Source organism: Sorex fumeus, unplaced genomic scaffold (assembly GCF_029834395.1).
Source record: "Sorex fumeus unplaced genomic scaffold, SorFum_2.1 ptg000008l, whole genome shotgun sequence".
Taxonomy (NCBI): domain Eukaryota; kingdom Metazoa; phylum Chordata; class Mammalia; order Eulipotyphla; family Soricidae; genus Sorex; species Sorex fumeus.
Window position 1 is genome coordinate 49,438,022 of NW_026606065.1, and position 144,179 is coordinate 49,582,200.

The 144,179-nt window shown below is 37.6% G+C and overlaps 1 pseudogene; it reads right to left on the reverse strand.

Annotated features, from left to right (window-relative positions):
- Nucleotides 1-81,503: 81,503 nt before the first annotated feature.
- LOC130019236 (elongation factor 1-alpha 1-like) lies at nt 81,504-83,173 on the reverse strand (annotated as a pseudogene).
- Nucleotides 83,174-144,179: the final 61,006 nt, after the last annotated feature.

Below are 144,179 nucleotides of genomic sequence, written 5' to 3' on the forward strand. Positions count from 1 at the left end.
TCTCGGAGAGCCCGGCAAGCTACCGAGAGTATTCGATATGCCAGACACAGTAACAACAAAGTCTCCAATGGAGACGTTACTGGGCCCGCTCGAGCAAATCGACGATCAACGGGAGGGCCTTACCTTACCTTTATGGGGCATAGCAATAGCACAGCGGGTAGGGCATTTGCCTTGCATGCAGCCAACCCTGGTTTGATTCCTCTGTCCATCTCGGAGAGCCTGGCAAGATACTGAGAGTATTCCACCCACACGGCAAAGCCTAGCAAGCTACCCATGGTGTATTCAATATGCCAAAAACAGTAACAAGTTTCACAATGGAGATGTTACTGGTGCCCGCTGGAGCAAACAGATGAACAACGGGAGGACAGTGCTACAGTGCTACAGTGCTATGTAATTGACAGAGCTATTACTAGTAGGGCACCAAGCCTAAAACGTTCTAGTGCCACACCTTCCACCTGGGAGTCCACTTCCCTACTTTCATTGTCCCATTGTCTTCCCCATCCTATGTTCCCAAGTCCAGTTATGAGAGATTATTTTGTATTACCTTTTGTACTTTTTACTCTCCTCCTTAATGAGTGCACATTACCTCACAGTAAGAACATTTGCAATTAAACACTGGATGTATCAGTGAGGATCAGTTGTCCTCCAGTGATTATTTTTTATAAGCTCCCTCAAGTATAACTTTCCCCAAGCTTATATTCTTATTCTGCTTATTTTATTAAATTTTTAATTTTGTCATTAGAAAACTTAACAGGAGATCATCCCTCTTTGCTAATTTTTATAGGAGCCATATGGAGTCGTACTAGGGGAGTTTCAGATCACTGTAGGTAATGCTTATTTCAGGAATGCAGCCCTGATGATTCTGTGATTGGTTTGTTATGGGGGCAAAACAAAGGTTGTGGGACATACTGGGCACATGCTCGACCACTTGAACCACTTCCCAAACCCTCTTTTAACTAATTTCTACACTTATAGAAAACAGCATGAAGTGGAGATGCTAAACTGTGAATAATGTCAGGTACCCCAGTGGCCAAGCTAGAAATCTAGGGTCTTTTCTGGGTTAGGATGTGCAGCCTAACCCCACCTCCTGCCAACCCCATACTTCTGGAAGCCCCAACAGACATGTATACCTCCCAAAGATGCTATCGTATTGATTCATCCTCCAGCCCTGCTCTACTGATTCTGAACTAAATCTCCAAGGAGATACTCACAAAGTAGCTAAAGTTCATGGAAACACTGGTCTCTGTGGTTAAAAACTCTGGGGATTTGAGGCTGGAGCCACAGCACAGTGGTAGGGCATTTGCACACGGCTGACCTGGGTTCGATTCCCAGCATCCCATAAGGTCCCCTGAGCCTGAGCACCGCCAGGAGTAATTCCTGAGTGCAGAGCCAGGAGTAACCACTGCGCATAGCTGGTGTGACCCAAAAAATAAGCAAAAAAAAAAAAAAACCACGCTGGGGTAATTTTGGAAGGAGATCGGGCTTAGTATACATCCTGCTGAAGCCCTGACAGTCGCACCCAAACTCAACCATTTCAGCCACACCAATGATTCAACCCCACTCTTTCACAAATATTCTCTGCAGAGATGCCAAACAGTGAATAATTTCAGTGCCAGACAAGAACTCTGCAGTCTTCTTAGAGTCGGGATTGGCAGCCTCCCCACAACTACCATACTTCTGGAAGCCCCAGCAGCAAGCCCACCTCCCACTGCCACCAGCATGTCTACTCATTGGCCCAGACCTTAAATCTTGAAATCTCTGGAATATGTGGCCATATGTGACACCTCTTAATTCCTCAATACTGAAATTTTTGTGGGGGCACACCAAATTAGATGGGAGCCAACTAAAGGCAACAAACAAAAATGGTAACACTGATGGCTCAAAAAATAGCTTAAGAAATTCTTAGACAAGGACTTAACAACCCCATGATCAGTTATAACAATTTTCACATAAAATTACTTTTTATACTTACTGATTTGAAGAATTTCATGGGTATCCTTATAGGGAATCTGTATAATGCTTTCGGGACTATTGCCATTTTGACGATGTTGATTCTCTCTATCCACGAGCAGGGGATCTGTTTCCATTTCCTTGTGTCCTCTTTTATTTTATGGAGTAGCATTTTGTAGTTTTCATTGTAGAGGTCCTTTACCTCTTAGGCTGATTCCGAGGTATTTGATTTTCTGGGGCACAATTGTGGACGGGATTATTTTATTCAAGTCTTTTCCTCTCTCTCATTATTTGCCTTATAGGAACGCAAGTCCATCAAAAAATGGGGTGATGAAATGAACAAAAATTTTCCCAAAGAAGAAACCCAAATGGCTAAAAGGCACATGAGAAAATGTGCTACCTCACTAATAATCAGGGAGATGCAGATCAAAACAACAATGAGATATCATCTCATACCACAGAGACTGGCCCACATCCAAAAGAACAAAAGCAACTGGTGTTGGCATAGATGTGGCAAGAAAGGGACCCTCCTTCACTACTGGTTGGAATGCCAACTGGTTCAGCCATTTTGGAAAACAATATGGACAATTCTCAAAAAATTATAAATTGAGCTCCCATTTGATCCAGCAATGGATCAAATGGACTATATATATTTACCTCTCTGGGACTATATCCTGGAGAGGCAAAAAAGTACAGTCGAAATGACATCTGCATTTCTATGTTCATTGTTGCACTATTCACAATAGCCAAAATCTGGAAAAAACCTGAGTGTCTGAGAACAGATGACTGGTTATAGAAACTTTGGTACATCTACACAATGGAGTACTATGCAGCTGTTAGAAAAGATGAAGTCATGAAATTTACATACAAGTGATACTACATGGAAAGTATCATGCTAAGTGAAATGAGTCAGAAAGAGAGGGACAGATATAGAAAGTTTGCATTCATTTGGGGAATATAAAGTAACAAAATGGGAGACTAACACCCCAAAATAGCTGAGATAAGTACCAGGAGGTTCACTCCATGGCTGGGACGCCAGCTGCACATGCTGGGGGAGAAGGCAGCTCAGATAGAGAGGGGAGCACCAAGTAAAGGGTGTTGAGAGTATCCTCCCAGGATGAGAGATGCACGCTGAAAATAGACTGTAGACCGAAAATGATTGCCACTCAATGCCTCTTTTGCAAACCACAGCACCCAAAAGGAGAGCGAGAACAAAAGGGAATGCCCTGACACAGGGGTATGGTGGGATGGGGGGTGGGGTGGGAGGGATTCTGGGAGCATTGGAGGTGGGGAATGGGAACTGGTGGAGAGATGGGTATGCAATCATTGTATAACTGAAACCCAAGCACAAAAATTTGTAAGTCTACAACTGTACCTCATGATGTTTCACTAATAAAAATTTAAAAAATAAAATAAACTAGTTTTTTTAAAAAAAGAAAACATTATGGAATTTTCACCCAAAAATTACAAAAAGAACTATGAAGTGAGTCCACTTACCACTTTTGGATATTTATCCAAAATAATTGAAAGCTCTACTTCAAAGGAGTATCAGATATATATGTTAAGTAAAGCATTATCGCCAATGGCCAAGATGAGAAAACGAAGATAAATGCCCTTAGAAAGATGAATGGAAAAAGAAAATGTGGTAGAAAACCACAATCATTAAGAGAAAGAAACTCTTCCAAAAATCACAACATGGGTGAAATTTAAAGACAATATGCTGTTAAATAAGCCAGTCACAGATTCTTCCTTTTAAAAAAAATACAAATTCAGGTCACACCAAGTCTAAAACTTTTTCACAGACATTGAATTCCCAGTCTTTATATTTTTCTGTAACTAAAGTTTCTCTCTTTTCTAGATTGTTGCTATCAACTTGTACACTTGCTCACTTACATTAAAGTACAATCTTCCTGGACTTTTCACTCTCTTTTTCATCATAATTACATCTCTTTTTATCTTTACACCAAACTTCCTAGTAATTGTCAGTAGACACTATCTGCACTTCTTCATTTTCTGTTATCTCCTCAATGCACTCAACTGAGTCTTATTCCTAGGCCAACATATCATTAAAAATGACTCCAGTCAAGGTTGGGATTGACCCCCATGATTCTAAATCCAAAAACATTTCTCGTTTCATCATTTTTTACCTCCTCATTAGAATTAAACATGATTGACTCTTTCTTTTGAATCTGCTGTCACTCTATATATTTGTGTTTATTGTCCTATGCTAGCTTCATGGTGATTCAGTTCTGTCTCCTTTACTGTCTTCTCCCTTTCTGTGTAACTTGATTCGGGAACTCCATAAGTCTAAGGATAGTCTATCAGGAATAACCAGGCAATGCATATTTTTGAGTACTAATTATAGGCTAGTACCTCCCTATTACATATTTTTAGCTCATTTAATTTTTAGAACCAACTTCCATCTTGAAATTGTCACTTATGTATCTAATTTATTCATAATTTCAGTGTCTTTTGCAGCAAGGCATTGTTGAATTCCATGCTAGATATTGTTATTATTGTTATTGGGCCACATCCAATGATGTTCAGGGATTATTCCTTGTCTGAATTCAAGAACCACTCCTGGGTGCTGGAGGGACCATATGGAGTGCTGGGGAATGACACCCAGGTCAACTGCATGCAAAGCAAACACCTTAGCCTCTGTACCATATCACTGGCCTGTTTATTATTTATCTTAACCCATAAGCCTGGTTTGGGTCATAGCATCTGGAGAGCATTAATAGTCTTCTGAATGCTGTTATTGTTTCCATTCTTATAATACCATACACATCCACTCTTAATTTCTAGTCAGCAGCAAAACTGACCTTTGGAAACTTTAGATTATCTCCTTCTTAAACATTTTCATTATCACTTTGGTCACAGCATAGGTATCCTTCCTTGCAAAGCATTCCCCTAACAGAGTTTAAAGTAAAACATGAGTTTCTAAATCATGTTTTCTTGTTTTGTTGTCATTATTGCATTTTCTAATGATTGATGGTTTTCTGGTCACTTATGGATATGCCCCATGAATATAGGAACGTTGTGGTATTCATTGTCTTAGCCTCAATGCAAAGTGTTTGACTAATAACATGTGCTCCAAGAATGAAGGAATGAATAAATTTGTTAAGCAATATCTGTATGTGTTAGGTCTTCCTTTACTGTTTCTTTATAACTGCTGATTTAGGAGAGTCTTTCAACTTATTTGAAAAATTTGATATGTCTTTCCAGAAGTAACTGGAACTATTTATACTTTTTAAAAAAAATTTTTTTTTTGCTTTTTGGGTCACACCTGGCAATGCACAGGGGTTAGTCCTGGCTCTGCACTCAGGAATTACTCCTGGCAGTGCTCAGGGGACCATATGGGATGCTGGGAATTGAACCCGGGTCGGCCGCGTGCAAGGCAAACGCCCTACCCACTGTGCTATCATTCCAGCCCCATATTTATACTTTTACTTGAGTTTTTAATTGCATCTGGATAGCATGGTTATAATAGTGGTCACATTTGAAACTATTTATTTGACTATCTCATTTGTATCTGTGAATTATTGGTGCTCTGTTCTGTTGTAACTCTATGCATAGTCTTTGGAGACCTGAAGAACCTCTATGTAATGTTCCTTAGAATCATCATATATCGTTTGGTATTTTTTTTTTTTGCTTTTTTGGGTCACACCCAGCAATGCACAGGGGTTACTCCTGGTTCATGCACTCATGAATTACTCCTGGCCTTGCTTGGGGGACCATATGGGATGCTGGGAATCGAACCCGGGTTAGCTGCGTGCAAGGCAAACACCCTACCCGCTATTACTCCAGCCCCTCGTTTGGTATTCTTAAAAGAGAACATTTAATGCAAGGAAAATGAGAACCTTTTTTTCAGGTGTGTCTGGGGGGAAACCTGACGATGCTCAGAGATAACTCCTGGTGGTGCTTGGGGGACCATATGGGATGGCAGGAATCACACTGGGCAACCACATGCAAGGAAAATGCCCAACCTGCTGTACTATCACTCTGCCCAGAGAACTTTTGTTTTTGCATGGATTTTAGCATCTTTCCTTTCCATATATCATCAAAATCATGGTCACGGTCACGGTACTCCTGTTGTTCATCAATTTGCTCGAGCAGACCCAGTATTGTCTCCATCGTGAGACTTGTTGTTACTGTGTTTGGCATATCGAATACGCCACAGGGAGCTTGCCAGGCTTTGCCGGGCAGGTGAGATACTCTCAGTAGTTTGCCAGGCTCTCCGAGAGGGGTGGAGGAATTGAACTCAGGTCGGCCATGTTGGCTGTGTGCAAGGCAAATTCCCTACCTGCTGTGCTATCACTTCAGCCCACCATCAAAATAATATTCAGAATATATTAATAGACGTTTCAATGCAGATAACACTTGGCACACTCTGTATGATTCAGCTATTTCCAAATTCTCTTTCCCTCATTATAAAACTATAGAACATCTAAAAACTACGAAGTACAATTACTCCACGTGGATTCAGTAGACTAATCACAAAGAAACTGGAAAGAAGATTTATCCACAAATATATTGTGACAAATTAGTTTCAAACCAAGCTTCACACTACTTCGACTTGTTAACTGGTAGACATTGAAGGAGGTAATATTTATTTCCTTATTCCCAAAGTAGATGCTATTTTATTACATTACAGTTAAGCTATTTCCCTTGATCCTGTGTCGTGGTAGATAGGTGACTTAAGTGTTCTCAAGGAGCTGTCTGTCTTGTCTTCAGAGTAACTTCATCTTTGGATGTTACAGTCTGATTCCGCTGCAGCCTAGAGTGTCAACCAAGTGCCAACGAATGCTATGAATGCTATGTTTCCACCACTATTTCCAGAAACTGCTGTTCAGTAGAAGACACAAACACAATACATCTTTGTCTTCCTTCAGCTAATAACCCAGGGTGTAGTAGGTCAGGCACGCCTTTAACATTTGCTGCCACTGCGTTCGTCTGAGCTCTATAAACTCCTTGCAACTGCCTGGCCCTCCTCATTGTTTTCAGACCCTTGACTCTTCTTACCATTCTCATCATCCAAATTTATTTAAGGATGAAACTATTAGAAACACAATTGGAGAATTAATGTCATAGGGACTGCTGCTGGCAGCTCATCAATTTTTGATATGCCACTCAGACAAATGAAACATAAGCCACCCAGAACAAGGGGACCTTTTGACACTTCAAAGGAAACCCCTATGGGTGGTTTCCTCTTGAAGCTACACTAAACTGGCTCGATCTCCTCAGCTGGAAGCTGCCAATGTCTCATTAACCCCTAAAAAGGCCCGGCATGAGCTTTTCTTTTCAGCTATAATTATGCCATGCACTCCTGGTAGGCTGCACTGAATCGCAACACTGTCACCAGCACATTATAAACATCCACCCTAATTGAAAAGCAGATTAGACTCTTGTGTTAATTAGCCAAAAAGCCCGCCCACTTGCATGCATTATGATTGCCTCTTAAATACTGAGGATGTTGAAATCCCTCAGAAAGACAAGGCCGACTTAATTGCAATAACCTGCAAATTAAGTTTAATTTACTTTAAATTTACCGGTTTAGCAGGCTCATTTGATGGTGTTAATGTTCTAGCAAATTAATTATCTGAATTAGTCATGCCTGGTGGAGTTTTGCAGCAGAATACATTGTACAGTGGCCTATTAATAACAGACAAACAGGACAGGATTAATGAGAAGATTATGCTCAAGTTCTTAAGAAAAAAAAAAGGATCCTGCATGAATTCAAATATAATCACCAAAGTGCAAATACAGACACAGAATATAAACAAACTGAGATTTATTACACTCCATGGCATGCCATCCAGGAGAAACAGTGAAACATGACCAGTGAAATATCAGTGAAAGACCCCTATTCTAGAACATTCCTGTGATGCTAACCTCACCACAAACTGCTTCTCATTGGGGAGCAAATGTGAGTTACAAAACTAGGGAGAGAGCAGAGATAGAACTGTGAAACCATTTAGGAAGTTTCCCTTCCATTCATTCCATTGCTCTCTTCATTTCTAAAATGTTGAGACACTTCCTAGGACTCATTTTAGCCATCCACTGGGGGAAAGGGTGAACATCAGCATACTTTTGACCATAATTATTTCATAGCAACACTGTCACTCTTCTCTTGGTATATCTCTGAATTGGAAGATTTAGGGAGGTGGCAATTTAGAAACTTGGGAATGTTAAAGCTTGGGGGACCATTTTAGAACACTATCACCTTTGAATAAACTTCAGATTTGGGACCAGTGTAATAGTACAGTGGGTAGGGTATTTGCCTTGCATGTGACTGACCTGGGTTTGATCCCTGGCACCTCAATATGTTCCCCCCAAGTACTGCCAGGAGTGATCATCCCTGAGTGCAGAGCCAGGACGAGTTAGTGCTGAGCACCTCTAGGTGTGGTCCCAAATACAAGGTAAAGGTAAAGGTAAAGGCCCTCCCGTTGATCGTCGATTTGCTCGAGCGGGCCCAGTAACGTCTCCATTGGAGACTTTGTTGTTACTGTGTCTGGCATATCGAATACTCTCGGTAGCTTGCCGGGCTCTCCGAGAGTACAAATTAAAAAAAAAACAAACAAACAAATTCACCCTTTTCAGAAGTATAAGAAATAAATCTTATTTCTTTTAGATCTTTAAGTCCTAGGACAGAGCCAGAAGTATAGTAAGAGCATCAAAACATTTTTTTTTTAAATTTTTGAATGGATGAAAGAGATAGTGGCCATTTAAAAATCTCTTTTTGGAATGAATGAAATATAATTAGCTTAGTGACAATTTTGGAGAAACGACTCAGCTTGGAGACCATTGCCGGTTCTCACTCCCAACAAATATGAACTCTCAGAAGCTCCAGTGCCAGAGTCTCCCGGGTTATAAATAGTTCGGCTGTCTCCATTTGGTTCTGAAGAGACACACAGGCGCTCTCTCTGCTGTCCACAGCAGAAAGCAATAGCCCCTGGGTGTCAAACTAATAATCTTTGACTGGCTCGGACTGAATATGGCCAGGAAGTGATTGACCTCCACATGCCAGATTATTGATTGGGCTGGAGATATCTCAGCCATCATTGTCTTGGAGCAATCACTGCTTTTGTCTTGATCCCATCCCCAGCTGTCACGCTGTGGCAAGCCATGGAAAGCGCCCACATTTGCATCCTTCATGCATTGATGCTTCTCGACTTAAAATAAAAATGCCACCACTTGAAAGAAAGGCTGAGTTGTTGATGCTGGTTTTTTTTTTGTTTGATTGTTTCTTTAAAAAATTATCTCATTAAAAAAGCAAAGGTTTGGGTTTCTTTGGGAGTGTGTAGAGTGGGGGTGATGGGGAACAGTCTGAAACATGTAGAATATGTAAACTTGCTTTATGGGGCATATTTAATTTGGGGGGAAAATAATGAGGATAAAAATTGTTTCAATATGTTTTCTGTATTGTGTCAATATATCACACAGCTCCTTTCTGGAGTCACAATTTCTGTTAGGGTAGTCGAGTTTTTTTGCTGTTTTTGTTGTTGTTCTCGGTTGAATTACAATTTGCAGCAGTAAATGAAACTGGCACAAAAGCAGGTGTTATTAAAACTGGGCAGGAAAAGGACAATAACAACATAATTCCACTTTAAAGGCCGATATGTGTATGGTTGAAACGACTTTGGTTGGAACCCAGAGGGAATAGGAAATACACCATAAAGAAAATGGATTTCAGTGACACATAAACAAAAAGCAAATGACTAATATATTTACATATAACATGTGGTGTATTCATTGCGCACCATGGTGACAGAATTGTTTATTTCATTTATAATTTATACAGCAAAATCTTATTAAATGTGTAACTAGTTTGCCAGATGATAATATACGTAGGAGATTAGACTCCTATTATAGAATATCATTAACAACAAAAGATTTTCATTTGTGAGTTCATTTTTTTCCCCAGTCTGCTCTTTTCTACAGTGTATGCTCAGAATAGATGCCTGCCTCTCTTCAATCATGGGGCACTATGGTGAGAGGAAGACTGCAGTGAATTTTTTTGAAGGGGAGACGTGTTCATTGACTATACCAGGACTCAACTGATATTCCCTTAAAATACTGGTCTTCACGTTCTAAAAAAGGCTAACAGATGAGTGTGAAATTTATGGTGATCTTTAGAGATGCTAAAACCTTCCCGTCTCTCAGAGACACAGGGAATCATTCATAGTTTGAGACACATCAAAATGATCCTAAAATACTCTTCTCTGTACACACACACACACACACACACACACACACACACACACACACACACGGGCCGTGGTAGAGAGAGAAGGAGATAGAGAAAAAGAGAGAGAAACAGAGGGAGAGAGGGAGGGGGAAAGAGGTGGAGAGAGGTAGAATGAGAGGTAGAGAGAGGTAGAGAGAGATGTAGAGAGAGAGAGAGAGAGAGAGAGAGAGAGAGAGAAGATGTTTTGGGTCATTTCCCTGTGTCTCAAACTGAGAATCATTTTTCTGTATCTCTTTCTAATAACCATCAAACTAGATGCTTTAAGGAAATTCAGACAACCAAGGTTACACACAGTTTGGGGAATAGTAATCCTTCTCAGGATAAGAGATGAGCAAGAGTTTTAAAATTTCTTTCCTTTGTTTCTCACATGACATTGAGTATTTAAACTTATTTCTCTTATACACACAAAACCTCACTGTCCCTCTTCTTCCTTGCCTTCAGAAAAAAAGTCCCTTCCGTTTTTAGGATTTTCCTTCAGGCAGTGTTATTTAGCAAGGACCCAACCATTTGAGAGTGCTTTCAGTGACTCTCATTCAAACCAGGAGAAGGGTACTTATGAAGGGCTCTGGGGTATGTGGGATTTGGGAATGGGTAGTGGAAGTGAGGAGGCAGAGAAATGCTTTTAAACAATAAAATGTATTTTACTTTCAAGCCTTGAGCTGTCCAGCTTCATTTCAAATAATGCATTCTGACAGTTCATAGCTACTCTTAAACACTGGGTGAAGCTTTAACAGTTGCAAACTAGTGTGATAAAACATGAAAATACTTTATTCAGGTAAAGTGGAAATAGCTGTTCAGGCTGGTTAAGTTGCACAGAAACCTCCTCTCTAAATTAATGTACTGTGCAAATATCTTTCTGGTGACACCCTAGTTGCCCCCTTAATAAACACTCTTTCGGTGAATACTATGTTCTTAGTGCATCAAAGCATTAGTAGTGTTCTGAGCCTAAAGTCAGATAAACCTGTGTATTCAAAACAAGCATGAAGTGAACCTTAGTGTTGCCAGTGATAATTGGAAAATGCAAAGAACCCGTATTTATTCATTATCCACTTGGCCTGGGAGAAGAATGGGTATTCTATTTGTGCACACTTTCCCATTTATTAGTTCTGGAATCAGTAAATAAGGGGAAAAGGACACTTTCCTTTGGGTGTCAGAGAGTTGATGTAACAAAACAAGGAAAAATAGAATGACATTGTTTTTTTTTTGAATGTGGTTCAGTGTGACTCAGTAGCACGGTGTGACTGCTGCTAAAACAACTAAATGGTGCTTCGGGTTAATTGATAGTTGTATAGTGTGTAGACTCTAGAAGGGGACATTACTGTTCAGATCACATCTAAGCTATTGTGTTCATTTCGGCCCTAAGAGATCCAAGCAAACTAGCTGCTATTTAGAGAACTGTAAAATAAGCGGTAATAAAATATCAAATTATGTTCCATGAGAAACAGTTAAGGGAATAAGAAAAAAATTCCTCATTCAGAGAAATAAAGTTCTAATGGAAGATGGATGGTCACTTAGGATCATATTGAGGTTTTAAGATAGCATTTTTATTGCTTCACTGAATTATAATAATAGTAATACAATAACACCAAATAACAGCAACAGCAACTGCAAACACAATATACCTGGCAGTTTTTCAGTGCTCTCAAGTTTACAAACTTCTAACATATATCCTCCACCTCAGTAAAAAGTATTCTATTCAATACCTTGAGAAAACAATGAAGTATGAACTGGATTTCACAGAAAAGCCAATGAATTGAAATTGGCTGAGTTTCTTGCTCATGGAGGTAAAGAAAATAATGAAACATCTTGGAACATCAAGTCTATTACTTAAAATCCCAATGGACCAAATTATATTTAGAATTCTTTCTACCTTTATGTTTTTATGATTTTTAATGGACCCAGAGGTTTAAGACAATGTTATATCCAGACATCTATTCAGACAAATATTTTCTTACTAATTGTCAAACATTGGGTGGAACAGTGGCTAGTAACAGAAATAAGACAAGAACAGTTTCATCAAGAGTCCTGTCTACTAACGGGAATAAAGGAAGTAATGAGAATGGTACTGGATGTGTTTTGAAGACATAAATGGAAAGTTGAGGGGAGGAAGAGCTTACAGGAAAGTTACAGATGAGTGATGTCCTGAATGCTGGGAAGAGACCAGCAGATATTTAGGGCAGAATTCCTTGAGGGTTCTTAGGATATGAGGGTTCTTAGGATATGTGTTCAGTGTAGTTTTTGCTTTGTAGAGTCTGCCCTGATTGTTTGGTTTTAGCAATGAAAGCCAAAAAAGCAATGAAAACCAAAAAAGCGCCTCAGTCCTTAGAAAACAGGATGTTAGTCAACTTACTTCATGGAAATTCTGGAACATTCAGTAGAGGTATAAAACATGTGGGGCTCAAACAGAAATCATTTTTGATAATATGAACGATGGTCTGTGACCTAAGTATGTTGGTGTAAAAGTTACCATCTTAGTGTAAGTTTTCCTCTATTGTCATAATGACAAAATGCTATGTAGTTTTTAGCACCTAGAGAAGGTCCCAAGAGAAAGAAAGACAAAAATATGATATATATATATATTAGAGTTCTTAGTTCAATAGTTAAATCTGACTTTTATTACTTAGCTCCTAACAACAGCTAATACATGAATTATTTAATATGGCAGATGACTATTATTGGTAGTATATAGGTGGTTATAGTAATACATACCTGTCATTTGTAATCATAGAAAATATCCATATTCTAAGAAATAGAGTAGTAAAAATTTAACAGTTAAGTGTTGAATGGGTATTGTAGAAGTATCTTCTCTGAGAGATATTGATATATGAGATTCAGAGAATATTCAAATTTTCTAAATGTTATTAGAAATTCAGAATTTCTATAGAATAATAAAATAAATTACTAGCCAAGTGTGGTTTGAAATCCCAAAATATGAATGTTAATAAAATATTACATCGGGGATCCTCATTGACTAGGATATATAGTCCAGCTAAATGATGTTCCTTGTGGGGATGATATAATAGCCTTTTAGCATTTGTGAACTCTCAATTTAACTCTGCTCTCATTTTATATAGCTATTTAACTGACTATGAACATGTCCTATGAGTAAATGATATTATATTGTTTTACTAGACTATAAGTTTGATTGCCGGAATTTCATCTTTTATTCACCTTTGCACCTGTGCCTAACTTAGGGATTGGTACAAAACAGCTCAATATAGGTTGAATGAAAAATATATAAATGTCTTTTTTATTTTATAATTCCTCTCTCACCTGTTTGACTAGCATTGATTCAGTATCTGGAAACCTTAAGCTTGAAGTTCTGTGAAGTAGGGTATTAAGGGATAAATTATATCCTTCTCAAATTCCTATGTTCAAGTTTTAACTGTTGGGGCAAGAGGGGTGTCCTATTAGTATATATCAGAATGTACCTATATTTGAAGAAAAGATATTGAAAAAAGTAATTAAATTAAAACAATTGAATTAAACTTTAATACAAAATAACTGTTTATAAGAAAACATTAGGAGGAGTTAGAAGTACAGTCAGCACTTGCTTTGCACGGCCAATAGAGGTTCAATCCTTGGATACCACATATAGTCCTCTTATCCCCATCTGGAGTGATCCCTGGCACAGAGCCTGTAGTAGCCCCAAGCACTACTAGTTATGGCCAAAAAACAATAAATAGGTTAAAGTACAGACATGTACAAGGGGAACACTCTGTGAAAATATAAGGAGAAAATGATTCCCTTTACACCAAGAGAACTCAGAAGAAATCATCCTATCAACATATTGATCTTGGATTTCTGACTTCCAGAACTATGAATACCACCCAACATGTGGTATTGTTTATGACAATTCTAGCAAACTCATGCTTAGGGCTAGGCTACCTCTCTGGGAATAAGGCTACTTGGACTTTCCTTTGACATATCTGTTAGGTTAAAATGTAATGACAATTAGGGCCACTGTGAAAAGAAAGTTGAAGGACGGTGCTTCTTTAATTCTTTTATATTTTATTTTTTTAGTGAAGTAAAAATAGTTTTTATTGAAAGAAATTTACTTAGAGAAATGTAAGGGGAAAGAAAGAGAGGACTGCAGGATCACGAGACATAAGTTTCTCCAAGGTGGAAAAAGCCACTAGATTTGTTTCTTTTTAGACTAACTCCAACTCCATTGTTACACTAAGAGATTAGACGTAAAGTAAAGTAAGAGATTAGACGTGAATTTTTAAATTATTGTTGCTTTTGTTTTTGATTTGGGGCCACACTGGAGATGCTCAGGGCTTACTCCTGGCTTTGCACCCATGGTGGTACTTGGGGAATCATACAGGGTTCTGGGGATGAGATTGAACCTGGGTTTGCCATATGCCAGGCATGTGCCCTGCCTCTGTATTATTGTTCTGGCCCCTAGAAGTAACTTCGGTTAGATAAGAGGAACTTGCTTTGTTCAACTGTGTCCTAAAAGTCTGATATTAAAAAAAATTATTCCTGTCAAAAGTGTTTCCATAGAATTGTTCTATTATATTATATATAACAGAGTTCTATGATCAACTACATTTTAAAACTCCACATACTATTTCTTTTAGGTCTAAGTCACATGGCACATCTTTATATTAGGAACTCTAGTGATACTATAATTAAGAAAGAGACACTGGATTCAATTTTATTAAATCAAGTATTTAAAAATTGTTCAATGAATTTTTATAGAGTGTCTCTATTTGGAAAGTGTGTGGGCTACGATGCTCTGGTGCCTCTTGCAGCTGTGCTGATGGGGTCTTGAAATGCCAGGGATAGAACCTGGGACTCCTGTAAGCAGAGCATGCACTCCAGCCCTTTGAGCTATCCCCACTAATTTCCTGAAATGGCTCTTAAAATTCTGTACAATAAGTAACATTGTGTTAAACATATTTTATTAATTATTCACAATTGTCTGAATGGAAATAAAATTCCAAGGTAGTTATAAACACATATTTCAAATTATAAGAGAAATAAATCAGGAGGCCATGCAGTACAGCATGGTGACTACAGTGTACAAAATTCTGGACCGTTATTTCTCAACTGCAGGCTCTCTGACCCCTATGGGGTCCCAGGATATTCTAAGAGGGTCTTTAGTGAAAGTTGTGTAAATGGGAGACAGGTGGGGGTGGGGGGAGGGTGGCAGGATCACAGCAGGAGATCAAGGGATCAGCCACAGAAAGGAAGCATATAAGAAGGGGGCCTTGGTCAGAAAAAAGCAGAGAAACCCTACCCTAGAGCATAGTTGCAAGTTGCTGAGAATAGATGTAAGTAGTCTGATTTAGAAGACAAAAATCGCAACTGTGTGCGGTGATATTAACTAAGGATCTTATGGTAATCATTTCACTACACATGCATCAGATCATCATGTTCTATACCTAAAACGAATACAATGTGGTATGTAAGTCATATCAAAAACTGAAATAAAATTCATGAGTAACAGTCAAACACTTTCTTTGTTCATAAAAATACTAACACAATTATCAATAAATGGCAACATCAATCTCAGTGTCCCTTAAACAAATGATAATATATGCTATTTCTGGCTGTCTAGGCTCTTTTAACCTTTGTTCTATGGTAAAATTCAAAATCCTCTCAATTTTCATGTCTCTGTGCAGCCTCTTCTTTTTGTAAAATGTAGGACTATTGCTGTTTATTCAGCCTTGATTAGGCTGATTGAATTGGGCATGAATTCCACTTTCACGATCACAATCATCCTGTTGTTTGTCAATTGCCTCGAGCAGGCACCAGTAATGTCTCCTTCTTCCCAGCCCTGAGATTTTAAAAGAGCCATATTCAATGCTCTTTCAGGGTTAGGAGAATAAGACCCATCATTGTTACTGGTATTTGGCATATTGAGTATGACACGGGAAGTTTGCCAGACTCTGCCGTGTGGGCAGGATACTTTCGGTACACTGCTGGGTTCTCCAAAGGATAAACGAGATAATAAGATGTTGCGTGGCCGGGAATGCGGCTGCACACTTCCGGGAGCTGGGTTTTATAATCTCTGCATCTTGGCTGTTGATGGGACCAACCTGGCGCCGGCAGCAGCTGGTGGGTGTGACACCTACCTACTGGAAGATGGGGGATCTGGGTGGAGAAGGTTCAGTCCCAATCCGAGCAGGCTTGGGGATCTCAGCCCTGGGACCCGCATGCCTGGGTTCCTCTGCCGGTTCCTTCATGCATGAGGCTTGTCCGGATGTGTGGAGAATGGTCTCAGCATGAACTTCATTTTACTCTTTTATTTTTTTCCTTTTTATAAATTTCTTTATTGAATCACCGTGAGAGCAGTTGCAAAGCTTTTGGGTTTAAGTCTTGGTTATACAAAGATTAAACACCCATCCCTTCACCAGTGCCCATTTTCCACCACCAAAACCCCCAGTATACCCCCCATCCCACACCCTCCCCCTACCTGTGGGGCAGACAATTTCCACATGACTCTCTCTCTACTTTGATTACATTCAATATTTCGACACCAGACCCACCATTATTAAATTTGGGATTTTACCCCAACACTCAGATCTGCTGAAAAGGCAACATAGGCAATTTGTTTTCTATTGTTGATTATGAATAACATATGATGTGAGGCAGCAGTGGCAGCACAATTTTGGAATTCTGAAATTTTAACAATTAAATCTGGAGGGATTTCTGCCAAAATCTGCTGGATTCTGATATTTGTTTCTGAGTTTCTAGGATCATGGCCATTAAGTGGCATGATCAGGAGCCAGAGAGAGGTCGTTCGTGGGTTGCGACCTGGGGTCTCGTTGGAATGGGGAGGAAAGGACTAGTTCCAACCCCATCCCCTGAGGCCCTGCATGTCTTGTCACTGTGGGCCCAAACCTGACTGTCTAGTGGCCTCTGGAGGATGGCAACAAGCAAGCTGCCAGGGGGAACAGGCCAAGGCACGAAACCTATTCCCACCTGGGGTGGCTCTGCGCCTATAACCTACTGCGGGGACCGGATGCATTTCTGCCAAAAACCGCTGGATTTCGAGATTTGTTCCTGAGTCTCTTGGATCATGGCCATTAAGCAGCTTGATCAGGATCTGTGCAGCCTATACTGATTCTTCTGCCACCACACATCAAAGTTTCTGTTGCTTTTGAAAAATGTTTTTATTGTTACATCATGATTTGTACTGGTCACGGTCACGGTCCTCCCGTTGTTCATCGATGTGCTTCGAGCGGGCCCAGTAACGTCTCCATCGTGAGACTTGTTGTTACTGTGTTTGGCATATTGAATACATCATGGGTAGCTTGCCAGGCTTTGCCGTGCTGGCGAGATACTCTCGATAGCTTGCCAGGCTCTCTGAGAGGGGTGGAGGAATCAAACTCGGGTCAGCCATGTTGGCTGCGTGCAAGGCAAACACCCTACTCACTGTGCTATCACTCCAGCCCATGATTTGCAATATTATTAATAATAAAGTCTTGGGAATATAATGTTAGGGTATTACATCCACAACCAGAGCATCAATATTCTTCCACCACTATCTCTAGTGGTGGAATGGGGTGGGGTGGGATCGTACATTCTCAGGGGTTATTCCTGGCTCTGCACACAAGAATTACTTCTGGAGTTGTTCTGGGGACCCTATTGAATGTTGGGATCTATCATGGGTCAGCTGCGATACTGTACTGTGGCCAGACCCTCAAGGTCCCTTTTTATTGGATCCACCACCCTTCATACACAACATGGCACACTGTTTTGTGGGCATAGTCTCATGGTCTATGTTTGCTAGCTATTGGCTGGTCCCTTCCTTTGTTTCTGTATACTCCACACATGTCACACTCTTCTTCATTACATTCTGGTACAGGTAACATTTTGCAAAGTATTTATCTGATTGTATTTCTATCCCTTGTCTAGATTGGTAGACTCACTGGGGCTAGAAGGATGTTCCACTTGTCTCTATTTTTGGTGCAGAGTGTATAGATTTACACATGGTAAATGCTCAGTGCAAAGCAATGGAAGGAACTATTCTATGGTTTCATGAACAAACTTTATTTTAATTGCCTGGCCATATTCCCTGCCTTATCTCTTTAATCATGTTAAAGTCATACAATGAAAGTTTCTTTTAGAGTCTTAGATAGTACAGGGGCTAGGGCAATGGCTTACACACAGCCAACCTGGTTTCAATCTCTGGCACGATATATGTTCCCAGAACCTCACCAGGAGTGAACCCTGAGCATACTCCCAGGATTAAACCCTGAGCACTTGGATATGGACCCCAAACAAAAACAAACAAAAAAATTTCTTCTGAATTGTTGTTCCAGAAAAAAGGACTCTCACCTTCAAAATAGTAAAATTAGAAAATAGGGTGATTAGAAATCAAAAAGAACCGAGTGAACCTAGAGATGATAGCTTTTAAAAAATTCTACCAGCTCCATGTATTACACAACTGCTCTAACCCAGGTCTGTGCTAAATATTTTGCATGCACTATTTCTATGTAATACCCACTGTTGGGGATTTGTTACATTCATTTCCAAACAAAAGAACACAGACTCTTGTAAATACAACTGAGTCAAGAGTTCTGTCTCCAGAGTTGTGAGAAAAGTGGCAAAACAGAAGAGCATTTTTTTTTCTGTTTCAGTTCCTTCTTCTTTGTATGTAAGAGCAATCTATACTTGAGAGATTCTAGGTGAGCAAGAAACATATATCACTCTGCCAGGCACAGGAGGGAAAATCTCTGGCTTATGTATCATGTGCCTGTGTAATGATCCAAGGAACAGAAAGATATAATATTTGGTGAGACAGGGGGTAAATCTTTCTCATTCATTCATTTACTCATTGATTCATTGACTTGCTTGTAATATGAACATTAAGAGGACATAATTCTTATTTCCTGGGAGTGACAGAGATAGGCACTGTTACTACCTCACAGGATAAGTGTTGTCCTGGAAAATAAACCACATGCTCTACCAGCCCAAGGAGAGAGACTTCAACTCAGGAATGTACCTGAAAAAAGTATTATTCATTTCCATCATTCATTTTTCTCTATATCCTTACTAAGCACAACTATCATCCTCAATCTCTTTAACATCCTCCCAGAATGCAATTTTCAGCTACTCTTCAGTTCTCTTTCTATACACCTCCAAATATGTGCCAAATTATTTAATTGCATTCCTCTACTGCCACTGTTCTAGGTCAGGTGCCCTCATGTTTTGCCAAGACCACTAACTTTTCTGTATAAACTGATACCCTCTGCAGACTGTCTTTCACACAGTATTGCAATTTTATCAGTTGTAAAACATATTATTTGTTGCCTTTGTTCAAAAGCATCCATTTGCTTACTATCAGACTTAAAATTTATATGCATGATCAAAATCTGCAAAATTCCTTTTTGTCAATTTCCTATGTAGCACTGCACTCTCTGTAGCACTGTCCTCCCATTGTTCACAGATTTGCTCGAGCAGGCCCAGTAACGTCTCCATTAGGAGACTTGTCGTTACTGTGTTTGGCATATCTAATACGCCACAGGCTTTGCTGTGTGGGCAGGATACTCTTGGTAGCTTGCTGGGCTCTCCGAGAGGTCTCTCCAAGAGGGGCAGAGGAATCGAACCTGGCCCGGCCGGGCCAGCTGTGCAAAGCAAACACCCTACCCGCTGTGCTATCACTCCAGCCTATTGGGTGTGACATCCCCAAGAAATAATAATAAAATAAAAAGAAGAAAACCACCTAAAGGGGAAGACATGGATTTGCACTTGCCGGACAACCACACTTCTCTCATTACCCTTGAACTAGAAAGTGAAATAAAGACTTAGTGGTGGCCCTCAAGTTACTGAGGCAAACAGAAGAAGGAGTAGGCAGAACCCGTTTTCTGAAGACTTCATTTTCTAAATCACTAAAACTGGTCATTACAGCAACATAAATGGCTGCTGATGGGAAATAAATAACTTCTTTAAACTTCTAACAACATCACATTCAGTTTATTCCCATGTTTTCCCTAAGACAAATTATAGACAAAACACATTTTATAGACATTTGGCCGACTTATGACAATGCTTTAATCAAAAACAAAATAAATGTACTGAGTGGGGATAAAAACAGGTCAAATATGAAGAAACTGAATTTGAGATACCAAATAGACTAAAGGAAGACTGGCATATCAACTACAGAATCTAAGGTCATTTCACAAACTGATGAGTAAGCCATTTCCTATGTACCATTTTGTTTTTGCTTGTTTGGTCATTTTTTGCCTTTGTACATTGATTATGGTTATTCTTACCATAGGACTTTGAATAGTTTGTTCTTTCTTTCTGGAAATAGCTTTCCTCAGTTCTTTGCCTGACTTGCTGGTTCCTTTATAACTATTATCTCTATAGATAGCCTAGCTGAAATTAATCTTCTCTAGTTACTCTTTTACACACACACATATTTCCAAAACATTTATTTGTATGTAAAATTATTTATTTTCTTGTTTTTATTGATTTTAGTTTTTGAGCCTCTTTCAGCAGTGCTTAGGGCTTACTCCTGAATCTACTCAAGAATCACTCCTGGAGGTGCTCATGAGATAATATGCAGTTCCAGGGATCAAACGGGCATGAGCTGTGTGCAAGACAAGTGCCTTAACTCCTATACTATCTCTCTAGCTCTTATTTTCTTATTTCTTATATTTCTTCATATACTTGATGGTATGTTTCACAAGAGAGGGACCTTGTTGTCTAACTTATTACTCTCATTAATAAATGCAGAGAACTGTGTTATCACATAGACATGTAATTAAATAATTTGTAGACAAAAGAGAATTTAAAATGCCCTCAGCATTATTTGCATGCCCAGGAAAAAATGTAATAATGATGGACACTTTAAAATACAAGGTTAAAGAATGCCGCAAGTACATTTTCTGGCTTTTTCCTAGTTGTTACAGAGTAGTTAAACAATGACCTATAAATTATTTTAAAATGTCAGTTATATTAATAAAAATGCATTCAGGGGAAAGGAGAGATAGTTCAGTGGGTAAGGCACTTACTTTGCATGCCGTTGACCTAGTGTTCAATCACTGGCACCATATCTGGTCCCCTGAGCACCAATAGGAGTGATCCCTGAATTCAGAGCTGGGAATAAGCCCTTAGCAGTGCCAGGTGTGGCTAAAAATAAATATATTTAGGGATCCCCCACTGCCTATGAATCCCATATCTTGAGATAACATTAATATATATACACACATATAAAATGTGTATATATATGTATATATATATATATATATATATATATAGTGGAGACATAGCAAAGTGGGTAGGTAGGGCATTTGCCTTGCAAGTGGCCGACCCAAGTTTTGTTCCTCCATCCCTCTCAGAGAGCCCAGCAAGCTTCCGAGAGTATCCCACCCGCACGGCAGAGCCTGGTAAGCTCCCCATGGCATACTCGATATGCCAAAAACAGTAACAACAATGGAGATGTTATTGGTACCCGCTCTAGCAAATTGATGAACAATGGTAGGATGGTAGGACAGTGCTACAGATATATATATGTATATATATATATATATGTATATATATATGTAGTACAGAAATAAATTTTTTTTTTGCTTTTTTGGTTCACAGCCAGCAATGCTAGAGGTTACTCCTGGTTCTGCACTCAGGAATTACTTGTGGCTGTGCTCAGGGGACCAAATGGGTTGCTGGGGATCAAACCCAGGTCGGTGGCATCCAAGGCAAACAACCTACCCACTGTGCTATTGTTCCAGCTCCATAAATTATTCCTAAGTGTGATTTCCAGATGGTTGTGATTTGGAACTGATTCTATTTAAGAATAAACAACACAGTACATCTCCAGCAGAATAGAACTTGTGTGAAAACCCATGGGCGAGAAGATGGTGGAGGGAATAAGTGGAGACGGCAGGAGAACATTTCAGCAGCAATTGATGTGAAATGTTAATTCTTAAACATTGCTTGAAACCTGAACTCTCTGGGAATCTGCAGTTTAGGGTGTCGGTTGGTTTTGGGAGTTGCTGGTGGACATATGGTGTCAGCTTTGCCTGACAGAATTCTTCCTCCACCGAATCTACGGTATATTCTTTCACAGGTCAAGGTTTTTCTTAAATTACAGAAGAATGAAAGTTCACAAATGTTCACTATTATCCTTTGATTCACCATAGACTTTTAGGGCAAAGGAAACAGTCGGTGGAATACAGCATATTCTGATTTAAGACATGAATTGCACATAAAGGATTCTGATTATACAAGTTCATAGGGTAATCATGGAACTCAATAAATGTTGTTTTTCCCCTTTTCTCTCTTCTATTTTTTTCTATTTTTTCAATCCTGGATAAAAGAGTATAGGAAAGATGAAAATTTAGCAAAATGTGTACAATATAGCTTATAGATTAAAGTTATTTTAAGGGGGTATGGTGCCACCAGCAGGTCAGTCTGTATCTGTGAGGCAAGTACATCAGCAGACTGATGGTACCTTCAGACTTCCAGATACCCCAAAATTGCTGCTGTGCCTTTGGCCAGACCCCAACAACTTGGGGCAAACTTTACCAAGAAAGTAAACAACCAAAAGTTAGGTATGTGGGAGACACACCCACAAACCTCCTCTGACTCAGCTATATAATTGGAGGCAAGGCCTCTCTGGTTCCTGATCGAACTGCTTAACGGCCATGATCCCAGAGACTCAGAGACAAATCTCAGAACCCAGTGGCTTTTGGCAGAGATGCGTCCAGTCCTGGCAATGGGTTACCAGTGCCAGTCCAATCCAGGAGGGAAAGGGTGCTGTCCCTGCACCTGTTCCCCCTTGGTGTCTCAGTGGCTGTCATCCTCCAGAGGCCATAGGACAGTCAGGTTTAGGCCTTCAGTGATGAGACACCCAGGGCCTACGGGATGGGGGTGGAGCTGGCCCTTTCCTCCTCTCCCCCAACAAGACCCCGAGTTGCCGTCCACAAATGGCCTCTCTGGCTCCTGATCAAGCTGCTTAATGCCCATGATCCCAGAGACTCAGAGATAAATCTTGGAACCCAGTGCCTTTTGGCAGAGATGCATCCAGTCCCTGCAGTAGATTACCGGTGCCAGGCCACCCCAGGTGGGAAAGGGTGTTGTCCCTCCGCCGGCTCCCCCTTGGCAGCTCAGTGGTTGACATCCTTCAGAGGTCATTGGACAGTCAGGAGTTGGCCGGCAGTGATGAGACATGCAGGGTCTCGTGGGATGGGGGTGGAGCCGGCCCTTTCCTCCCTGTCCAAACGAGATCCCGGGTCGCCACCCACGAATGGCCTCTCTGGCTCCTGTTCAAGCTGCTTAATGGCCATGATCCCAGAGACTCGGGAACAAATCTTGGAACCCAGCAGGTTTTGGTAGAAATCCCTCCAGGTTTAATTGTTAAAATTTCAGAATTCCAAAATCATGCAACCACTACTGCAGCTGCATGGCATTATATGCTATTCATAATCAGCAATAGAAAACAAATTGTCTACATTGCCTTTTCAGCAGATCTGAGCGTTGGGGTAAAATCCCAAATAATAATGGTGGATCCGGTGTCGAAATATTGAATATAATCAAAGTATATTGAATATAATCAGAGAGAGTCATGCGGAAATCATCTGCCCCACAGGTAGGGGGAGGGTGTGGGATGGGGGTATACCGGGGGTTTTGGTGGTAGAAAATGGGCACTGTTGAAGGGACGGGTGTTTCATTGTATGACCGAGACTTAAACCCAAAAGCTTTGTGACTGTTCTCACAGTGATTCAATAAATAAAATTATAAAAAATTTTTTAAAAAAGTAAGGTGTAGTTCATGCACAATTCAATCAGCCTTATCAATGGCTAAATAAATAGCAATACTCCTACATAAAAAAAAGTTACTTTAAAATTGCTGTGAGAAAAAATTAGAAGTTTCTTTTGTATTAATTTTAAATAAAAAGTATGCTCAAATTTGTAATCTTTTTATTTTGTAACAAAATAACTGACTCTAGGATAAAACCAATTAAAAGCAATTATAATTATAGTATACAACCTATCACTTTACAAAGGTTTTGCAACAAATGCAAGAGTTGCAATTTCTAGTGTCTACAACAATGCTCAGCACATAGTAAATGCTAGTTAAATACTTTACTGAAATTATAAAAGAATGTAGAACTTCCTCTTTACTCTTGGAACTGTCTGTCTGGCAGAAGGTTGGAGTTATTATTCCTACAACATAAGAATGACTGAAATCTACTTTTTGCACATTAGTGCAGTACTATTACTTCTATTATTATCATTAAAATGATTGCTATCATCACTGCTATTATTATTTCATTAAATACATTGCATTTAATTAGCATGTTTTTTCTTGGAAATACTTTTACAAATATTATATGCAATTTTAAGTCCTTTATCCTCAGTCTCATTACTAGATTAATTGCAATGTAATGTGAATAAATAATATGTTTTCCCTCTCAGCTAATGTATGATAGTCTAAGATTACAGTAAGGATTTCCCATCTATTATCAAGGGTACCACCTAAAGATAGCATAAGAATCTCAAATAAAGAATAAATAGGTCACAAAAAGTCAAGATTTTTGGAGAAAAACACAAAAGCCAGTGCTAACAGAAGAAAATCATGCTGGTGAACTTCAGTCATTTCCCAAATTATTTTCTGAAGAAGAAAAGAGCCAGCAAATACTTAATAGCAGTATTAGAAGACTATATAGAATTATTTTGTCAATGCGGTAAATCATAAAGAAAAATAAAGGTGTATCAGCTTTGCTGGGTTACAGAATTAGAATGAAGGAGCTAGAATTTAAGGCTCTAGGTATTTAATCAGCAAATCACCTCAGAGACATGGAAAAGAGGAGCTTGTATTATAGGAAATGTCGAAGGCTAATTTTGAGATCCAGGAGATACTGCAAAAGGCTGGAGCACATATTTTGTAAATTGGAACCTTAGATTTGATCTCTGGCACTGCATAATCCACAGAGCATCCCTAAGCACCCATCAAGGGATAGCCTCTGAGTACTGTGAGGGTGTGACCCCCCAAACAAAGAAACAATAATAGAATAGCTGCAGAGCTTATATAGTTGGTATGCTAAAATCATCATTATTATCCTAAAATCCCCTGAAAGCCTACAGTCTATCCTTCCCATGACCAGACCCTGGTGATTATATAGTTTCTCTAGCTGACCACTGAAGCCTTTGTCATTACAGAGCTCAGATTTATAACAGACAAATCTGATGGTGTATTAACCCAGACATTTCTTCTTGTTGTCTTCTACAGGTGTTGACCACTGCACATTGAAGTCACCACTTATGAGGACACGAGAAGGGTCAAGCCACCTGTCTGTGTGTCTGATAAGATGAAGATTTAAGCTAAAATGTCCTGCCTTTCAATAAAGATTTATTTGAATCTCAAGGATGCTGGCCATTTAAATTCGGTAATATTTGTGATATAGCAAAGGTTTTCTTCTGTTCCTTTCAACAATCAGACTCACCAAAACTTTTCAAGAATTTTTTTTTGCTTTGCATTGTTGTTAGTCATTTTCTCAAAATGCACATCTGATAATGATGTTTCTGACTTCAGGGAATGGATGATAGTTCATCAAAACTAGGGAACAAACCTCAGGTGTCTAGCTTAGCATTCAAGATTCTGGAACTCTGGTGCTAATCACCTCCCACGGCCTCATTTTAGCAGTTTCAGGACAAAATTGGTACAGGCACCCAACTGACAATTCACTTTATTTCTCCTGTACCCAGTGTAGGCTCTGACCATAAAATGGGTGATCAATTAATGGTCACTGAATGATGGATGACAGAGTGACACCAGTTTTTCAATCATCTTTCCCAGACATTCCCTTTGCATTTCTTTTAATGCACTCACCACTGAGAAAGTCTTTTGATATTATTTTCAATTTATTTTCATTTATTATCACCCTAGCTCTTCATTGTTCAGGTCAGATTCCTGTTTCCTGTGAGATTTTTCCGAGTGCTATCATTTATCTCTTCTTTGTTTTCTGAATTCTCCTTATGCATATGGCTCATATGGCACATTTTTATTCTACCTTACATTAGTTTCTGCTCATGTCAACTTCTCCCCCATAAAATGTGATTTCTGGGAAACTGGAGCAATGTCTTACTGAATTTTGTATCATGCATAATCTTTGAGCATTAGAAGGTCAAAATAATTTGGTCAGCTTGAATTCTCCTTTCTGTCTTCACTGTATTTCTTCAACTTCAAAATTAAATTCTTCAATTTTTTCACTCATACCTTGCTATTTGTTTTTTTATTAGCAAGTCCCACATTTCTCTTTGGTAGCCTCATTATATTTTCTAACCCACTGACGAAAGTTTCCAGTAAGAGTCTCCTCTATCTTAAGAAACCACAACTGTCCTTGATTTCCCTCTACTATGAACTAAGGATGATTGTTGTGGAGCTATAGGAAAGGCAGAGCTAGGAATGATGATGGTGACCCTTTACATTTGGAATGAAAATAGATGAAACATAAACACACTGAAGACGTGTCTCTTCAAGGAGGAATACTCTATACTTAGCGTCTCCCCACATTGCAGAGGTAGAATTTTAAACTTTTATTTTATATTATTTTAGACATACTTAAGGGGGCTGAATGCAACTTAACAGCAAAGTCCTCAGCTAAGCAGGCACGTGGTTCAATGCCAGGGCATAAAGAGGCAGCACTGCCTGGCCCTGTGATGCTATGGAGCACCAGCAGGCTCAGGGATTTTCTGTACCATAGTTGGTGATGTACAGTATTTCCAGGGCTATATTTGGTGATACTTGGGGCAGGGCATGTTTTTCTAGGCTTCTAGTAAGAATCCCTTCCACTATCTACCTGACCCAACACTATTCATTTTGAGAAGGTCTTATCTATAACCAGCCTCACACCCAAAGCCTCCAAGTATTTCTAAGACATACAATGAGAAGAAATAGGTTAATCAGCTGCCTCCCAAGAAGTGCAGGAGTGCAAAGGCTTAGTCCTGGAAATGGCAGGAGTCCAGAGTGGGAGAAGGTGAGGAGTGAGTAAATGGGACTGAGATGTCTCCATTCTTCCCTGGTTCCCTGGTGAAGTTGGAAAGAAGAAATGCTAAAGACGATCAACAATAATTTAGACTATTATTCAGCCATCCTGGCAGTTCCACATTCTTTTTTGGGGATGGGGGAGTAAGGTGGAGAACAGATCACACCCCCAAATGTGATCATGCTTCTTAGACATTCTGTGCTCAGGGATAACTCCTAGCACTGCTCAGGAACCACCTGGGGTACTGGGGATTGAACCTAGGTTAGCTGCATACAGATCACGCTATACTATCTCTCTGGCCCTCCTATATCCTCACAATACCAATAGGTGTTCCTTGCATTTACTGATTTTATGCACATCATCCTTCATTTTCATCACAATTTGATCACCTTTATGATGTTTGCCCTGTAGGCACAGGTTTCTCATGTTTTTTGCATTTTGATTTGTATTGGAAAATTGCAAAACAATTTTTTATTTTGCACAATGACAAAGCAAAATGGAATTTTTTCATTTGTTTATCTGAGTCACAACTCTGAGGCAGCCTTGACCTCATTTTTGCTGGGAGATGAAGGCAGCTTGTGACTGGAGGAGATGTTTGCTCTTCTCCCACCTTCTAGCACTACCCAAGGGAAGACAGCCACCAGGAGTGTTCTGTCGAGTGTTCAGTTCCCAGTCCTGGACATGGCATTTTGGTGACTTGTAGCTGCCCTTGGAAAGTATCTACATCTCTGAGGAGACAACCACTGAGAGAAGAAAGAGGATTCGAGAGAGTTAGTGTACCTATGGTATTAAAGTGAGAGAGAGATTAGGAAAGAGGCTTGTTTTGAGTAACTAGGAGTCCCAATTGTCAATTTTAATACCATATTAAAGGATTCTTATTTTTGGGTCTTGCACCATTTTTTCAATACCTCTCAAAATCAAAGCTTATGTAATAACATTTCTTCAGCAGTCAGATAGAAGAAAGGTCCAGTTAAATTTTCGAAGATAATCTTTAACCTTTTCATCTGTTTTGTTTGGATTTTGGTCACACTCATCAGTGCTCAGGGCTTACTCCTGGTTCTGTCCTCAGGGATCAGGGGACCATATAGGTACCAGGAATCAAACTCGGGTTAGCCACATGCATAGCAGGCGCCTTGACACTTGTATTATCTCTCTCATACCTATTTTTTAATCTTTCAAAAACTCATTAGTTACCTCCTTAATTCTCTTTCTTCATGCAACTGGTCTGTGCCTAGAAAACTATATTGTATTAAGTTACTGAGATAGGGATTGTTTAAGGGCACAATAAATCAAGCCAATTTATGCAAACAGATGTGCACATACCAAATTTGTGTGACTCTGAATTAATCTGTGCTTTCAAATAAAAGTTTTTACTGCAAAAGTTGAGGAACTGTGGCCTTCTGTCAGTTTTCCCAGTTTTTATAAACTGAGATACTGAATAGAAGGAAAATTTTCCCTAAATTCTCACTGGCAGTTGGACTGGAGCAATGGTACAGTGAGTAGGATGTTTGCCTTATATGTGGCTGACCAGGAGCCTGGTTTGATTCCTCTGCCCCTGGTTTGATTCCTCTGTCCCTCTCGGAGAGCCTAGCAAACTACCAAGAGTATGGTGTCTGCACGGCAAAGCCTGGCAAGCTACCTGTGAGGTATTCGATATTCCAAAACCAGTAACAAGGCTCACAATGGAGACGTTACTGGTGCCTGCTCGAGCAAATTGATGAACAATGGGAGGACAGTGCTACTCCCACTGGCAGTAAGACTTCTGGATCAAGCTGAGCTTGCAGAAAGAGGCCCCTCTCTGTATAGTTCCTGATGCTGGACAATCAAATTGCATTATCAAGGTCACAGAATAACTAAGGTAGAAGAGTCATGACTTCACCAGATCCTCTATATAATACTTTTCTTGTGGTCCTACAGGCAAATCCACCTTGAATTTATACACAAATAATTTGCAAAAATTAATAGACAAGAATGGAAAGCTGCATGTTGGCATTTTCTACTTTGAGTGAGCCAACTGCACTGCTGAGAGAGTGGTAGGATTCAGTTTTTCTCTTGGAGTAGAATGATTTTCTGCTACTCTGCTCTTTACCCTTATCTCACCAATCCTTCAAATTCAGGGATCCTCTCCCTTCTTCTGAGGCCCTGCTCCTGACAGATAACTCCTCCCCTTTCTGAGCCCCCACTGCTCACAATGCCCTCATTAAAAATCCTCAGTCTCCTTTTTATTTGGCCACCTTGTTCTCCTTTTTGAAACGTTTCACAAGGGAAAGTTTCTTGTCTTTCAGTGGACTGATAGCTTCTTTATGAAACATCTGTCACTCATTTGTCACTCATTATTTTGTATTTTCCATTAGAAAATTCTAGTTGGACATCAGTTAACACATAACCAGTTGGATCAGATTCCAAATTATATGGGTTCTCACAAACATATCTTTCATTTTAAGTCAGTACTTCTAAAAGTACCAATTTTGTTCTAATCAAAATACTATTTTAAAGGGAATGGAGAGATAGTTCAGGAGTTAGGGCACTTGTCTTACATGAGGCCAGCTGAGATTCAAATCCATGGCAGTTCCTAAGGTCCCCCAAGAACTACCAGAGATTACTCTTGAGCACAAAGCCAGGAGCAGTCCCTGAGCACTGCCACATGTGGCCAAACACCTCTCTTCCACACACTCCCACACACACAAATAAGGATACTTAATAGATCCCAGTAAAATAGTTAAAATATACAAGATTTAAGCCTGGTTTTAAACATAAGAATATGGGACAAATTATAATAAAGACTTTACATTCTTTATTCTTATTGACTGGAGCAATAGCACAGCGGTAGGGCATTTGCCTTGCATGCAGCCAGCCCGGCTGAGCCGGGTTTGATTTCTCCACCCCTCTTGGAGAGCCCGGCAAGCTACCGAGAATATCTTGCCCTCATGGCAAAGCCTGGCAAGCCACCTGTGACATATTCGATATGCCAAACACAGTAACAACAAGTCTCACGATGGAGACGTTACTGGACCCGCTCGAGCAAAAATCGATGAACAACGGGAGGACAGTGTGTGTGTATGTGATTCTTATTGATATTTTTTTGGGACATGGAAGTGACTTGTGGAGCAGATTCAGATTGTCTCTGAACCACACAAAACCATCATTTTTCATGCAGTAATTAAGTAAGAATGCTTTCTTCTTCACTCAGGGCTCAGGAGTTACTGGCAGCAGGGACATTGTGGTGCAGGGATCTAACCCAGGTCTCTTTCATGAAAATTATACATTCTGGCTGTTTGGGCTATTTATCTGACCCTCAATCATACTGTGAGAGAAATCCTATATTCAGTTCTGCAACAAAGCCCAAACCTGGTCCTTTCAGATTTCTGAATGTTTGTAAAACGAGGCTATATTTCACAGAACAATATGCTACTCAGGATGAGCAAAATAATGAACTTATTTGTCAAGTGTATGATTTAAAAAAACATAATTTAAAGAGACATAGCGAGAGTTGATTTTCCTTTAGCTTTATAGGACTTGATTATCTTGAGTATCATCTGTAATATGATACAGTCTTTTATCTCTGGATCAGTAATTAAATACAAAACTAGGTGAAAGGACCACAAATAGTGCAATATAGTTTTCTGAGGTTTTACCAGAAATAAATTAATTTTTCAGTTGATTTCAGAAATTTATCTATAAATCATTCTAACATCTATTATTTCGCAGAGGGAAATTTTAAGTATGTTAATAAAGGGTTCCTTATTCCATCATAAGTAATTTTCTCAATTCTATACTGGAAATATGGAAGAACATACATTCCCTCCAAAGAAATGAGAAATGGTCCCTTTGTAATATTAAAATCTGAATTCATGTGGCAAAGATATTATGTAAATAAAAGGGATCACTTATACATCTATACACCCACATGGATAAGTTCTCTTCGTGCCTTCTAGATTTACTCAAGAAAACACTGACCAGTTAACTCTAAGAATTCCCAGCTATGGAAGAGGCAGTATACCATAAGAGTTAGGAGCAGGGGCCGGAGCAATGGTGCAGCAGGCAGAGTGCTTGCCTAGCATGCAGCCAATCTGGGTTGGATCCCCGGCACTCCATATGGTCCCCTGAGCACCATCAGGAGTAATTCCTGAGCACAGAGCCAGGAGTAATCCCTGAGTACTATTGGATGTGTTTTGAAAATTTTAAAAAAGGGTAGAGGAAGGACTGGAAAGATAGCCTAATGCTTAAGATGCTTGACTTGCACTCTTCCCAATTATGCTTTGAATCCCACACCACTTCTTGGGTGTGGTCCAAAACAGAACAAAGAAAAAGAATTAGGAGTTGGGATTTTGGAGTCAGATTGCTGAACCCAAGCACCCACCAGCTGTGTGACCTTGGGCAAGACTCTGGGTCTTTCCATATCTAATTGCTTGGCTCTAAAGTGTGGGTCATTATATTACCTAGCCCACAGGATTGTGACTGTTAAATGAACAAATATATATGAAGTACTCAGGACAGAGTCTGTATCATTTAAACACTGGCAAAAATTATTAGAGCAGAACAGAGAGAATAACATTGATATTGTTCACAACAAATATAAAGAAGCTCTTGAATCCCCACTATTTTTCAGGTCTCTTAAGTGTACTAGAAAAGCTTTCTAAACATTAAATTTTTTCAAAAATCTATCCAACATTGTCTGGGGTGCCAGACATTCAGTAAATTGCCAGAATGCAAACATGATAGAGTCAGTCTTTACCCTTGAAGAATTTATCTTCGACGAAAAGGCAGATACACACACCAATGATTCTCAATCATTATGCTAAGTGCATGAGTAGAGATGTCAAGCTGTTATGAGCTTTTAAAGAGAGGATTGAGTAATTCTCCCTGGGAGAGCTGCCAAAGCAGGTGACATAAAACTCGGTCTCACACACTGGCAACTAAGTTCACCAAACAGTGCCTGGTGTTGAACCTTGTTTGTGGAAGGTGCTGTATCAGTGCTGTGCCTCGGATGCTGTGACAACTTTATCACCATGCAGTAGTAATATTTGCTCATCAGCAGTGATAGTATAATTTTCTTTACTAGATTCCCTGTTAGAGGTAAAAGGAAATTGGGAGGAAGAGAAAGCAGGAAGAGAGAAAATGAAAAAGGTGAGAAAAATGAAAAAGCCCAATTTGCCCAAAGCTACCATCATTAACCATTGAAAGGTAAAAGCTTTCTGGTGCAATATCCTATTCAAAGAGATGATGACTATGTGTCTCAGGTCCATAGACACCAGTGAACCAGTCCTGTCTTTTACTATTATAAATGAAAGAACTTAATTTAAGGATGATCCCTCCAAGGAAACAATGCTATTTTTCACTGATTTCTGTGTGACATCAGGATTTGTCCCTCAATAGGTAATATACAGACATTTAAACTGCAGTTTGCCTAGTTCAGCATCACTGGTCATTGGGGAAATTCATCTGAAGCTGCAAAAAGGACTAGAAATGTTTGCTTCATATTAATAAATGGGAAACCGAGGAAGCTGCCAACTGGCAACAGAGTGTGTTTTGGTGGTTTGATAAGGCTACTAAAGAGTTTATGATGTGACAGATGTTTCACTACACTATTGTGAAATGAATAGATTATGAGAAGTAATTAGATGTACATTGGAATCAATGCTGTTATCATCGAGGCCTTCGGGCGATGCAGTAGATGAGAGTCTTGGCAGCAGGTGGTCCAATGGCTTGGAGACAGGAAGACACACCGCGGGAGACTGAGTGACAGGTTTCACAGATCCAGGGGGTGAGAGATCTGAGCTGGGGCTTGCATTTGTAATCTTTACTCATGTATAAATAATAACAACTCCACCATTGACTTCATATGCTGTGTCATAGCCTCTGTTACCCTCACACACATGTAGAATAGCACGGTTTCATCCATGCAAAGTTATGCTTGGTCTCCCTGTTTTCAAATATGCATATGTATGTTGTAACTGACAGCACTGTCATTTTTTTTTGAGGGAATACTTTTAGAGCTAATCATCTGATGATTACATTTATTTTTAATGCTCAGCATTGAGCCACCATAGTACAAAACTTCCTATAGGTTGCAGATCAGAGGCTGAAAAATACTTTAACTGCCTTTCATCACGTTTCTTCTCTCTGGCTCAATGACGAACGTTTAAAGGGACATGTTTGTCTCTCTGCTCTGTAAAATCCCGTTGCAGGGGACTTGGCAGGGTCACCCTCCATGCTTGAAGCAACCATATGGAGCCTGCTGCTTTCAAGAGAAGGTTTTGGTTTCTGCCAGTTTCCAGGGTCAGCTATTAGCACACTGGGGAATGTTGAAGTTTCCAAGCACAGAATGAAGAGGGAGGGAAGAAATGGGTGATTAGGGGAATTAAGAAATGGATTCCTTGTGTACATCTGCTACCTCTGTAGGAAGAAGAAATATCTGGTAGAATCAGTTATTAGTTCCTATCTGCATAAACTAGCAATGACATTTATTACAAAAGAGGGAATATTATTGAATTATCTCAAAAAAAAGTATATAGTAGAAAATATGTGACATATGGTTGAAGACACGTATCAATGCAATGCATATTTTTGACACTGTTATTTATATATTTGCCAAATTAGGTATTTTGCTAAAATATCACTGAATATTTACCATATTCTGTGCTGCTATAAGCATGACATTGAGGAACAATGTCATGTAGAACTCAGCTTTGGGATATACTTATATAAAAATATATATGAGAAAAAGGATATGTATAATAATATAGATATAGATATGAAGGGAGGTGAGAAAGAGAATAAGAAATTAGAGAAAGGGAGAGGAAGTATGAGAGTAAGAGCAATGAATCAGCTTATGTTTCTCCCTGTGTGCCTTTTTCCAGAAACTTGATGTTTTGTTCAGCAGTTATATTTCAACATTCTTTCTTTGAAATTAATAGCAAACATGTCTCAGACTTCATTGAATAGAAAATGGAAACCAAATTTATTGAACTAAGTAATATAAATATATAACATACAAACCTCTTTAAAACAGCCAAATTTGTTAGTATTTTTAACTAAATCATGGACTTGGAAAATAGTCAGTGGCTACAACTCTTTAAAAGAGAAGATTTCTTCCAACTTGATAATCTTTTTTTAAAAAGTCTAGAAAAAAATGATGTACTCTACATGCCATATGTCAAGCAGAATGACAAAGATATAAATGCACTGAACATAAAGCTTTTGTGTTTCAAAGGTCTTTGGTATCAAATATCTATGTCTAGAAATCTCTGGTGTAAACCACCTGCTCCAAAGATCTTGGTTGAGCTGGTCATGGCTGGTAAATCAAGGCTTCCTCAGAGGGCAATAAAACTTAATCCTTCATTGGTAATGGGACTTAGTCAAACAGGCATTGTGAGCAAGCTGGAAAGAAAAGCTCTGTGCATTCGGTATATCCTCAAATGAGCATGAACCTTCAGCAATAATAGCAACCACATAAAGAGTACTCTGTTGGGTGATGCCCAAGTGTAATGTCATTTAATCCTCACATTAGTCTTTTTTTTAAAAGTACAACACATTGTACTTACAAGTTTTTGAGGGAAGAGGAGAGAGGGGGAGAGAAAGAGAGAGGGAGAGAGAGAGAGAGAGAGAGAGAAGAAGAGAAAACATGCTCAAGAGAGATCATGGGGATCTCCAGCCTGAGTGGGAGCCTTGGTGCATAGCCCAGAGTTAAAGCATGAAGATAATCTCACATAGTCTTAATGAGGTAGAGATTATGATTCCCATTTGATACGTGACATCAACACTGGTGTTTAGGTAATCTTTATTTTTACTTTAGAATGTAATATCTGATAGTTTAAGTAAAAAGGGTAAGTTATTCATGTGAAAATGTACATAATTTATTATCTGGAGAATAAAAAAATACTCAAACTATATGTATATTTATATTTGTTAAGATTCTTATTAGGATTAGTGCTGGAGAGATGGTATAGTGAATAAGGAGCTTGCCTTGCATGTGGCCAACCTAGGTTTAATCTCTGGCACCCAAAATGGTATCTCCTGAGTATAGCCAGGAGTGATCACTGAGCACAGAGCCAAGAGTAATTCTTGATGACAACTGGGTGCGTACACCACTCCCGTCTCTGGACCCTAAGCACCCCACACTCCACCACACACAAAAAAAGATTATTACTATAATGCCTTTATTCTCAGTTTCAATTGTGGTTTGCATGGACTATGATTTTGCATTCAGTCATTGATAAATTCTATCTCTGCTATGATTCTTTTTTTATTTATTTATTTTTTTTTATTAGTGAAGCACCATGAGGTACGGTACAGTTGTAGATTTACAAATCTTTGTGCTTGAGTTTTGGTCATACAATCATCAAATACCCATCCCTCCACCAGTGCCCATTTCCCCCCATCCCCCCTCCCACCCTGCCTCTGTGGCAGGACATTCCCCTTTGTTCTCTCTCTCCTTTTGGGTGTTGTGGTCTGCAAAAGAGGCATTGAGTGGCAATCATGTTCAGTCCATAGTCTACTTTCAACATGCATTTCCCCTCCTGGGAGGATCCTCCAAACACCTTTCATTTGGTGTTCCCTTCTCTATCTGAACTGCCCTCTCCCCTAGAATATCCGGCTGGCCTCTAAGTTATGGAGTAATCCTCCTGGTGTTGATCTCAGCTGCTATGATTCTTTTAAGTTAAGTAAAATACTGAGGTGATTAAAATGTACACAATAGTTTGAAAAGCAGTAGTTCAGTCTATCAGTGCTTGAATATCTCCATCAATAGGAATTCCAAATATTCTTTCCTTGCATAGATCTGTTAAAGTGCTTAGGCTAAACCATGTCTCCTAATAATCTTCATACTTAGATTAAAAGTCAAAAAAAAAATGGGGAGAAGAGACGAACAGATACTTCCTCAAAGAAGAAACACAAATGGCCAAAAGGCACATGAAAAAATGCTCTGCATCACTAATCATAAGGAAGATGCAGATAAAAACCACTATGAGATATCATTTCACACCACAGAGACTGTCACATATAAAAAGGAACAAAAACAATCAGTGTTGTCACGGATGTAGGTAGAAAGGAACTCTTATTCACTGCTGTGGGAATTTTCACTGATTTAGATTTCTGGAGAACAATATGGACATTCCTAAAAATTTAGGAATGAGCTTTTGTTTGACACAGAAACTTTACTTCTTTGAATTTACCCCCAAGGGTCCCAAAACACCACATATAAAAGACATTTGCTCTCCTGTGTTCTTTGTAGCACTATCCACAACAGCTAAAATGTGGAAACAACTATGTCCAAGAATAGATGACCGGATAAACAAACAAACAAAAACTATGGTATGCATACATAATGGAATATTACTTGTCATAAGACAAGGTAAATTCATGAACTTTTCTGCCACATGGAGGAACCTAGGGAGTATCATGCTGAGTGAAGTTAGCCGGAGGAAGAGAGACCAGCACATAATGATCTCTTGGGTGCAGTATAAAGAGAAACATAGTGTTAGACTAACAAATGAGGAAGAGTTCTATAAATGGATAGAAATCTTTCCAGGATATTTTTATAAGTGAAAAATTAAAAAGACAAAATAATATTTATAGTACTAGGCTAAATTTATGGTAAGCATGAAATGTAAAAATATACACCTACTAATTTGCACACATGAAATAACACAGGAAGAAAAATGACTGAGATTTGCTATTCCATGGTGATGAGAAAGGAAAAAAGAGAAATGACAATCCACATAGACGAGTATGGGAGAATGAGTGCAGCTGAATATAATAACACTGTATCTAAAAATGACACTGTAGTTGCAAAGAACTAACATATCACCCAGGTTTTGTTTTTTGTTTGTTTGTTGGTGGGAAACACCCAACCAGTGCTCAGGTCTTGAGAGGCCACTCACTTCTGGCAATTTTCAATCTACCAGATTGGGTGGTTGAAGATCAGAGCCTCACAATGAAATTACACTGGGGCCTTAGCTGCTAAAAACTTCCAAATTTATACTCAGGGATGCTTGGAGTGTCATGTGGTGCCAGGGGTTGGATCTGTATCTTACACATGCAAGGTATGCACCCTTACCCCTGAACTATATTCCCAAACCCCAGATCTTGTTTCTAAATGCCCTCTTTGATGGAGAAATCAGAATTCCTTGGAGCAATGTTGGATTCCAGAACTGGGACAAGGACAAAAGTACAAGATGCACTTGAAATTTATCATGGTGTCAAAAACTAAAAGATGAACTCACAAAAATGATGAGAGTACATTAAAAGCCCATGAAAAGGACACTGAAACCAAATTGAAGTAATTTTCAGGGTAAAACAGAGGGAAAAAAAGTGGACTGTAACTCTACAATGAAATAGATATCTATGAGTTCCCTACTGTTATAGCAGAATAATGAGCCAAGTAATTAAGTAGGGCAGAAAAGGAAGCTCTTCCTTACAGTAAAATTTCAATTAATGAATGTAGAAATAATGATACAAAATTGAATCATTAGAGAAAGTTGACAGCCATGTGATAATACTTGTTACAAGCAGAATGCAGTAATGGATGCTAAAATAAGTGATGAAAACCTGATGAGAAATTGAACATTCACACTGTCACTGTCACTATCCTCCCATTCATCGATTTGCTCGAGTGGGTCAAGTAACGTCTCCATTTTCTTGAGACTTGTTGTTACTGTGTTTGGCATATTGAATACGTAACGGGTAGCTTGCCAGGCTTTGCCGTGTGGGCGAAATACTCTTGGTAGTTTGCCAGGCTCCCCGAGAGGGGTGGAGGAATTGAATCTGGCTCGGCCTGTCTGGCTGCGCGCAAGGCAAATGCCCTACCTACAGCTGTGCTATCATTCCAGCCCGTATATTCACATACTCTCAATATATTTCTTTTTCTTTTTTTTTTAATTGAATCACCATGAGATACAATCACAAAACTTTCATGTTTGAGTTTCAATCTTACAATGATCGACCCTTCCCTTTACCAGTGCACATTGTCCACCACCAATGTCCCCATTATTCCCCCCACCATCACACCCCTACCCCTGCCTCTATATTTAGTAATTGCAAAGTAAATTTACCATGATATTAAAGCACCAACTATCCTAAAAGTAGTAACTTCACAGAAATAGAAAATTTGTACAGATTTATACATCTCAAAACTAATTAACCTCCTCAGCAATACAGCATATTTGGAACATATACCTTCTGATATGATGCCCTGAGAAGGACACAATATCATTTCTGTAGAAATTTCATTGAAAAATATCACTGTATCACTGTCCTCCCATTGTTTATCAATTTGCTCGAGAGGGCCCAGTAATGTCTCCATTTTCTTGAGACATTGTTACTGCGTTTGGCATATCGAATACATCACGGAGAGCTTGCCAGGCTCTGTTGTGTGGGCGAGATACTCTCGGTAGCTTGCTGAGCTCTCCGAGAGGGGCGCAGGAATTGAACTCGGGTCGACCATGTTGGCTGCCTGCAAGGCAAACGCCCTACCTGCTAAAACCTAAATTTGATCAGGAGGAAATTTCATACAAATCTCAATTTAGAGATTTTCTTCAAAATATCTGGTCAGTATTCTTCAAAAGCAGTTTCCAACTTTATTCAGGTATAATTGACAAATAAAATCATTCAGAGTTAAAAGTCTACAACATGATGACTTAATGTACAGAAACGTTGTCAAAGGATTTAAGCTTTGCTTAATTCACACATCAACCTACTCACATAATTAACATTAAAAATTTTAATAAAATCCTATTTTCTATTTTCAATGAGAAGATGGGAGCCATTTCAAGCAGTTGTGCTGGGAAAACTGGATAGTCACATGCAAAAAAAGTTGAAATTGAACTCCTATTTGCATCAAAAGCAAAAGAAAATGGAAAACAGGTTAAAACCTGAAACTAAAAAACTCCTTAAAAAAAACACAGGCGCTAAGCTCCTTAGCAACGATATCAGCAATGAAGTTTTTCCTTTGACACCAAAAAACTAAAGGCAACAAAAACAAAAATTAACCTGTATGACTCTATCTAAAAATCTTTTTCACAGCAAAGAAAAAAAGTGAAAAGACAGTGTGAGGAAGTAGCTCAAAGACAGGAGTTTATGCTTTGCTTGAAGAAGTTGCTGGGCCAATCCCTAACGCTTCATGTTCCCTTGAACTACGTGCGTTCATTGAACTTGGTGTGATCACCTGAGCCAGGAATTACCCCCATGACTGCTAAGGGTGACCCAAAATCAGAGAGGTGGGGGTGAGAGAAAGAAAGAGTACAGAGTGAGAGAGAGAGAGAACCTATGAAATGGAGAAAATATTTTCAAATCACATACTCAATAGTATGAAAGTATCCCAGAAGATTGATGCCAAATTATTCAAGGAACTCAAAAAGGGCAATAGTCAAAAGATCAAATAACTCAATTAAAAATGATTAAATGTTTCAACTTTTATTTTTTTGCAATTGTGTAGTTTTCTTGTGTATAAACGCCACAGTTTCTTTATTCATCCTTCTTAGAATTTGGGTTGTTTCCACATCCTAGTTATTATACTAATATGCTACATTAACTACAACGATTTATTTTAAATGGCTAAAAAACTTAAACCAAAAATGATCATTTTTGTTTTACAAAGTAGTAGAAACAGAGAGATACAAGTAGCCAACACATTACAAGAAAAAAAATTTAGGTCTTGAAAAACCAAGAACTGAGAAACTGTCTTCGGTTGGAAAAGACAAAGTATAAACATCCTCAGTCCTTTCTTTGATTCTAAATCCACTCAATTCCTTTTTCTTCTCTTCCTCCTGAGCTCCAGCTTGTCACATCTCTCTTAAGGATGTTTTTAAGATCAAAGACTTTCACCCAAGCATTATTTTGTGTGAAGATAGTCATCTCCTTCGTCTCTGGTGTTTGAGTTCTATAAATGGAGCTTCGATATGATAAAATTCCAGGGGGATATACAAAATTGCTATCTCTACTGATGTGTTGTCTTAAGATAGAGGGAATGAATACCAAGTCACTGTTTAATCTTAGCTTCCATGCTATTTCTTGCATCTTACATCTATAGTTGAAATGTTAAGGTTCTTAAGTGCAAAATCTTTTATTCATTCCTACTCTATTTTATCTTGCTAGATTTTATACCATTGCTGCTTCCTGTTGAGCTCTTTTTAGATTCTGAATCACAGTGCCACCTATATATTTGTTGTGCAAGTCTTGTATACCTTTACCCAAGTCACAGATAAAAATGTTGAGCAAATGGAACTCCTTCTAGATTTATATCAATTATTTAAGCAGAACATTTTTTCATTTTACTGAAGATTGCTAACTGAACTGACATAAAGTATTCTGCTCCGTCTGGCTTTCTGAATGACAGAGAAATGATCAGATTTGGGATGCTTAGATTCTTCTTGTGATGGTTCCATGAATAAGTCTCCTGTGTTTACTCTGGTTGGGAAAAGGGTCTCTCATGGTATCTAGTGTCGCAGAGGTCAATTGCAGTCTGTCTAAAAGCTGGCTTCAGTTTTTGCTCTAGGTTACTTAGGACTGATCATGAAAACCCACCAACATGTCACTCTGAATGTCATTCAGAGAAAGCTGAGACTGACAAATCAAGTTTCAGCATAGAGCAAAGCAGTGAGAAAAATTAGAAATGTTATAATACAAGTGATTGATATCATTTCCAGTCAGGAAAGACACATTTTAAAGGGTCTTTAATGTTGTTTAAGTGAATCCATACTGCAATATTACTTTGAAGAAAAGATTGCCATACTCAAAGTATATATTGTTCAATGTTCCTTTTACTTTAATCTGTTTAATCTATTTAACTGTCCTTTTAAAGGTATATTAGTTCTGGTTTAAATAATAGTAGTATCTATTACAACAAGTTTATGATGCTGACCATATCTGGGGGTTTTAATAAACACCTAAAATCTTTCTTGAATCTTAAGAAAGAAAAGGGGAAAATCAGGTATGCTATTTTCTTTAGAACCATTTTAAATATCTGACCTTCTTAAAGTTACAGATAAGCTTTTATCCTTCAACATGTGCTATTGACTGATGACCAGTATACCCTTATATTACTTCAGCATTATACTAAAAGATATAACCTAAGTTATTGACACTGGGAACATGTATAATTACTTAAGTTGATTGCATAGAAATCATTCATGACCAAGATTAAATTGACAACAAAAAGACTTTTTTGGTTTTCATGGTGGGATGTCATAATTAATCAAGATGTGTATGTTTAAATCGAAATCACTATTTTTTTAAAAAAATAGAATCCAAGGAAATAAGTTAGAAAATTATTAACAGTGATATGCAATGATATACATGTTAACCAAGAAATGCTGTTTCCAATAAGCCAATGGACAAAGATATGTAGAGAAAATCTAAAAATTAAGAATATAATTAAGTTAGACCATTTTAACTGTGTAAGAAGAGTTTAGCTATTATTTATAGACACCGTTCTTTGCTGGTGTGAACATGAACTATTTATTACACTCAAAGTGTCATATTTAACTATATAAAAAGCTTTAAAATGTTATACTTTTATTCAAGAAATTATACTCCTTTTGGTTTTGAATGTTATTTTTCTAAGAAAAAACTCCCCACAAAAATCTTAGATATATTATCTTCTATAAATATGAAAACTATAAACAAAAATATTCAATGAAATGACAATAATTAAATCATGGTAAACTAGATTAAATATTACAAAACCTCTAGTTTATAATCAGTACAAAAAGCAAGATACAAATTATATGTACATCAGTCTTATTTATGAAACAAATACATAGAAATTAAGAAATAATATCGATGGCAAGATAGTGTCTTTCAAAAATTTTTCTATAAAACGTGTATATCATTCATCAAGTCCTAATTGCTACATGATCAGAAAAGAAACTATTTAAATGTTGACTTAAAGATTTAATTATTTATCTCAAAATGTGCAATGTTTTGGGCTTAGTACTTAGACAATGTCTTTTTTCTTAAAGTGATCATTTATTTTCTTATGCTTTCCAAGATGGTCAAGGAGTTATGGAATATGAGTTGGTTTCAGCTTGCTTTATCCAAAAAGTGGGGGGTTTATTTGTTGGATTTGTACTGAGATACTAGTGGTTCTTTCTTGTTTTGTTTTATTTGGGGGCCACATGCAGAAATGTTCAGAGGTTACTCATGGTTTTGCACTCAGGACTTACTTCTGGCAGTGCTTGGGGGAACTATATGGAATGCCAGGGATCCAAACTGGGTTGACTGAGTACAAGGCAAACACCCTACCTGCTATTGCTCCAGTTCCTACGTGACCTCTTTTTTTTTTTTTTTTTTTTGTTTCCCTTTATTTTATTTTATTTTTTTTAAAGTTGTAGATTTACAATTTTTTGTGTTTTGGTTTCAATTATACAATGATCAGATACCCATCCCTCCACCAGTGCCCATTTTCCACCACCATGGATAATATCCCTCCCACCCCCATCCCCCTATCCCCCCGTCTCTGTGGCAGGGCAATCCCCTGTGTTCTCTCTCTCCTTTTGGGTGTTGTGGTCTGCAAAAGAGGCATTGAGTGGCAAACATGTTCAGTCCATAGTCTACTTTTGACATGCATCTCCCCTCCTGGGATGATCCTCCAAACATCCTTTATTTGGTGCTCCCTTCTCTATCTGAATAGCCCTTTCCTCTAGGATACCCGGCTGGCCTCTAAGTTATGGAGTAATCCTCCTGGTGCTGATCTCAGCTATTCTTGGGTATTAATCTCATACTTTGTTACTTTATATCCCCCAGATGAATGCAATCTTTCTATGTCTATCCCTCTCTTTCTGACTCATTTCGCTTAGCATGATACTTTCCATATTGTACCACTTGTATGTAAATTTCATGACTTCATCTTTTCTAAGAGCTACATAGTACTCCATTGTGTAGATGTACCAAAGTTTCTTTAACCAGTCATCTGTTCTTGGGCATTCAGGTTTCTTCCAGTTTCTGGCTATTGTAAAGAGGGCTGCAATGAACAAACAAGTGCAGATGTCACTTCGACTATACATTTTTGCCTCTCTGGGATATATTCCCAGGAGTGGTATTGCTGGGTCAAATGGGAGCTCAATTTCTAATTTTTTGAGAATCGTCCATACTGTTTTCCAGAAGGGCTGAACCAGTCGGCATTCCCACCAACAGTGAAGGAGTGTCCCTTTCTCGCCACAACCACGCCAGCATCGGTTGCTTTTGTTCTTTTGAATGTGGGCCAGTCTCTGAGGTGTGAGATGGTATCTCATTGTGGTTTTGATCTGCATCTCCCTGATGATTAATGATGTAGAGCATTTTCTCATGTGCTTTTTTGCCATTCGGATTTCTTCTTTGAGAAAGTTTCTGTTCATTTCATTGCCCCATTTTTGGATGGGGTTGGATGTTTTCTTCTTGTGGAGTTTAACCAGTATTTTGTATATCCTGGATATCAACCCCTTGTCAGATGTGTATTCGGTGAATATCCTTTCCCATTCTGTAGACTGTCTTTGTATTTTGGACGTGACCTCTTTAAGGGGCATCAAGACCATTTTGAGCATGGTAATTCTACTGATGGCATCTATTCTACCCTGGCTATGCAATCTGTCATTTGCCTTACACCTTCATCTCTGTTACAAAAAAAAAAAAAAGGACATTGCTGTTCATCTATGTAATTTCAAACCGAGTGCTTATGATAAACTATGAACATCTTATAAAGACAATTTTAAAAACAGTAGCTGAAATGCTTTTTAAAAAATATATAGTTTTCCTGGAGCGATAGCACAGCAATTAAAGCAATTAAGCCAACATGGCCGAGCCTGGTTCAATTCCTCCACCCCTCCACCTGGCAAGCTACCGAGAGTATCTCACCTGCAGGGTAAAGCCTGGAAAGCTACCTGTGGCGTATTCAATATGCCAAACACAGTAACAAGTCTCACAATGTTACTGGGCCTGCTCGAGCAAATTGATGAACAATGGAAGGACAGTGACAGTGACAGTGATAGTTTTCCTCACTCATCAGGGTTATTAACTCAAAAAGAAGCCCCAAAGATTCAATTATAAATGATTAAAAGAATAAGGATCATCATTTCTATTGCCAGTTACAACTCTGCCAACTAACTTCAGCATCTTCATTTACTTTGCCCTAAAAGTAAGAGTAGAGTATACTAGAGTATACTAGGAAGGTCTCATGAGAAAGAAGCAAAAATTGCATGGGTGTAAAGTCCTTGTAAACAGTAAATTACTAGAAAAATAAAACAATATACTCTCTGGTTAATTTCTTCTCCCAAGAGCTTCTAACTGCTTCTAGAAGAAATGAGAACTTGACTCTCAGACCATTAGCAATGAGAAAATATATGTGGAAATACTTTAAACATGAAAATAATATTGATATTTGTAATATTTGTGTCAATAATATTTAATAATAGCAGTAATATGTTGTACCTAATGAAATACTCTCCCCATTTCAAGTATAATACTGTATCATCAGGGTTAATATATATCATCAGGGATAAATAAGTGCCCTCTCTAAAAATGCCAGAACAGAGCCAGACAATTCATCCATTGGGAAAGCAATTGCCTCACATGCAACCAACCCAGGTTCAATTCCTGGGACCGAATCTGATCCTCTGAGACCAGCCAGGAGTAACCCCTGAGCACACATTCAGGAGTAAACCATGAGCATGACCAGGTGTGACCAAAAAAGCATTTTAAAATGCTGGAAAACATTAAATTCATGATTACGTTTCTCTGGCACTAACAGTGACCCAAGTCTTTAATGATTTTTGTATTTCACCAAGTATTCAACTCATCCCCTTTTACTTCTCTCCCCTTTCTCTAGATTATTTCTGATGACTAGTCAGTTGTTATGAAAGCATGTAGCACTGTAGCATTGTCCTCCCATTGTTCATTGGTTTGCTTGAGCTGGCACCAGTAACATCTCACAACCAATTGTGAGACTTGTTGTTACTGTGCTATCCCTCCAGCCCCTCTATGGACACCATGTCAGCACACATTAAAAGTTTTTATCAGTGAACTTGAGAGCAATGCATTTGACTGAGGTAAAATTGCATTTTATGTGTCTGTAAAAGAGGGAGACTGGGCTAGATGGGATGAAACCTGGGGATGCTAGTAGTGGAAGGACATTGACACTGAGAGTAGTATCGTGCTGGAACATTGTATGCCTGAAACTCAATTATGAGTAACTTCATAAATCACAGTGCCTTAATAGAAAACTTTTTTAAATGCATTTTAATTGGAAGTAAAGAATTGATGCTTCATTGTTAAGTATATCCCTATTAATAAGTGCAATTTGTCATTTTGCTTTAATAAAAACTATCCATAACCATTTAGTAGTTTTATAACCTAGACTATATAACCATTCTGTGCCCCACTCCCCACCTTTAGCATTTTATTGTCAAACTACATTATTATTAAAACTTCAGTGACCAAATTCAACCTGAATTTTTGCTATACTTGAGAAAAGAAGAAAAATTTTGCTAACCAAAATGAATAGGCTAAACAAAATGACTTTTATCAATTTTGTGTACTTCAAAAGCAAGCAACTATATACAAATAAGTATATGAAACTTCTATTCTCCAATATAGTCTTGTCAAGAACCCTAGCCATAATGCTTCTATAGTATTTAGGTCAACTTTTGTTAAGTACTAGAAATAATATAAAGGTAAAGGTAAAGGCCCTCCCGTTGATCGTCGATTTGCTCGAGCAGGCCCAATAACGTGTCCATTGGAGACTTTGTTGTTACTGTGTCTGGCATATCGAATACTCTCGGTAGCTTGCCGGGCTCTCTGAGAGGGGCGGAGGAATAATATGACTACCAATTTTTAAAATATTTCATAATTTCAATTTATTCACTAGTTGACTTGACACCAAAGTATAAAGGACTAACCAATATAAAAAAAGTTATACACTATAAGGAAAATAAAGGGCAACGCACAAAGAACAGATAATTTTCAAAAGCAGAAATACGAAGATATAGTAAATATGACTAGATAGTCTCATTATAATCAATCAATGTGTAACACATTTCTGCCCTTCCCATTTGAAAAGATATGTGTGAATACTAGTTTCAGTAAGCTGAAAAAAGTTTCACATACAGGATTAATAAGGGATAATAAATAAACCTATATTGTATACAGTATAGTATGTCCATACAATGGTGCATATTGTGGGCATGAAAACAGATGAATATTGGCTCTGCCACTTTAGAGCGAGATGTATTGGGCAAGAATCAAAATGTTTTTATGCTTCTACTTCCTTATCTGTAGATTGGGTGAATTATGATATTTACCTGGTGAGTAATTTCTAAACAGTCATGTGCAACAACAACAGAGCACTGCAAACCCAGGGGAGTTCACCCATATATTAGTAACCAAAGTATTATTGGGGTCTTGGGGGATGTTAGTTTCTCAATCTCTACCCTTTCCCAAACTGATAGAGCATTGCCTAAAGTCTCAAGCATACAAAGATACTTATTCTTCATAAAAGCACTTTGGTAGAATAAAATGGGATGGCTAAGGGTCACAGGTATACAAATGTATTCTTATGTAGAAAATTATGCCTACTCAGAAGTTATATGTGAGGAACAAATCTAGGACCAGTTCTAGACACATTTTCTCTGGGGCAGCCCTTAAACCTGCTGAAATAATCCTTTACTATATAAATCATCATTTCTCCTGTGATCTGTCAAAACACACTAGAGAAAAACTATATAATCAGTAACAGTGATTAATAATGGCAGAAACTGACAAGTGTCATTTTTGAATGAACTATGTATGTTGTGGGCCGAGAGAAAATGAAAGTCTGTGCTCTTATAGAAATCATCTCAATGCCAATGGGTATATATTTAGTTAGTAAAAGTTTCCACAGTCACCTGAAACTTAAACAAACATCAAGTCTTCCTGAAGAAAGGACTCCTTTTCCTCTATTAGCTAAATTTATGTTCCTAAAAAACTATCATTTTCTCTTGTTTTGTTCTCTTGTTCATAGACACCTATGAATAGAGGATATGTAAACCAAACCTTTGTATTTGCACAGCTACTTTCCAAAGAGATGATTTTCCTCTGTAATCACAACACAGTGGAGCAAAAACCATATCTGTGAAAAGGTTCCCCTTTCTTCTCCTCCCATCCCCATGTTAACCTTTTTGGTTGAAAAATTGCACCTGATTGCTCATATCCAGGTCAACTTTCTTTTATGTGGCTTCAAAGACCAATATTCACACAGAAAATATTTGAATTTCTCTTCATCCTGTGAAGATCTTCCTTTGTTGTGTAATTAAGGTGGCCTATAGCCAAACAAACATCTAACTGACTCTCATGGGAATTAATAAGCATGATTTTCCAATGACTTGGGATTAGTGGCAGTTTTTGAAGAAATGGTCTTAAGCTTAATAATGAAAATGTTGGGGTATAACTGGATTACAATATTAAATGACCCAAGAGAACAAAGAAAGACCACATAACCTTAAGCTATATGCCATGCAGGAGTCATAATGCCTACAGTGTAAAAATATAAAAATCACCTTAGAATTTCATGATGAAATACATGCTAATGAATTGATAATATTATTGTAAAATTTTACTTAAAATAATATTAATGTAAAATTTCTTTAGTTTTATTACTCAAAAATTTTAACTTAATATGACAAAATCTATTGGAAAAATTTCATCCTTATTGGATTATAATACAATGACTCAAAATAATATTGTTGTAAAGATTGGTTGCATCATTTTATGCCAAGGTCACTCTATAGCATTACACTTTTTTGCATCTTAAGATGTAACATGAATAAACCTGTAACAAATTTATCACGATATCACGATATGTGTGTATTTTTTAATTAATTTTAAATATTTATGATCACAAAGTTGTTCAGTTTATGGAGGGAATATTAATAAACATATGCTTCTAAAACTAAGATAACCCTGACCAAAAAAATTGTATTTTTTTAAATCAGGTAACAATTAAAGCTCTAAAAATGATAATAAAGTTATGAGCCATATGCCTGGAACAAATGGATTATTTTTTCACCTTTGACTCAAGACAGAAAAACAAAAAGAGAGAAAGGAGGTTTCAGTCACACCGTATTTAATCCAATTTGCTTTGGGTTTAATCTCCAAAGCAAGGCTGGTCTGCTAATTCCCAATTATAATGGCACATGTAATCAGAGTCCTCATTAACAAAGACTGACTATATTGTCTATTAGGACTGAAAATTTGAAATGCAAATTCAGCAAATCAAAACATTAAATGAGCTCCTACCCAAGATGCTCGGAACTCCCGCCAGGGCAGACCACGCTGGCTGACACCTGCCCTGGATTTTCCCTCCAGCTGAATGTTTCCTTCGGTTCCAGTCTTTGCCTCCTAATTGACCTGCTTATGATCTCTGCTACAATTAACATATGCTTATTAGTAATGGCTGGTTAAAGATTTCAACTGCTGCGGTTTACAAAGCCTAATAGAGATGGCGCGCTATAGGAAAGATGAAGCCACTATTTCCCATATCAGCTAGGTCACAATGGATGGAGGAAAGGTGGTAGAAATGATAGTCTTTCCAAATTGATATATGGAAATTGTTACTACTACATACCGGAAGTCAGTGCACACATAACATGAAGTATCTTGTATACAGTGAGAACGATACAAACACTAGGTGAGTCCTCGTTTCTTTTGAGCAAGTAATTTCCAGTTCGGTTTTAGAAAGAAGAGAAAATAAACTTCTCTACCCAACTAAATGCATCGCCAAGGACCTTGAGTTTATTCTAATTTGAGATAACTGTTTTTCAGCAGTTTGATATAATGCAGTGAGAATTTTTGCACTTGACAAAAATCTTTATTGGTTGACAAGGCTCCGAAAAAAATTTATTAATTATTTTATTTTATTTAAATATTTTAAATATTTTATTTTATACTACTGGCAGTACATTGGTCTCGTTGCAAAACACTGGAGATTCCTTAAAAAATTTTTTTTTGGCTTTTTGGGTCACGCCCGCTGATGCTCAGGGGTTCCTCCTGGCTCTGCGCTCAGGAATTACTCCTGGTGGTGCTCTGGGGACCATATGAGATGCTGGGAATCGAACTCAGGTCAGCTGCGTGTAAGGCAAATGCCCTACCCACTGTGCTATCACTCCAGCCCCTCTTTAGAATCTTTTAATTAGAATAAAATTTTAATTAGAAAGTTTCTTTAAATTTTTTTAATTCACGGTCACGTCAAGGTCCTCCCGTTGTTCATCGATTTGCTGGAGTGGGCCCAGTAACATCTCCATCATGAGACTTGTTGTTACTGTGTTTTGGCATATCGAGTACGTCATGGGGAGCTTGCCAGGCTCTGCCGTGCGGGCGAGATACTCTCGGTAGCTTGCCGGGCTCTCCTAGAGGTGCGGAGGAATCGAACTCGAGTCGGCCATGTTGGCTGTGTGCAAGGCAAACGCCCTACCACTGTGCTATCACTCTAGCCCCTCCTTAGAATCTTTTAATTAGAATAACATTTTAATTAGAAAGTTTCTTTAAATTTTTTTAATTAGAAAAATTAAAATGGGAAATTTATCTGATTCAGCCCTATCTGACAAGGTTATGCACTTCAGGATGTAGACACTTATCTGAAGGTTAGGCAAACAGTAATTCATAAAGATATTTTTAGCCCTGTGTTCACAGCCTTGTTCATTATTCATAATAGCCCATCAAAAGATGGGCTATTGTGAATAATTTTGATCTATATTCTCAATGGAATACTACTCTGCCATTAAAAAGATAAAACCCCACCTTTTAGAAAGAGATGGAGGAATCTGGAGATGAGCTACGTGAAAAATAAGGACATAAAGACAATGATCAAATGGTTTCACTCTATGTGAAATATGAACAAATGCTAAAGCAAACAAATAACATTTATTTTTCTGTAAGACACACCTACCAGGTTGAATTTTGGTTGCAGTTAATTATCTAATAAAATTATCTAATAGGGTTAGGTAAAATAAAAGTTTCATATTCCTGAAGTGTCTGCTGTACCTGTCTGAAAATAGTAACATACTTAGTTTTAAACTATACATCCATTAAGAAGTCTATTGTTAAAAAGGAATTACCATAGTTTTGCTTTAGAACTATTCTGCATCTGAGAAGTACTCTAGTAAGAGTGAGAGCCAAGACTTAGACGCTTCTTGGCATAACTTTCCCAATACCTTTTTTTTAGGATGTGATTAAAATTCACCACCTTTCCTGACAATTGGGGGTGCCAAGCTGCATGGAATTGATAATTTTCTAAGTCAGAGGTTAAATTTTGACTGACTTTAGAACACAACTCTGTAGTGTTGTAAAAAAGTCTAGAAATTATTTCGTTTAACAAGTCTGTGGCTTTCTCAGTCCTGGTGGGAAACACCTCTGTTCACCCAGTGAAGGTGTCATTAAGAACCAATAAATAACCCTGAGGCCATTTGTGTGAAGTCAAATGGCTAATACCAGTACTGCCTAAATAGAAGGGAACATACCAACTTGTTATGGTTAGCTTGTGGGGAGCTAGTCAAGTAGCCCAAGAAAATAGTTTGTCTATCTCCGCACTGTTCAAACCTCTGCCAACCTGGGAAACACCTGGCTTGGGTTAGGACTGATAAAGTCTGCTCTCAGTATTTACTCCTCACAGATGCTCATGTCCCATCAGCCCCTCAGGGCAGCTGTCAGAAGCCCACTTGTTCTGCACAGGCATCAAATGGATCCCTACCACCAGAATTCTTGGGAATATGTGAACTCAGGCTGGAGCAAGGAATAGCTCTTTACAGGAAAGGAAAGACAGGCATATCCTCAGCATATGTGCTCCTGGGACATTACCTTCCTTGGCAGGAAAGAGTTTCAGAGAGAGGTGAATTAGTGAAACAAAATAGTTTTACTAAGAAAGCAATTTGGAGACCCATGAGGGAAAGACACACATTCAATAGAGAACAAGGGTTTCTCCAGAAAGGAAGAAGATAAGCATGACTTTTTTGGAGGCTACTTCCAATTTCTCCAAATTTCCAGACCTAGTGTTCTCTGCATACATAAAATTAATCTGAGTGTTTTCACAGGAAACGCTTTGTGGCTTTGTACTCTTACTGGTCTTACTGTGTCCTTTAGCAGCTCCTGTCTTAGGGTGGGGTTCCATTCTTCCCTAAAAGGTGTTTAGTTTCAGCATCTGGGTGGTGCCTCAGAAGAACTCAAGGTTTGCATCTCAAAGAGATGCAATTCTTGCTGTCTTTGAGTTACTTCCGGGTTGGGCAATTGATTGATCTACTTGACTGCAACAAAGTTATCTTAAGCAACTTAACTTTTTCTCCACTGCAGTAAAACGTCCTGGAATTTCAAATTGGGTTCATCTGTCCAGGATAAAACCAGCTCCATCAATGTCATCCAGTGACCAGACTCTGACATATGAACCCATCTAGGACATTTAAACTCTTCTTTAAGAAAACCTATGATTAAATGCTAAGTTTTACATCTGTTAACTTCGAATGTGTCTCTACAGGTTCCAGTAAAAGCAGAAACTAACCATTTCTTTCATTGTCTCTCAGACTTTTTACTACATTGAAACCCCAATAAATTATTGCTGGGCACAATTAATATTAACTTAGTATGAAATTTCATATCCTTTACTTAGAAGGGTTTGTACCCTTTTGTCAGCTTGAATAAATTATGGAAGACAGACCTTCACCGGTCTACTCCTCACCCTTTAAAGACTTAAGGGGATGAAATCTCTAGAGAATAAATGTGACTGGGCTACAGATGGACCCTAGAAATGCATTTTGGGAGAAAAAATTTGTCCAAAACCTAAACCAGTCAAAAAACAAGGAGACCTTTGAGACAAAAGACCCAGCTCAGAAATCTTGGAAACCACTGAGATGCAGAATTCCAGGCCTGGAGCAGGGAAGAGTCTTAAGAGGTGAAGTGACTGGACCCCCAGGAACAAAGACCATGCTAAGTTAGCATCCCCAGGAACAAAGACCATGCTAAGCATATCAAAGAAGATCATCAACTGCTCCAAACTCTCCCCATTGGTAACCAGCCTAGCAACTGACTTGGCAGAGGAAAAGGTGCTTCTTTGGCCCACATCTGCAAGAGATGTGAATGCCCTTACTTTAGGATGCAGTTCCTCATTCTGGTACCTATGGCTTTCGTTCTTGCTTGGGATGTACTTGTCTTTCCCCACTCCAGGAAAGCTTATATTCTTTTCTTTCCTTTTTGAGTCTCTTCTTTTATTTCTTTTTTATTGTTTAATTATAATATTATATTTGGGAGGCCACCCAGCGGTGTTTAGTAGTTATTCCTGGCTCTGCACTCAGAAATTACTACTGGTGAGCTCTGGGGACCATATGGGATGTAGGGGATCAAATTGGGACAGCCACATGTAAGGTATGCACCCTACTTTCTGTACTATCTTTCCTCTCCTGTTCTTTATTGTTCTGTCCTGTCCTCTCTTCCTGTCCCTTTTCCACAACAAACCTTCAAGCCATATTGCTTATGTATTTTTATTGTAGAGGCTTCAAGTAATAGAGACAGTAGTTTCAGAATCATTCTCAACTTCGGCTGTATAATGGAAACATACATCTGAGGATCTTGAAAAGTTATTGGTGACTGATTATGACCCCCAGAGATTCTGATCGGGCTGAGGTGTTTCAAAAGCTCCTCAGATGGGACTGGAGAAATAGTAGAGTGGGTAAAGGAACTGGCCTTGAATGAAGCTGACCCAAGTTCCAAGCCTTGCTCTACAATCTGTCAGTTTGTTCGCTGATCTATGCCAAGGGCAATTCCTGAGTAGAGTCAGAAGTAAGCCCGAAGCAACACTGGGTGTTGCTCAAAGTACTAAAATAAATAAATTAATTATAAAAAATAAAGCTCTTCATATTATTATAATTGTATCCGAGTTTAAGATACATAGACATAAAGATAATCTAAAAGGATGGGCAATGAATGTAGAGTCAATCAAACTGGAGACTTTTTTTGGTCTTTTCTTTATCATTATGTCCCACACTCCCAGCCATCTCAATTTCAACTCTCTCGACTTTCCTCAGTTCCTCAAATGCCCCTTACTTGTCTCATTTCAGGTATCTTGCACATTTTGGCACTGTCAAAGGAGTCCTCAGGCCCTCTACTATCCACATCAATGTCTCTTTAATTCCAACTTGTAGTTTTCTTAAGAAAATATAGCTTGGGCTCTCCAAACCAAGTGTCCTTTGTCTTAGCAACAAATTCAACCCCTTCATAATGTTGATCACACTGAAAAGGTATGGTATCTTAGGAGGCTTGCACCTAAACTTGACATCAGATTGTCTGGGTCAAGTACTGGTCTCATCACATCCTTATTCTTGGACTTAAATAAATTGATCAATTTTATTGTGTCTCAGTTTTGATATCTGTGAAATGGACTTAATATCTGCATTCACATATGAAGGTTGGTAGAACAATGACATGAGGTAATATATGGGGGACATTTGTGCAGGTGAATACTGCACAGTGGGCATAGTGTAGTAATGCCGTTTAATTTTAAGTAACTCATTATTTAATTTATTCATCTTTCTTTATAATGCAGGCACCCTAAAGCACACCCACCCTCATTGCTATGTATTCTTTTCTCAATTTTATTTTTTCTCTTAAGATTTCTTTTTTGAAAGTAAGGTGGAGTTCATGCCCAATTCAATCAGCTAATCAGTGGCTGAATAAATAGCAGTACTCCTACATTAAAAAAAAAGATTTATTTTTTGTTGTTGTTAAGACACCATGATTTACCGAGTTACTTAAAGTCTCTGGAATACAATTCCCATCAACTCCAATCCCCATCATCAGTGTCATCTTCCCTCCACTAATGTCCTCAGGTTCCTTCTCATCACCCTCCACTCCAACCTGTTTCACTGGCATGTACATTTTTATGTTTGTTATTGTAGTATTTAGTCTCCTGCTTCCAATGATGTTGGTATGTATGTCTATAACATCAATATGACAGAGGTCCCTGACTAGCTACCCCATTTACCTCCCCTCTGCCACTTCTTTTTTCCCCCCTTGATTTCTTTCCTTCCCTACTCATTTCTGCAATCTAGAGTTAAGAACAATCTAGGTATCCTCCCTTTGACACCTTGCATTCCTTTGTCCTGTTAATCTAAATGCCACAGATAGCTGAGACCCTCCAAAAACTACCATATGATTTTGACTTTATTTTTAATGCTAAACACATATTAGTAGTATAATAATAAATGAATATTTAATGAAAAAAATATAAACATCTTGCACATTCTTTCTTATAACAAATGCCTTGTAAACATTCACTATTCATTAATTTCAAATATCATTCATTAATTACAAATATATGATATTGAATCATGAATAATTACAAAATAATAGTTACCCAATGAGGGAGCTGTTTCTAAGTTTTAGTAAAAATAGAAAAACAACAATATGACTTTTCTCATAACATTTTTTTTAAAATCAAAGTTTAGAATGAAATGGCCAAAAGTTTAATTGTAGATTTGGGCAGCCCACATAATTCAGAAACTGGGTAATTGGGTCTTAAGTAAATAGGGATTGATGATACCTTTTTAGTTTGTAAGAAATATTAAGCACTATAAAGTCTAATATTTCTTATATATTTCCTAAAACTAATAAACCACTGAACACCTACCTGAGGGCGACTGCCTCTTAACTTTTAATTTAAATTGATTTTATGTTTAATTTATGAGTGCTCAAAAATATTATGAAATGTAAAGGAGAAGTACAACCTCATAAATCAATGTGTTCTGGATTTCCAGCTTAATTTCCATATTGATTAAGTACCTGAGCTGCTGATATCTACAAGAAGGCATAAAACAGTCATCACCAGATATAGGATAAGATAAATAACAAGAGCCAGAGCTAACTAACTTCCACTGGAAGACAGTGACTAGCAGAGATTTTGTTACTCACAATGGCAATTTTGTTTTATTTTAATACAGTTATGTCTTAAATTTTAAAAAAAATTTCTCAGATCAATATGGTAAAAAAATCAGCACCTAGAAATTAACTAGGGTGCTAATTTTTCTTATTCTCGTTCATCCAGTTGCCAACACTTAGAGAATCTTTTGCTTTCATTATAGCCTTATTTTGGTATATGAGAGTGAGTACTAAATTTGCTTTCCTGATAAACTAAAATGTAATGAATTTCAAATGTTTTGTGCAATGCAAGATAATCTCTCTATATAACAATCTCTCGAAATAATCAGACTATGAAGTAAAACCTCAGTAGGTCCTAAGATGAGTTCTTGCTTTTTATCATTTTAAAATTGTATCTTGAATATACATATATATGTGAAAGACTTTAATTTTTATTCATTGTGCAAGTTTGCTTCCAATTTATGTGTATTATTTATTTTATGCAAACTTCTGAGAAATTAAAACTTATTTTTGACTAAAATGTCCTTTCTAAAAAGGAATGAATAAGTAAACAACTAAAATTCTGAAATAAAAATAATTGAATTTCTATTCTATCTCACTATTAGCTGATTTATTCCCCCTCCCTCCCGTTGATCATCGATTTGCTCGAGCGGGCCCAGTAACGTCTCCATTGGAGACTTTGTTGTTACTGTGTTTGGCATATCAAATACGTCACGGGGAGCTTGCCAGGCTCTGCCGTGCGGGCAAGATACTCTCGGTAGCTTGCCGGGCTCTCCGAGAGGGGCGGAGGAATCGAACTCGGGTCGGCCATGTTGGCTGTGTGCAAGGCAAACGCCCTACCACTGTGCTATCGCTCCAGCCCGATTAGCTGATTAGACTTGGTAAAAATACAGTGTAAAATAGAACACATGAAGTACTTACCATGATGTCAGGCATGTAGTAACTATTCAGTAAATATTATCTGTGCTTGATATCAGAGAGAAAGTGCATGGGGCAAGACATCATATATGCTCCCCTGATCACTGCCAAGAGTGATTTCTGAGCACAGAAGCAAGAGTAAGCCTTAGAGCACAGTCAGGTATGTCCCCAAACAGGCAAAAGTGTATTCACAATAATAGTGATAGAATGATAGAAACAACAGCAACTATTGTACTGATAATATTAAATTGTGGTATATGCTCAGAATTTTATATCTATACTTCTTATCTACTTTTATTTTATATCATTTATTTTTTAATTTTATTTCTTTTAAGTTGAAGCCTGTTTTGTGTCATGTTTGTATTGGAGCATTCTCTATACATTGTTTGTATTTAATTATTACAGAAACTGATAAGGAAGATGCTAACATTCATTTCACACATGAGGAAACTGAGTCATGAGAATGGAGTGACCTGATTGAAATCTGAGGGGTTGTAACATAGAAGTTCTCTTTACTGGTCTTTCCCTCGCCCTCTCAATGGATTAACCTGGGCTCTTTTTTTCTATCAACGCAACATCCTGGCTGGTAGCCATTGCACAGTGAACACTCAATCTGAAAAGCTATTGTATCTTTGCCTTGTTCTGCCTACTTACTTGCTGTGGAACAAGCTTTCTAAGAGTCAGGTGGTTTGCTCCCAAATCTGTTCAAGTGGTGGTACTTGTCACTGATAGCATGTAAATAAATGCTTCCTTAAATATTTAAATCAATAAAAATATATTTAAAGAGGTATATAGTTGTCTCTATGGAAATTAAATTGAATGCTTCCTTAACAAGTATTTAGATTATGGATGGCTAAGACAAATGTCAAGATAGGGCAAAACGACATAAAGGTCTAGGAAGAATCAGTGCTCTGATTACCTTTGAATTGCTTTGCTGCTTTAAAGAGTCCTAACAGAGAGGTGGGCGTGGGTATAGGGAGATAATTTAAACAAAACTAACTGTTATCAGACTGCTGCTTTGTAGAGAAAAGTGTAATCCTAAATCAAAAGTGAACAAAAAAGTTTTATATATATATTAATATATATAAAATAAGCCTACTAAGTTACTAGTGACTTAGTAGGCCAATGTATAGGAATAAGCTTGAGAAGCAAGACAGAACTGAATTGGCCCAAAGCCTAAGCAAGGTAAATTAAAACACATGTAGCCATATATATATAGCACGTTGTACTTTATTTAACTTTATTAATTCATAAGCCAACTGAATCTGTCCTAATTAGATCAAAGAAGAGTTCTATTGCATACTACCCGACTAAAAAAAATACTAGAAGCAATTATCAGACTGTTGCTTTGTAGAGAAAAGTATAAAGCTAAATTTAAAGTGAACAAAAGTTTTATATATTAAAAAATAAACCTACTAACTTACTGATAACTTAGTAGACCAAAGTGTAGAAAGAAGTTTGAGAATGAAGTAAAATAAAAATATGAGATAAAACATCATGGATATGAATTCTAGAAATCAAATAATAAAATAATTAAGATTAAAATATAATCTAGTGAGCTTCTTTCTGGCAATATAGCTCAAAGGGCTGGAGCACATGTCTGGAATGCATGGTAGCCCAATTTCTATCCTTGGCACTGTATGGCCTCAAGCACTGCTATCAGGGTGGCCATGGTGAACCAGGCCCCAGTACCCTGAGATTTGAACAGTATAGCATCATTGGTACTTTGTATTTCTAGAATTAAAAGCAAAGGAAGGCAGGAAGGCAGGAAAGAAGGGAGGAAGGGAGGAAGGGAGGAAGGGAGGGAGGGAGGGAGGGAGAGGGTGGGAGAAGTTGAGTATTTGCATTCTTTTTTACATTTCTTATTTTGATGGAGGGGGATAATGACTTAGTTTATCAAAAACAATTTGTTCAAGCCCTAGACTGCTGAGCACAGAATACTAACTCTAAAGATTTCCTGATTGACCCAATGAAAATCTAGGGGCAAGATTATGTCAAACATTGAGCATTAATTTTATGTAATGGGTTTATCATTGTGCCAGGTATTACATATCTATGTTAAAAATAGATCAAACAATACTCAAAATTTAATAATGGGTCTTTGTCAGGGTTTTAATAATGTTTAGTTGATGATGTGAGCATGTGAACATAGGGAGAGAATTGTCATTATTGACTGCTTCCCTATGACTAGTTTTATATGGAGATATTTGGCTGAAAATGCATCCTTATGGTTGTTATCAAGTCAGAGGAGGCAGTGTACTTAGAAGTTCTAATTTAATCCACCCACATAAGCAGCATCTGTGGGATGCCCAGTGCAGCCTGCCCATTCACACATGGGGCCCAATTATTGAACCAGAGGGAATAGAAAACATCAAATCTTAGGTCAAGTTCAATTAAACCACACATAGGAAGATATGGCTGAGTTTACCTGCTACAGATAAAATTAAAGGCTTAGAATGATTCTTCCCGACCTAATGCCACAAGATACACACATATTAGAGTTTTATTCACAGTGGCATAGTTAAAAATATGCAAAGAAAACTAATGAGGGTGCTTCTGAAATTCCTTTTTGTATCTCCATATTTTTGTTCCATTTCTTATTTATTTATCAAAGAATGTACTTCTTTATTCATCTATAATAACTTAACGTTTAAACAAAGATTTTATGTAATGGTATATCATTGTGCCAGGAACTGTATATTTTTGTTAAAAATAGATGAAACAAAAACTCAAAATGTGATAATGGGTTTTTGTCAGGGTATAATAGTGGAGCTTCCATTCTCACATGTTAGGAATTTTAGGATCCTTATCTACCGAGATCAGTGAGATCTAATTTGATATTGATCATCCTTAACTTGATCTTTTGAGGATCATATTACAAAGATTTCAAATTCTTGCACCAGTTCTTATAATACAAAGGGGAGAAATGCAATTTAAAAATGTAATTGTTACAATTTTCTTTTCTTTTTTTAAAAAAATATTATAGGGACCTGAGAAAGTACAGCTGATAAGACCTTGCACACAGTCAAGCTAGGTTCAGTCTCATCATGTGTATGATCTCCCTGAGTTCTGCCAAGAGTGATCCCTAAGCACAATTGGGTTGACTTCCCTACCCCTAGTTTACCATAATTAAGATAGTGTGTTTACAATGGTGTTGACATTTATGATCTTGTTACCTGACCTCAAACCCTCACCCCAAATATTATAGAATATTATTTAACTCATCTATGATTGGGTCTTCTATGATTGAATTCCTGGGCATTTTTGTTAATTGCATCTCTTTCTTTTTCATTCCTTGCATTCTTCCTTCTCACTAGAATCCTGGCTTTCAACTTCAGTGAACAAATTAAAGGTTCAACATTTCCCGTGGTTCCCATCCATTTGTTTATGCTATTTCTCCTGGATTTCCTGTTCCCTACTGGCCAGACTAAATTCCACTTATTCCTTTCACAAGAATTAACTCATACCTCATTTTTCTGAAGGAATTAATAATCTTCCATTAGGGTATGTATACATATCCAATATATCTTTAGTCTTCTGCCAAAGCACTTGTATTGATTTCTTCTTTGTTTTTTTTATTAATGTTTTTATTTCTCCTATTATGTAACCAGTCCAAATCACAGTTGTTTTGTATCAATATTAGCTGATATAGAATGTAGATAAATAGGCGATATTAAGTAAAAATTCCATAACATTTTGCCATACCATTATTTTTTGGGCTGGAGCAATAGCACAGTGGGTAGGGATTTTGCCTTGCATGTGGCCGACCTGGGTTCTATTCCTTGGTCCCTCTCAGAGAGCCCGGCAAACAACTGAGAGTATCCCTCCCGCAAGGCAGAGCCTGGCAAGGAGGCCTTAGGAGGGCCCATCCCCAATTAGTCAATTATTTTAATGTTATATGTTGATAATTTAGCAACTAGAGAAGCAAAATTCTTAATATCAATCCTAAAAGAATTTGTACACCTTGTTTGTATATATATACATATATATATATGGAGCATTATATAAGGAGCAACTATGACAAACACAGACTTTTTGGAGAGAATTTCTAGTCCATCTCAGACTCTCTCTAGCTAAATTTTCTTTTCTGTCTTTTCTTTTTATTTTGGTTTTGAGTGAGCCAGAATTCTGGGTCAAAGGCAGGGACATAGTACAAGGGCAAAGACAGAAGAAGACAGGGACAATGAGGTGAAAGTCACTTATTAACTTATTCGTGAATTTTAGTTTTAATGCATTTTCGAAATTCAAGATAGTTTTTCAAAATTCTCTACTTTTTGCTCTTCCTCTTTGTCCCCCAAGCTGTGCTGGTCTTCTCCCAAACCCAAGTCAGTTTATCAGCCTGTAATCGAACCCAGGACTTGGATTTCTCCCTGCAAGTCCCCCAGGCATCCTCTCGGACCCTGGGAGAAAAGCAGCCCTGAGCCTCTGCCTCTTCCTATTCGTCCTCCAAGCTGTGCTGGTTTTCTTCCCCACCCAGTCTCCCCCCCACACACACCAGGTACCCGTGGGGGCGTGGCCTTTTCAGAAGTGGGCGTGGCTTAATTTTAGGCAGGCCAAGTGCTCACACAGCTGAAGGTAGTTTAGCCATACAAAGAAACCTAGTCCCCATACCTACACACCAACATGAAGAAACAACGCAAATCCCCATCACATGGGGAGGATGATGAAAAGAGTCCAGAAGCCTCTGTAGGTGCTGCTCACCTAAGGGACCTCTCTGACAAAGAATTCAGATAGGAAGTCATGAAGATGTTCAATTAACTCAATGAAACAGTCAGACAGATATTCAGTAACATGACAGAAACTATCAACAAATTATGGGAAGAAATGAGAGCAGATATGTCACGAATGAAAGAATCCGTAGATGAAATAAAAAACTCAGTCTGTGCCCTCAACAGTAGAGTGACCGCACTTGAAGACAGAATTAGTGAGCTGGAAGATCAGCTGCACCAAGCCAACAAGCAACAACAAACAATGGCAAGTGACCTCAAAATAGCTCTAGAGAGAATCAGAGTCCTAGGAGATGATTCCAAGAGGAACGACATTAGAATCATTGGAGTATCAGAAGCTCAGGGAGACAATCCCAGTGAAAAAAACCATGGTTAAACAAATCATTGCTGAAAAATTCCCAGAGCTCAACAATGCAGCCATTCAGGTTCAAGGAGCCCAGAGGGTACCAGCTAAAAGAGACCCTAACAAAAACACTCCAAGACATATCATAGTTAGAATGATCGATGCTGCCGATAGAGACACAATACTGCAAGCAGCAAGGTCAAAGAAGGAAATGACATACAAAGGAGAACCCCTTAAATTCACAGCAGGCCTATAAGAGGAAACCCTCCAAGCCTGAAGGCAATGGTGGGATATAGTGAAAAAACTCACTGAGATGAATGCCTCACCAAAAATACTCTATCCAGCTAAACTCTCATTCAAAATCAAAGGAACGGTACACTATTTTCTAGATAAACAGCAGCTCAGGAACTTCATAGACTCAAAACCACACCTAAAACAAGGGCTAAAGGGGCAGCAGACAAGACAAGACAAACCCTACAAGCACAACAGACCCTTACAGAAAGATGACACAAAACCCCATAACAATAATGTCTCTCAAAGTCAATGATCTAAATTCACCAATTAAGAGACACAGAGTGGCAAAATGGATTCAGAGACAGAACCAAACATTCTGCTGCCTACAAGATACTCATCTCAACAGTCAGAGCAAACACAGATTCAAAGTGAAAGGATGGAAAAATAATCCTGCAAGCAAACAGCTCCCTCAAAAGAGCTGGGGTGGCCATACAAGTATCCGACAACATTAATTTCACGTTGAAAAAGATTACAAGGGACAGCGAAGCTATTTTCTCTTCATCAAGGGATACATACAACAGAAGAAATCACATTCTTAAATGCATATGTATCTAATGAAGGAACAGCTAAATATTTAAAACAACTGCTAATAGATCTTAAGGAGGATATTGCTAGAAACACAATAGTAGCTGGAGACTTCAACATCGCCTTATCACCTCTGGATAGATCAACAAGAACAAAACTCAGAAAGAAAACATTGACTTTGAAAGAAGAAATAGAAGAGAGAGGGCTTATCGACCTATACAGGGCTTTACACCCCATAAAGAAAGACTACACATTCTTTTCCAGTGTGCACAGAACATTTTCCAAAATAGACTATGTGCTAGGCCACAAAACATACCACAATAGAATCAGGAAGATAGAAATAGTATCAACAATCTTTTCAGATCATGATGCACTGAGAATAGAAGTGAATCACACACAGACACGGAGAACCAAATCAAGCACCTGGAAAGAAATTAAACAACTTAATGCTGAACAACGAGTGGATCAGGAAGGAAGTCAAGGATGAAATCAAAAGATACTTGGAAACAAATGAGAATGAAGACACAAGCTACCAGAACTTATGGGATACAGTGAAAGCCATATTAAGGGGAAAATTTATAGGTCTGCAAGCATATCTCAGGATGGAAGAAAGGATGCACATAAACAACTTGACTTCACAGCTCAAGATCTTAGAAATGAATCAACAGACGGAGCCCAAATCAGGCAGAAGAAAAGAGATCATAAAACTTAGAGCACAAATCAACGACATGGAAACCAAAGAAATAATCCGAAAGATCAATGAAACCAAGAGCTAGTTCTTTAAGAAAATAAATAAGATAGGTAAACCACTAGCAAACTCACAAAGAAACAGAAAGAGAGAGAAACCTAATAAACCGAATCAGAAATAAGAATGGGGATATCACAACAGAAACCAAAGAAATTCAAAAGATCATCAGAGACTACTTTGAAAGTCTGTATGCTACGAAACAAGAGAACCTAGAAGAAATGGATAAATTCCTCGATTCCTATCATCTCCCAAAACAGAATGAAGAAGATGTAGAGTACCTGAATACACCTATTAACATCAAGGAAATTGAAACTGTAATCAAAAATCTTCCCAAAAACAAAAGTCTAGGTCCAGATGGATTCACTAGTGAATTTTTCCAAACATTTAAAGGGAAACTATTGCCAGTTCTTCTCAAGCTTTTCCAGGAAATTGAAAAAACAGAAACTCTCCCAAACAGTTTCTAAGAAGCCCATGTCTCTCTAATACCAAAAGGAAACAAAGATACGAAAACGAAAGAAAACTACAGGCCGATATCCCTGATGAACATGGATGTGAAGATTCTCAACAAAACACTAGCAAATAGAATTCAACCACTCATCAAAAAGATCATACACCATGATCAATTGGGATTAATATCAGGGATGCAAGGAAGGTTTAACATTCGAAAATCAATCAACATAATCCATCATATCAACAAAAGAAAAGATAAAAATCATATGATCATATCAATAGATGTAGAAAAAGCATTTGACAAGATCCAGCACCCATTTATGATGAAAACCCTTGTCAAAATGGGGATAGAGGGGACTTCCCTCAATATAGTTAAAGCCATCTACTACAAGCCTACTGAAAGCATCATCCTCAATGGGAAAATCTGCAGAGCCTTACCCCTAAGATCAGGGACGAAACAAGGATTCCCACTCTCCCCACTACTGTTCAATATAGTACTGGAAGTACTTGCAATAGTAATTAAGCATGAAAAAGATATTAAGGGCATCCAGGTGGGAAAGGAAGAAATCAAGCTCTCACTATTCACAGATGATATGATACTATACTTAGAGAACTCAAAAACCTCTACCAAAAAACTCCTAGAAACAATAGACTTGTACAGTAAAGTGGAAGACTATAAAATCAATAACCAATACCCATGGCTTTCCAATACACAAATAGTGAAAGAGAAGAAAGTGACAAGAAGAAAACAATTCCATTCACAATTGTGCCTCAGAAAATCAAGTACCTAGGAATCAGCTTAACTAAGGAAGTAAATCACCTGTACAAAGAAAACTACAAAACGCTACTTCAGGAAATAAAAGAGGACATGAGGAAATGGAAAAATATCCCCTGTTCATTGATTGGGAGAATTCACATTGTCAAAATGGCAATATTTCCCAAAGCATTGTACAAATTCAATGTGATCCCTATTACGATACCCATGACATTCTTCAAAGAAATGGAGCAAACACTCCTGAAATTTTTATGGAACAATAAGCCCCCACGAATAGCTAAAGCAATTCTTGGGAAAAAGAAAATGGGAGGAATCAACCTCCCTAACTTCAAACTCTACTACAAAGCAGTAATAATTAAAACAGCATGGTACTGGAACAAAGGCAGAGCTGTAGACCAATGGAACAGGGTTGAATATACTGACATCTCCCCCAAGCATATGATCATCTAATATTCAATAAGGGGGCAAGAAAAGTGAAGTGGAGCAAGGAATGCCTCTTTAACAAATTGTGCTGGCAAAACGGGATAGATACATGCAAAAAAGTGGGCTCAGATCTCTGCCTAACGCCATGTACAAAAGAAAAATCAAAATGGATTAAAGACGTCAACATCAGACCGGAATCCATAAGATACACTGAAGACAAAGTTGGCAAAACCCTCCATGATATTGAAGCTAATGGTATCTTCAAAGATGTCACACCACTGGCCTAGCAAGTGAAAACAGAGGTAGACAAATGGGACTATCTTAAACTAAGAAGCTTCTGCACCTCCAAAGAAATAGTGACCAAAAGACAAAGACAGTCTGCAGAATGGAAAAGGATATTCACCAAATACACATCTGAAAAGGGGTTGATATCAAGGATATACAAAGTACTGGTTGAACTACACAAGAAGAAAACATTCAACCCCATAATAAATGGGGCGATGAAATGAAAAGAAACTTTGTCAAAGAAGAAATCCGAATGGCTAAAAGGCACATGAGAAAATGCTCTACATCATTAATCATTATGGAGATGTAGATAAAAACAATGACATATCATTTTAAACCACAGAGACTGGCCCACATCCACAAAAACAAAAGCAACCTGTGCTGGCGGAATGTGGCAAGAAAGGGACCCTTTTTCACTGCTGGTGGTAATGCTGACTGGTTCAGCCCTTTTGGAAAACAGTATGGACGATTCTCAAAAAATTAGAAATTGAGCTCCCATTTGAACCAGCAATACATCTGGAATATATCTGGGCCCAGCAATATATCTGGAATATATCCCAGAGAGGCAAAAAGTATAGTCAAAGTGACATCTGCACTTGTTTGTTCATTGCAGCACTCTTTACAATAGCCAGAATCTGGAAAAAAAACTTAGTGCCCAAGAACAGATGACTGGTTAAAGAAACTTTGGTACATCTACACAATGGAGTACTATGTAGCTGTTAGAAAACACAAAGTTGTGAAATTTACATACAAGTGGTACTACATGGGTACTACATGGAAAGTATTATGTTAAGTGAAATGAGTCAAAGAGAGGGATAGGTATAGAAAGATCGCATTCATTTGGGGAACATAAAGTAACAAAATAGGAGACAAACACTCAAGAGTGGCCGAGATTAGTACCAGGAGGTTTGCTCCATGGCTTGGAGGCCAGACAAATGCTAGGGAAAAGGGAGCTCAGATAGAGAAGGGAGCACCAAATAAAAGGTGTTTGGAGGATCCTCCCAGGATGGGAGAAGCATGCTGAAAGTAGACTATAGACCAAACATGGTTGCCACTCAATGCCATTTTTGCAAACCACAACACCCCCAAAAAGAGAGAGAACAAAAGGGAATGCCCTGCCACAGAGGCAAGGTAGGATGGGGGATGGGGTGTGGGAGGGATACTGGGACCCGTGGTGGTGGAAAATGGGCACTGGTGGAGGGATTGGTATTTGATCATTGTATAATTGAAATCCAAGCACAAAAAATTTTAAGTCTACAACTGTACCTCATGTTGTTTCACTAATAAAAATTAAAAAAAAAGAGAATGTAGGTCAAATAAGTTTGGAGAGCTCTTGTCTCAGGCTTAAAAAAATCTGATATATTAAAAAAAATCCAGTGGGAAATAAAATTCTCTACCTTTTTCCTCAGTTTTAAACATTTTAACCAAACTTTTACCAGCTTAATTTTTGAAGCATCATGTTTGTCAGATGATTGTCACAATTTATTTGTCAGTAATAAAAGATGCACTGGTACAGTGTGTGAACATATGCTTTCTCTGGCTTTTTTAGTATTTCTGTCACTTTTCACAATGATCTCGAAAGGCATCATAGCCTCACTGAATATACTGACACCCCTCAGGACCTCTGAGACTATGAGAGAAGCTCTCCCTCCCTTTTGATGGTTGGGAAGAGAAATCCTGAAGCTGCTATTGGGTTTCATGCCTCTGTTACTGCAAAACAGACCATCATAATACAGTGACAGACAAGAAACGGGCTCCACTTATTTCTTACTCTGCTATGTGTTGTTGGGCCAGTTCTCTCCATGTGTCCTCTAGCCATGTTGCCACCATAACTGGCATACTCGGGCTGAGCTTAGCTGAAAAGCCAGATGTCTGGGACTCCTTTCCCATGTGACTCGCTATCTCAGATTTTCCACTTACTGGTCCCCAGGCAGAGTTCCACAAACTCAGAACTGAAGTGATCATGGCCCTAACTCCTGAACTATTCCTTATGTCATTTTCACCTTATCCTATTGGCCAAAGTATATTACAAAGTAGGAAAGAGAGAAGGGTCACATAAATATTCTATCTCCTACAGAGAGAAGGGTCACAAATAAAGTATTCTATCTCCTTATGGGAGAAACTGCAGGGCATTTATGTCGACATTGAATCAACCGAAATAATCAGATGCTTACTTTTTTAGCTTGATGTTTCTGTATCTTCGTGCTGATAGGCTGAGCTTCTGCCACTAAAACTAAAAAAAGCCAGTAATAACAAGTGAATTCCACTCGTGGATGGTATCCCATTCATACTTATATATGATCGTCCCCATGGTGTTATATTACTCAATAGATACTAATCAGTCAGCTACTATGCCTGGTGTTTATATTATACTCAGTTCCTTACGATACATCAAGAACTTTATAAGACTGTTAGCCCTCATCCTCAAGTTAGCTACGCCTTTTGGGAAAAGGCCACACTTTCAGAAACTTATGAAAAATGCACATCAGTATTGGACAATATCAAATACTAATCCTGGGGGGAAAAGTTATGGTTGGGGTCAGAGTGATAGCACATTGGTTAGGTTGCTTTGCTTGTAGGCGGCTGACTCAGGTTTGATCCCTGGCACTTCATATGGTGTCCCAACCCTGCCAGAGTGATCGCTGAACACAGAGCAAGGAGTAAGCCCTGGGCACTTCTCAGTACAGCCAAAAACATAAACGAAGAAAAATGATGTCTGAGGCTTTTTAATTGATATGAGATGAATTCTGCTTGCAAACTTAAATTTTATCTCATCAAATTGCTCATATCCACCAATAAATAATAGCAGCACTGTAGCACTGTCCTCTGGTTGTTCATTGATTTGCTTGAGCAGACACCAGTAATGTCTCCATTGTGAGACTTGTTGTTACTGTTTTTTGTCATATAAAATATGCCATGGGGAGCTTGCCAGGCTCTGCCGTGGGGGCGGGATACTCTTGGTAGCTTGCTGGGGTCTCTGAGAGGGATGGAAGAATCGAACCTGGGTTGGCTGTATGCAAGGCAAACTCCCTACCTGCTGTGCCCATTGATACATTAATAGATAATAACTAATTACAGGGAAATAATTGGTTTAATATAATTAATTATATTTAGTAATATATTTAATAATTATATATTATAAATATAGTTAATAACTAAGAAAAAATCTTATATTCCCATGCTGTTGTAAAGCCTTATATTTATACATGATAATAAATTGAAAAGAATTTCATATATACCTTTTTATAGATAAGAAAGATAATACAGAGAGAGTGTCTGCTTTGCTAGTAATTATAGAGCTGAAGTTTGAGCACATAGAGTATGAGTTATTATTATGTGAGTACTATTTCTTAGGTCACCATGCCACAGTTCTTTGGTCATGAAGAAGAGTGATTTTAAAAATTATAATGGCATCAGTTTTATGATATTTTTTAGGCTCACCCTAAAATTACTTTGATTTAGAAAATCTAACAGTTTCAGATTAATTGAAAAGGAATTACCCTGCACAGACAATAGTAATTTTCAAAGGGAAAAAAGAAAAGAGACGATTGGCATAGATCTTTCAAGTGCATTATGAAAACAAGAGTTTAATTTCATATATTACTATATTCATGGGAATCTCAACTCAAATTTCAGGGGTCCCAAAAGGTTAAATGAAATGGCTAAGGATGTATTTATTGATTGCTAATGGTTACCAAGAAAATAAAAACCATAGCTTCTAACCTTTTTAACTGATTGGTTTTATTCCTTTTAAATGTGGTCTTAAAAAGAGTTTTATCTTATGAAAGAGATGACTAGTAGACAATTCTATGGAAGAACATATGTTCTTATTTTGGTATTTAGCAGATATAGCTGTATATGATTGATTTTTTTGCTTGATTTTTTTACCCATACTTAAAAATATAATTCAAATGGAAAATAAATTATTTTAAAATGTTTGCCCTCTCATCTGATAGCTGAACTAATGTGTAAAATTTATTAGGGATTCTTAGGATTTTGTGGGCCTAAGGGTCTTTGGGGGATTGTTAAAAATTATAAATCTTACTTACCAAAACATACATAAAATATTTTGCAGTTTCTTTAAATCTTTCAAAATTGATAAACAAGTCTTCAGGTTAAATATCTTACTTTACCTGCTAATTTCTTAATTTAATAAATAAGTTAAGTAAAAGTTCTAAATAACATACCTACTATATTTTAATGTCAAATGACAATATTTTAGTGATAACACTAGTAATTCTTTTATCAATGTATATTGGATTATTAATATGACATATTTGGGAATCATATGACACTGTTGAAATTAATCAACATTTTAAAAATCCAAAAACTAAGACATGGAAGCATTAATAACCCAAGTAAATATTGAATAAAAGGTGTGAAATTAGAAAGGCTAGTTTTATACACTTCTCTCTACCAAGACAATAAATATATTGCAAGTGCTTAATAAACAGTAATTATTGTTACTGATGGCATTATGTCTTCATAATAAAGATGGTACTTGCAAAAAATGTCCTGTACCTAAGCAAAAATCTTTTTTCTTGAATAAGTGAAAATAGATTCTTTTCTAACTTAATAATTGTCTTTTTTTTTTGCTCTAGATTCTAATAGATAATGGATATTTTCAACCATTATAGGTCTCCACCTTCAGCTGGGGACACATAACTTTTATTGTGGTCCATTATCTGGCCATTAGAGGCCACAAGTGTGTCCCCTGACCCTCTATCTCACATTATGCTGAAGAAAAGGAGAAGAAAATGTGGAAGCAGCAGCTTTCCTAGCATCAGATGTAAGAGGAGCTACAGAGCATCCTATATTGAGACCATTCATTTTCTTCCTGCTATAAAGTTCATCATGCAAGTCTTGTGGCTACAATTTAATCTGTCTCCAGATACAACTTCTTAGCTTGTTCTTCTTCTTTCACTTCATGAAGCTAAATTCAGGGATTGCCAATCACAGAGTAGTCAAATATTCTTTTTCGTAGAGGAAAGCATTGAGTGGCTCAGAATTTTAAAAATACACCTCCAGACTAGACATATCACATATATCATTGACCTACTCATGAAAGTAAATCATACTATCTGTGAGTCTCTTAAAATTGACTCAGTTTTCCAAAAGGAAAGTGAGCCACAATTAACTCCAATTAAAAATATACTTCTTGAAAATTCATAAATTTGGAATCATTGTAAACACCAGGGGAAGCTGAACGAGAAATAAGTGAATGGTTATGAGAAATACAACCTGGCAGTACTTAAAGTTTTAATGGATTTGATTCACGCACTTTTGCAATCAAGGAGAAGAGACCATACATACAAGTGAGATCAAGTCCCAAACAGCATGAAAAAAATATTTACCGATTTGACAATGAGCAGCATGAGGAACTTCAGAAAATGGAAATGGAATAAAACTAAGAAAAGACTTTAAGGGGAGGATTTTTTTTTTTTGCCAAACTCACTTAATAAAATCCTCTTTTTGAAGGCAGGTCAGGTAATCAAATATCAAGTATGGCATAAAGAACTTGATCAGATCTTGAAGACTTTTAGGCAGATATCCAGGGTTAGATTCTCACAAAACTGACTCAGCAAAATTCTTGCTAAAACTAGCCTATGTAGGGGCTAGAGCAATAGTACAGAGCGTAGGGCATTTGCCTTGCACATGGCCAACCCAGGTCCCAGAATCCTATATGGTCCCCTGAGCACCGCCAGGAGTCATTCCTTAGTGCAAAGCCAGGAGTAACCCCTGTGCATCCCTGGGTATGACCCACAAAGCAAAAACAAAAACAAAAACAAAAACTGGCCAATGTAGGCCTCTCACAAAACTGACTTAGCAAGATTCTTGCTAAAATGGGTCTATGTAGGGCTAGCAAGGATTGAGGTAAATATCATGTCCTCATAGATATGACGGTTCAGAAGCCCTGACTAAAGTTTGGTCAAGAGGAGAATCTTTGAGTTCAGGCCAGAGGCCAGTGGTGGAGTTTGTGCTGGCCCTAGGAAAACAAGGAAAAATGAGTCCTTGTCAGAAACACCAAGAGATATTTACTGTCAGGATCGATGTCTCTCCTTTTGGGTGTTGTGGTTTGCAGAAGAGTTGTTAAGTGGCCATCATGTTCGGTCTATAGTCTACTTTCAGCCCGCATCTCCCATCCCGAGATGCGGGCTGAAAGTAGATGGCCCTTCTAGCAAATATCTGTTGAAAATGTCTGTTTTTTAAAAAATAACACATACAGGGTGTGACCAAAAAAAAAATAAAAAAAAGAACCAAACAGAAAAAACAAAAAACCAAAAAAACCACATCTGAACTCTCCAGACTTCCCTTTCCATCTGGAGAAGATAGAATGTAGGAGGGACCAGGGAACTCAAAGGAAAGAATCAGGTGCTAGTTTTCTTTTTGTGTAGCTTATTGGAATGCATTGCAAAAGAAGTTTTTGCCTCCTGCACAAGCTTCTTTTGATTGTACTACTGAATTATACTCTCAAGTTCATAAATACTGGTGTTCTTGTGAGCCAGTGTTATCACAATTTTTAAAAAGTGAAACTGGGCAGAATCTCCTGCCCCTGCTCCAGGCTGTCTTCACAGGGACACCCGGAGGGGGGCAGGTTGATTTCCCTCCCCACCCCAAGCAGAGCCCCGGCAGCCAAAAATCTCCAGAACCTAGCCACAGCCATGCTCCAGGCCACTCTCCACATGCTTGGACAAGCCTCACCCATGAAGGAAACGACAGGAACCCAGGTGTGCGGGATCTGGGCCTCAGATCTCCAAGCCTGCTTGGAACCGGACTGGGCCTCCTCCACCCAGATCCCCAGTTTTCCAGTAGCTTGGCAGTCACACCCACAAACTGCCCCCTGTCGTTATGTAATCTCATCAACAGCCAAGACCCAGAGACTATAAAATTAAGTTCCTGGAAGAGCGATGCAGTATTTCCTGGCGCGACCTCTTACACTGTAGCCCACTGATGTACCTAAAGTAGCACATGTGTGTTTGGTTTTCACATACTTGCTTTTATTCTTTTAATATACAAACTTAAATGGCCTCAGAATGAAATACAAAAACCTTCACACGTTTACCTCTTATTGTGGTGGGAAGATGCTCTCTGGTTGGGTGGGGGTTTGAATATTATCTATAATGAACTAATGTGAACTACTTTACAAAAATAAAATGTATAAAACTCATAAAAAAAAGTGAAACCGAGGAACTTGCTCAGGTGCAGAGATCATGAGATCATGAATAGCCGTGGAAGACCTTGAGATCCTTTAGCGCAGTCAGGATGGTTGTGGTCCTGGTAGCACTTACCACTTGCTGACACCGAATTTTCAGATCTACTTAGTACACTAAGTGTTACAGTTGTGGCCCCAATGAAAAAAAAATCTCAAAATTATATTCCTGCTGTTGTCATATGCATCACCTACTATTTTATGTAAAACCTCTCCTTGATTCCTATAGCTTCTTTGCTATAGGAATAGACTTCTTTGTTAACATATACTAAATCTATTGCTTGCCACTGAATTTATCCACTTATGCAAATGTATCAAGGGATTTAAGTCTTTGTGTTTTATGTGTCTGATGGGCTTTATTTTTATTAGATTAGATATTTCTTGGAGGCTAAGACCTTTTGCTTCAATATGGCAGGTAATACATTTACCCAGTGATGTGTGTTGCAGGAATCTTAAAGTGTGTGAACTTTTTTTATCTCTAATTTTTCTATCTACCTACATTCCTGCAGTCCTTCATCACTCACATCATCCAGAATTCTTCCTGAAAAATTGGAGTTGTAAGTAGATACAAATGAGAATTTACAAAATGACAGGCTCACATACTTAGATAACAGAGGGATTGGTGGAAAGTGTGTTCAATTTATTATATTTAGAAATTTGACAGCTTAAGGAGATGTTAGTGAAATGGTAGGGTTGCTGTGAATCACAGCTAAAAACATTAGCCATTAGCAATCACCAAAAAGCCCCATCAAGTAAATCATTATATGGAGAAATTAAGAAATCACTGCTTTTGTCTACTTCCCAGACACCACAAGAACTTGTCTTTCAAGACAAGTTTGCAAGGTGACAGAGGAAAAATGCATGTAAAATAAAAGAACTTCTTCATGTCACTTTGACCCAGACAAACGTGGACTCTCAGAGAAAAATTTTCTGATAAAGGAGAAACTGAAGCTCTTCGGTTCCTCCCGTTGTTCATCGATTTGCTTGAGCGGGCCCAGTAACGTCTCCATTGGAGACTTTGTTGTTACTGTGTTTGGTATATCAAATACATCATGGGTAGCTTGCCAGGCTCTGCCGTGTGGGCGAGATACTCATGGTAGCTTGCCGGGCTCTCTGAGAGGGGCGGACGAATCCAACTCGGGTAGGCCATGTTGGCTGTGTGCAAGGCAAACGCCCTACCGCTGTGCTATCGCTCCAGCCCAATGAACCAGACAAGAGAGGGAATTAGAGCCTTACATGTGACCGATGTCAAAAGTTCTTCCAAGGGAGTCAGAGTGATAATAAAGTAGGTAGGGTGCCTACCCCATGTCTCCTATGTGGATACCCAGGATCCTATATGGTTCTGAGAGTCCTGCCAGGAGTGATCCCTGAGTCAAGCCAGGAGAAAGCCCTGAGCACTGCCACGTGTGGCCCCTCTCCCCCAAAAATAAATAAATAAATAAATAAATAAAAACAACAGCAACCAGAAGCTCTTTGAAGATGATTGTAAATTCCTTAACTGACCAAAAATAATAGTTTCATTACCATTTGGTGTTTTACAGGGGGATGAGAAGTGAACATTTAGCCTGTTTACCAGACAATAAATGCTTGATCTGCTCTATGACACCAAAAAGAAACTTTCTTCTCAATAAGCATACAAATTATGAAGATGTTAAATGCCTGCAGATAATCATAAAGCTGCTCCCAGTAACTTGTCAGTAGTGAGTTTTGAGTCAGTCATTGCCAGGACCAGAATTTTATTAAAGGAAGAGATAGATGGTACCTCTTATGGATACCGATACAATTTCTTGAGAGAAGGAAACATCTGAGACAAGAAGCCTGATCTGATAGACTGTACAGTCTTGGCAGAGGCACATATCAGAGATCAGAACTAGAGTAGTGGCAGTGTAAAAGGAGAAGAAGTGACAGTTGTGAGCAACTGATAAATGAGGAATCAACAATGTTGATCTCAGGCATACGGCTGAAATGAATCCATGTTCATGCTGATATTTCTGGTGTAGTAGGCCAGAGTAAGGAAAAAATCATTAATCATGAATAAAAAAATGAAGAAAGAACAGTCTTAGAGGAAGATAATAAGCTTAAGATGCATTTGACTTTGGGGGGCCAATGGAAGGTTTAGAGAAATATTGAGGTAGCTAGAAATAGATGCTAGAGATTTGAGAAAGAAGTTATACCTCAAAGTAGAATCCTTGGGTATAAGATTCTCAAGGACATAGAAAGGTTGCATTCATTTGTGGAATATAAAGTAACAGAATGGGAGACTAACACCCAAGAATAGTAGAGATAAGTACCAGGCGGATTACTCCACAGTTTAGAAGCCTGTATCACATGCTGGGGGAAAAGGCAGCTCAGATAGAGAAGGAACCACCAAGGAAAGGGTGCTAGAAGGGCCATCTACTTTCAGCCCGCATCTCGGGATGGGAGATGCGGGCTGAAAGTAGACTATAGACCGAACATGATGGCCACTTAACAACTCTTCTGCAAACCACAACACCCAAAAGGAGAGAGAGAGAGAGAGAGAGAGAGAGAGAGAGAGAGAGAGAGAGAGAGAGAGCAAAAGGGAATGCCCTGCCACAGAGGTGGGGTGGGGTGGAGGGGACAGGGTGGGGCTGGTGGGAGGGACGCTGGGACCATTGGTGGTGAAGAATGGGCACTGGTTGAGGGATGGGTACTCCATTATTGTATGATTGAAATGCAAGCACGGAAGTTTGTAAGTCTGTAACTATACTTCACAGTGATACACTAATAAATTTTTTTTAAAAAAAGATTATAAAGGAAGGATGACAAAGAAATCACCAAGGCTAAGAACAGATATTTAGACAAGAGCTTCATCTGAGAGGAAGACGAGTCTGGAGAATATGAGAAAGAAAAGTAGTACAAAGATACTTCACAGAAGCTAAAAATATTTTAAAAAGAACCTCCATGGTTTATATTTATTCATAGGTGAAAAGAATAACAGGGGTCAGGGCACATATCTGTCACAACGCTAGGACACTCTGCAGTGTTGGACTTGAACCCAGGGCTTCTGCACACAAAGCACATGTTCCAGCTTTTTTGAGATATTTTCCTGGAGCTACAATTATTTTTGAGATTTATGTTTCAGATGTTTAGAACACTCAGGATTATAAAAGTAACATCCAATTCTCCGGGGGAAACAGAAGATTAAGAACTATGAAAAGACTATCGCATTTGGCACATCAGGGTGACCCTTAGAGAGTAATCTCTGCTCTAGGATGATGACAGGAGCCAGGCTGTGATGAAATAATAATTGAGTCAGAAAAAGGGGTCTGGCATATTGATTCTTTTTTTCTTAAAAAAATCTATTGGGTGGATTGGCAGTGAGTGAGATTAAGAGAATGATGAAGAGAATTAGGCACAAAAGTGGAACTGGAAGAAAGAAATTTTTTTTAAATTTACATTTTTTACATTGAGTGGGAAAAAGTCAAGCCTAGTCAGGGTCATAAGATTGCTGGGTAGGAGAGAATGTAGAATGATGGAGAGAGATTCTAGGGAGAACAGTGCTCTGAGCAGAACTGGTCAGGCAACAGATGACTACTAACCTTGGAGAGAAGAGTCTCTGAAACTTGAGTGGGAAAGAAGAAAAGGTCATTCATCAACACCTATTAATTGTACACTTATATTATGGGTGCTTTTATTTCCATTAGGTATATATGTTCAAAGACATAAATACTTAGAAGTCAGCAAGGTAATGGAGAGGAGGGATAGGAAATTATTTAAGAAATTGTAGATCATATAAGGACTTCATATTTTACTCTGATATTTGAAAGCTAAGATATTTTGAGTTTGTTTGCATTTTTTTGAATTGGGGGTTTGGGGATCACACCTGGACATGCTCAGGGTTTACTCTGGTGCTGTGGTCTAGGATCACGCCTGGTGGTGCTTCAGGGACCATATATGCACTAGAGATAAAATCCGAGGGATTAGCCACATGCAAGGCAAGCATCTTAACCCTTGTACTATATTTTGGACAGGAGTTGCATGGCATTTTAGTGGAACCCTTGGCTACACATCCTGATGAACTATAGAGGATGAAGCCAGGTAGGAGGCTACTCTCATAGCCTTGGTGAGAGATAACAGAAAGGGCTGGGTTCAGAAGGATGCAGTTTGGAGTAGTGGGAGTGGTAAGAAGTGTTTGATCATTGTATAACTGAAACCCAAGCACAAAAAATTGTAAGTCTACAACTGTACCTCGTGGTGTTTGACTAATAAAAATTTTAAAAATGCTTTTAATAAATATTCTGTATAGTTAAAAAAAGAAGTGTTCACATACTGGATATACACTGAAGGTAGAACTACCAGTGTTTACTAAGAGACCAGGTGTGAGAGAGATGGTCCAAATGATTGTTGATGCCAGCATCTGAAAGAACGGAAAATCAATCCACACTGCTAAGTTGAAAACTGCCTATGTCTGCAGTCTAGAACTCTAGTCTACATGCCTAACCTATTGCCTTAATTAACTTTAAAGAAAGATTTGGAAGCTTTGGGTACCAAGTGGGTTCATTGTCTCCCATATAGGATGTCCAACTACCTCCCTCCAGTACCTGTCTAATTAAAACTGGCAACTGTATCTTCCAGTCTTCTTTTCCAACCTCATCTAAGTCTAATTTTGCTTCTTTCCTTCAGCTATTGTCCTTCAAGTTATTTTTGACCAATTCAATTAAAATATATAAACTCGATTTTAGGAATTTAGGCTTTAGGCTTTAAATGATTTTTTTTTTTTTGCTTTTTGGGTCACACCCAGCGATGCTCATAGGTTACTCCTGGCTCTGCACTCAGGAATTACCCCTGGTGGGGTGCTCAGGGAACCATATGGGATGCTGGGAATCAAACCTGGGTTGGCTGTGTGCAAGACAAATACCCTACCCACTGTTATCACTCCAGCTCCCGAAAGTCTATCTCTTAACTATCTCTTTGCAAACACCCTACCTGCTGTACTATTGCTCCAACCCCTTTAAATAATATTTTCACTAATTATAAACACATCAGTTGAATTAAAACACAGTTTGAGGGCTGGAGAGACAGTACAAGGATAAGAAACTTGCCTTTCTTGGAGCCAATACTGGTTAGGTCTGTAGCACTACACATCATCTCTCTTGTACATGGTGGAATGTACATGTGCATGGACATGCATGGATCCAGGAATGATCCTTGAGCACAGATCCATGAGTAATCCCTTACTAAGTTACACACTCTTGGCCATATTATACCTCTTCTCCCCAAAATTATATTTTAATGCTAAAATTAGGGCAGGAGCCGATAGAACAATGGGCCTTGCCCATAGTCAACCAGGAGTTTGATCCAGGTATCCCATATGTTTTTCCTCAGCCTTCCAAGAGTGATCTGTGAGCTCAGAGCCAAGAAACCCCAAGCATCGTAAGACATGACCCCAAAACAAAAAGATGAGAAAAAAACCTGTAAAATTAATTTTGAACTTGATATTTTGAATTTGATTTTTACCCTGTCAATATTAAGTAGGGTTGCTTTGTTGAAATATTACAATATATTTCAGAACTGTGACTAAAATAAAAACTATAACATACTTTAGTAGTTTAAAACCATGTGTACATTTTTGCATGCCTTGAGAAGTTATGGGGATAACCCAGTGCGTGGGACACTGCAGGGCCGTGTTGCTGATATTGTCTCTGCTGGGAGACGAACTAGTGCTAAGGATCTAGCCAGGATCAGACATACAATACATCAGGTAAAGCAAACCCCTAACTTACTATACTGTCTCTTCCTCCTCTCTTTCTTCTAACCTCCTTATTTCTTCTGCTCTTCTTTTATTTTTCCTTTAATCATTTTTTATCTCCTTATTCTCATCAACCTTCCTCCTTTTCCTTCCCATTCTCACCAAGTACTGTTGAGTCTAGCCCTAATAAGATAGCTAATATAGAAAATAGTAAAGCAAATAATTATAAAATCGAAAATTTGCTGCTATAATTTTCCTACTATTTCTGAAAAAATATTGCTTCACAGAAAAATACTATGGAATTTATTCTAGAACAAACTTTTTAACTTATTTAGAATTGCATGTGTGGCATGTGCTAGCTTTCAACTTGAAAGACAACTTTTCCTTCTTTACCGCAAGCAAAAGTAACTCTTGGTGGACTTCATATGCCTTCTATATGTGCTTAGACACAGGTGGACAAGTGACAATGGTTATTCATAGTAATACTGTATATGCATATAAGTATCAATATTTAAGTAGGCAGCAAAAATTTAAAATGTAAGAAATTGAAAATATTTCCTATAACTTTGGAATAATCTATTAATTTACATATCCATTAATCTTGACTTTCACAAAATAAATATAAAATCCTAAAACTATATATTTTTCTTCCTCTAAGTTTAATTATCAGCTATAGCCAAGTTATATACAAATTTTTTAGTATTTGATTTTTAAAAAGATAAATTAATATTTTGAAGCTCTGGTTATTGTGGAAACAAATCTTATCAACAAAGGAAGTCTGAGAAAGTCTCTGTCTGATCATATAAAATGTACACTTGTTCTTATTTTCTTTTAAAATTCTAGCATAGCTCTATTCTGCTACCTGGACAGAATGGAAACAAAAGACTACATTGATTCACTTTGGGAATGGTAGATTGAATATTCAATGTATTGCTAATGGTCTTGCAGCTGGAAAAATAGAGATCCACAGAGCATCCGATATGTGATTCATCAACTAAAGTTTTTTAGCTGGAAGGAACTAATGGTGTGAAGAAATAGTGAGCTTATTTACAACTCCAGTTCTGATTTAGTAAATGCCCAAGAGTCTAAGATACAGTCAACCATCATGTTCCAGAATACAGGATTTGTCCTGGGATTATCTTCAGAGCATATACAATTCTCTTATTTCGTGTTCTGTAGTCAACATGCCAACCTCCGCTCCCCTGTTCATATTAATGCTGTTTCTAGGAATATCTTTTTGGCATGTCAACATTTCTCTGCTCTTGCCCATGGAACTATTTTTTTGTTGTTGTTGCTAGACAGGTATTGCTGTTCTTGGAATTCTGCTCCAAGGTTGGCCACTGACATAACAATATTCCAAGGACTCTTCAACTCATTTTAAATGCTTAGTAGAATCAAGTGTTTAATTCTAATAACTGCTTTTTATTATATAATCCATATATATATATATATATATAGAGAGAGAGAGAGAGAGAGAGAGTCACATACAATGCCAAAGCTGTGAAAAGAATTGCTTTCAGGTTGTCTTTATATTTCCTAATTTTAATTGTCATTGTCATTCTGATGATAAGTAGTATAATGCCCAGTAGACAGCTCAGGAGTCTCTCCTCCGTGGGGTTCTGGGGACCACATTTGGTGTCAGAGATCAAACCCGCTGTGCAAGGCAACAGGATCTACCCTTTATACTATCCATTCAGCCTCCAGATAAAGTACACTGTTAATCCTGGTCACGGTTTCTTCAAATTACTAGCCCTATCAGTTAAGAAGACAATACTACCAAGAGAGAAAATACTAAATTCACTTTCTGTCCTTATGTGCAGTACAAGGAAGAATTTTTCTGCAAGTCTTTGATTTCTTTCTCTTTATGCTCAGGGCTAGGGCTCATTCAGAACACCTCTTCTGCAAACATTACAATGAGGGCACAGCAAAAATTCTCATACCCTGAGAGTTTCCAAGTCAGAGTTTCCAAGTTTGCTTCTATAGCTGACTAACTTATATTAACTTATTTTGGTATGTTTTCATTTATTTCCAGGATCTGGTAAATTTTCAGTTGTTTGGGGAAAATATCTTTTCTATATATTCTTTGCTTTAGAAATTGCTCATGTCCTAGAAGGTACTGATGAAGAAAAGGGATATATACAGTTTCCATATTTAAGAACTTGAGTGTCCAGGTCAAGTGTTTGAGTCCATCATCTGGATCCTCCTGGAGGATCTTTTTTGGTGAAGCCTTATATTGTACTTTTGAAAATTCTGATATGATACATATTACAAAAATAGAATCTAGGTTTGAGTTAATTCAAGTTCAAGACTAGATGGGAAGTCTAAGGATATTCATAGTAGGTAAGTGGTAACTTTACTCAAAATGAAGGTGGCTCAGGTAGATTCCAAGACTTTAGCAGCACAAAATGAAGTAACCAGGTTCTGGGCTCTAAGTGGTAAAGTTCAGGGACATATGTTATTTTCAGGAACAGCGTGAGGAGTAACTATAAGCTCTATTCTAAGAAAAGCAGTTTGAAAGATAGCAATAGAGCCATTCAACCAGGAAAATTTTCAAGTCATGGATCTTGGACAATCCATAACCAAATGGAGCATAATCCTCTCCCTTCTGTGTTGAGGCAGTTACTACGTGAATTTGAAGGATAATTCAAGAGCCATGATAAATGATGCTGAGAATCTGAATTACTTGAGGATTTATTCTCCACTGGCCTTACAATAATAAAACAAAAATAGACAAACAACAATAATAAAGCACAACCACTACAACAATAAGAACAAATACTGAGAATAATACAAAGTCCAACACCTGACTACAGTATAGCTACCAAAGGTAATACATCATATTTTGTGCATACAACCTACTGAGAAGTCTGAAAGTTTCAGATTTGAGAATGTTTAGGGTCTGGTCAGTGGTCTTCAGATATACTGAGTTAAGAACAGTGTTACAAGAAATTTCTCCTATTCCTTAAAGCCCACATCCACTTTCTCAGACTCATTCAGTATATATTTTTTACTTTACTTAATGGCAGCAGATCTCCTTCCCAACTACACATTTTAGGGCAATGAATTTCCTTTTGAAAGGTTGACATAAATTTTCAGTGGTAAATTTATGTAATGAGCAATATGTCAGTTGTGAAGCAAGAACCATGAACTTAGTTCTGGCACTAGGATGCCACTCCACTAATATTAAAGTAGTTCACTAAATCAGAACTATTCCAAAATGGACAGCTCAGCAGGTTTTGTAATGTGTCTAGAACAATAGATTAAACTTGGTTTTCATGCTTTGCTAACATTATAACACTCTTTATTTTTACACTTAAAAAACATTGTGAACTTTCTCTTTCTACCATGCTAGGTAACACGAAGAAAAAGTGAAGTAAAATGTTAGCCTTCCTTCTCTCTTTTCTTCTTCCTTCTTCCCTCCCTCCCTCCCTCCCACCCTCCATTCCTCTTTCCTGCCTTACTATCTGCGTTCCTTTCTACATTCTCTCCTTTATATCTCCCCTTCTTAAAATTAGAGTATTTCTTGAGCACCTTCTAAGACAAGCTCAAAAAAATGATCATATGGGCATATGGCAAATGAGATTTACATACTTATGGTGCTTTAAATATTATGTATTAATCAAATATTATATAAACATATGCTATGAATGATATAACTGAAATAATGAACCAAATATTAAGAATTTGGGGGTGTGGGGGGTTTGGGCACACATGACAGTGCTCAGGGCTTGTTCTTAGCTCTGCATCCAGAAATTGATCCTGGCAGGGCTCAGTGGACCATTTGGAGTGCTGGAAATTAAACCTGCGTTATTGTGTGCAAGTGTACTGTACTATCATGCTGGCCTTATTAAGAATATTTTTACTTAGATCAGAGATGATTCCCTATGAAAGAGTTGCTTAAACTGAAAAAATAAATTACAGTTAGTAGGCAATATAGGCAAGAAAGAACATTCCATACATAGAGGACAGTACATGCAAAGGTCCTGTGAGTAAAAAGGATCCAAAGAAACCCAGAGAAGAAAAAGAACAAGGGGAGTACAGTGGAGTAAGATGCCAATAGGAATTCAAGTTGTGAAGGGTCTTAATGACTATTTTTTTCTCATTAAACTTTTGTTTTTAATGGGTCTCAACATTCTGTGACAGATATTTGGTCAAGTTGTTTACTTTAAAAAGTACTGATTTTAAAAACTAATAACTTAAACTGCCACACACACACACAAAACAAATGGTCCACAAAACATTTTCTTTTCCTTTGGAAAGTTTTATGATGTATTGTTATCATTAACCAGTCTTTTACTATTAAACTTAAATGGCCAATTGAGACAAACAGTTCTGAGACCGTTCTTCCACCACTGATTAAGAATGGGGTGGCAGGTACTAGGGATAATATTCATTTAGCCTTCTGAGCCTTCTGGGCAGACTTGGTAACCTTGCCAGTTCCAGCTGCCTTCTTGTCCACTGCTTTAATGACACCCACAACAGTCTGCCTCATATCACTAATAGCAAAATGACCCAGAGGAAGGTAGTCAAAGAAGCTCTCAAAACACATGGGCTCGCCAGGCACCATATCAATGATGGCAGCATCACCAGATTTCAAGAACTTGGGGCCCTTCCAGCTTTTTCCCAGAACGACAGTCAATCTACTCTTTCAGCTCAGCAAACTTGCAAGCAATGTGGGCTGTGTGGCAATCCAGCACAGGTGCATAACCAGCACTGATCTGACCAGGATGGTTCAGGATAATCACCTGAGCTGTGAAGCCTGCATCTTCCATTGGAAGATTACTTTTGCTGTCACCAGCCACACTGTCACGACGAACATCTTTAACAGACACGTTCTTGACGTTGAAGCCCGCTTTGTCCCCAGGAAGAGCTTCGTTTAGAGCTTCATTGTGCATCTCAACAGACTTAATTTCAGTTGTAACATTGACTGGAGCGAATGTGACCACCATGCCAGGTTTGAGAACACCAGTCTCAACTCGGCCCACAGGGATAGTACCAATACCTCCAATCTTGTAAACGTCCTGGAGGGGCAGACGCAGGGGATTGTCAGTTGGATGAGTGGGAGGCAGGATGCAATCCAGAGCTTCAAGCAGTGTGGTTCCACTGGAACTGCCGTCTTTATGGGTGACTTTCCAACCCTTGAACCAGGGCATATTAGCACTTGGCTCCATCATGTTGTCACGGTTCCAACCAGAAATTGGCACACACGCTACTGTGTCACGGTTGTAGCCAATTTTCTTAATGTAGGTACTGACTTCCTTAACAATTCCATTTTGTTGACACCAACAATGAGCTGTTTCATACCGAGAGTGTAAGCCAGAAGGGCATGTTCGCGGATCTGCCCGTTTTTGGAGATACCAGCCTCAAATTTGCCCACACCAGCAGCAACAATCAGGATAGTGCAGTCAGCCTGAGAAGTGCCTGTAATCATGTTCTTGATAAAGTGTCTGTGTCCTGGAGCACCAATGATAGTCACATAGTACTTGCTGATCTCGGACTTCCACAGGGAGATATCACTGGTGATACCACACTCATGCTCAGCTTTCTTTCAGTTTATCCAAGACCCAGGCATACTTGAAAGAGCCCTTTCCCATCTCAGCATCCTCCTTCTCGAATTTCTTGATCATTCTCTTGCCGATGCCACCACATTTGTAGATCAGGTGGCCAGTGGTGGTGGACTTGCTCGAGTCTAAGTGTCCAATGACGAGGATGTTGTTGTGAGTCTTTTCCTTTCCCATTTTGGCTTGCGCTTAGCTGTGGTTTTCACTGACACCTGTGCTCTGGCGGCAAACCGGTTGCGGAAAAAGCAGGGTCTTAATAACTATTGAAGGGCAGTTGGAGAAAACGTTTTGAAAGGAGGGATAGGGGAAAACAGAAGAGATGGCTATGTATATGATAACAGCAGTTAGGAATTACTGTTAGAGCAAAAGGGAGACTGCTGTAACCAAGATTAGGTGATTATAAAACAGGCTAGGGAAAAATAGAGTTGAGAGATATCCATGAAGCAAACTTTTAATTTAATAAAAAATTAATTCTCAGTAAAGAAAAAGTGATATCAAGAACAGGTGCCAAATTAGTGGTTATACATGCATGTAGAATCACCGTGGTAGAAATTGTAGGAAGAATATCAAATATTGGTGTAAGACTTCATTATAGTCTATAAAACTAATTCTCCTGGTAACCAGTGGTAATTACTTGCAGGGTGTTTAAAATAGCCATTACTTAATAAATATTTTTTATTTTAAATTCAAAGTTTGTCAAAAGCTGTGGCAAACAGTAAAAAAAATATTAAGGTAAATTAAATTGAGTCTTATTCTCAAAGATCTCACAGGCCAATGAGGAAGACAGATCTTGAATAGACATTAACTTAAGTCACTGTAATCTATTCTGTCATATAAGAATGACTAAGGGACAAAAGGAATTCAGAACATGGAAACCCAGCTTAAACTAAAGAGGAGGGATTTAGGATTTACTGTCAAATAAGAGTCACTACGAGCAAAGGTGGAGAAAAAGGTATGGCTTAAAGATCTTCGAGATAGGAGAGGACAGAATTTAGTGGAGTTCCAGGTAAGAAATGAACTGTGGGAATGACTCTGAAGTCCACTGAGGTTGAAGAAGCATAGCCTCAAGTACTCTGGATACTATATTGAGGAGTTTGATATTGATTTTAAGATAAAAAAAAAAAAGGATCGCTGCAATTTTTTAAGTACAAAAATTCTAAGCACAATGATTTTCTGTTACTGGTAGGGTTACATGTTTTATAATGTTCCAATGCCCCACCCTCCACTAGAGAGCCCACTTTCCTCCACCAACATCTCAATCCTCCTCGCTATTGTAAGATCAGTTCTCTGATCCTGTTGCCCTTGGGAATTTGTTATTCCATTGCTATGTATCTTTATATCACACAATTGAGACAGGTAATTCTATACCTGTCTCTCACCTTCTAGCTAACTTAATTTAACATTATAAGTCAATATATATATATATTCATAGTGAGCAGAAAAATTCATTTCCCTGAATACATACCCTCTACAACCCTGGGAAGAAATACAGGCTGGCCGTCCAGTCCCTGGAATCCATTCCTGGGGAACAGTGGCAGGTTAAAAGTCTACAATGGGGTGGATCCCTTTTTACTACTTCCATCCTCCTGCTGAGGAGCCAGCAAGGACTCCAATAACAATAGGAAACAAGAATCCCACAACACCTCCTGGGACTTGCCCTGCCAAAGTTGGATAAATCAAGAATCATATTCCCAGATGTGATGAATGGGACGTCTGTTTCTGGCCAGACTGCTCCAGCAGGACCTAAAGCCTCTACCTGTCTCAATACCTGCTGCTCTTTCTTTGTAAAATTATCTGTTCTTAGACACTTGGGCCATTTTCATATTTGGGCTATTATGAATAGTACTGCGATGACTATTGTAGTACAAGTAACTTTTTTGAATAGAGTTTTTGGGCTCTTGGGATAGAAGCAAAATTGCTAGGTCATGAAGAAACTCAATTTTTTTTTTCTTTTTGAGTCACACCTGGCAATGCTCAGGGATTACTCCTGGCTTTGCACTCAAGAATTACTCCTGGCGGTGCTCTAGGAGTCAAACCCGGGTTGACCGCATGCAAGGCAAATGCCTTACCCACTGTCTAATTGCTCCAGCCCCACAAACTCAATTCTTAAGTTTTTAAAATTGTCCATAATATTTTCCAAAGGGCTTAATACAGTCAACATACCCACCAGCAGTGGATAAGGGTTCCTTTCCCCCTACCTCCCCACCAACACTGGTTAATTTTATTCTTTTTGATGTGTGCCAGTCTCACTGATGTGATGAGTTATCTCATGGTTGTTTTAATTTGTACTTCCCTGATGATAAGTGATAGAGTATTTTTTCATTGGTCATCAATAAATTTTTGGTATGGTTGATTGCTTTCTTCTTAATCAGTCTTACGTGTGATTTATATATCTTGGATATTAACCTTTATCAGCTTGGCGGGCAAATATTTTTTCCAGGTCTATGGTGCATGCTATAAATTTGTGGGTCTTTTGCTTCTTGAGTCCTATCTACATTATTGCTCAGGACTTATTCCTACTTCTTTACTCACCTGGAGGTGCTCAGAAGATCATATGGGTGCCATAGATTGAACTCAGGTTGGTCATGTATAAGGCAAGCTCCTTACCTGCCTTACTATCTCTGACACCTATGGTATATACTATAAAGCCATCATAATCAAGACAGTGTGGAACTAAAATAAAGACATATTTTTAGACTGATATAATAGAACTGAAAGGCCAGAGACAGATCCTCAGGTAAATGGAGAACTAATCTTTGACAAATGACCAATGAATATGAAGTAAAGTAAGGAAAGTCTATTTGACAAATGATGCTGGGAAAATTGGTCGTCACATAAAAAATAAAAAGAACTCAGACCCTTTTCTCATTCCAGGCACATAAGTTAACTTAAAATGGATTAAAAACTTCAATATAAGATCTGAATCTATAAATTGTATTGAGGAATATATAGTCAGAACACTTCATGACAATGAATCTAGGGGTATCTTACTAGCCAAGCAAACAGAAGACAAACTAACAAGATAACATAAAGCTAAGAAAAAGGTACACTGTAAAATACACGAACCAGAATAAATAAACACCACTATAAGATTTTAAGGAGATTTCATTATTAGATTGTATTTTTCTTATAATAGTTCCTTTAGGAGGTAAAATATCTACTCAAGCTCTAAGCATTACATCTATAGCAGAAAAGAAAAAATTCGGTGTATTTTTTTAAAAATAGAGACACAGAGGCATGGGGCATAGGTATATGTCTGCAATAATGTAGATAGGACCAGAACCAGAATTTCTCAACTTCAGATCTACTAACATTTGAATCTTATTCTTTGTTGCCTTACTTTAGACAGGGAAAGTGGAGTTAGGAACTGGGCATACTGATAATTCAAAAAAGACATAAAACAACTGAGTCGTAGACTACTAGGGTATATATGGGAGAGAGAAAGAGTAAAGGAAATCTGAGGCAAAGAGACAAAGTCAGATGGTTCCTATCCACATGGCCACATTTATATATGTAGCTTAATGTGCTAATTCATTTAGTAGCCCAGATGCAGTGTTTGATAATATTAAGAATAAAGCAAGGCAGCTCAGATGAAGGGAGCACCAAATAAAGGGTGCTGGGAAGATCCGCCCAGGACGGGAGATGCATGCTGAAAGTAGACTCTAGACCGAACATGATTGCCACCCAATGCCTCTTTTGCAAACCACAGCACCCAAAAGGAGAGAACAAAAGGGAGTGCCCTGCCACAGAGGTACGGTGGGATGGGGGATGGGGGGTGGGAGGGATACTGGGATTGGTAGCGGTGGAGAATGGGCACTGGTGGTGGGATGTGTACTCGATCATTGTATAACTGAAACCCAAGCACAAAAACTTGTAAGTCTACAACTGTATCTCATGGTGTTTCACTATAAAAAAAAAAGAATAAAGCAGTTGTGGTTACCATTTTCTTTTCAAATATTTAAACTACCATAGAGGGTCGCTGTGTACTATTGTGTAGGTGATATGTCTTTCAAGGAGGAACAAATGAAATCCAAAATCCAGTTACCCAAAATAGGAGACTAACACCCAAGAATAGCCGAGATAAGTACCAGGAGGTTTACGCCATGGTTTGGAGGCCAGTCACACATGCTAGAGGAAAAGGCAGCTCAGATAGAGAAGGGAGCACCAAATAAAGGGTATTGGGAGGATCCTTCCAGGATGGGAGAAGCATGCTGAAAGTAGACTACAGACCGAACATGATTGCCACTCAACGTCTCTTTTGCAAACCACACCACCCAAAAGGAGAGAGAGAACAAAAGGGAATGCCCTGCCACAGAGGCAGGGTGAGATGGGGGTAGGAGGGGTTTGAGGGATACTGGGATCCGTGGTGGTGGGAAATGGACACTGGTGGAGGGATGGGTACTTAATCATGTGTAATTGAAACCCAAGCACAAAACTTTGTAAGTCCAACTGCAGCTCTTGGTTTGTCACTAATAATAATTAAAAAAAATTAAAAAACCAACAGGAGTAAAAAAAAATTCAGTTACCAGTTATCTCACTAAATCACTGATTTGGAGCAGGTATGGTCTTTCAGATAAAGGTCTTTCACTTGTTATTTACTCAAAGGTAGCTTATTGATAGCACTGTTGCACTGTCCTCCCATTGTCATCAATTTGCTTGAGCGGGCCCAGTAACATCTCCACTGTGAGACTTGTTACTGTGTTTGGCATATCAAATATGTCACGGGTAGCTTGCCAGGCTTTGTCGGGTGGTGGCATACTCTGGGTAGCTTGCCGGGCTCTTTGAGAGGGGTGGAGGAATCAAACTTTGGTCAGCCATGTTGGCCTCGTGCAAGGCAAATGCCCTACCCACTGTTCTATTGCTCCAGCCTAAATTTTAATAAATTAAGACAAACTTCTTTTTACATTTGAGAACCATAATTAGCCTTTTCAACCAACAAACATTAAGGACTTTGTGATTTATGTCTGTGATTTATATCTGCTCTAATCTCTGTCAAGTTATAACTTAGTAATTGATGGATCACTAAAGAATTTAAGTGAAATACCAATGAAATATCAGTAAGAGACTCACCGTTGGGGACACAGGCTTATAATTACTATCACATGTATTTCTTAATAAATTGGGATAGTTTCTATTTCTGATTAGTAATTTATCTGTCAACATACTTAAATCAGTGTAGAATTCTAAAGGAAGAAAAGAGTTTACCCCAATTTTTAAAAATTTTCTGTTATAAAATATAGAGATCTAGTAGATAGTTCACACCTCCAGATTGCTTTGGGAATTGTAGTCCTGTACTAAGGAAGGACAAGATGAAAAAATATATAGCCCTGATACCATGAAGCTACTATATGCCACCCCAGTTGTATGCAGTCTGTAACTTTTGACTATATGATGAGAGAAAGCAACCTTCCATTCTGCACACTAAGTCACTACTATTTTTCACTTTATCTCACATGCAAGTAAATATAATTCTAACTGATTAAAAAAAAACTCCTTGACAGTCACAGCTCTCAATAAATAGAGTTTTCAACAGGACAAAAATAAAGTCACCAGGAATATTTTTGTTCAGTTATCTAATTGCCTCTTTTCCCATGAAATTATGAAAATCTCAAAGGAAGAAAAGATATCAAAAATCACCATTAAGGAGTATTCTGAGTGCCATATTTAAAATTCTGTTATAAGGAAAGTACTAATAAAGTGACATTTAGATTCAGAACAAATGAATGATGATTATAATTCTTCACTTGCTTTAGATAACCTGGAAATTTCCAGGGAGTTTTCTCATCTTTGATAAAAATGAAGTCTCCCTAGACGAGTCATCTCCAGAATTTCTATCCAAATAATAGCAATTTATAAATAGATAATCTAATTTATATGGCAGAGAAAATGCTCAACAATTTAATAAGGGAATTTGCAGAACAAATGAGTCAATCAAATCTAGAAAGCAGTTCTGGGAATTTAAAACTTGAAAAATTAATTACCAGGGGAAAGACATGAGAAGTTGTGATATTTTCTCATTGAATTTATTTCAACTATAATGTAATAAGGATTATTTAATAATTAGTATCATATTTAATCTTTTCTTTATATTTATATCAGGGTGCCCAGTGTTTGAATTTCACTTATAATGTGAATTAGTTGAATTTGTGGAATTGAATTAATAGAGGCACTATCTATATGGAGATATGATGAGGTTGAGGGTTCGAGGAATTAGGTAGGATAAGAAAAGACAGATAAGTCAGAGAGACAATTTGAAATGAAGTCAAAGAAAAATGCAATGGTAATGACATAAGCAATGGTGCCAAATATTAGGATAAAGTCAAATTGAGTCACAAGGCTGGAAGCCAAGGGGCTTTGTGCTAACACAAAATTCTTGATTGAGGAGGGGCACAGAGTGATAGTACAGTGGGTAGGGCATCTGCCTTGCATGCAGCCAACCCGGGTTTGATTCCTAGGACCACCTATGGTCTCCGGAGTCCCCCAGGAGTGATCCCTGAGCATAGAGCCAGGAGTAAGCACTGCCAGGTGCAGCCCCCCCAAAAAACAAAACAAAATGGAAAGCCAAAATTCTTGGTGGTTCAGGATAAGAAAGTGAGCAATCTGTGTAGCTGTGTGACAACTTTATTGTGATTTCGGCTTTCAAGTAGGTACTCATCAGCTTCCTGATGATTAGGAATCATTATTATTCACAGGATTTTTTCCATGCTAAGTCTGGTTGCTCTGAATGGCAGTTTCTATCATATTTCCTGGTCTGTGTAAGAAGCTCATTGAAGATCATAGAACATCTCTTCATACCTATTCTTGAATTCTTGTCAGGAGTTTATAAGAGAGATGTGTTCTTATAAACCTTGACTTCATTATCTTAAAATCTTTCTCACTGAGAGCTCCCATATAAATAAGACAGGCCAGAAAAAATATCTAATTTTCAAGATATATATATATATATATATATATATCACAAAAATCAATAACAGAAAAAAACACTTCATTAAAAATGGGGAAAGGAGAGGAATAGACTCCTTTCTATAGCTGAATGGCAGTTCTCCAAAGAAGAAATAAAGACTGCCCACAGGCACCATCTCCAGGTTAAGGTACACACCCTGCATGCAGTCAACCAACCCTGGTTTGACTGATGTCACTTCATGTTCTAAATAAATAAATAAATAAATAAAACAACCAGTGTTGACAGAGATGCAGTAAAAAGGGGACCCTCAGTTATTGTTGGTGAAACTGCAATCTGCTTCTGTGGTAAAATGATGTAGAAATTCCTCAGAAAATTAAGAATAGAGTTTCCATATGACTCAGTGATTTCCCTCTTGGGCATCTGCCCTCATGGAAACTAAAATATAATCCATAAGATAGATGCATACCTACACTCATTACAACATTATTCCAATAGTCAGAGTATGGAAATAACCCGAGTATGTGGCCACAGATGAGTGAATAATAAAATTGTGGTCAATATTCACAATGGAATTCCAGTCAGGTATGAGAAGAGATGAAGTAATGCAGTTTGTTGCACCCTTAAGTTGCTAAGTGAAATCAGAAGGAAAAAGACAGACCAAATGATCTTGCTCATATGTGGAGAATAAAGAAAGAAAACAAGAAATTAGAGCCTTCCCAAAGAAATAAACTTTGAGGTTTGCCAACAGAAAAGTGAACTAAAACTATAAAGTGGGAGAAGGAATCTTGGGACAGTGGTGGTAGGATGGTGAAACAGCATTGCATATATAAAACAATAATATGGAAATAGTTGTAATTCACAGTGTCTCGATAAATAATTTTAAAAAACCCAGAAAAAAAGATATGCAAAATGTCTGTGGTAAACTCATACAAGTGCATTAGTGAGTATATAAATTCTTATATATTCATGCAATCCCACTTCTAAACACTTACCTACAAAACACAAGAACATTAATTCAAAAGGACATTTGCAGACCTATGTTTAATCACAGCATTATGTACAGTCGGCAAGATCTGGAGAAAGTGCAATTGCCCAACAATGGCTGAGTGGCTGAAGAAGCTGTGGTCTATGTACACTATGGAATATTATTCAGCTATGAGAAAAGATAAAATGATGTAGCTTGCTGCAGCTTAGGTGAATAGGAGGGAGTCTAAAAGAAAAAATATAAGAAAATCTCATTCATTTGTGGACTACAAGAAAACAAAACAAGGGATAAGTAATTCCCAAAAGAAATCAACCTGAGATACAGTCAATAGAACTGGGGGTACTAGGTACAAGGGAGGCAAAGAAGGGGATATCATGATAAGGGGAAGGAGCCAAAAACACTGGTGGTGGGTATGATATAGCACTACTGCAAGCATAAAACAATACTATTGGCTCTATTGTTAAAACAAAAATAAATAAAGCATAAAAATGAGAAATTAATGAGTAGAAGTAATAGTTCTGCAGTCTCTCCTGGAAAAAACAAAGATGATGTTTGTATTAACTTCGGAATTTAAAAGTCAAAACATTGTATGAATGAAACCCAATCATGAATGGCTTTGTGATGATTATCTCATGGTGATTCAATTTAAAAAGTAAAAGAAAAGAAACTATGTTCATAATATTTTATAGTATAGTTATTAATCATTCTAAGTATAGCAAAATTTCAGTAGGAAGGATTCCAGCTGATTCCTGAGTGACTGAAAAGGGTTGTTAAAATAATGTAGTTTAGAGAGTCTTACAACAAAAGTTAGGTAAGAGTTTGGCCTTATTGCTCTTTCTCTCCCATTTTAATTACATTTATATTGCATTTATGTTGCATTAATTTATTTAGCAATTATATTGCAAAAGTACATTTTAATAAATGTATTTCGTATATTTGTATTTAGCTCGGGCTAGAGCGATAGCACAGCACATAGGGGGTTTGCCTTGCAAGCAGCCAACATGGCCAACCTGAGTTCGATTCCTTCATCCCTCTTGGAGAGCCCTGCAAGCTACTGAGAGTACCTCGCCCTCATGGCAAAGCCTGGCAAGTTACCGTGGCATATTCTATATGCCAAACACAGTAACAATTGTCACAATGGAGACGTTACTGGGCCCGCTTGAGCAAATCGATGATCAATGGGAGGACAGTGACAGTGACAGTATTTAGCTCCACAATTCACCCAAATGAAAAATACCTTTGTCTACACAGATGTGGTAGGAACACATGCTTAGCATATGTGAGACCTGAGTTTGATAGCCACAGGCCTCCAGAACTGCCAATTGGGGCACTGTATAGTCAGGTCTACCCTGCAGGATTTAGAATTGGGGCCAGAGGCATCATCAGGAGTATCCCCAGCCCCAAGAGCCACCAGGTTAGGCCTCTATGAAAAACACCCTGTGCATAGCCAGAATCTGGAAACAACCTAAGTGCCCAAGAACAGACGACTGGTTAGAGAAACTTTGGTACCTACACACAATGGAATACTATGCAGCTACTAGGAAAGATAAAGTTATGAAATGTGATTATAAGTGGTTGGTCATGGAGAGTATCACGCTAAATGAAAATCACAAAATCACAAATCATCCTGTTATTCGTCGATTGCCTCGAGCAGGCCCCAGTAATGTCTCCTTCATCCTAGCCCTGAGATTATATTCAAGGCTCTTTAGGAGAATGAGACCCATCATTGTTACTGGTATTTGGCATATTGGGTACTCCACGGGGAGTTTGCCAGACTCTGCCGTGTGGGCAGGCTACATCCGGTAGCCTGCCAGTTTGTCCAAAGTAGGAATGAGATGTCATAATAAGACGTCACACGGCCGCATTTGCGGCCGTGCGATTCCGGGAGCTGGTTTTTATAGTCTCTGAGTCTTGGCCGCTGATGGGATTGCATGCTTATCAGTATCACTTATAGTAATAGCTCTTGGAACCATTTTATTTTCTAATCTTTTCTCAGAATATTGTGATTGACATTTTATTCATAGTTTATGGTTTTTATGTACACTGGAGAGTTAACATATCAAGCAGTAGCTTTCTTGTAATAATACAATGGCTAGTTTAATTAACTATATCAAACCAGAATAAACATTTAGACCTAACTGCTTAACCCTAGGTGTGTATATGCACACATGCCTCTGTCTTCTGCTCATACCTAACTAGAAGCGGCATTTCTTTCTTCCCCCATTTCTAGACCCTAACTTCCTATTAAAAACTTTACTTTTGAAAAGGATATCAAGAGCAAAGCAACAAAAACAATTTTGAAATAAGTAATGAAATATGAGTTCCGTCCATTATAGTCGTGTATTGATTTTATGTATATGTGTGATGTCACTCATTTTGATGATTTCTTAAAGGTAGACAGTTTTGTACAGCTTCTGAATTTTATTTTACCTTTTTTATCCTTTAAGACAAAACTCGTTTGATCTGAATGTGATTTTTGCCTTGGGCTTAATAAAATTCAATAGCTGTTAAACTTTACTTCCTGTCTTGTCTGCATTCTTTATTAAATTATTAAAGATTTCATTCTGGATTAAAAGTAAATGGGGTATTTGATATATCAATCAGCACTTAATTCTTTAATCTGAAGCATAAATATAATACAAATGAATGCAGTTTATATCCATTTTTCTTTTGTGAAATTAAGGAATTTTGAGGAGATTGTTATTTAAATAAGTTTACAAATTTTTATTAGGTAGTTACCTGATTCTTAACTACTAATAAAAGACTCTGTTAGTATAATGAGACAAAATGTTGGAAAGGCATTTATCCTTTGGACCAATAAGAGGTGTAAATCACTGAGTAGACTCATATGGGAATAAATCAAAGTAAAGTGGTGGATGCAAAGTCAGAAAGAGAGAAAAGAGAACAGGAAAAGACAAAAATCAACCTGACCCTGTAGGCCCTGCAGGGGACAAATGCCATCCTACAAGAACCTCATCATCTGATTTCCAGAAGTAGCCTGTGGGGATGTATGTCATATCCATCTCTCAATCAATAACAATAACTCCCATTTTCTCAGCATTCATTGTGTCCTGGCCATTATCTTGTTTCACTGTCATTTGCCATGCTAAAAGATAGACACTACTAACTGCATTTTATTGAGGAAAATGAGTCCAAAGAGATAGATCAACTTGTCTCTGCATGACTAAAGAGATAGATCAGCCTGTCTGTGCATGGTCACATTGCCAACAAGTGGGGGAACATGCTTGAAAGCATGGGTGGTGTGATATTAGGAGACATGTTCTGTGCTGCTTCCCACCTATCCTGAAGTGCAAGTAGATGAAAAGGATTTTTTAAAATCTGAGACAGAATATAAGCTGAATTGTGGGTGGGGGCAACTACTCTTTTTTTTAAATTTATTTATTGAATCACCACGAGAACAGTTACAAAGCTTTCAGGTTTAAGTCTCAGTCATACAATGATCAAACACCCATCCCTTCACCAGTGCTTATTTTCACCACCAAGAACTCCCACATAGGGGCTGGAGAGATAGCATAGCGGGTAGGGCGTTTGCCTTGTACGCGACTGACCTAAGTTTGACTCCCAGCATCTCATATGGTCCCCTGAGCACCACCAGGAGTAACTCCTGAGTGCAGAGCCAGGAGTAACCCCTATGCAAAATTGGGTGTGACCCAAAAAGCCAAAAAAAAAGAACCCCAATACAATCCCATCCCACCCCTTCCCATGCCTGTGAGGCAGATGATTTCCACTTAACTCTCTACTTTAATTCTATTCATTATTTTGAAAAAAGATGCACTATTCTTATTTGGAGAGTCTCCTACCCTGTGCCTGACTGTCCTCACCAGGGCCCAACAGCTGAAGACCTCCGGGCCCCAGCCAAGGCCATGCTGGGACCACTCTCCACACACTTGGATGAGCCTCACGCATAAAAGAACTGGCAGAGGAACCCAGGTGTGTGGGACCTGGGGCTGAGATCTCCAAGCCTGCACGGTTTGGGACTTGACCTGCCAGTAGCTAGACAGTTACACCCACCAACTGTCATGTAACCCCAACAATGGCCAGGATCCAGAGATTATCACACTTAGCTCCCAGAAGCGCACGACCGCATTTGCTGCTGCGAGACATCTTATCATCTCATTCTACTTTGGACAAACTGGCAGGCTACCAAATGTAACCGGCCCACACGGCAGAGTCTGGCAAACTCCCCGTGGTGTACCCAATATGCTAAATACCAGTAACAATGAAGGGTCTCATTCTCCTAACTCTGAAAGAGCCTTTAATATGGCAATTTTTTTAAAAAAAATCTCAGGGCTAGGATGTTACTGGGGCCTGCTTGAGGCAATCGACGAATAACAGGATGGTTGTGATTGATTGATTGTGATTATTATTTGGAATTTTACCCCAACAATCAGGCCTGCTGAAAAGGCATTGTGAAATAATTTGTTTTCTGTGCTGGTTATGATGTCATCCTGGATTTTGGATTTCTGATATTTTACTAATTAATTCTGGAGGGATTTCTGCCAAAAACACATAGTTCCAAGATTGGTTTGTGTGCCTCTGGGGCCATAGCTGTGCCAGAGAGCCGCTCATGGGGGGGCAACTTGTGGTCTCGGCGTGGCGAGAAGGACGTGCTGGTCTGTGTCCCATCCCATGAGGCCGCAGTCGGGGCAACTATTCTTAAATCTCATCTCAACAGTGGTTTTTTTGCAGAGAATCATGGGAAATTTATTTTTTTATAAAACATTATTTCATTGTAATGAATAAATTGCAAAAAATAATGTTTTTGAATTAAAATGAATAAATAAAATCTTATAGTTCAAACAGTAACAGGTACCTAAAATATTTAATTTCAATAAATGTAGCACTGTAGCACTGTCCTCCTGTCTTTCATCAATTTGCTCAAGCGGGCCCAGAAACATCTTCATTGTAAGACTTGTTGTTACTGTTTTTGGCATATCAAATGCACCACGGGGAGCTGAATTTCAATAAATAATTTTTATAAAGTATTAACTTATTTTTTATTTTATTTGTTTTTTATTTTTTAAAAAATTTTATTGAATCATCGTGAGATAGTTACAAGCTCTCAGGTTTGGGTTACAATCACACAATGATTAAAATCTGAGACAGAACTTCACTGGAGATTTCCCTCCAGCACTGCACATTCCCCACCACCAATATCCCCTGTATACCCCCCTTCAAACCCTCCTGCCATCTTCATGGCAGACATGATTATCCATAATCTCTCTCTACTTTGAGATATTATGGTTTGCAATACAGACACTGAGAAGTTATCATGTTTGGTCCTTTATCTACTTTCTGCACACATCTCCCATTCCGACCGATTCCTCCAGCCATCATTTTCTTAGTGATCCCTTCTCTTTTCCAGCTGCCTTCTCCCCTTTGCTCATGAGGCAGGCTTCCAGCTATGGAGCAATCTATCTGTCCCGTGTATCTACTATCCTTAGGTGTCAGCCTCATGTTATGTTGTTTTATATTCCACAAATGAGTGCAGTCCTTCTATGTCTGTCCCTCTCTTTCTGACTCATTTTACTTCATATGATACTCTCCATATCTATCCTTTTATAAGCAAAGTTCATGACTTAATCTCTACTAACAGCTGTGTAGTATTCCATTGTGTAGATGAACCAAAGTTCCTTTAACTGGTCATCTTCAACAGTGTTATTTCAGGGAGTGTTCCTATGTCTGGAGCAAATGGATGTCAAATTCTAACATATATTTCAGTTTTATGATAGATTTTCTTTCATAAACTTGCATGACTCATGTAAGTTAAAGAATATATTTTGTAATCAACCTCACACCAGTGATAATGGCATATTTTGAAAAGCTCAGAAACAACCAATACGAGTGAGACAGGGGTGTAAATTAACCCTCATTCAATGTTGAGAATGTAAATTGATTAACTCTCTCTAAAAAGCATAATGACAAGTCCTCAAACTTAATTTTTTTAGAGAAATATCATATAATCCTACGATTCTGCCCCAAGATGCCTATGCAAAGAACATAAAGAAACTATTTTGAAATTACAGCATTATTTACAACACGCTTGAGGGCTGGAGCGATAGCACAGCGGGTAGGGCGTTTGCCTTGCAAGCAGCCAACATGGCTGACCCGAGTTCGATTCCTCCGTCCCTCTCAGAGAGCCCGGCAAGCTACCGAGAGTATTCGATATGCCAGACACAGTAACAACAAAGTCTCCAAAGGAGACGTTACTGGGGCCCGCTTGAGCAAATCGATGATCAACGGGAGGGCCTTTTTACAACATGCGAGATCTGGAACCAGCTCAAAACTAGGTAGTAGATGAAGAAATTTTTGCATATATATATTGGTATGTGTATATATTTCTAGAGAGAGACACAGAATATTCTACTGCTCATGTATAAGAAAAGGTCCTGTGTTTGAAACATGGATGGAACTGTCATGCTAAGCAAAAATAAAGCTCATAGAAAGAAAAATACTCCATTGCCTTGCTTGAGATAAAGAATGCAAGGACATAAATCATGACTAATGTAGACTTTTAAACTATGATCACAGCTAAAGTTGGACTGTGACAGGGCCCAGTGGACTTGTGGGAAGTTATTGACCCTTTGGTGGTAACTGTGATGTGGAAGCATTGTACCTCTAAAATGATCATTATTTATACCATTGAAAACCAATATTACTTAAATAAATAAAAAAAATATTTTCTAACATGTTCATTAATTCACTCTTCTTTATTTTGTTCTTCATTTAAGTATGAAATATGCGAGCAGGGTGACAAACTAACTTGACAAAATACTTGATCTCTTTGTGTTTCTTCTCTTCAGGAGAAAATAGGGAAAGTATCCACCTGTAAGGTGATTCTGAAAATAAAGCCAGACTGTATAGGCCATGCAGTAGGTTGTATTTAAAGCAACTATGGCACTATAATATATCTGAGGATGATAGTAGTAGGTAAGCAATTTACTCAACCTATAAAAACTGCTATTAATAGGTCAGATATTAGTGATTTCTAAGTTCATATTTTATCCCTAAATTTTAGTGATTATTGATAAAAGTAAGAAGACTTTAAATTTAGAAATTTCCAGACATACAGCTAGAAAAAATACTTATTTTCTGGCACACTTCATGGAGTTCCCTAGATTTAGGCTAACACAGTTCTGACTCTATTTACAGCCATATCACTTTAAACACAGAACACGTTTACAAATTATTTTCACCCTTAGACTCCAAATTTTCTTTATTCCCCTGACTGGAAATAATTCATACCATCTTCCATGTGCAATAATTTACATTCTTGAAGGCCAAGTTTCTTTTTTATATAAACAGTTCTAAATTCTTTGGATTATATTTCTGGTGTCCCTGGTGTTTTGTATTCCTCCCAAGCAAAGATCATCTTAAAATTTTATGATTTTTTTGATATATTTGCATCTTAAAATAAACATTAATAAAAATAATAAATTACTAATCCCTATAGTAGCTTCCTATACTACATCTCTACAAGATTCAGCAAGAGTAAGCAATTCTACAAGAACTGAAGAATTCAACAATTTCAACAACAGTAATAGAGAAATTTTTCAATTCACACCAACAAATGTCTATGAGATCCTTCCTTTAGGGAGTTGGACATGGAAGTTGAACAAACTCAAATTCCATATTTTCAAAGAGTTCACATGTTAATTATTAAGTGAAACCAATTAGCATTTAGAAACCATTGAGTTTTGGGCAGGGGACCTAGCAGTGCTCAGAGCTTACTCTTGATTCTATACTCAGGAATCACTCTTGGTGGACTTGTGAGAGTTTATGAGATACTGGAGATTAAATCAGGGTTGTTTATTTTATATTATCTCTCTGGCTACTAGAACAATTTTAAACTTTTTGATCATTTTAAAGAGGAGGAACCACAGCAATAACAAATCAAACCTAAAACAATATGGTTATCTATAAAGCAGGAATGATAAGACATAATTGTATGTATACAATCACTTCTGGGAAAGAATTTGTTCTTGTTACTCACTATTTGGGATACACACTTTTGCTGCTCAAGGAAAGGAATAATACTCAAAATGAAATCACAGTGATGCTGGAAAAAAAATAAAATGGCTGTTTTAAAATGAGATAAATATAGTTCACTGTCCTGAATCTTCTTTCCCCTGAGCTCCAGATTTATGTTTAACCACCTACACTACTTGTTTATTTGAATCTTTAAAGGGAATTTTAAATTAAATATTTAAAGTTAAGTATGCTTCATGCTTTTTTCTCCCATCATCAGAATTCCTCATCACCAATTAATGGGATCATTTTTTCTTAAATTAAATAGAACAGCAACATTCATTTAATTTTTTTATTCTTCGCCAAATCACTCCACTCTCCGCATTTAGCCCAATGGGAATTTTTGTGTATCCAGTCTTGGAGAGCACAACTAGAATTCTCTACTTTATTCCAGTACTATCAAAAATCCAATGATTCTCACTCCTCACAGTGCCACCACCTGGTTCCAGCCCACCATCATTTTTCCCCCTGGAATATTACAATAGTCTCTTAATTTGTCTCCTTACATTTTCTCTTGTCTCACCGCAATTTTTATTGTAAATATAAAACAAAGTGATGTGTTAAATCTGTCATTTTATTTCCTATCACAAACAAAACTCCTATTGTATTTTGTTCAATTATTTCTCTTAATTCCCTCCTATTCTTTTATGCCTCATTCTCTCTGATACAATCACAAGGAAATATTGTGCTGTTCCGTCAGTATTCCAGGATTGCTCTCAGTTCAGATGTTAATACTTGCTATTCCCTTTGCTTAAACAGTCTTGCCCCCTCCCCCCAGCACATGAGAGAAGGCAGATGGGATGGAGAAGAGACCACTAAGCAATGATGGTTGGAGGGATCACTCAGGATGGTAGAGATGTGCTCAAAGCAGGCTATGGACCAAACATGATGGTTGCTTGGTGCCTATGTTGCAAACCATAACACCTAAAAGGAGTGAGAAAGAGGCAGGGGGTGGGTAGGGGTGGGGATGGTGGGAGGGACACTGGAAACATTGGTGGTGGAGAATGGGCACTAATGGGTACTCAAACATTGCTTGAAATGCAATCATGAACATTTGTAGTTCTGTAATTGTATCTCAAGATGATTCATTAAAATATCTCCCCACTAAAATCCCAAAACACTCTTGCCCCCAAATACCTGTTCTCCCTGGCTCTCTTCCTCTGGTTCTCTTGTCACTTTCTAAGAAATAACATCACCTTCTCTGAGTCACTTTAGGGCCTACATTTCATTTCTCCTTATCTAGTCACCTGTTGCCCCATCTTTAAAATTTACCAGTTTCTAACATTATTTTGATTACCTTTTCATTGTTCATGATGCTTACAACAATGTAAATTAATGAGAGTAGGTATTTTTTTCTAACTGTAGCACTGTAGCACTGTCCTCTCGTTGTTAATCCAGCACCAGCAAGTCTCCATTGTGAGACTTGTTACTGTTTTTGGCATATTGGATATGCCACAGGGAGCTTGTCAGGCTCTGCTGTGTGGGCGGGATACTCTTAGTAGCTTGCCGGGTTCTCTGAGAGGGATGGAAGAATCAACCTGGGTTGGCTGCACGCAAGGCAAATGCCTACCCACTGTGCTATCATTCCAGCCCTTTTTTCTAACTACTTAAGTACCTTTGTTAATATCTGACAAATAGAAAGCAATACATATTTTAAATGAAGGAATAAATTCTGAAAGTTTCCAGATAGGGAAACATATACATAAAAAAGGGTCAGGAACTGAAATGTAAGGTTAATCTATAGCGTAACTGGAAATTAAGAGGACATATTCAATATCTTCACTACTGTAAAAGATTAAAATATTTGAAGTCAAGTATGTGGGAAGAGTAGTAGCATTTCGAGCCCTGCAATGCCTTAAAAACAAAATCCCATCAGCAACGTGCCCATAAGTTTTTCCATAGAAGCTACAGGACATACTCAAGGGCAGTTAACAATGAAGTAGGAAGATAGCAGTTACAGAAATAAAGAGATCTGTGTGGGAGAGGGGTGAAGTGAGATCCTAGGATGATGCCAAAGGGAAGCCCCTAGATGAAAGCTGAACAATTTTCTCGCTGTCATGTGCATTGTATGCCGACCTCATGTAAGCAAACTTACAGAGAGGTAATTTACAGAGAGGCATGGGTGAATGGGAAACTAAGAAACAAAGAAACTGATAGGTGGTGATAAGTGATTTTATTATATTAAGAATTTTATAGGGGTGGGAGCGATAGCACAGCGGTAGGGTATTTGCCTTGTTTGCAGCCAGCCTGGCCGAGCAGGGTTCTATTCCCCCACCCCTCTCGAAGAGCCCGGCCAGCTACCGAGAGTATCTCGCCCGCAAGGCAAAGCCTGGCAAGCTACCCATGACGTATTCAATATGCCAAACACAGTAACAACAAGTCTCAAAATAAAGATGTAATTGGGCCTGCTCAAGCAAATCGATGAACAACGGGAGGACAGTGCTACAGTGCTAATTTTATAGTTCTACAGGGAATTTAGGGGCCAATAGGTAGAGGCAATACATAGATAGAGAGAGGCACATAGAAAGCAAAGGAAAAGATTGGGATATTTTTACTTGTAGAAAAATATCTAAGTAATATATACTCATACTTTAATGCAGTATTTTAATAATAGCAATAGCACAGTGGTAGGGCGTTTGCCTTGCAGGCGGCTGACCCAGGTTCAGTTCCTCCGTCCTTCTCGAGAGCCCGGCAAGCTACTGAGAGTATTTCACCTACACGGCAGAGCCTGGCAAGCTCCCCGTGGCATATTTGATATGTCAAAACCAGTAACAAACAAGTCTCACAATGGAGACATTACTGGTGTCCACTTGAGCAAATCGATGAACAATGGGAGGACAGTGTTAGAGTGCTATATTTTAATAATAATATAAACACAATGCTGAATAAATTAAAACCTGTGGTACAACTTGAATGAAATAATTGAGGGATGGTCAAGAGTTAAATATTTATCATTCTTGGTCAGAACAAAATAATGTGTAAAATTAAAAAATTTAATAGACTTCATAAAAATTTAGATATATGGAGTTAAATACTAAAAGAAACAAATAAATGAAAATTACTGCTTTTGCTGAGGGTTAAATATTTAAGTGGGAATAGGGAAGGGCAGCTCTTTGATTTACTTTAAACTTTGAAAAATAACTGGATTTTTTTAGAATACATGTATACATAAATATTTTTTAAAAAATGGTTTGCCATATAAAAAACATAGGTACATGTGTGCCTATCTATTGCCAATAAGTGAAATTTGAACTAATCCGGGTGTTATCCATTACAAGATTATACATGAGGGTATATGTTCCATAATTACTACATAAATAAGCAAGGGGTTTTAAAATAGAGCTATGACAGTCACTCAGAACTGAAAAATTCACATCAATTTTCTATTTTTGTGACTGAAATATTTTTCTATTTCCTAATCATTTTGTAAAGTCCAGAGTGTACATGGAAGAACAATATATTTTATTTTATTTTTTATTTTTTTCCTTAAATTTTTATTAGTGAAACACCGTGAGGTACAGTTATAGACTTACAAAATTTTGTGCTTGGGTTTCAGTTATTCAGTGATCAAATACCCATCCCTCCACCAGTGCCCATTCTCCACCACTACCAGTCCCAGTATCCCTCCCACCCCCCTTCCCCCATCCCACCCTACCTCTGTGGCAGGGCATTCCCTTTTGTTATCTCTCTCCTTTTGAGTGCTGTGCTTTGCAAAAGAGACATTGAGTGGCAATCTTGTTCGAACTATAGTCTACTCTCATCACGCATTTCCCATCCTGAGAGGAACCTCCCAACACCCTTTATTTGGTGCTCCCTTCTCTATCTGAGCTGCCTTTTCCCCTAGTGTGGCTGTCCTCAAAGCCATGGAGTAATCCTCCTGGTACTTATCTCGGCTATTCTTGGGAGCTAGTCTCCTATTTTGTTACTTTATAGAACAATATATTTTAAATCACACTCACGCAAGTCTCACTAGTTATATAAATATCTTGCTCTATTGATGTATTATATTTCTTGTATTTAAAAATAATTTTGTAGGTTTTTTTGCTTGGGATGGGGGCTGGAGTCTCTACCCAGCTGTCCTCAGGGCTTCCTTGTGCCTGGGTGCTCAGACTTATTCGCTGCAGGACTCATAGCACCATATGCAGGGCCAGAAATTGAAGCCTGTCAGCCTCATGCAAAACCTTACCCACTGTACTATTTCTCCGTCCCTTGTATGTGTTTTTTGCTAAGCTGCACTGGAAAGTTATTTAAGATCTCTCCTGTCTTTCTATATTACAACTTCTGATATGATGAAAAAATTACATTACTTTATTAAGCAATAATTCCTAATATTAATAAAATAAACATGATGTATATTACACAGTTCTGTCCTTGGGAAACCTAATAAGTAACTGTTATTATTATTATGAATCATTATTTTTATTTTCTAATTTCTTGCAATGATATTCCAGTAAGGACAAGGCTCCCAGTGGTTCTGCACATTATAAATCTTAGAATTCACTTTTCAAATGTCCTTATAGCTCACTGCAGAAATATTTACATAATTAATGTTTGTTGGATACTCTTCTTAGAAAATAAGACCCTGAATACATATTTAAGCAGAGTTTCCACATAGTAAAGTCATAAAGATAGATATTTTCAACACACTGATATTTTGAGTCACATTTATAATATCATAAGTATCATCCAAGTAAAAAGCCAAACATAGTCATATGGCTGATGGACAAGGCAGCAAAACGTGTGAACACTATTGTTGCAGAAGTATCTTGATGACATCTGAAGTTATATCTTTGATGAACCATGCACTAACTGTAGCAAGAGAACTGCTAGCTCAAAAATACCAGAGAAAATTGGAAGGAAGTAAGTAAAGTTAGAAGGGGAATTAGGTATATTAGACAGGCGAGCACTCTCAGTTACCAAAATTCTGCTCATAGCACCTTCAGATTTATGTGTGGTTTCCATAAAGATAAATAAACTTGGCATAGTTTCTTGACAGAAACTATGCATTTTGTACCTTTTTATAAAGATGGTTTGAACTAAAAAGCCTTGAATATAATCTCAGGGCTAGGATGAAAGAGACGTTACTGGGGCCTGCTCGAGGCAATCGACGATTAACAGGTTTGAACTAAAAATTCCTAAAAATTATTCATAATGCATAAAGTGCTTCTTAACTAGACATGTCTAATATTATAATTAAGACTAAGTTGAGATATCTTGTATTATACATATGTTTGTAGTTTTTCAATAAAAGTAACCAAATTAGTCTTCTCATTAAATCTAAAATCTTACCCCATGAACGCTTAGTATTAGTTTTTGAATGTTTTTCAACAGAGCAGTAATGCTTTTTCTGTTGTGCTGGCAACTAGCCTTGCAACTTTTATTTCTGGGCTCAGCTGTGTTCTGCGGCATTCTACAATATTTCAGGAAACTATTTGTACCCTTATCATCTAAAAAACTACAAACACATCTGCATTTATTTTATTATTGTTATTACATATTGTTACATTCTGCATTAGATCTGACTGTTATAAGCTACAATTTCCACTAACACTATCCCCCCCACACACATTTTACTTCTCCAAATATGTCATCTGTAATATATTCTGGTTTTGCTTCTCTTAGATACCATATTCTTTCAAATTTCAAAGGTCTCATATCTTTTATAATACCATGCTCTTCCTATTATGAACAAGTTTGGTTTGGTGTTATACACTAGAATTTAATGTCTATTTTTTCCCTTGTAAGTGGTTTCAAAGATAGTATATTTGTCTTCTGAAAAAGAACAAACTCAATTCTCTAATGCAGTTACCACGCCAGCTCAACATATCCTGGGGCTGCTCTGGCAAAAGGCTGTAAAAGATCCGTATTGATATTCTGTGGCATTCAAATTGTCAAGCTCCCAACAGGAGGAGAGCATTTAGAAAATCTGGCCATGTGGCATCTAATTACACTATTATAAACTAAATTTACAACAGGTGACTTGTAGGCTATGAATTGACAACAAGCACCCAAGCTTGCCTTGGATTATTTCCCCATACATTGGGAAGCAAATAGTAGCATTTTTATGCACAAGTCCTATCCCCTTTTACTCATCCCACACACAACTTTATGGTGCTTGCTCAATTTCATTATTTTCTTGACATTCAGTTTTAGCATATTTCCTGTGTTCTATGACTTTAAATCCAGAGACACATTCAAAGTTACTAGAATATAACTAAAAGAAAAAATGCACACACAAAAGCCTCCTGAGTTTCCTGCAATGGAATTTTCTGTCCTTCTGTGTATGCAGCACAGATCTGGTTTTAAATCTAGAGTCAGCTCTGAGATTCTTGTCCTTTAAAACTTATCAAGTATCTAGGGAAACATGTGCTTTATATTCAGGCACAAGCCATGTGTCGTTGACGGCAAAGATCCAATGTACTATGGAAATTTCCTGTTGCATATTATCAGCTGTTGTTTGCCATCTTGGCTAGATAATCCTGCCTCATTTATTGGAGGGCCATTTCAGCTGCACTGTCAATAGCATAGAAGGATCAGGTCACCTTTGCCTAGAATATTATGTAAAAGCTGTCAAATGCTGAGGATTATGGGCACAATAAGGGTTCTGTAAGATTTCAAGCATATCAGTATCTGTGAAGAAGATTTAATGCTGTTGTCATCATACCATCTTAGATTTCTTTCCTCTTATGCTAAGATCTTGTAGTCATATGGCCAAAATATTATTATGGTTAGTTCTTCATGTAAGAGGAATAAATATTGGCAGGTTTCTCTTCTACATGTTTGAATGAGCACATTTTAAAATAAAAAATGACCCAATCTGTCTTGTTATCTTTCAGAATTAAATATGCACTCCCTTCATTTCCCAGTCCTGCAATCCCAATATATCAACACAGACTTTTCACACTTGGAGGACCAGTTTATTAAAAGCCCCAATAAATTTAATAAGGAATTCTTCATTATAGTTTCCATTATGAAAAGCCCAGTTCCAGAGCAAGACTGCAGCAGTTCATTTTGGAGTGTATTTACTTTTAAGTTGTGAACATTTTATTAAAGTATTAAGAGACAATTGTTCCTACTTATTATACATTACTGATGCAGTGAGCATGACCGTACAAACAAATATTGGCAGCTTCTGAATATCTCAGTAAAGCAAATTATATTTTAAAAAGGTACTTCAAGGGCTAGCATATATCTTTGGCTACATATTTTTATTGCAATAGCATTAATTCCATATCTCTTAGATCAAATCTTGTACTTCTGAGCACCTTTTAAAAGAGGAGGTAGATTCATGTACTTGCAAAGCTTCACAATGAATTCTGCCTTTTAGATTGTAAGGTAAAGGTAAAATGTAACATGCCACAACATTTGGTTTTGCACTGAAATCCTTGCCTTGATTTTCTTTTCTCTCTCTGCTCCTGGTAGCTATACATATTCATATCTTTCTTTGTATGTAGGGCACTGAAATATAGGAAATGCCTTAGTAGGGCACTTATTTTATTATAGAAAATATCCAAAATGCAGTCATATCTTAGAAATACAAAACCCTACACAACTGCACTATTCATTCCATTTTAAATTGACATAGCATCCACCCAAGGGGAAATTATGCCTGGAGTTAAGGAAAGAGGGTTTTTGCTTTAAAGTTTACTTTGAGAACATTGGTGAAGGGAAGGTCACAGTGGAGGTGTTGGAACACTAAATGCCTGAAACAACTATATTATGAACAACTTTGTAAATCACAGTGTTTTAATAAAAATTAAACTAAAACTAAAAATAATATAGTTTACTTATCTTAATCAGCAGATCTATCAGATAAAATAAGTTAAGAAAGATAGTGCGATAATACTCTGCTCCAGAGGAAACGTCCTTAAGTGTAAGAGATACTCAGTGAAGCTGAGAGACCTAGACCACATTTGAACACACTGAACACCTAGAGCACATTGAATATGACAGATACCTCGTGTCAGACTGTTTCACTAGGGAATTCTAGAAGGGGGCAGGTGAGAGCCCTCCCTGCCCCAAGGGACCCGGCCCCGGCAGCCGAAAACCTTCAGAACTCAACCGCTGCCACGTTCAGGATTGTTCTCCACACACTCGGGCTGAGTCTCACCCATGAATGAACTTATTCCTGGACCATGTGACACTTCATAGGGCACACCCTACCCATACTCCAAGGGTACCGTACGACATTTGATGGGGTTCAAAGTAGTAGTCTACCAATCTTAGAGAAAAACAATTTTTACAGATATATATATATATATATATGCACACAAGGCTCAAACTTTAACAGTATATTAGTGATCTCTTATGGAAGGGCTTAATGGTACCTGGGTGAAATACAACAATCTTCACACTCCTCTAAGGAAACTTTTTTGTAGCATTTGCAACAATTTTTCATAACAAACGATACAAAATATATTATTTCAGTTTTGCTTTGGGACAGGGGTTGGGGTTGGGGATGGAAACATCTGAAATATGGTGGTGGGAAGGTGTAATGGTGGTGGGATTGGTATTTGAGTATTAAATGTAACCAAATATTGTGAACCATTTTATAAAATAAAAAAGAATTTATATGCCAGATACCTATGTCAGATGTCACACTGATGAACGTCTTAAAACTGGAAACAAAACAATCAAATTTTCCCCAAACAAATATTTCACATAGAGTGAATTTGCATTTTTTGGTTTGTTTTAAACCTTTGTGCCTTCAATTTAAAGGGAACTTAGTAAGGTATCTGGAAAGCTTTTCTCCAGATGGGAGCAGAGGCCTGAGGGGATGGAGACTTGGCTAATGGAGAAGAGGAGAAATGACTCTATGTCACATCGTGAGACTCACAGGTCAGAACGGGGGCCAAGATGGCAGCAATTAGAGACCTGGACCTTGAAAGAAGTGGAGGAATCAATAGAATGGCCATATAATTTATCATGTGATCGTTTATTTTCTCTTTTCCACTCCGTACTTGCTCTTGAGTGCATCTTCCCTTACAAGCTAATTTATTGGTTTGAATTTAGTAGCTACAGGAATAAGTGCATACTGGATGTTTCATGCATCACTTTAAACTTATGAAGTTGTTTGTTACTATTATTATTCATCAGCATCTTGTCGTGGCATAAAAAGCAATAGTTTGGAAGTCAGGACACATTTGTCTTATTCCGGCCCTCTGGGCCTAAGATTGCCAAGGTTGGAATTCTATGGGACTCCAAGCCCCAACCCCAAACCCTCCATCTAAACATACACCGAAGAACCTGTGTGTTTTCTCAAGTATTTGTAATCCATGATGTACAGTTTCATAAAAAGATCATACTCATTAATTGGCATGAAATGTAATTACTTGTCAATATTTATTGCTCATATAGATTATCCTCTAAAAGATGTCACTGTCACTGTCACTGTCCTCCCGTTGTTCATTGATTTGCTCAAGCGGGCCCACTAACGTCTCCATTGGAGACTTTGTTGTTACTGTGTCTGGCATATCGAATACGTCACGGGGAGCTTGCCAGGCTCTGCCGTGCGGGCGAGATACTCTCGGTAGCTTGCCAGGCTCTCCGAGAGGGGTGGAGGAATCGAACTCAGGTCGGCCATGTTGGCTGTGTGCAAGGCAAACGCCCTACCCCTATGCTATCCTTCCCAAATAATTTTGCTGCATTTTTACCCTAATTTCTTCAAAATTTCAACAAATATATCGTGATTTTTAATCAACTAATGAGCTATTAGTTGCTCATTAGTTTTTAATCAACTAATGAGCTATTAGTTGCTCTATCCATCATAGTAGTTGTTCCTGGCATGGAACTCTGGAGTCCATAACTACTCTCTCAACTCCAAATGTTACTTGTCCTACTGGAAAATTGACAATTATTTAGGGAGCTTTAAAATTTTCAATGACTTTTCTTTAGAACCAAGAGGATATGGGCATAGAAAACAACATTGTATTTAATTTGGTTACATAAATGAATAAACCCAACATAATAGCAAGTGACTGAGCAATGAAGGGAAAAAGTTACAAGTCTACTTTCTCCAGATGATTGGAGTTAATTGAGAGTCTTTTTTTATAATTACTATTATCTGTGGCTATAAATTGTTTCAGATTGCCTCACAGTTGTCTACTTTTGTTCTTGGGTTGATGTCAAATATAAAAATAAAAACAAGCTTGGAATCTCGTAAAGCAAGAAATTGGGAATATTTCGTTTTGTCTTTTGCAGTTGCTTTTCCACTACTGGCCAGCTGGGGGCTCTCTGGGAGCTATAAAGCCACTTGCCTCTTGGGCAAGTAGTGTCACTTAAGGTCAGCCTTGGAAAGTTTGAAAGGACAGATCCTCTGACAGGGCTGACAGTTCATTGCATCCACAATAAAGGCCAAGATCAAAAGAAATTCCCCACATCCAAGTACACTGTGCTGCCTAAGAAGAGAGAAACGAAAGCATGATCACAGCCCCAAATTTCTGCATGGTTTCAACAAGAGGAGAGCAACATTTGTAGGTAGATTATTTCTAACATGTCATGGTGAACCTTTGTATTTCATTTCCTCCCTGGGGTTTCAATATTTTTTTTTCTATCATGCTCTCTTTCCCTGGTTACACTACTTTCTGGAACTACCTGCATCAACTTTGATGCAAAGGAAACATTTGGACATCTTCTATGTCCCTTAATGACCAAAAGTTATGAGATAGGGAGGAATTATCTCCTGAGAAAGAAAGCAAGTGTCTCTGCAGTTCATGAATTCCTTCTCAAATTCAATCTATTAAATAGCATAAGGAATTCAGAAATCAGTTTTGTAAATTCTTTTTGTCTCATATGTCATTGAGGTAGGAGGTAGGGGAAAGTTGGCATTTGTTCATAAACAGCATCTAATAAAAATCTTAAATTTAAAACCACTGAGTGGACCCCTTCCCAGAGCCCTACTGAAAGACTGGTATTTCCAGGTGTGTTAGCAATAATATTAATTGTTATGATATTAATTACTAACAGAGAATTATCAATAAGTCATCATTTTGAGTGTTCTTGTTAATTTAATCCTCGTAATGATAAACAATAGTTAGCATCCTTATTCCTACTTTAAAATTGAGAATGGAGAAACTTTGTGAATATGTTTTATAAATCGCAGCGCCTAAAAAAGAAATAATAATGAAATAAATAACTTAATTAAAACTCAAGAAATAAAAACCTTAACACAAAGAGGTTAAGTCACAGAACCAAGCTCATATAAGCAAAATCAGGGTATAACAAAAATCTGTGTTCTCCTTGCAAAAGCTCTGAACACATTGCAACTATTTTCCTTTGTTTTTATCTGAAAACCATCAACCTAATAGTCCTTTAATTAAGCATCTGAAAGCAAAACAAAAGAAAAACTATCTTGGGCAGGGAATGATTCCCTATATTCTTATCAAAGGCCAGTAATTGTATTTATTGTTAGTAAATATAAGACAATTAGACACCATTTCCTTTTAGAAACAGACCTATTCTTTAAAGCATGTTTCCATCTCAATCCATACTGACCAAAATAATGAACTATATGACTATCATCAGTTAAAATCAGAATTACATTTGGAAGAATAAAGAGTAAATTGCTACTTTGATTATTAGACATCTCTTTACCCTAGGAACAGCAACTGTTTGCAATCTTGCTAAATTTCTTATTCTGGATTCAGTTGAATGGGAAGGACACCTTATCTCATGTGGAATGGGTATATTGATGTGACAACCATGTCTTTGAGGAGATGGGTGTATTTTGTGCTGGTTTTGATGTAAGAATGTTTTGGAGAAGTTTTAGCTTCTGTGTTTTCTTTCTTAAGGAAGTTAGGAATGTTGACTGAGGGGAAGAGACTTGACGGCAAAAAAGTCTCAGCTTCAGGATGAATAAGGAAACAAACCATTCTGAAGGAAGACATCATGCTTGAAGTGCATGAAAGAGGGGTAAGAAAGAAATGTAAAACTTAATGAGAATGGTTTAGAGTTCATGTGAAGGCAAGGGAATTCAGGCAGGGGAAATCAGGAAAAAAAGAGAATAAGATAAAGATAAGATAAAGATATAAAACTAAGATAAAGATATATAAATAAGACATAAAAATAAGATAAAGATCGCAAGTTTCATCAGTCAGAAATACTTAGGGTGAATTAGTGCAAAGATCATTTCAAGTTGAAAGCCCCAAAAGGTAAGAAGTCTGAACATCTTTACGAATTCTTTCACTGCTTTACCATTGTGTTAATAGTTTGAATGTATTGCTAAAACAAAACCTGGGTTAAAATATAGCTGACGAAAGGTGGACATTGATGTAGCATCAAAAGTGACAAATAACAAACATAAAGGTATTAGAAAGCTTTGAGTATGCGTGTAGGTGAGAATTTCAAATGTTACTAAGCTCTGTGAAATTATGTTCTCTCTGGAGTGATAATCTAATGGACATACATTCTTTTTTCCTTCCAGATTTTCTGTCTCTCGTGATCAAAGTAGTCATTTATAATGGGTAAAAGGCTTCTGAGAGCTTAGATAGGGATTTTAAAAATCTCATTGTACATTTTAAGTAGACCTCACCTCTCCATGCAATCTTTATTGATCAATACTACAGGCTCCTCCTACTTCCAGCCCCACTCCCATTCTCGCAAATCAAATAAACTTCTATCCTTGAATAGTTTTCCTAAGCAGTTGAGACTGAGTCAAGGTGAAACTGCCAGCAGTTTACAGGGAAGTTACATCCCAAGGCTTACAGAGTGAGGGAAATGGAGAGAGCTTCAGAATACAGGAAGCAAATGCAGGGTGATGGGTTACACTGCTGGTCAGACACTGTTTCTTGATGTCCAGACAGATGGATGGAAGGTTGTAACTCAGAGCAGTCTGTTAGAAAGAACTTACCTGATGTATTACTTCCATCTCTCTCCCACTAATCTATGTGCCTTAGAATGTATCCATTTCCCTGTGTGTTTGCTTTGCCACACTGGTTTTTTCCAGAAGTCACAGGCTATATCTGTGATGCATCATGGAATACAGAATTGCTTGGAAGAGTCAAGGGCTGCAGGCAGGTAGTTAAATTGCCTCAGGCCACAGCATTGGAGAGCTCACAAGGAGTCTAGCTTTGAGATAAGTTGATACAGGCAAATGTCCAAGGTCTAGGAGTCAGATGAGGTTGAGTGGCTAGGAGGCAGCGTTGAAGTTATGGTGAATGCAGTTCCCATTCCTGACCTTACTGGGGATTTTGTCCTGGAACTAACAATTTTTTTTGTGTCTTTGCTGCTTCCTGCAGGCCTGTGAGTTTTTGAGAGTGTCTTGATATTTTTTTATACTTATGAACCTCAGCATAGCATAGCATCTTGTACGTAAAAAATGCTTAATGTTTAATAAATATTTATAAAAAAGGACAAAATGGGGTTGCAAATTATCCCACTCGATAATCAAAATTTCAACTCCTCATAAACAGGAGTCTGAATTCTTCTGACATTCTATTTATCATATACCTTGGCATTAGAAATTCACAACTAAAATAGTGGTCATTGGATTTTTATAAATCTACTGGCAATTTAAACTCTTTACAATGGAATACAAAAAAGTGAAAGTCTTACATTAGCTTCTCAAAAGCAAGGTTAGTTCTAAGCACATATTTTTTTCTTTAAATTTTTATTAGTGAAACACCATGACTAAGCACATATTTTTAACCTATGAACTGGGATTAAAAGGAACTTCTCTGACCTAGTACATATAACAAAACTATCTGTTCATTCTCCCAATTTTTTTACAAGTGACATTTTAAAGTTTAGGAATTTATTTAATATAATTTATTTCTTAACAAATTCATTGCTAATGACAAAGTTTTATACAATTATTTAGAAGTAAGCATTTTAAAAAATAAACCAGTTTCCCCCCCGGCCCCGAATGTCCAAAAGTAAACATGGAAGGGGTTTCATTAATTGTTTACTAATCAGTTTCTTTTCTACAAATACATCTCGTGACTAGCAGATAAAAATGTACCCAAAGACTGTCACACCTGTATGGTCTAATTCCTCAATGTGAGTCCAGAAAGCACTGCATTAAATTAATCATGACAATTTATATACTGAGAAAATATAGTAGTAAGGCTGAGAAATATAAAGGGATAAGTTTAAAGAAAATACAATAAGACATTGCTGTTAGAATATTTCTTTAAGCAAGGCTCTTGTTATATCACCTAATGTATCTCAAAATATCAGATCATAATTTTATCATTGCAGCTTTTATGCATAAATACAAAGCTTAAAATTCTTTCTATGCCTTTGATAGGAGAAATATTTATGGCAAAGCAATTGGAGTATTCACTCAGATCTGATAAAACTTTATCTTCTGATAAAACTTGAAAGAAAAATATCTGCTTATATTTTGAAATGATGCCAGTGTTCACAGAGATCCATCTCAGAGATACGCATGTCTAAAACCACTGAGAAAACTATACTAGTTAGCTCAAGAAAATCAAAACAAGACAAATGTCTCTGATTACTATTGGAAAATACATAAACAAGTCACTGTTGCTGGTTAGCAGATATTCTATGTAGACCAAGATCTTAAAAAAATATATGACAAGCTTTCAAGGACTGAGTTACAATTTGGTAAAGATCTTTGCCTTTCATATGTATGTAGGAATGTGCAGTCCGTCCTGTTCTAAGCAAAACATCTTTTTTAAGCACAGTGGTACAGCACATGGCACAACACAGAGCAGAACTGTGAGTACTGAGGTCTTTATCAACTTGCATAAGCCAATATCTTTCCTCAATGCATATTAATTCATGAAAACCAAACTGTTAGACATCTCTGTTGTTTTCTTTAATATGTATGTTTCCTGCATCAAAAGTGGGGGAAAAAGCAACATCATAAGTTTATGAAAGACCAGAGGATAAAAATAATAAAAATTTAAATCTTGACCAAATTAACTTGGAGATAATTAATCATAAAAGATTCAAATAAAGCACTCACTTGAAAATAAACACATTCCAAATTTAGGCAAAATTTCCTTGAGTTTTAGGCTGTTCACATGTAGTCACAGTGACACTTTGTGTTCAGTGTTAGGGAATGCAGTTTAGTAAAGTGTTAGATAAATGGATAACATGAAGCACTGTACTGGGAATTCTGCCCAAAGTCCATCTTTGGGATAGGCAGAAGAAAATAAACAGTGAATTAAAATGAAGGCTGTAACTGAACTAAAATATAAAAATGATGTGTCCTTAGCACATGCCTTCCTCTCTTTAAATTGACAATCTAAAGCCTCTATCTAAAGTATCTGGCATTTATTTAGAGATTTTAATGTAGTTTATTTCAACAATTTGGTAAAAATCTCAGTGGATAGTGGAATCTTGGCTGTGAAATAAAGTCCAATGACAACATACTTATTATTCAAAATGTATATTTTTCCTTAACCAATACACTTCTATTTATAGTTTATGAGGAATGGTTATAATAAATTTAGATTGAGAAATAAAAAAAGAGAGAACATTTTTAATGCAAATATCTAGATAAAGGCTAGAACAGTCTAGCAGGTAGGGTGCTTTTCTTGCATTTGACTGACCTGGGTTCAATCCCCTGGCATTCGGTGGTACTCTGAACCCACCAGGAGTGATCCCTGAGCACAAAGTCAGAAGTTAAGTCCTGACCACTGCTGGGTGTGGCCCCAAAACCAAAACAAACAACAACACAAATATTTAGAACTATGATTACACAACAACTGGCTAAGGGTACTTAATTCTTTTTAATGTCAAAAGAATATTTCGTCCATCACTGCAATAATCTTTAGAAGTGTTATAGCACTATAGCACTGTCATCCAGTTGTTCTAGAGTGGGTACCAGTAATATCTCCATTGTGAGGCTTGTTGTTACTGTTTTTAATATTGAATATGCCATGGAGAACTTGCCAGGCTCTGCTGTGTGGGCAGGATACTCTCGGTAGATTGCCAGACTCTCTGAGAGGGATGGAGGAATTGAATCTGGGTAAGCTGCGTGCAAGCAAACGCCCTACCCACTGTGTTATGAGTGTTATAATTATTTAGAAAAGTATTGTTTTTAAACCAAAATAGAAAAAGTTAAATCTATTAGAATATTCATTTTTTAATAAAGAAGTTTGAAAAGCATTTCAAAATCTTTTGACAATGAAATAAATCATAAATTAGAACTTTACTGTAGAGTACTACTTAGTATTTCTGATTTCAAATATTTAATATATTTAGAAAAGGAATAAATAAATAACTCGAGTTGACAGACCAAAGGACCAAGGACAGGACGTGTATTTGAAGAGAAACTGCAGTTTACCTGGTATAATCTTATCAAAAAACAATTTGGAAAGAGGTGAAAAATGTGAATGAGGCACATCTGATGTCTTAATAAAAAATTTTAACAACTCAGATAATACACATACATACAGATACATATATATCAACATGCATGAAAAAAATTAAATATATTTTCATATATAAAACAGATTTTGAGTTAATTACCTTATGATAATATAAACAATAAATTTGAGTTTAAATACATTTTTCATTAACTATTTTTTCATATATAGAAAATATATTTTAAATTAATTTTAAGATCAATTATTAGATTAGGACAGTGTGGAATTGAATTAAAATAGTGCGTAACATAGTAATAAAATTTGGGGGTATTAAAATTATGTAGATTGATATTTATCAGAACCATTAGTTATTTACTTTCATCATAACATATCTCTAAATATAATTTTAGAAATAGTAATTAAAGTTTAGGTAGCTTAGAATGCGTGTCCTAAATCTGATAACAAACAGCAGGGGAATAAGGTTCAAACCGTGAACCATTTGACAGACTCTTCCACCTACTATCGATGCACTTCCTGATTCAATGAATAGATTTTTATTATAAGTAGTGCATAATTTAATATTAAGTAAGTAAAATCTCTCCAGCAATTTTTCCTTAAACTGGGAAGAGCACTTGTATTGTGTCTCAAATTGTATTATTTCCAATGACATTCAGATCTACCGCAATTTCTCAGATATTTGTTATTAGACAATAGGGCTCCTTTGCACCAAATAATTAATAATGTATGGTTACTGACATCAATAACATAGTGAAAATAAACCGTGGTTTAAAAAACCCACCATCACTAAAACTTTAATTTTATCTTTTTTCTTAATCTCAGAAAATCCCAACTGCAGATTAAGTAGTGCAAATTTTATAAGGGTCTATCATTGGTTTAAACTGTCATACTCTGAGAGTAAAGGCGATCCTAGAAATAACATGAGAGCAATTAAAGTAAATTTCAGGCATATTTGATCATACTATTTGTGAGGACAATTCACAAATAGTGTGAAAGGTTTGTTCTGTACATTTTGGGTGCAATTCATTTATATTTGTATGTATTGTAAGAACAAATTAGAATCATGGGAGCATCACAATCGTTATCATTTGACAACAAAACAGAAATGGTTAAACACATAAATTCTAAGATACTCCAATCTTATCAGCTAAGAGAAGGGTGAAAAGAAATGTCAGATTTCATTAGTAGTATTGTTGATAGGCAAGGAAGAGAGCACCATGTAAATGCAAATCTGATAGAAATAAAGTCATCTTTTACTGTATTAGTACCAATAGTCTCCACTAGGCATCTCTATGGTTAAATCCTTGTCATTTGGGGGCTAGAGCCATAGTACAGAGCGTAGGGTTCTTGCCTTGCACGTGGTTGACCCGTGTTTGATCCGCCGCACCTCATAAAGTCCCCAGAGCCTGCCAAGAATCATCTCTGATGGCAGTTAGGAGTAAACCCTGAGTGCCACCAGGAGTAGCTCAAAGCCTCCCTCTTTCCCCTCCTCCACAAATAAATACCCCTTCGTGTACAAGGAACTATGTTCTTCACAAACACTATCTCATGGAATTTTCAGGAAATTATTTAAGTGAGGGCATGGGGCTATACTCTGCAGCAGAGCACTTGGATTAAATGTGGAAGTTCTGGTTATAATTCCTTTCATACCACATAGTCCCTGAAAACTACAGGAGAGACCAAGCTAGGAGTAGCTCCCAAGCACCTGGGTTTGGTTCAAGAACAACAGGAATGACAAGAACAAAGAAAATCCTATATGCCAACTGTTGGAGTACAAGGATCTTAGGTTTATTAGGTTGCACCCACCACAGTGCTCCCGAGTCACTCCCATTCTTTGGTTTGTCTGTAACTACTTCTTTGTGCTCTTTTCCCCAACCTATTGGTGGGGTCGGATCCTTTTAGGACACTGAACTTGTACTATAAGTTAATATTGCCTTTCTCCTCTCCTTATGTCTTTTGAATAGTTTACTTTAATGCAATGTCCTTTTTATATAGACACAGGAAGACAATTAATTAATATTATGCTTTGTAACTTAGGAGTTGATTGGCTTTGAATATTATTCACTCCCGGGCATCTGCTTTCTCAAGTTAAGCCTCAGTTTCCCTCACTTCCTAGCACCCCCAAAAGCAGGGTCCTGCTGTGGGACTGGATGGAACCAGGCCAAGCCGGTAAGTTATGTGCTACCATGGCATCGAGATAGGCCAGGCCAAGGTGCCACGATTCTTAACTATAGGTTAAGAATCTATAGGCAAATGCTGTTATGATCCAAAAGTAACGAGGAGACTAGGACCCTGCTAAGAATAGGAAAGATATCTGGCCTAAGCACTGCAGTCTGAGATCGAGATGGCCCTAGGAGACCAATTCTATAAGCTTAAAGTATTTCTTACTGTGTCCATACAAAATGATTTATATTATGTATGCTTATATGTTGGCCGGACAAGGAGAGGAGAAACACACCCAGGGAATTCTGTTTTAGGGTGAGTGGATCTGCTAAATGAGAATCTGTCCTAGAAGCAGCTTTCCCATGTGTCCTGACTAGCTTGGATGAGACTGAACAATTCTTCCCTTCAAACTGCCTTCAGTAAATAATTTCAGTATATTGTAAGAGGCAGTTTCCTTTTCCTCTCAGTAATCTCAGATGCCAGCCAGGCCTGATCTTTGGGATGTAGATTCCCTGCTCTAGGCAGGCTAGACTTTGGGATGCAAAGCTCAGATACTTGTCTTTGGGATGTAGATTCCAAGCTCTAGCAGACTGGTCTTTGGGATGCAAATCCAAGTGCTTGTAGCTTGTGAAAGGTTTTAGTCTTGGTTTTGTATCTTCTTTCTGGAGGCCAAGATTACTGGCCTGCAGAGGTAAAGAAACAATGTAGGTTTTGCCACCTCAATGTTCTTTCTGTAACTCCTTTTGATGACATCACTGTATTGCACCCTTTAGAGGTGCCATGAGCTATATAAGGAGATTTTCGGGGCTCTCTAGGGGTACATGTGCCTGAGAGAATGGGGAACATAGGCTGAGAGAATCTGGGGAACACGTGCGTTAGAGAACCTGGGAAGATAGGACTGAGAGAATGGGGATAGAAGCTGAGAGAACAAGGGAGCACGTGCTTGAGAGATCCTGGGGCCTCTATGACATGCACTTCTTCCATGTAATAAACTGCTGCTAAGACCAACCAGCCTGGCCCTCGATTCCTTCCTTCCCCTGACCATCGCCATCGACCTGCTTGGAGTGGGGAAACAGCCTGAGACTACCGAACACGGGTGGCGGGAGAGATAGGTTGCTGCCATCCCTTTGCCTGTCCTTTTTGTGTGTTTACACATCTGGCATCCCTGGGTGGGCATGAAACACCAACCTTTTGGTTAACACACAAAAAACGTGTTTGACAAACCTGTGTTTTCTTAATTTTCTTTATCTGTAAAATTAGTTAATGCACTTAACACACATTTTTGAGTCATTTTTATTGAATTCAAGGACCCATTTCTTGTGTTGTATGGGATCCAGAAATAAATGAAATATGACCCCATTATATTAAAGTTTCATTTAAGATAGCAGTGACTGCAATGTAATTATTTGAGGAGTTTTGATGGATGAAATTACATTTTTTAATCTGATAATTCTGAAAATCAAAGTCCAAATTTAAAGAATATTAACATTTGAGTGCTTAAAATTCATCATGTACCATCTGATTAAATCATCACCATAAATATCCTGTAAGATAGAGATTATTAGCTCCAAGGGTCAGGGAGATGGCTCAAAGGGCCAGAACTTTGCTCAGGAAGCAGGAGCCCTGGATTCAATTCCCAACACTAACTGGTCCCTCAAGCGCCACCAGAACTGATCCACTAGCAGTGAATCAGGAGCCCCTGAGCACCAACAGCTGTGGTTAAAAAAAAAAGACATACATATACAAAGAGAGAAAGAAAAATAAAGAGAGAATATTAATCTTATTTTATAAATGGTGAAGACTGAGATTAGATTCACTGTCACTGTCACTGTCATCCTGTTGTTCATCGATTTACTTGAGAGGGTGCCAGTAACGTCTCATTTGACCCAGCCCTGAGATTTTAGCAGCCTCTCCTTACTTGTCTTTCCCAATGTTACTGCATTGGAGGCTCTTTCAGGGTCAGGGGAAATAAGCCCGTTATTGTTACTGTTTTTGGCACATCGAATATGCCACCAGTAGTTTGCCATGTGGTCGGGTTATTCTTGGCAGCTTGCTGGGCTCTTTGAGAGGAAGATTAGATTACTTTCTCAAAGCAACACTCATAAAGAGAGCTAGAATCAGCACCCAAATGTAGATCTATATCCCAAATACATATTTTATATTAATTCATTTATGAAATAAACCAGTATTTTTTGAGTGAATAATAATGTGCCAGACCTTAAGTTAACTGCATAGGAAAAAAGATCAGATGTCTGTCCAGATGAGACATAAAGTCTACTGGGGAAATGGGGCCTTAAGCAAATCCATATGAGAAATGTAGCTGGATAAATTGTTTAAAGTTTGTGAAGAAAACTTAGAGATTTAAATAGGATGTCAAGAAAAGCAGTAATAATTAAAACAGCATGGTACAAGAACAAAGGCAGAGCCGCAGACCAATGGAACAGGTTGAATATACTGACATCTCCCCTCAAACATATGATCATCTAATCTTTGATAACAAAGCAAGAAATGTGAAGTGGAGCAAGGAAAGCCTCTTCAACAAATTGTGCTGGCAACACTGGACAGCTACATGCAAAAAAATGGGCTCAGATCTCTACCTAACACCATGTACAAAAATAAGATAAAAATGGATTAAAGGCCACAATATCAGACTGGAATCCATAAGATACATTGAAGACAAGGTTGGCAAAACCCTCCACAATATTGGAGCGAATGCTATCTTCAAAGATGACATGCCACTGGCCAAGCAAGTGAAAACAGAGATAGACAAATGGGATTCTTTTTAAAAAAAATTATTTTAATTTATTTTTAATTTCTTAATTTTTATTAGTGAAACACCATGAGGTACAGTTGTAGACTTACAAATTTTTGTGCTTGGGTTTCAGTTATACAATGATCATGTACCCATCCCTCCACCAGAGCCAAATGGGACTATCTTAAACTAAGAAGCTTCTGCACCTCAAAAGAAACAGTGACCAAAATACAAAGACAGTCTACAGAATAGGAAAGGATATTCACCCAATACCCATCTGACAAAGGGTTGATATCAAGGATATACAAAGTACTGGTTGAACTCCACAAGAAGAAAACATCCAACCCCATCAAAAAAAGGGGCGACAAAATAAACAGAAACTTTCTTAAAGAAGAAATCCAAATGGCAAAAAGGCACATGAGAAAATGCTCTACATCACTAATCATGAGGGAGATGCAGATCAAAACAACAATGAGAAACCATCTCACACCACAGAGACTGGCCCACATCCAAAAGAAAAAAGAAACTGGTGTTGGCACCAATGTGGTGAAAAAGGGACCCTCCTTCACTGCTGGTGGGAATGTCAACTGGTTCAACCCTTTTTGAAAACAATGTAGCTGATTCTCAAAAATTAGAAATTGAGCTTCCATTTGATCCAGCAATACCACTCCTGGGAATATATCCTGAAGAGGCAAAAAATACAGTAGAAAAGACATCTGCACTTCTATGCTGCACTGTTCCCAATAGCCAAAATTTGGGAAAAAAACCTGAGTGCCCAAGAACAGATGAGTGGTTAAAGAAACTTTGGTACATCTACACAATGGAATACTATGTAGCTGTTAGAAATGATGAAGTCATGAAATTTATGATTAAGTGGTTCTTCTTGAAAGTATCATGCTAAGTGAAATGAGTCAGAAAGAGAGGGGCAGTTATAGGAATATTGCATTCATCTGGGGAATATAAAGAAACAAAATAGGAGATTAAGATCCAAGAATAGTCGACATAAGTACTAGGAGGTTCACTCCATGGCTTGGAGGCCAGCCGCACATGCTAGGGGGAAAGGCAGCTCAGATAGAGAAGGGAACACCAAGTAAAGGGTGTTGGGAGGATCCTCCCAGGATGAGAGATGCATGCTGAAAGTAGACTCTAGACCGAACATGATTGCCACTCAATGCCTCTTTTGCAAACCTCAGCACCCAAAAGGAGAGAGAGAACAAAAAAGGGAATGCCCTGCCACAGAGATGGGGTGGGATAGGGAGATGGCGAGTGGGAGGGATATTGTGATCATTGGTGGTGGAAAATAGGCACTGGTGGAGGGATGTGATCATTGTATAACTGAAACCCAAGCACAAAAACTTCTAAGTCTACAACTGTACCTCATGGTGTTTGATTAATAAAATTTTTTTTAAAAAAATAGAAATGTCCCTTTGCACAGAGATAAAATTCAAAGTGATAAGTGAAGTAGTTCTGGAGAGATTGTATGTGTGTTACGGTGATTGCCTTGAATGTGGCCAACCTCTGTTAGATTCCTAGCATTTTATATGGCTCACTGAGAATATCAAGAGTCAACCCTGGGCACAGAGACAGAAATAGGGGTTGAGCATGGCTCAAGAAACAACAATAAAAACAAATAAGAAATCTGCAAACAAAAAACAAAGTGACAGGTGAAGAATTTATCTAGAAAGGTAGAAAAATTTTAGCCAGAATGAGTAGAATGAATAATGAAAGATCTTGTAAATGCTTGAACATACTGAACACACTGATTCAAGGGAAATGTAACTAAAATTGTAGCTGGAGTACTTAATAGGGTCTAGAGACTATAGGGATTGTAGAGACAATAGGGACTTTTAAGGGAGATTTAAGCAAGCAAGAAAATACTGTAATAAAGGTTTATTCCTTTATTTTGAGATGTTACTGGCAGATTGAAGTAACAAAAACACAGCAATTAAACCAAATAAATAGAATAAACATTGAAAAAATACAGAATGTCATTGAGTAATATTTAATATCTATATCTTTGATGAAAAATAAAATCTATGCCCAATTTATATCCATAACAGAGTTTTAATACTCCTCATTAAAGCAAAAGTGAATTCTAGTTGTAAGGATAAGGTAGGGGGTAAAGATGAGTTAGATTGGTCAAGAAAATTGGCAAAAAAGAAATAACTAAAGATCTACTTAACTAAAGATTTCTTAGAATGCCTTAGTTCCAAATTCTCTATTCTGAAAGTGTTGACCCATCCAGTGAAAACTGGATAATCTGGATAATCAAAATTAGATTTGCAGAAATTCGTGTTTGAGATGTTGTTGATTGGCTATGTCTTCGAGATCTTAAATTACAGGTAATCAGTTGGACTCTTAGTGACTCTAAGAGCTTATTTCCTGGCTTTTACTTTAGGTGGTCTTCTAACCCCTGTTTTTACCACATCTTGCTCAGAGAAAGCATAGATTTCTTTGACCAAACAGGCACAATTAAGTATTACTATTTTTTGGAAATAAAAACAATTCAGCAAACCACAAGAAATAATTTAAATTCAGATTATAATCTATATATTAACAGTCCACCTCATTTTAGACTTTTAACAGTGACAATTTAAGTAAAACTGTATGATATGGTCAATTTAATTCCATTAGGCCAATGTTCAGGTCTAGTAAATACTATTATTTATATTAGCCTATGCTTCCCTACCTGAGCAATGGCAAGTAACCCAATTGATATGTGCAAGTGTTCTGGATATTATGGATGTGGACAGGTGAGTGGGGAGTTAAAAAAAGGGGCATACTTCAAGGTCATCAATTCATTGGTTCCAGTTTCTGCTTCCTCTCCCTTTAGAGCCAACAACTGCTATCTTCATCTTATATGAGGAATTGTTATGTTCTACATTTGGGATTTCATTTTCTCCTTCTTCTCCCATCCTCTTTGCAATTCTGCTTGCCTCATAGCAGGGTTCTGAGGGTTAATCATTTATTTAGTGTGTAGAAAAGTACTTTGGGCATCTCAGAAGAAATAGCTTATGTGGTGAATAAATAATACAATAATAACAAGCTGGTAGATTGTAGTTAGTGTGAATCTCTCATCTCTCATCTCCCCCTCAATGGCCTACAACATCTCAGGTCCTTTCTGGACCCTACCAGTTCTTCATCCATGGGTGAGTAAGTTGAATTACTGAAGTAAAATATACATATTATTACTGGTTCAAAATTAAGTCCAATAACAGAAGGCCTTTTAAAAGTCAAACTTAACTGATAAGATAGAAAAGAAAGATTAGCAAATAAGAGGATACAGAACATTTTTACCATTCTATTAAGGTCTTTCTAGAACTCTCATAAAGATGTTGCAGGACATTGAGGGTTTGACATTGTTTTCTCTGGATCCTGAACCTCCTTCCTTCCTTTATTTTGAATATGCCCAGTGACTTGATGAGTGCCTTTAAAAGGTTAATGAGTAAAGACTACCTCCACCAGTGGATTTACAATAATCCCCAAATATTGATTAGTATATCAAAAAGATATTCTAATCTTCATAGAGTAATACAAAACTAAACTGCCGTCTTCCCCACCACACATGTATGAGCCTTGCTACTTCCAAGCACATTCTATGAGCAGAAATTATGGTGACTTGCTCATATGACCATAAAAAAAGATAAAATTAACCATAGAGTCCAATTATATGGGAACAAAGTTTACTCAGATGCTTTGAAAACCTCTTCCACTAACATGTTTGGGTTCTGATTCCAAGCTAATTCTGTAGAGATCAAACCTCTACTTAGGTCATTTCCTGGAACAGAAAACTGGTGAGATCCCACAGTTGCTTCAACCTGCCCACTACCACTTCCATGTAGTTGCTCCTTTTCAGCAGCCAATTCTCAGAAGTTTACTTTCTTGGAGGACATAATCAGCCAGTTTGTTGTTTGCTTTCTTTGAGCTATATTGGGCTCATCTCCATTAACAAAAAAGGTCTTTGTTAATGGAGTGCGAGTGGAAGGGAGAGGGAAAGGAAAAGTAATTTCCTTTCATGGGTATTTTGAAAAAGCAAAAGAACATTTATCTAGATCCTTTTAAGTTTCTCTTGGTATAACTGCATCCCTATTTATTTATAAAAATGAATTATAATCTGATGTAAAGGCAACTGTTGTATATTCTTCTCCAGGCAGAAGACACTACACCATGAGTGCAGGAGGTATGAAGCCTCCCCAGATCATATTAATAGGAAAATTGTGTCCCAAATCAGTATTGAGGAAACAAAATGGGAGGGCTTCACTCAAAACTCTCTTTTCCAGCTCCAAAAAAATAAGAGCTCCATCCAGTTTTCTGTATTGGATATTCCACACATTTTCATTCAACTCGTGCCACCTGCTTAGCACAAATCTTCTACTATTCTGCTCTAAAAAAATGAGGGGAGGGGAGTGACGAGCTGAGAGAAGCACCACCTTTCAGCTATCTGGTAAGAATATTGCTCAGGGAAGGCTGAAGGTAAAATGGCCAGCAATACAAAAAACTGCACTGTAGCACTGTCCTCCAGTTGTTCATCGATTTGCTAGAGCAGGTCCAGTAACGTCTCCATTGTGAAGATTTGTTGTTACTGTGTCTGGCATATCAAATATGTCACGTGTAGCTTGCCAGGCTTTGCCGTGCAGGCGAGACACTCTCGGTAGCTTGTTGTGCTCTACAAGAGGGACTGAGGAATCGAACTCAGGTCAGCTGGGTCAACCACGTGCAAGGCAAAAGCCTTACCCACTGTGCTATTTCTCCAGACCAATACAAAGAACAATTATGAGAAACCTTTGGAAGATCACTGAATGCTGAGGATGAATGATTCTTAGACAAAAATAGGTTCTGACATATACTGGTGGATCTGGTTTCATAAAGCTCTGGATTTGTGTGTGTGTGTGTGTGTGTGTGTGTGTGTGTGTGTGTGTTATGGCTAAATCACTGGAATGATCTAGAAAGAATGAAAGAGAATCTTGTTTCTTGTGAGCTTGGAGAGGTGATATTACATGTCTCCTGGGCAGTAAGAAGAGAGGAACATGTTCTTGAGTGTTCTGTTTAGTCACAGAAGTTGACTGTCACTGGCTAACTCTATTAATGGGGAGACTGCTTACTCTGTATAGCCTCTAAGGGAGTTGTAGCATACTGACCACTGACCTGAGACAAAACACCTCTGAGATTTGTCATGACCCAGAACGCCAGCATTCCCTGGGGCCATCCTTTTGTGGCTAGAATGAACTCTATAAGAAGCTTTGCCCAGGCTTCCAAGCCTAGCTGCTCCCAAATCTGTCTTCTACTATACTCCTTTCTAGTTGCTTCAGTCATCCTTTTAACCACTGAATCAGATTTTCTTCCATGGTACAAAATTCTTAATTGTATCCCCTCCTTTTCAAACAGAAAAGAGCATTTCACTGCCAATGGTAAATGTGCATTCCTGCAAGGAGCGGGGTGGGTGGGGGGTGGGGAGGGTTGTAACATTTGTCAGTTGAAGAAATCAATAATCCAAATATTAGCAGACCTCATATCCTCTTAATAGCCTCATGTTCAATACTCCTTACTCCAGAAAAACTTTCATTTCCTTTGGTGAGAAATCTCCATGTGTAAGGAATATAGATCCCAGGCCTGAGGCAAGTGCTACATGATTCTATAAGCTAAATTGTTTGTAGTTGTATGAAATAACTTGCTTTATTCTCAATATTGAAAAATATTGGTTTTTAATAGTGTGGTTAATCTTTTACCATCAAGCATAGTTGCTTATTTATTCATTTAATCATTTAAAATAATGGATTTGTGGGTAAGTAATGATAATATTTCAGTATAACATAATATTCAACTGTTTCACTTATGCAAATTCCAGTACCATATTGGGTATGGAGTTTTCAGGAAAAAATCAGACTAACATTTCATGAAGATATCAAAGGAAAAGGCTTATTTCTTTGTTCTCTGGTCATTTCCTTTTAATCCTCAGAGCTCTTTTAGTGAATGAATTATGTAAATCAGGTTTCAGACTTAGAGTGTAATTCTAATAATATTGATCATATATTTGCTTTCACTTTCTGTTCAGGGTTTGTGGGACTTGAAGAGAAAGAATAGAATGATAGTGAACCCCTTATTTCTGCAAGTCATTTTAGAATTTAGTGCTTTCATGAATCTAACTTTTTGAGTTCTCTTTGGTATATAAAACCCTAAATAAAGCAATTATGCAATGTATAATTCCCATTTTACAGCTGAGGAAACTGAGACCCAGAGATGAAAGAATGAGCAGATTGAACCAAGGTTAGTTGTTACCTTCCCCAAATCACACTGCTCATAGATCAAATGTCTTTTCTTCGTATATCTCCTCTTCTTCCTCTTGTTCTTCCTCCTTCCCCTCTCCCATTATTCCTCCTTCTCCCTTTTCTCTTTTCCTTCTGCCCACGCTTAGTGCTCCTCCTCTATCTTCTTGTCATTAGTCAATAGGCACCAATAGAAACAAACATTATTTCTGGCATCATTAAAAAACAGAGTTAAGTATCCCTGACCAATGCAGCACTTGCCTCTGACTCACTTCCAGCTTAGACCAGCCTGCTCCTTTCCTCTCCCCTAAGTCACAAGATTCTAATCAATTAGTACCTTGTTGCTATAGCACATGCCTCAGTGAAACATCAACATTCTGACCACAGATTTCAAAATAACTTTAGAAAACAATGACGAAAGTAGATTTTTTTCTACAGGCGCTAATAGGTATTCCCGGGCAATTCCTTCCATCTTTTTGCACAGTGTATGCCATTCATAAATAATGTCAGACGTGGGCTTTCGCTCCTTCAGTAAGGTGGTCATTTAATGTAAGTAAATCCACATTAAATATTGAAGATCAGGAAAAAGCAGCCTCTTCAAAGAGGTCACATTTAAGGGAAGAAAAAAAACAATGTGTGAGATAAGGACCAGTCTGGTGCTGGATGGCACAGAGTTAATGGCTCATAGAGAGCATATACATGTTTTTTAAAGATGTTTTATTGCTTACAAAAGGAAGTAGTCTTGAGAGACTGGATACATAAACTGGCTCCAGCCAGCTGCGGCTGTCGGACTAGGAAGGATCCTGTTCAATTAGTGTTGTAAAATAAAATACTTTGTAAAGGAAATAAACACGATGTGAGCTAAGATTCATGCTTTCAAATATACACAAGGTTTGAATTTTTAATTAGGGCTGCTAATTACAGTCATCAGAAAGCAGAACAGAATAGATTTTACCTTACATTTAGCAGACAAGCCTTCAACCCCAGTGTATTTTTCAATTTCATTAATATTTTATGAAAATGGCCCTTGCAGCTTCAGCCTATTCTAGTCTCCTACAAAACTGCCCCATATTATGGATGCCAATGCCTTTAAGCCATGTGCATTAGTGTGATGACAAAATGCAAAACAGCATCTTGTCAACCATTGCATCAATTGATTCTATTAGATAGTGTAAAAACAGTTGGGTGTGAGTTATAATCTCGGTGACACTAATGATGAAGCAAGACACTGGCTGAGAACAGCCATTAGCTATAAGCCAGAAATTAATGATTCTAATATTTTTGAACAAATTAACCTTAATGAACTGGTCTTGCAAATACAGTATTATCTACGGATAAGTAAGTTTAGTGGAACAGCGCCATTATACGTATACATGGTAAATACATATATATATTAGCAAATGCAAAGTCTATAAGTAAGTGGTTTTCTTTTGGGGGGTCACACCCATCGAAGCTCAGGGGTTTTTCCTGGCTCTGCACTAAGTGTTGTATATATTTACCCATTTCTCATGCCTGTCTCTAGCTCAGATACAATATAGATACAACCAGTCAACTACCTCGATTATAATGAAATTGGTAGTGATTTAATATTTTATAAATTTGCCTGTAACATAGTAGAAGCATCAATAAAACATATACCAAAAGTTATAAGATAACTTGTTGTTGTCAAAAAATTTAAATTGTTATCAAGCACACCAAGTCATTTTCTAAATAAAGTGACTCCTTCTCTAAAAATAGTAACATTTTTCATTACTATTAAGAATATCACCTGTCCTCCAGTTTCCTTGGTTTGTGTGTGTGCACTAAGTTTGAGGTTTTGTAAATTTTTGATTTTCATAAAGTATGCCATACCTGTGGTACTCTTTGAAATGAAACATATATTTGCTCTTTTGTAAACACTTTGCAAATGTTCAGTACAGTGACCCCAAACAAGCTGGCAGGGCTTGCAAAAACCAAGTGAAAAAGACCTGAGAACTTCTGAGAACTATTTCTACAGGATGAAAATTCTGATAATAGTTAATTTTCCCTGCTTTCCCTGTAATTATTAGTGTGCTGACTCTAATTTAATTCAGTGAGCTAGGATAAATTTGATGGATAACTTGAGTGATGTAGACCACCCTAAGAGAGTTCACTGCCAAATTCAACTGTGACTCAACAACAAAAAAAAAAGATGGGGGAGGAGAAGGAAGGGGAGTAATGATACTTCCATGGTGGTTCTGGCTGGTAATTTCCTGTGTGTTTCTACACAATGCTCCTTCAGTTTCACACTTCATTTCATTCCAGCTATTGCTCTCAGGTACCCTTGCTTTCATGACAAAGAACTTCTAAAAAAATAGTGTTTATTTACCTACTCAAATTTGCAGCCCCCAAATCCTGGAAAGCCATTCACTAATACAGTACTAAACCCAAATGACTAATTTGAAGAAGAGGAAACAAAAGTAAGGTACTTGCCAACATCAGTTTGTTGGCTTAACTTTGACTTTCTTTCCTGGAAAGGAAGAAAACAGAATTTTCAATGTGAACTGTCAGCCTGAGTTATGACAGCAGCTCACTAGTGAGAGATTCCGACTCTGCCTTCCATTGGCAGAGTGGAGCAAAGAAACCTTCCAAACAGAATTCTTTCAAGCTACCTCTACAACTCCACTTAAATAATTTACTTTTTATTTTTTTCTCAGACTATTCTTTTTTAAGTTGGATGACATGTGCATTGACAAGCAGGCTTTACTGCATAAGATGACTTGTGTATTTGGAAAGAAAAAGAAAATCACACACACAAAAAATTCTACCCACTCTGAGAATAAGGGAACTACTACATTTACTTATAGGAACTACAGTTAACCTGGAATCTGTTTTAAGCTAAGGGGTGCTAAATATAAATTAACACAAATAAAACAGCTGTTTGGGTAGTTTGGGGAAGAGGTTTTTTTTTTGTTTGTTTATTTACTAATTTAAGAACTGGACCAGAGGCTAGGTACCTATTTCAACAAACTAACTGGCTGTCAGATGTTGGTATAAAAGCTTTAAATCTGCCCATTAGTATGAAATACATTATATTATTTAATACATAAAAACTCAATTTAAAAATTCATCCTTTGAAAGTTCTGGCAGTTACTTGCTGGTATAGTAGATGAATAAAATGATTCAAAAATAATGGCTTAAGTGTAGCTGCTGATCCTTGGCTTCACAATCCAATATTTATGATGATGCTCTGTGACTAAAATAGAAGGTAGAAAGACAGCAGGCTATTTAGGTCAATCATAAGCACTTAGATTATAAGTGGAATGATTAACCTGTGTTGGCTGCACACTTTTAATAGCCACATCATATGAAAGATTCTTTCTTACTTACTCTGCTCTAAAAAAGACTAAAACCAACTTTTTGTTTTTGTTTTTGTTTGGTTATAAGTCCACAGCCACCCTAGGATTCAGGGGATACAACTGGCTCAGTACTTAGAGATTACTGTTAGCAGTGCTCATGGAGCCATATGGAGCAAGGGATAGTATCAACATCTCCCACATGCAAAGTGTCTGAGCAGTACTTCTTTTCAGAGATTAAGTAAAAACAAACAAAAAATCCTCATGTTTTTAGAATAAAGATAAAATATTGTTATAATAAAAAATCATTTTCTATTCTTCTATAGAGTTGCTCATGCAATGCCTTTTCATTGGTTCATAGAATTCTACCTGGAATGCAATTTTGCATCATATAGAATATATATGAATAAAACAACATATTGCTAAAGTTTTTCCTTCATAATAGATTCCTCTTCTATGATTCTTTCAGCTATTACTATGGGGGAAAACCCTGCTATAGAGGATAGTGCTTGGACGTAAGTATTTGATGCTGACCTCTTAGTCTTAAGGTCCTCAGCATTGCATGAGAACACAGAACATGGTAGTTTATTTACTACCAGACCTGAAATTTTATTTAGACCAAATCAAAAGACTGCATGTAACAGTTGAGTGAGCTTTTTCTGAAATTCTTTTTACTTGCAACGGAAAATGATTCTATAATTTTGGGGGGATTATGACAATATATTCAGGTAAGTCCATTTCCCCCTATGTGTTTGTAAAGCGTTTTATTTGTAATTTTCAAAATTTGTGGTGCTATGATGCAATCAGGATGCATATATTTGGGGTAATATTTTGTTATCTGGTAATACAAATATAAGGTTTTATAAAATTTATCTGATTCAGGAGCGATAGCACAGCGGTAGGGTGTTTGCCTTGCACGCGGCCAACATGGCTGACCCGAGTTCGATTCCTCCATCCCTCTCGGAGAGCCCGGCAAGCTACCGAGAGTATCTCGCCTGCACAGCAGAGCCTGGCAAGCTCCCTGTGACGTATTCGATATGCCAAACACAGTAACAACAAAGTCTCCAATGGAGACGTTACTGGGCCCGCTCGAGCAAATCAATGAACAATGGGAGGGCCTTTACCTTTACCTTTATCTGATTCAGGAGTTGACCTAAGATTGTCTCAAACATTTCATCTACTCAACGAATGTACAGTAAAGATTAAAACAAAAAACAAACTTCTGTAGTGTATAGTTCTTTATTGATCAATACATCTAAAATTATTATTTTTATATATTTATTCACTTGTTCATTTATTCATTTTCTTTTGTGTATTTGTTTCATCTTCATGAATATAAAACTTCTATAACTGCTGCCCCAGACCAGGCACATCTCTTGAACACTCAAGTTATGAGGAGTCTGAGTTGAACATGCTAATGCGAAAGGAGAAATACAAAATTTGTCTCTAATTAAAATTTTAACTGGATTATATATTAAAGTGATATTTTTATTCCACTGTGTTAAAAACAATTCATTTATACATTAATTTTACCTGCTTTAATTTTAAATTTTTAAGGAAAATTTTAAATTTTTTATTGGTTCCCAATATTATAGAATTTTAGTGATTTAACCTCTCACCTCTATTATGTGCAAAATTATCCTCACACTTACCACTAAAGTTTCAGTGCCATCCCATGACCAAAAATACTGTTTACTCAATCCTCCCACTTCAACTTCCTTTTCTCTCTAGTAACCATCATAGTTTCTACTGGGTGTGGAAGTTAGTTTTGCTTCTTGCCAGTTGATTTGCTGTACTAGTTTGTATTCCACATGTATGTGAAGCCATCTTCCACCTTTCTCATGCATAGCTACTCAAAATTTTAAGTTACACATGAATCATACATGCGTCCCAACTAGTTTGAAAGCATTATATATTATACTCTGAAGATTCTTAGATAAAAACAAGTGGTCTAGATTTGAACGAGTGTACTTTAGTGATATTATGAAAGGTCTACAGTTAGAATCCCAACAACATTATTTGCCTGTGACTTAATATCCTAAGAAAATGGCCTTTTTATTGTTTCATCTTGCTCAGTTAGTATTTCTAATAAGAAAATGTTTCAGTGCTCACAATGTCCTATGTAACTTCTTGTTTTTGTCAGGTTAATTTTGCACTGAGTTTGGATAACCTGATGCTAAGTCAAGTTGGTTTGCTAACTTAACCTCTACTGGATGACTTCAGTCACTATTAAAAATCTCAACTCTCAGAATTGTTGTCAAAATGTGTGGGCATGTACCTGCAGCCAAGAATTTGTCAATAATGTCTTTGGCAATTGACACTTAACTCCAATGGTCAGAGGCAAGGATGCTCAGAGATAGGAGTGCACTCAGTTGCCTGAGAGAAAGGTTTTCTCTGCTTAACCCTAATTGCATTGTGCAAGGACTATTGCTACAATTTACACTACACCATCACCACATTTCCAATGTTATTGATCTGACTGAGATCAGTTAATAGTAAAGCCCTTCTTGGAAGAGACAGACACATCATAAGAAAAGCTCCCACTCCATAAACAGAAGAGTACCTTGCTTGTATTATGTCATGACATTACCAGACCACAATAACTATTTTCTAGAACCATTACACGTGATCTAGCATTATTTCTGCCAAAGCTATATGCTCATCTGGTTCCTGCAGAGAAGCATTTCAATTTTTGCAAGCAGTTTATATTCTACCTTTTCCTTTGAACGTCTTTGATTAATGTCATTTATGATTGATATACAAAGCTTAATTTCAAAGAGAACTAAAAGAATGTTTGATTCCCAATCATGGTATTATCTTTAGGATAGTTCCAAAATGTTTTGCCTATTGGGAGAAAGGTATAGATAGTGATTTGCTAGTCATTAACCCAAAAATTGTTAGGATAGACAATACATGTTTCTCCTTTGGTATATATGCTCCTCTGCTTACTACCTGATTGGATAATGTTAGGAATTGACTGACAAGTGTGACAAAAGACAGAGAATCAACTCTTCAATGGGAACTGATGCCTCTCTAACCCTTTTCTTTTTTTTAAATTTTTATTAGTGAAACACTATGAGGTACAGTTGTGGACTTACAAATTTTTGTGCTTGGGTTTTAATTATACACCAATGATTTACCTAAAGTATCTCAGATTTTGTTTCTATTTTAATTTATCCCCCTCCCCCTTCAAATTTACTCAAGATTTCTGCAAACATGAATAGTCGCAATCATTTCACTGCTCAGATAGTCAAGTACAATGTATCCTGTAAACATTTTATTAATATGCCAGTATATTTTACTTAAATGTATACTTGAGTCTATGACTTCATAGTAGTCAGTTGAGTCACACTTCTGATACATAACAAATTTTTATATTTTACTTTCTACAAATGTAATCATTAAGAATCATCTTTTTAATATTAATTATAAGAATAAGATATCAAACTCAGAAATTATTCTTTTGCCATTTTTATACAATCACAACCATCATTGCCTCGAGCAGGCCCCAGTAACGTCTCCTTTGTCCTAGCCCTGAGATTTTTAAAAAGTACTATATTCAAGGCTCTTCCAGGGTTAGGAGAATGAGCCCCATCATTGTTACTGGTATTTTGCATATTGGGTATGCCACGGGGAGTTTGCCAGACTCTGCCATGTGGGCAGGTTACATTCAGTAGCCTGCCAGTTTGTCCAAAGTAATAATGAGATAATAAGATGTCGTGCGGCCGCGAGCTGGGTTTTATAGTCTCTGGGTCTTGGCCGTTGATGGGATTACACAATGCCAGGGGGCCAGTTGGTGGGTGTGACCCCTGCCTACTGGAAGAAGGAAGATCTGGGTAGAGGATGCTCAACCCCAATCCGAGCAGGCTTGGAGATCTCAGCCCCGGGACCTGCATGCCTTTGTTCCTCTGCTGGTACCTTCATGCATGTGGAGAGTGGTTTATACAATAATATTTAAGAAAATTTTTAAATCTCAAATAACCTCTTTTGGAGAAATTTTATCAAAAGACTATATAAGATAATATTTAATTTCTCAGGAAAAAAAGTTTTCTATCAGTGTCAGAGTGATAATACAGTGGTTAAAGATTTTACCTTGCATGAGCCAACCTGGAATCTATCCCTGGCACCACATATAGTCCTCTGAGCTATACCAGGAGTGAACTCTAAGTGCAGAGCCAGGAGTGACTGATAATTCTTGGGTGTGACCACCCAAACTAAAACAAAACCATAAAAAATAAGTTATTTTTATCTGTATTATAAAAATGAATGAGTTATACAAAAGATGTATAAATTTGCATCTTGGGAATGTTTCAACTTCTAAATAAACATACGTTTATTTGATTTACAAAGTTAATTTCAAATAGAAGTTAAAGAATTTTTGATATCCCAACATTGGTATTATCTTTAGGACAGTTCCAAAATGCTTTGCCCATTGGAATAAGAATAGAGATACTAATTTACTAGTTCTTAAACCACAAGTTTTATATAGAACAACACAAGTTGTAGTTGTATATAGTAGCACTTTAGCAATAAACAAACATGAAAAAACTAGGTTGAAAACCATGTTCTTTGGGTGAGTAAAAAATTAAATTCTAACAACCTAATCACAACTATGTTAAAACTGAATTGGAAAATAGGTTAAATAGTTAATTAATTGCATGAATTCATGAGCACTTAATATTGCAGATATCACTAGGTAAATTAAGAATGAATGGCTAGTATTTCTACTGTTCATACATGGTTAATTAATGATAAAACAGTATTTTATTGCTTACTCATTAATGATTTATTTCAGTTACTTAAACAGTTTCCCAGATTTAAATACCTTATATAGATATCCTAATATTATTTTCTAGGTTTCCTTCTTCCTACTGTGTTGGTTATTGAATTTTCTATAGCATTACTCTGAACTTCCAACTTTGGATATCAAGTACTTTGGCTGTCTGAATAGTAAGAATTGGCTTGCATGAATTTCACAACTAGAGTAACTGATGTAAAGAGGCATAGATGTTCTTGTGTGAATTTAGCTCTCTCTCCTTCTCATGGATACATTTCTTAAAAAGAACTAAATCAAATCAACTCAAATAATAATCCATGTCTGGGGGTCTAGCACCTACATTGTCTACCTGTCGATTACAGCTTGACTTGAGAACATATTTCTAAGACTGTTTTGGTAAAGAGAACTTCTATCTTGGTCCTGGATGGGGAATAAAGCATATACTGAAGTCCATGTTAAGGCCGTTTATGTGTTCTCAGGCATTTTGGTGATGAGAAAGGTACAACTTCACATGCACATCCTAGAGAGATAACATATCAGGATATATAGCAGTGGTGAAGTTTGTACTTGCTGGGATATATTCTCTATCACAGATACATTTTTTCATTGATTCTGGATTCTCCAAGTATACAATTACATCTTCTGATATATACCTGACAACTACATTGAGGAGTTTTTTTTCTCCCGTTTTGAGAAACTACATGGAAATAGCTTCTGGGGTATGACATTGCAATCTTAGTGCTTGTCTTTAATGTATCTATTTGTCCTTATCAGGAGATTCCTGACTGTGAGGAGAGTGTGTTTAGTTGGTTTAGAAATGCCAGTAATGCTCTGGGAATGACTTTTCTTGAAAAAAAACCTGACAGTTGTATGATGGGGGAAAAGCAGTAAAATTAAATCTCTTTCCTCCCCAGTTTTCACAATATAGAAGTCGCAGGGAATGTACTTATTGCACATTTGCTAAGGAAAGACAGAGAATACAATAGTCATAGGATATTGCACAGACCTAGAAATACTGAAGTCAGCTGGAAATTTGACTTTACAAAATACCTAATATTAAATATAAAATCTATGTCATTAAAATGATATATTTATTTCTGTCTTTTAAAAATGATTAGTATAGGGGCTGGAGCGATAGCACAGCAGGTAGGGCATGCGATAGCATGCGGCTAGCCCGAGTTCGATTTCCAGCATCCCATATGATCCCCTGAGTACTGCCAGGGGTAATTCCTGAGTGCAGAGCCAGGATTAACCCCTGTGCATTGCCGGGTGTGACCCAAAAAACAAAAAAAGAAAAAAAATGATTAGTATAAATTTAAGGTAGCATAACACTCCTTGGTCTCCAGAAATGGTAAAATGATAAAATCTATATGCCAGATTGAATGGAGAAACAAGTACATTGTCAAATTGCTTCTGCCCTTAGTGGAGTGAACAGTAATAAAATATGAATTGAACATAATCCAGATAAAGGAGTTAAATTAAGTTAAATATTGCTGACTGGAGGTTGGAGAGATGTTACTGCAGGTAAAGTTTGCAAAGAAAGTTAAAGTTTGCAAATTAAAGTTTCCCAGTTCCATTCCCTGTACCACCTGGTTCCCCCAGCATCATTGGATGTAGACCTGGAAGCCTCCAAGCTAGTTAATCGCAGGGCCTGAAAAGCACCACATCCTTGGGTTCTTGTAGTGAACTCCTCGCTGTTTTGGTAGAGAATTACTGGAAGAGGCCTTTAGATGTCCTGAGTTCTGCTTGGAAGCCCCTCCCCCCAGCCCCCAGTATTGTTAAGGCTGTTTATCACAATTACAATTTATAAGGACTGGTCCCAGTTACATATCTGTGTCAAGGGACAATAATTTTAGGATAATGCAATGTTGTACTATAGAGATTCAATGTACACATCTAATGACTAATAAAGATAGCATATTTAGCTGCATGTAGTAAAACAAAAGAAAACATAATTTTGTTATACAATTAATCTATTAAGAGTCATTTACCTTTACAATTCAAGTGCTATTTAAGACTAGAATTTCAAAAGCATTAAGTAGTATCAAGATATTTGAATAATCAGCAAACTTTGCTGGAAGTAACACATTTCAATTTATTTACATGTCATTAATTGTCAACCTCTGATGAAATGGGACTTGAACTTTTGGAAAGTTAAATATATGTAAATATACATCTCTCTCTATATATGTATCTCTATATATTTAAGGAGAGTAGTAAAATAAAACAAAAGAAGCATTGTCTAAATGATTGCGCAAATTTTATAAGAGCCTGAAGCAAAAGGGTATAAGTCTTTGATAACTATTGAAGGTCAATTTAGGTATCTGTATTTTGTTACACCAGTGGATAAATTTTCATTATGGGCTCTTCAGTTGTAGCATCAGTTTTCATTCACTCACTTACTCATTCGCTGAGTTTGGTTGGGTATCTGCTATGTGACAGGCACTGGATGGAACAAGGACACAGAAATCAATTTGGAAATGAAACCAACAGTCTCAGGAGAAGTGCGAATATCATGGCATTCTAGACAAAGTCAATAGGACTCAACAGCAAAACAAAATATCAATTTGGTAGAAAAATATCCATAGTCAAATGTCCTTTTATGTTTCTTTTTTCCTTTATTGATGCAATGATATACAATCTATTTGAGGAAATTTATTTTCAACATTGGCAGACCCCTCATTCAGGGACAACTTTCCACAGTGGTACTTTTACTACAGAGGACTGAGGCAGATAAATGTTCTTTCTTGATGGGTGAAGGGGCACCTCTCAAACGGTTCTCAGTAGGAACCCCTGAAGATATGATACAGCTGAGGTCATGCAGGGGATACCAAGGGCACCCTGGAGGTGCAGGGGTTCTCCAGGACTGCACCCAGCTTACTTGGGGGACCATGTACTGCCGGTAATCAAACTCAGGTTGGGTGTATGTTACACATGTACCCTAATGGCTGTACTATCTTCTGGCTTTGGATGAATGTTCTTGTAGTAACCACAGGCAAAGGGATTTCCACATGGGGTACAAAGGTGGACTGTGTTCTAGGGGTGCATGTCTATGTCTCCATGTTATAAACAAGGAACTTCTACTTCCAGTTTCAGAGATTGAGTCCCTTTTATATTAGCCCTCACAGAACTAAACAAATATGGCATATAAACAAGAAAAAAAAGAAATAGAAGAATCAAATGAGGACAAATCCTTGGCCATTAATTGTAATACTGAGATTACCAAATAGCTGGGTGAGTTTGGGCAGTTATGGGTAGAGGGAAGGAGAGAAAAGAAAAAGGTGAACTAGAGGTGACATAAGGAGAAAGGTGGAGAGTCTTGGAGACTTTGGTGAAAGTATAGTCAATGTTCATCAAAACCAAGAAAGTTAGCACCTTTGTAACCTTGTGACCTATGCTGCAATAAATATAGATGACTTTTAAAATAAACAGTATTTCTGGCTGCCATTCCTAGAAAGATGAGTCACGAGAAATTGAGTAGGTGTGGTCACCTACTCAAAGGAAAAAGGGATCAATGAACATATTACTAAATTCTTATTTACCTTGAGTCCCTCCTAAATTTTTAAGATAAGTAACAATGTAGTAAAAGTTTTGCAAGATAGTTTGGAACAAAACTATGGTTTTAGGCTCACTAAGTATATGCAAATGGGTTTTTAACTTGTAGTCACTACACTGCATGTGAAATTTTGTGTGTATGCAATGTAAATAGTAGCTCTTTTCAAAGGGGAGGGGGTCTATAGCCTTATCAAATTTTAAAGTGATAATGTTTTAAAATTTCCTTCAGTAGATCATTTGAGTGATAATACAAATGTATCAAGAGACCTACCTTCTTTCTAGAATTCAAAGTTTTTATGTGAGGGGCTGGAGTGATAGCACAGTGGGTAGGGTATTTGCCTTGCATGCGGCTGACCGGGGTTTGATTCCCAGCATCCCATATGGTTCCCTGAGCACCGCCAGGAGTTATTACTGAGTGCATGAGCCAGGAATAGGCCCTGTGCATCGCCGGGTGTGACCCCCTCCAAAAAAAAAAAAACAAAGTTTTTATGTGAAATTTTTCCTTAACATATGAAAAATCAAGTCAAGATCAACTATTATCTGATTAATCTGAAGAGATTAGGACAAACATTTTACTTACTAAGGAGTATAATACAAAAACAAGTCTGTATTCTACTCTGAGACATAATACAAAATTAAGAAGTCACAGAAAGACAAGAAAAGCAAGTTTCCTCTTAAGCTCCACAACTTGAAACAACATTTTTGGTTTTATTTATGTCCTAGCCATTTTATAAACTTAGAAATTTTAATTTTTCTTAGTTAACTAATTGACTATGATAAAATTTTCATCTTGAAGCAAGAGCCTAATAACATTTCATATTTCTATATCTCTTAATTGTGTATGACTGTGGTTTATTCTTCTATCATCAAATTTTTGTAACATACTTACTGCTTGATAACTTAGAACCAAAATATTTTATCCTATCCCAAAAGCTCCATGAGTCACCTTCCCCCTTCCCAAGATAGATGCCAGGTGTCAGAAAATGGTATGCTCTCAGTAGCTAAAGTTGAAGGTAATAATCCTTGGCATGTCTAAATGTATTTTAAGAAATAAAAGTTTTTCCATGAATAAAAGATGTGGAAAAGTCATTCATTCTAATACATCATTTTAATACACAATCATTAGGACAAATGGAAGGTTTTCTCTAGGAGTTAGGTACTTCTGCTTTAATTATTAGTTGATCTTACATACAAATTAATAGACCCAATCAGTTTATAACTGTCTATATAAGAAGACCAAACTAATGGTCTCAACCAACAAGGCATCTTTTATTGGACAAGATGTGATGGGATATATTCATCCTGGCATTGAGCTTTGACAAGTGTGGTTAAAGTACGCCTTAACAAGTGTTCTAGTGAAGAAAGGAGAAAGAATATTTATTCAAATATAAATTGTGTCCCTAGATAACATGGTAGCAACTGAATTTACAACATCGGTCGAGCAGATATCTCTTCCATTAAGGAAATCAGGTGTAAGCTAAAATCTCAACTGACTTGTAGGTACAGTATTTTAATATGGAAAGTTCAGATGGAACTTTCACAGATTCACAAATGGCAGGACTCACTGTGTGGGAATGCTGGGTCCAAATGCCAGATCTCTTCTGAGATTACAGTTTAGAGCAACACAGATTTATTAATAATCAATGCACTCATAAGACCAAGAGTTTTATCAGCTCATACAAGATGGAAAACAACAGGAAACTTAAGCTAAGACTCATTTTATTTTTTCCTTTCTTAGTATATGCATTGGAAAAGAACCCCATTGGCCCTTTTTTAGCTAGTAATGTCTAATGCAGGAAGACAGGAATAAGCAGAGTAGAAAGCACCTGTCAGCTCTATTTCCCACTCTCCTTGATTAGCATGAAACATTAATAGGGCTTTCAGAAATTCTGGCCTGAAATGGGCTTTGCCTGAGAACGTGTCTGTCTTTACTGCACAAAAGCCACTGTCATTAAAAAAAGGGCAGATAACTAAAGAAGACTCTCAAAATTTATACCTTTTTTTCATACAATGACAAATTATTTTAATAATGGGAATCACATACACTGCCATTTGTATAATGTTTCCCATAAAATTTCCCCATTAAATTTGCTCCTTTACTTGACTCACCTCTTTTTTAAAGGAATGACATGCACAAAATGATACATCATGCTTTCTTATAAAGAATTGAAAATGAACATATAGTAATGGGTTAACATGCATTTTAATAAAATTTCATTGTTGTTCATTTTACTTTTCAATACCCCAAACCAGGGATGTTTCAGTTACCTCAGGCATTGCCTAAGGATAAAACAAATCATATGGTAGTGTACTATTTTCACCTATTTATTCTTATACAGAAAAAAATGTTCATAAATACTAAAGAAAGTCAGATGTGCATCCAAAATTTATATTTGGTCTTTGCTTCCCTAGTAGATGTCACTAGGTACTAAAAATAAAACTGAAATTGCCGTTGGGACCTCTAGAATTTTTGAGAGTTTGGAACATTGTTAATTTTCATTAAAGGTGAATGACATTGATTGTGGTTCTTCAAAACTGACACAAAAATCAAAAGTCAAATTGGAGTTCAAGTAAAAAGGTCACACTTACCAAAATATTGCTTTCAACATTTTAAAAATTATATACAAATTTATAATTTCACATTTAAGTTTTCAGGCCCAGAAACTTTTGACTCGAGTTGAGAACTTATTATATGTATGCAAGCAATTATTTTATAAAAAATATGCATTTTATTGAAAATGCCTTTAGATTATATGAGTGTGTCAGCAGCATACTGGACGTCATTGTGTGTGATTTCCTAAGAGGAAAACCACAGCAGAGAACTGCCCTAGGTGAAATGAGGTGTCTACCAGAATTTTATTTAAAAGGAAAAAAAAACGCCCTGTGGAAAAATGATGCCAATTACCTACTTTCCCCATTCGACTCTAATGGGACAACCAAAATTAAGTGAGGTGCAAATTAAATGTATTTCCAATTTCTTTCTGATGATTTTAATACTATGCAACTCCTGCAGCATTTTATAGGCCCATTCAACCAATGCCTAGCAAAGATAAAAGGATAAATTGACTGCATATTTATTTAAGAAAGACTATTTAAAATATTATTAACACTATCTAGCTGATTAAGAAACCTTTTTTAAAAAAACTAATCTTGGACATTAATTATAATGTTTCTCCCAATAAAAGAGAAGGAGCAGGATTGAAAAAGAAAGATAGGAGATCCTTAAAGCACACACACACACACACACACACACACACACGAAAAAGTAAAATCTTAGTAAATGAAAATGTACACAATCAGTAAAGTGTATGATGATCACCAACCTATAGAAACTGACATTCATACCCAGGAAGATCTCAAGAACCTCTGTATTTCTATGTAATAAACACTCTACTTTATGGATTAAAAACCATATCTGATCTCTGTATTCTTTTAAAGTAGGTCTACATTTGAGATGCATAAAAGAGAAGATAGAAAGCAAGACACACCCTTCATCGATGCTGACAACCAAAACTGACTTTCAGAGCTGGGACTCCGAGGAGGGAACTATTCAACTCGTAAGTCCTGATGAGTCCCCGGTGACATTACCTAGTGTTCTAATTGTCAAGAAGGCAAGTTAAGATTTTTCAACATAGCACTAAATTCCTTCCTAATCTTAAGAAGGAAATGAAAACCTTGTGTATTTGAAATACTAACCTGCAAACAGGCTGTGAATAATGGCCGAGGGACTTCAAATAATTATTATAGAGGGAGAGAGTCATGAACAGGCTCATGTACATCCACAACTAAATGCTAATCAATAGGTCTATAGAAACATAAAGCTTAATTCCAGAACTATTAATGTAGAGCTATAGAATAAAAGGAATAAAGCATATTCACTGCCCATGCTGCATTTTCTAGTAAAAATGCGTTGCACTCTGCAAGCTTGTCAATCTTTAATAGAAACTCATCAATTATTTGTGGGCAGGAGATTGAAATGGCTAATAGCTCAAATATATTCCTCCATTTCATTGCATCAGTAGCTCTAAATTAATGCCTATATTTTTTCCTTAAATTAAGTTAAAACGTAGAACAGAAATGTGTGCTTTATTTTAGCATACATTTAGCATGCAGGTAAAAGAATAAACATTTGTTATTGTCCTCTGAAAATTAAAATGAGAGAAACGAATTTTTTCCCAACCAGATGAATGTTCAAAACAGAAAGAAAACTGCACATTTTCACTTTTGATGCTAAAGTCTATATAGCTGTCCTGCTTAACTACAATTGCACGGAATACACAAGGCATCGACAATGTTAAAAACTTACTTTGCTCCCTTCATTACTGATATCATCTAACAAATACAAAAAATATACATCAACATATCAGAGTGTGGGAGTGCAGAGCATGCCCCATAAAACAAAGTCGACTTGATTCTACCTAATTAAAAATGAAGCTTCTCTGACATTAATAGGCAGTAAAGCAAATTTATAGGCAGACACAGAACATTTCAGTCAAAAAAGTTAGCCTACAACTTGAGAGAAGGCAGGTTTTGCCAATCACATGCCAAGAATCTACCCTCCCTGACCCCAGTCATCACTCAGATAGCGGATACTGGCATTCTTTGCACATCAGAAATACGCCAGCAGAGACCATTCATGAGGGAAATAGGAAAGCAAGTCACATTTGAGCAGACAACAAATGCTCCCAAACCTTGACCCACTACATGCAACAGTGAGTGAGCCGCGCACCCAGCACCCCGCACCGTGAGAAAACGCAGGGATTGCAGGTACTCTGCCCTACACCCTGGTCCTGCTGCAGGACGCTCAATTTCCTGCTCACAGCAGGTTCCAAAAAAATTAAAGGAGATTTGCATTACCATTATAAGCTAGTACCCGCACAACAGCACAGAACAGATGACACACTTACTGTAATGTCCCATGAAGCAAAGTTCCCATCTAGAGAGAGGCACTGTTTGCATTATTCCACTCCCTGAAAAAGGGTTAACCATTATGAAGAAACATTATGCCAGACATTAGCAGACAGCCTACTTAGAGATTACATTTTTCCATACATGATAAATCCTGGGTAAACCTGTTTTTCTTTTTAAACACCTTGCAGAGTGAAGCCTAGCACTGCATCTAGTTGCCAAAGCACAATCAATATGGAAGGAGCGGTATTTTATGATTGGAGAAGTTGTTGTGTTTTTGGTGGTGAAATTCATTATTTAGTATCTGAACCCTCAGCATTTCAGTATCATTTATTCATAAAGTCCCTTTTTGCCAGGAGGAAATGGATACAGCTGTAGAGAGAGAGAGAGTGGGTAAGAGAGAGGGAGAGAGAGGGAGAGAGAGAGAGAGGGGGAGAGGGATTGATGATATTGATCAGGTACCATCTTGAAACAAAGGCTAGGTGCTCTATTTTAGTTGACAACTGTGACACATAAAAAATAAGCAAGAGAGGGGGAAGGCTAGGGCCCCGAACATCACAGGCTTTAAAAAGCGTTTGAAGAAACCATTATGACAAGCAGGTCTAGGGAAGCTGCTGCAAAAATGTATTCAGAAGAGTCATTAAAAAATGATGCTTTGTTTGCCTTGTGAATATGAGGTTTCCAGCTCTCTGCAGTGCTGGCTGCTACTGAGGAAATGAGGAGGTTTGCACACTGCAGTTACCTCGCTTTCTTTCTTGGGGGTGAGGGGGTGGGAAAGGGGCAGGAAGGGGTTACGGAGGGAGGTTCCAACATTTAATTTTCTTTTCCATCTAAATGCACTTCTCTGGAATTTTTCTCATCACCAATGACTTTCAGAAAAGTTGATCACTTTTTTAAATCAAAAATATTTATTTCTCATAAAATAATTGAATAATTTGCACTTCATCAAAGGAGTTCACTTTACACCTTCCTTGTGATTTTTTTTGTGTGTGTGGGGGGAGGGTAAAGGGATTGCAAGAGAGAAACATTATTTAAGTGATATGCAGCTTGTGGCCTCAGATCACAGTATTTTCTCCTGCCAAGTTGTTCACATGGTGTGTGCCAGGAGGGCTAACTGAAATTAAGCAGAGATTCATTATTTGCTCAGTCTGAAAAGGAGCCTGGAGATCTAAGTGACTTCTGATCTGCAGGAGGGTATTTTCTTCTGCACGGCTTGTGGGTACCTTCCCGGACATCTT